Source organism: Notolepis coatsorum (genome assembly GCF_963971535.1).
Source record: "Notolepis coatsorum genome assembly, chromosome: 1".
NCBI lineage: Eukaryota > Metazoa > Chordata > Actinopteri > Aulopiformes > Paralepididae > Notolepis > Notolepis coatsorum.
This window is the reverse complement of record NC_140165.1, coordinates 323001640-323120298: the sequence shown is the minus strand read 5'-3', so window position 1 is coordinate 323120298 and position 118659 is coordinate 323001640. Positions and strand designations below refer to the sequence as shown.

The following is a 118659-nucleotide window of genomic DNA, read 5'->3' as shown; positions in this document are numbered from 1 at the left end:
GAAAAAAAAAAAAAAAAAAAAAATATAACCCTAACTAACCGTACTGTCATGCACTTGTCCTAATAAACTAACCTACACTGTAGCACTCAACACTTTGATGAACATTGTTACTCAGCTTATAGAGTTGTGCCCTTCCTGATGGCTTGTCGTACAGAACTTGTAAGTCGCTTTGGATAAAAGCGTCAGCTAAATGACTAAATGTAAATGTAAATGTAAATAAAACTCTTGTATCTTGTTGTATCTTGTCATGTATTGTCATAAATGTCATGATATATATCTGTATGGCCCCGTAAATGTACAAACCCCCCCTCCTAATGTACAGTTCCCTCCCCCTCGTATGTATATATTTTCTGTTAGGATCTCTGTTTAACAGTAGCCTACTGTATATGTGCAGATCTTGTAATGTCACAAATGTAACAGTATACTGTATACCTGTATGTCATGTATGTCAGAAATGTCATGATATATATCTGTATGTTGCGTATGTCAGAAATGTCATTATGAATTGAAAATGGGGGACCCTGATGTAAACAAGACGAAAGTCTTTCTCTGGTCTGCATCCTGAGCTGTACTTGATTGATTGATTGATTGATTGAAAGCTTTATTAACAAATTGCAGAATGGGTACAATACAGTATGGCTCAATACACACAATTGTTAAGGGGATGCAGACCAGAGAAATACTTTCGTCTTGTTTACAGCAGGGTCCCCATATATGTATGGTACCCATTCAGCAATCTGTTAATAAAGTTTTCAATCAATCAATCAATCAATCAATCAATCAATCAGGTGCAAGCATAGTCGTAGTACCCTTGAATGAGTGCTCCTGCTAGAGTCTTCAGGGTATTCTTGTTTACCAGAGAGGAGATCCGGTACAAGAATCGCGTTCGTTGGTTGACTTTTTTTATTACATTGGATGCCATTTTGTCACAGGAAAGATTTGCCTCTAGGATGGAACCCAGGTAGGTAATTTCATCTTTCCTTGTGATAATATTGTCACCCACTGTAACCGAGAAGCCGTCGGTCTTGCTGAGTTTGTTATTTGAACCGAAGAGAATGGACTCTGTTTTACCCAGGTGTAATGATAGTTTGTTGTCGGCGAGCCATATGCAGATTTTGCCTAGTTCCGAGCTGAGGGCTTTTTCAACCTGTAACTTGTTCTTGTCAGAGACCAGCAGGGCTGAGTCGTCCGCAAACAGGAACAAGTTGCAGTCACAAGCTGATGACATGTCATTTGCATAAATTAGGAATAGTAGCGGTCCTAGTATGCTTCCTTGTGGAACACCACAGCTCACTGTGAGGGGGGGGATAGGGTACCGTTTACTGACTACAGTATGATCCGGTAGATCAACACTGTTACTTATTAAACACCGACTACAGTATGATATATATAGATCAACACTGTTACTTATTAAACACTGACTACAGTATGATATATAGATCATTCAACACTGTTACTTATTAAACACTGACTACAGTATGATATATAGATCATTCAACACTGTTACTTATTAAACACTGACTACAGTATGATATATAGATCAACACTGTTACTTATTAAACACAGACTACAGTATGATATATAGATCAACACTGTTACTTATTAAACACTGACTACAGTATGATATATAGATCAACACTGTTACTTATTAAACACTGACTACAGTATGATCCGGTAGATCAACACTGTTACTTATTAAACACTGACTACAGTATGATATATCTGTTACTTATTAAACACTGACTACAGTATGATATATAGATCAACACTGTTACTTATTAAACACTGACTACAGTATGATATATAGATCAACACTGTTACTTATTAAACACTGACTACAGTATGATATATAGATCAACACAAGTTGTCGTCAGCTTGTGACTGCAACTTGTTCCTGTTTGCGGACGACTCAGCCCTGCTGGTCTCTGACAAGAACAAGTTACAGGTTGAAAAAGCCCTCAGCTCGGAACTAGGCAAAATCTGCATATGGCTTGCCGACAACAAACTATCATTACACATGGGCAAAACAGAGTCCATTCTCTTCGGTTCAAATAACAAACTCAGCAAGACTGACGACTTCTCGGTTACAGTGGGTGACAATATTGTCACAAGGAAAGATGAAATTACCTACCTGGGTTCCATCCTAGAGGCTAATCTTTCCTGTGACAAAATGGCATCCAATGTAATAAAAAAAGTCAACCAACGAACGCGATTCTTGTACCGGATCTCCTCTCTGGTAAACAAGAATACCCTGAAGACTCTAGCAGGAGCACTCATTCAAGGGTACTACGACTATGCTTGCACCTCATGGTACCAAAGCACCTCAAAGGCACTAAAAAACAAATTACAAACATCTCAAAACAAGCTAGTCAGACTACTACTTGACCTGACTCCTAGAACCCACCTCACCCCTGCCCACTTTGACAACCTAGGATGGCTTAGAGTAGACGACAGAGTACAGCAACTTGCAATGGGCCTGGTCTACAAGATACACTACGCGACCAAGGTACCCATGTACATGTCAAAATACTTCCCAAAGGTCAGTGAATACCACGATCACAACACCAGAGGGAGCTCCACAAATCATGTAAAACCCAGATTCGGCTCAAACAAGGGACTAAACACGTTTCGCAATTATGCCACATCAATGTGGAACGCCCTGCCTAAAGCTGTAAAGGAATGTGAATCACTACCCACCTTCAAAAACACTCTCAAAAAACACCTACGTGAGACTGCAATTCGAAACTGGCCCCTACAAATGTCCTAACCTAGTTGTACAGTAAATGACCAAGTAAGGCTTTGTCAACATTCCAATGTACAGTGTAAAATGTGTGTGTGTCCCCTACCCAACCCCCCCCCCCCCCCCCCACCTCCAATGTACAGCCCTCACCCAACCCCACCCCACCAACCTCCTCCAATGTACAGTTTCTACGCCAAATGTATATACACTCCTTTTCTGGACACTTTTGTATCACAAACAGTACTGTATTTGCAAATCTGATATGTCATAAATGTATAGATGTAGCAGTACTGTCTATCTGTATGTCATGTATGTTATGATGAATTGAAAATGGGGGACCCTGGTGGAAACAAGACGAAAGTCTTTCTCTGGTCTGCATCCCCTTAACAATTGTATGTATTGAGATGTACTGTACTGTACCCATTCTGCAATCTGTTAATAAACTTTTCAATCAATTCAATCAATCAACTTATTAAACACTGACTACAGTATGATATATAGATCAACACTGTTACTTATTAAACACTGACTACAGTATGATATATAGATCATTCAACACTGTTACTTATTAAACACTGACTACAGTATGATATATAGATCATTCAACACTGTTACTTATTAAACACTGACTACAGTATGATATATAGATCAACACTGTTACTTATTAAACACAGACTACAGTATGATATATAGATCAACACTGTTACTTATTAAACACTGACTACAGTATGATATATAGATCAACACTGTTACTTATTAAACACTGACTACAGTATGATCCGGTAGATCAACACTGTTACTTATTAAACACTGACTACAGTATGATATATCTGTTACTTATTAAACACTGACTACAGTATGATATATAGATCAACACTGTTACTTATTAAACACTGACTACAGTATGATATATAGATCAACACTGTTACTTATTAAACACTGACTACAGTATGATATATAGATCAACACAAGTTGTCGTCAGCTTGTGACTGCAACTTGTTCCTGTTTGCGGACGACTCAGCCCTGCTGGTCTCTGACAAGAACAAGTTACAGGTTGAAAAAGCCCTCAGCTCGGAACTAGGCAAAATCTGCATATGGCTTGCCGACAACAAACTATCATTACACATGGGCAAAACAGAGTCCATTCTCTTCGGTTCAAATAACAAACTCAGCAAGACTGACGACTTCTCGGTTACAGTGGGTGACAATATTGTCACAAGGAAAGATGAAATTACCTACCTGGGTTCCATCCTAGAGGCTAATCTTTCCTGTGACAAAATGGCATCCAATGTAATAAAAAAAGTCAACCAACGAACGCGATTCTTGTACCGGATCTCCTCTCTGGTAAACAAGAATACCCTGAAGACTCTAGCAGGAGCACTCATTCAAGGGTACTACGACTATGCTTGCACCTCATGGTACCAAAGCACCTCAAAGGCACTAAAAAACAAATTACAAACATCTCAAAACAAGCTAGTCAGACTACTACTTGACCTGACTCCTAGAACCCACCTCACCCCTGCCCACTTTGACAACCTAGGATGGCTTAGAGTAGACGACAGAGTACAGCAACTTGCAATGGGCCTGGTCTACAAGATACACTACGCGACCAAGGTACCCATGTACATGTCAAAATACTTCCCAAAGGTCAGTGAATACCACGATCACAACACCAGAGGGAGCTCCACAAATCATGTAAAACCCAGATTCGGCTCAAACAAGGGACTAAACACGTTTCGCAATTATGCCACATCAATGTGGAACGCCCTGCCTAAAGCTGTAAAGGAATGTGAATCACTACCCACCTTCAAAAACACTCTCAAAAAACACCTACGTGAGACTGCAATTCGAAACTGGCCCCTACAAATGTCCTAACCTAGTTGTACAGTAAATGACCAAGTAAGGCTTTGTCAACATTCCAATGTACAGTGTAAAATGTGTGTGTGTCCCCTACCCAACCCCCCCCCCCCCCCCCCCACCTCCAATGTACAGCCCTCACCCAACCCCACCCCACCAACCTCCTCCAATGTACAGTTTCTACGCCAAATGTATATACACTCCTTTTCTGGACACTTTTGTATCACAAACAGTACTGTATTTGCAAATCTGATATGTCATAAATGTATAGATGTAGCAGTACTGTCTATCTGTATGTCATGTATGTTATGATGAATTGAAAATGGGGGACCCTGGTGGAAACAAGACGAAAGTCTTTCTCTGGTCTGCATCCCCTTAACAATTGTATGTATTGAGATGTACTGTACTGTACCCATTCTGCAATCTGTTAATAAACTTTTCAATCAATTCAATCAATCAACTTATTAAACACTGACTACAGTATGATATATAGATCAACACTGTTACTTATTAAACACTGACTACAGTATGATATATAGATCAACACTGTTACTTATTAAACACCGACTACAGTATGATATATAGATCAACACGGTTACTTATTAAACACTGACTACAGTATGATATATAGATCAACACTGTTACTTATTAAACACAGACTACAGACAGTATGATATATAGATCAACACTGTTACTTATTAAACACCGACTACAGTATGATTATATATAGATCAACACTGTTACTTATTAAACACTGACTACAGTATGATTATATATAGATCAACACTGTTACTTATTAAACACTGACTACAGTTAGCCCCTTTCGTGACTGTGATGCACCGAGTGAATCCACAGTCACTTGCTCCTCAATAGGAAACCAACCTAGATTTACCCTGAAGGACTGGTTCTGACCGAACCGTTCGTTATGCAAGAATCACAGAGACGTTTCAAAGGTCCTCACAGTTGCAGGAGAGTCTCGGACAGAGATACGGGATGGTTTGGAAGCTCGGTGTTGCTAATAACATTTTAAATAATTTTCATAAACTGGTCAACACTGCATTATTTCCGGCGTTGTGTGCATGATGCGCATGCGCTGTGATCACACCAGGCAGCCAACGCCGGAAATAATGCCGTGTTGACCAGTTTATAAAAAATATTTAAAATGTTTATTAGCAACGGAGAGCTTTCAAACCATCCCGTATCTCTGTCCGAAACCCTCGTGCAATTGTGAGTACCTTTGACATTTCTCTGTGATACTTGTATAACGAACGGTTCGGTCAGAACCAGTCCTTCAGGGTAAATCTAGGTTGGTTTCCCATTGAGGAGCAAGTGACTGTGGATTCACTCGGTGCATCACAGTCACGAAAGGGGCTAGACTACAGTATGATCCGGTAGATCAACACCCGTTACTTATTAAACACGGACTACAGTATGATATATAGATCAACACTGTTACTTATTAAACACTGACTACAGTATGATATATATATAATAGATCAACACTGTTGTCAACATGAGTCTGTCTGTAACTACAGGAGGAGGAGAGCTAACAGCAGCATCTGCAGGGCGGCAGTAACGGAACTGCATTCACTCACCGGCCGCCACACGGGGGATCATCGCGCTCCCGTGACCCGGTCCCGCTCCCGGTCCCGGAGAGCTGTCAGCGAGCAGTCCCGCAGCAGCCCGCCCCCCCTCCGGCTCTCTCCCTGTTTAGAGCACAACTTATTATCCACGTCCTGCCAACCCGCGCTGGAAGAGACTCTTCTATCACAATGTAATGTCTGAGTCTCTGCTCGTCACACTTTAACCCTTTACCCCTCGAGACTCTGTTATATATCTCTGTTACAACGGAGATGTTTAGTTGTCCATCGCTGTTCTCCACTTTCCTCTCCGTTCACCGAGTAACGGTTCTGACGTCAGTCTAGAGAAAAACACGGTTACTGATTGGCTCGTTCCCCCTCTAAACGTCACTAGCGTCCCGCCCCCCACACATCACCGTGGTGACGGACGTAAACATCGCGTCACTAGCGCCCCGCCCACCCCCCCAACACATCACCGTGGTGACGTCACTAGCGCCCCGCCCCCCCACGCATCACCGTGGTGACGGAGGTAAACATCACACATTTTCTTTCATTGAGAAAACAGCCATGTCCACACTCCTACGCAGATCCACCAGCGCTACAGTGCCTTACTGAATATATTATTAATATAGAATGCGCTACAGTGCCTTACTGAATATATTAATATAGAATTCGCTACATGTCCATGGAAACAACGATGAGCGCAGTGCCGCAGTCATCAAAGGGCCTGTATATTCTCCCCCATATAGTAATATCTATCCATCTAGATCGCTTCAGTGTGATTGGCTTAGTTTTGGAGATATCGGCTGTAGATATAATCTACCACCACCAATACAATGCTGGCTTCTTGGTTCTTTGAGACAAGGCTCATGTTTAGTTATTTATTTTACAGGGTGATTGCTTTCAGCGCTATAAACAAACACAGTATATCATCATTATGCTAACAACCCTAACTCAGGCTATGACACAAAATCACATCACTTCACTGAAGTAATAGGTTGGCTAGTGTAAGATCCAATAGCTCGTCTTTGTAGAGAATAGTGGTATTAGTACATACAGAACTTGAGTTCCTATAGCTCGTCTTTGTAGAGAATAGTGGTATTAGTACATACAGAACTTCAGTTCCTATAGCTCGTCTTTGTAGAGAATAGTGGTATTAGTACATACAGAACTTCAGTTCCTATAGCTCGTCTTTGTAGAGAATAGTTAGTTACATATTTAGAGGGAAGGGATACAGGTGTAGTGGTTTTCATACACATATAGACAGAGGGGTACTCTGATGTACAAAGGCAACAGGCAATAAAAAGTACAGTGCTGTGAACACCACATCAACACCCCCTGAAACAATGAAAAGGAATGCCAAACAGTGCAAGGAGACTGCCATTTTATTACCATTATTCTGTGATTCCATTGACCATGTATGATGCATCTTTCTCTACATACTGCAGTTATGAGTAACAGGTTAGAGAGAAGTTATACCAGTCGACTCGCTTCCCAAATGAATTGTAATAATCACTATATACAAATCAGTCAAATGCATGTTTGTTTCTTTAGAGTTGAAAGAAGAGCTGGGAGGGCTGCAATATTCTCACCACTACAAGAAACCCTCATTGTGGATAATATGGTTCGGGAGAACAATATAATCAGACTCAGAGAAATACAACAGAGAGTCATTGCTGACAATGTCAACCATCAGAACATTGACCACCATTACGTCAGCTGAGTCCTCCGTCGCCAGCCTCCGCATGACGAGGCCTACAGCGCAACTCGGAGACGATCAAACACCTCCGTTACCAGTATGTGCAAGTCAGTATACATCCATGTACACTAGGGCTGTCCCCGACGCGGGAATACTTTACCCAAGGCAGTTGTCCTTCCGCGTTGTTCGGTTTGCGCGCCCTGATTGGCCTCTCAGCGCCCAATCGCGTCAGCCCTGCTGTCGCCGCACTACTCGCTCAATACACTACTGTCACTCAAGTCGCTGCCGCCGTGCGTCAGCTGTCAGGTCCACAGCCCAGGTCCTCGTATTGTTTTCATCTCCGCCGATCCTTCTTAATAAACAATACAGTAATAAACAATAAACTGTATTCAAATTGCTTACAAAAAACAGACATATTGATAATTGAATTCTAAACTGTAGTAGTCCCGCAAGGGGCCGTTTAAGGCATGAATAGGGCAAACAGCTGCACTTACAGTAAACACATCCAAGACAGAAGAAGGACAAGGATAGTGGAGTTATGTAATTACTGTAAAAAAAAAAAAACATCACATTGTGTTTTACATTTGTACGTGTATTGTTGTGTGTAATGGATCCTCTGTAGTGTTAACACATGTTTGCATTTAGTTGTGATCGTTTTTCTGGATTGCTCACTGTAAGCACGATTTTGAAAACGGGGCCTGATGTTTCAAAACACTACACATAATTAGTACAACCACACACACAATAATCAGAACACCTCAGATCCTTTGCTACGTAAATGAAACACTCTTGTAAAAAAATATACAGACATTTTCTTTTTTTAATCCACTTTTTCTCCTTATTTTCAATTTTTCTCCCATCCCAATTTCGTATTTCCAATTCTTCCCTCACATGTCTTGAACGTTGCTAGACTATGCCTCCCACTGGTCGGCTGCAGTGAGGATAGAAGCCTTGCATCACGTGTCCCCTCCGGTACACGAGGAGGCAGCCTGTCGCATCTTTTCACCGCAACAGCTCGAACTCTCAGTGGCGAGGAGTAACGCGTGGGAGGCTCACGCTACCCCTGCTACTTCCTGTTTCCGCCTTACAGGCGTCACCCAACCGACCTGTAGGAGTCGCTGTCCACAACGTCCAATCCCCACCCACCGGCTTTCCCACCCTCTAACACTGCCAATTGTGTTAGTATGACGACCAGCCAAGCCGGTAGCAACGCCGAGAGCTGGGCTCGATACCAGCATATCCTGCGTTAGTGGCGAGCGCCTTGCCCACTGCGCCACTCAGCCGCAAATATACACAAATTTATAGAGAAACCCATTTTACAGTTTTTCACAATTGCTAAAACACATTTCACAAAACTGCCCTCCCTTTTCACCAAACTCTATACACACGTTTCATGACTTTACTGTAATTCTGTTTGAACCAGTTACACACTGCTGTGATGAACCTAACACATTTTTAGCAAGTATACTTCTCAGTGATTAGAGTACTGTAAGTGAAGTACACAGAGAATGTGCAAATATACAATACATTCACCAAACACTACACAAGACCAATGCTGCAGACAATATAATATGAATGAAAATATAATTATCTCCATATGGGCCCCTATCAAAATCAATCAACATGTCAACATGGAGAATCACAACAAAACATGTACCAGTTTTCAAGCTACTACCGTAGTGTGCATATGATATATCAGACAAACATACTGTATCCAGTACAGGTTAAAAGGAAACTGGGACATTGTTGTGATTCTCCATGTTGACTAATTTGGGTATATGGAGAGAAAAATGATATATTTTCATCAATCTGCATCATTGGTCTTGTATCCAATGTATTGTATATTTCCACATTCTCTGTGTACTTCACTCTCCTTCCATTTTGGTTGAAGACAGGGGAACTCACCTGCTGCATTTTTATAGTGCTTACTGTAACTGTATTTTCTTAATGTTCTTCATTTACATACTATTTCTATGAAACACACATCTATGAATGCCCAATACATGTATTTTGAGAACAGATAAGAAGGTTTCTAAAAATGTTTCCTGGCAGAGGCAGTAAAAAGAACATTCTCACACTCTGAACATTGTGTTTTCAATTATTTGTTGTTTTGTGTAATGATGCTTAGTACTGTGTTTACATTTTTGCAGGCCTTGAGAGGGATTTTGGTGTCAAAGTTTGCTTTTGAACATATGGGCAACTGTTTTGGTGCGATAGTTTGGTTTTGTGTATATAGCTTGAGAAAAGTGTTTTGTGTTTAGAGTTTCGTGAAAAGGGAGGGCAGTTTAATGGAATGTGTTTTAGCAATAGTGAACAACTGTAGTACCTGTTGTGGTCGCCTAGATTCCACGAACAAGGTTCTTTCTCATTGAAGAGGATTTGCTGTTGTAGTATCAGATAGATAGAGCACCAAGCTTAATGGTTCTCTTAACATACTGTATGAGGAAAAAGGTAAGAAAACAAAACGTCATTATCCCACATTCAGAGCAATGGACTATCTGTGGTTAGAGTTAGATGGACTATCTGTGGTTAGGGTTAGATGGACTATCTGTGGTTAGGGTTAGATGGACTATCTGTGGTTAGGGTTAGATGGTCTATCCGTGGTTAGAGTTAGATGGACTATCTGTGGTTAGGGTTAGATGGACTATCTGTGGTTAGAGTTAGATGGACTATCTGTGGTTAGAGTTAGATGGACTATCTGTGGTTAGAGTTAGATGGACTATCTGTGGTTAGGGTTAGATGGACTATCTGTGGTTAGAGTTAGATGGACTATCTGTGGTTAGAGTTAGATGGACTATCTGTGGTTAGAGTTAGATGGACTATCTGTGGTTAGAGTTAGATGGACTATCTGTGGTTAGAGTTAGATGGACTATCTGTGGTTAGAGTTAGATGGTCTATCTGTGGTTAGAGTTAGATGGACTATCTGTGGTTAGAGTTAGATGGACTATCTGTGGTTAGAGTTAGATGGACTATCTGTGGTTAGGGTTAGATGGACTATCTGTGGTTAGAGTTAGATGGTCTATCTGTGGTTAGGGTTAGATGGACTATCTGTGGTTAGAGTTAGATGGACTATCTGTGGTTAGAGTTAGATGGACTATCTGTGGTTAGGGTTAGATGGACTATCTGTGGTTAGAGTTAGATGGACTATCTGTGGTTAGAGTTAGATGGACTATCTGTGGTTAGGGTTAGATGGACTATCTGTGGTTAGAGTTAGATGGACTATCTGTGGTTAGGGTTGAGGGATGTATAAGCAGAGTTGAGGGGTGTATAAGCAGAGTTGAGGGATGTATAAGCAGAGTTGAGGGGTGTATAAGCAGAGTTGAGGGGTGTATGAGCAGAGTTGAGGGATGTATAAGCAGAGTTGAGGGGTGTATAAGCAGAGTTGAGGGATGTATGAGCAGAGTTGAGGGATGTATGAGCAGAGTTGAGGGATGTATAAGCAGAGTTGAGGGATGTATGAGCAGAGTTGAGGGATGTATAAGCAGAGTTGAGGGGTGTATGAGCAGAGTTGAGGGATGTATAAGCAGAGTTGAGGGATGTATAAGCAGAGTTGAGGGATGTATAAGCAGAGTTGAGGGATGTATAAGCAGAGTTGAGGGTTGTATGAGCAGAGTTGAGGGATGTATAAGCAGAGTTGAGGGTTGTATAAGCAGAGTTGAGGGGTGTATGAGCAGAGTTGAGGGATGTATAAGCAGAGTTGAGGGGTGTATAAGCAGAGTTGAGGGTGTATAAGCAGAGTTGAGGATGTATAAGCAGAGTTGAGGGGTGTATACGCAGAGTTGAGGGATGTATAAGCAGAGTTGAGGGTGTATAAGCAGAGTTGAGGGGTGTATAAGCAGAGTTGAGGGATGTATAAGCAGAGTTGAGGGATGTATAAGCAGAGTTGAGGGGTGTATAAGCAGAGTTGAGGGGTGTATAAGCAGAGTTGAGGGATGTATAAGCAGAGTTGAGGGATGTATAAGCAGAGTTGAGGGGTGTATAAGCAGAGTTGAGGGATGTATAAGCAGAGTTGAGGGGTGTATAAGCAGAGTTGAGGGATGTATAAGCAGAGTTGAGGGGTGTATGAGCAGAGTTGAGGGGTGTATGAGCAGAGTTGAGGGATGTATAAGCAGAGTTGAGGGATGTATAAGCAGAGTTGAGGGGTGTATAAGCAGAGTTGAGGGTGTATAAGCAGAGTTGAGGGATGTATAAGCAGAGTTGAGGGATGTATAAGCAGAGTTGAGGGTGTATGAGCAGAGTTGAGGGATGTATGAGCAGAGTTGAGGGTTGTATAAGCAGAGTTGAGGGATGTATAAGCAGAGTTGAGGGATGTATAAGCAGAGTTGAGGGTGTATAAGCAGAGTTGAGGGATGTATAAGCAGAGTTGAGGGATGTATAAGCAGAGTTGAGGGGTGTATAAGCAGAGTTGAGGGATGTATAAGCAGAGTTGAGGGTGTATAAGCAGAGTTGAGGGATGTATAAGCAGAGTTGAGGGTGTATAAGCAGAGTTGAGGGTGTATGAGCAGAGTTGAGGGATGTATAAGCAGAGTTGAGGGATGTATAAGCAGAGTTGAGGATGTATGAGCAGAGTTGAGGGATGTATAAGCAGAGTTGAGGGATGTATAAGCAGAGTTGAGGGATGTATAAGCAGAGTTGAGGGATGTATAAGCAGAGTTGAGGGATGTATAAGCAGAGTTGAGGGGTGTATAAGCAGAGTTGAGGGATGTATAAACAGAGTTGAGGGTGTATGAGCAGAGTTGAGGGGTGTATAAGCAGAGTTGAGGGGTGTATAAGCAGAGTTGAGGGGTGTATAAGCAGAGTTGAGGGATGTATGAGCAGAGTTGAGGGATGTATGAGCAGAGTTGAGGGGTGTATAAGCAGAGTTGAGGGATGTATGAGCAGAGTTTAGGGATGTATAAGCAGAGTTGAGGGGTGTATAAGCAGAGTTGAGGGATGTATGAGCAGAGTTGAGGGATGTATAAAGATGCTTGATCAGTGGTACATTTTCAACACTGTGTTCCATACAGTCACTCCTCGGGGGACATGACTGAATGCAGATCAAAGCAGAGTGAGCACATGAATCAAGTTAAAGGTCAATTGGGCCATTTAGAGAAAATAAGAAAATACTAATACTAAACAGAAAAGAAGCAATTAAATAAATAAATAAATAAATAAATAAATAAATAAATAAATAAATAAATAAATAAATAAATAAATAAATAAATAAATAAATAAATAAATAAATAGATAAATAAATAAATAAATAAATAAATAAATAAATAAATAAATAAATAAATAAATAAATAAATAAATAAATAAATAAATAAATAAATAAATAAATAAATAAATAAATAAATAAATAAATAAATAAATAAATAAATAAATAAATAAATAAATAAATAAATAAATAAATAAATAAATAAATACAATTATTAAATGAGATGTTACACAAAGACAACATTTGACAGAACTGGCCACATCAGACAAATCATACCAAACAAATAAATAACAACGTTTGTACTTGATTGATCTAAATGGTAATTTGTTATGTTTTCTCAAATCAAATATCATAATCCGACTTACATACAATGAGACCAAGAATTACACATCTGACTACTGTGAATACATCAATCTGCTACCAATATCAATATCAACACTCAATTGATCATTTACATAAAGCAGGGCGTTTCAATGTTTTGAGGACTGGGGTACATTCAGGGACCCAACATGAGGACTGGGGGTACATTCAGGGACCCAACATGAGGACTGGGGGTACATTCAGGGACCCAACATGAGGACTGGGGGTACATTCAGGGACCCAACATGAGGACTGGGGGGACATTCAGGGACCCAACATGAGGACTGGGGGGACATTCAGGGACCCAACATTGGATTGAGGGCCACCCAAGTAAAAACAGATGATGTCATCAGTGCAAGATGCCTGGTTGCCCTGCAGCCTAGCAACCATTACTAACCTGACAGCTGAGCCCAGGGGGCGCTGTTTTACCTTCTTAGAAGCAAAGTATTGTGTGATGTTGTAGGTTGGTTTAATACAATGCATGCATTTATACCGTACAACATATTGCAGGCCGCCAGAAAGATCTCCGAGGGCCATTGGCACTGAGAACGCCTGACGTAAAGGGATTTGATGAAACCTGGCGTTGAAGCCTTGCCACTCCAGAACAAAGCAGTTTTAAGGGCTTTCTAGAATAAAACTGAGACAATGCTAGAATTAAATAAAGCTTTTTGAATTTGATCAAATCCCACTTTTGAATTTGACCAAATCCTGCTTTAAATCATAATAAAAAAGAGGTAATGCTTTCTACACAGAGTGTGCAATGAGAGATTGTCTTCAGGTAGCCTGTCTGTCTGTGTGTGTTCCTTAACCCTGACCCAAACCCAGCTCAGCTCACAACGAGACACTAGAGCGTCCTCCTGACCCAAACCCAGCTCAGCTCACAACGAGACACTAGAGCGTCCTCCTGACCCAAACCCAGCTCAGCCCAGCTCAGCTCACAACCAGACACTAGAGTGTTGTTAGACTGATCTGCAGTGTTGTTAGACTGATCTGGGATCTGATCTGCAGTGTTGTTAGACTGATCTGCAGTGTTGTTAGACTGATCTGTAGTGTTGTTAGACTGATCTGTAGTGTTGTTAGACTGATCTGTAGTGTTGTTAGACTGATCTGCAGTGTTGTTAGACTGATCTGCAGTGTTGTTAGACTGATCTGTAGTGTTGTTAGACTGATCTGCAGTGTTGTTAGACTGATCTGCAGTGTTGTTAGACTGATCTGGGATCTGATCTGCAGTGTTGTTAGACTGATCTGCAGTGTTGTTAGACTGATCTGCAGTGTTGTTAGACTGATCTGTAGTGTTGTTAGACTGATCTGTAGTGTTGTTAGACTGATCTGCAGTGTTGTTAGACTGATCTGGGATCTGATCTGCAGTGTTGTTAGACTGATCTGCAGTGTTGTTAGACTGATCTGGGATCTGATCTGCAGTGTTGTTAGACTGATCTGTAGTGTTGTTAGACTGATCTGGGATCTGATCTGCAGTGTTGTTAGACTGATCTGTAGTGTTGTTAGACTGATCTGTAGTGTTGTTAGACTGATCTGCAGTGTTGTTAGACTGATCTGTAGTGTTGTTAGACTGATCTGTAGTGTTGTTAGACTGATCTGCAGTGTTGTTAGACTGATCTGCAGTGTTGTTAGACTGATCTGCAGTGTTGTTAGACTGATCTGTAGTGTTGTTAGACTGATCTGCAGTGTTGTTAGACTGATCTGTAGTGTTGTTAGACTGATCTGCAGTGTTGTTAGACTGATCTGCAGTGTTGTTAGACTGATCTGTAGTGTTGTTAGACTGATCTGGGATCTGATCTGCAGTGTTGTTAGACTGATCTGCAGTGTTGTTAGACTGATCTGCAGTGTTGTTAGACTGATCTGTAGTGTTGTTAGACTGATCTGTAGTGTTGTTAGACTGATCTGCAGTGTTGTTAGACTGATCTGGGATCTGATCTGCAGTGTTGTTAGACTGATCTGCAGTGTTGTTAGACTGATCTGGGATCTGATCTGCAGTGTTGTTAGACTGATCTGTAGTGTTGTTAGACTGATCTGGGATCTGATCTGCAGTGTTGTTAGACTGATCTGTAGTGTTGTTAGACTGATCTGTAGTGTTGTTAGACTGATCTGCAGTGTTGTTAGACTGATCTGTAGTGTTGTTAGACTGATCTGTAGTGTTGTTAGACTGATCTGCAGTGTTGTTAGACTGATCTGCAGTGTTGTTAGACTGATCTGCAGTGTTGTTAGACTGATCTGTAGTGTTGTTAGACTGATCTGTAGTGTTGTTAGACTGATCTGTAGTGTTGTTAGACTGATCTGCAGTGTTGTTAGACTGATCTGCAGTGTTGTTAGACTGATCTGCAGTGTTGTTAGACTGATCTGTAGTGTTGTTAGACTGATCTGGGATCTGATCTGCAGTGTTGTTAGACTGATCTGCAGTGTTGTTAGACTGATCTGCAGTGTTGTTAGACTGATCTGCAGTGTTGTTAGACTGATCTGCAGTGTTGTTAGACTGATCTGTAGTGTTGTTAGACTGATCTGGGATCTGATCTGCAGTGTTGTTAGACTGATCTGCAGTGTTGTTAGACTGATCTGGGATCTGATCTGCAGTGTTGTTAGACTGATCTGCAGTGTTGTTAGACTGATCTGTAGTGTTGTTAGACTGATCTGTAGTGTTGTTAGACTGATCTGTAGTGTTGTTAGACTGATCTGCAGTGTTGTTAGACTGATCTGCAGTGTTGTTAGACTGATCTGCAGTGTTGTTAGACTGATCTGGGATCTGATCTGCAGTGTTGTTAGACTGATCTGGGATCTGATCTGCAGTGTTGTTAGACTGATCTGCAGTGTTGTTAGACTGATCTGCAGTGTTGTTAGACTGATCTGTAGTGTTGTTAGACTGATCTGCAGTGTTGTTAGACTGATCTGGGATCTGATCTGCAGTGTTGTTAGACTGATCTGCAGTGTTGTTAGACTGATCTGCAGTGTTGTTAGACTGATCTGCAGTGTTGTTAGACTGATCTGGGATCTGATCTGCAGTGTTGTTAGACTGATCTGCAGTGTTGTTAGACTGATCTGCAGTGTTGTTAGACTGATCTGTAGTGTTGTTAGAGTGATCTGTAGTGTTGTTAGACTGATCTGCAGTGTTGTTAGACTGATCTGGGATCTGATCTGCAGTGTTGTTAGACTGATCTGCAGTGTTGTTAGACTGATCTGGGATCTGATCTGCAGTGTTGTTAGACTGATCTGGGATCTGATCTGCAGTGTTGTTAGACTGATCTGCAGTGTTGTTAGACTGATCTGTAGTGTTGTTAGACTGATCTGTAGTGTTGTTAGACTGATCTGTAGTGTTGTTAGACTGATCTGCAGTGTTGTTAGACTGATCTGCAGTGTTGTTAGACTGATCTGCAGTGTTGTTAGACTGATCTGGGATCTGATCTGCAGTGTTGTTAGACTGATCTGGGATCTGATCTGCAGTGTTGTTAGACTGATCTGCAGTGTTGTTAGACTGATCTGCAGTGTTGTTAGACTGATCTGTAGTGTTGTTAGACTGATCTGTAGTGTTGTTAGACTGATCTGCAGTGTTGTTAGACTGATCTGGGATCTGATCTGCAGTGTTGTTAGACTGATCTGCAGTGTTGTTAGACTGATCTGCAGTGTTGTTAGACTGATCTGTAGTGTTGTTAGACTGATCTGTAGTGTTGTTAGACTGATCTGGGATCTGATCTGCAACAGAGAGGCAAGCGGGTGGTAATACAGTATAGAGGTCATGGTATAGAGGTCATGGTATAGAGGTCATGGTATAGAGGTCACGGTATAGAGGTCATGGTATAGAGGTCATGGTATAGAGGTCACGGTATAGAGGTCACGGTATAGAGGTCATGGTATAGAGGTCATGGTATAGAGGTCATGGTATAGAGGTCACGGTATAGAGGTCACGGTATAGAGGTCATGGTATAGAGGTCATGGTATAGAGGTCACGGTATAGAGGTCATGGTCGTGTCTGACCCGTGCATAAGAACAGATAATGAAATCTACTGTACGTACATTACGTACGTAATTTAATTTTCAGGGTGCAACCATTTTGAAACTAATTTCAAATCTAATTGTTGCTACATGCTAAAAATAGGGAAGAGAAACTAACTGCGCTTCAATATATGTCAACAACGTTAAGTGCTGTGGTTTATTATGCCGAATAATAAGAGATGTAAAAAAAAAATGCATACAGAAGTATGAAGCTTGAAACCCCATAGATAGAGGCTTTTGGGAATTGTTGTTCTGAAAACCGCTCATCTAAAGCTACCGCTGTCCTCTACAGAATTATCCAAAATGGTCGCCTCTCGTGAAGTAAACAAGACCAAAACGAAAATCTATCTAATAACACTTTAACCTATTGGTAAACTAACGTATTGATGATAATATACATTATAAATGCTGCTGTGACACGGTTATGATGTTTATACTTGAATACGTTTGAAAAATAAAACGTTACTTTCGTCAAACAGTCTGGAGAGATCGATTTATGACGCGATGTCATTTGCGGTCCGCCGATGGACCGCACAGGTGGAAGAGGTTAAATAAAGCTTGATTGAAATGAACAGAAGTGTAACTCTCTCCAGGTCTCTCTCCAGGTCTCTCTCCAGGTCTCCAGGTCTCTCTCCAGGTCTCCAGGTCTCTCTCCAGGTCTCTCTCCAGGTCTCCAGGTCTCTCTCCAGGTCTCTCTCCAGGTCTCTCTCCAGGTCTCCAGGTCTCTCTCCAGGTCTCTCTCCAGGTCTCTCTCCAGGTCCAGCCATCAGCCAAGCAGCCTCCATGTCGCCGGATCATTGTCTTATCCTCTCTAATTCCACCGGGTGGTGCCCTATGCACTTTTCAAAACGATTTCACAAAGTTAACTCGCAGATCAACAAAACAATCCAATCAATCAACTCTTTTAAACGGCTCATCTGTGGGCGCTGGCGTCGCGCCGGGTCTTGGGCACCACCAGGATCTCGTCCCCGTCCCGGATGCTGTAGGAGTGGAGCGCGCGGCCGCTGTACTTCATCTCCTCCGGGCCGAAGGCGCAGCAGACCTCCTTGTCGATGTAGTAGAGCCTCATGCCGCTGGTGGGCAGCTGGACGACGGCTCTCAGCTGCTTCCTCAGCTCAGCCACCGTCTGGTCCAGCCTGATGCTCACCTGACACAGAGACACAGCCCTGTTAACATGAACCCTAACCCTACAGGAGGTCATGAACCCTAACCCTACAGGAGGTCATGAACCCTAACCCTACAGGAGGTCATGAACCCTAACCCTACAGGAGGTCATGAACCCTAACCCTACAGGAGGTGTTTGTATCTGGAGCTAGTATGAGGAACAGCATGGTTTGTAGCTAACTATCTGGAGCTAGTATGAGGAACAGCATGGATTGTAGCTAACTATCTGGAGCTAGTATGAGGAACAGCATGGACTGTAGCTAACTATCTGGAGCTAGTATGAGGAACAGCATGGACTGTAGCTAACGATCTGGAGCTAGTATGAGGAACAGCATGGACTGTAGCTAACTATCTGGAGCTAGTATGAGGAACAGCATGGACTGTAGCTAACTATCTGGAGCTAGTATGAGGAACAGCATGGTTTGTAGCTAACTATCTGGAGCTAGTGTGAGGAACAGCATGGACTGTAGCTAACTATCTGGAGCTAGTGTGAGGAACAGCATGGATTGTAGCTAACTATCTGGAGCTAGTGTGAGGAACAGCATGGTTTGTAGCTAACTATCTGGAGCTAGCATGAGGAACAGCATGAATTGTAGCTAACTATCTGGAGCTAGTATGAGGAACAGCATGGTTTGTAGCTAACTATCTGGAGCTAGTATGAGGAACAGCATGGATTGTAGCTAACTATCTGGAGCTAGTGTGAGGAACAGCATGGATTGTAGCTAACTACCCACTTTGACAACCTAGGATGGCTTAGAGTAGACGACAGAGTACAGCAACTTGCAATGGGCCTGGTCTACAAGATACACTACACGACCAAGGTACCCATGTACATGTCAAAATACTTCCCAAAGGTCAGTGAATACCACGATCACAACACCAGAGGGAGCTCCACAAATCATGTTAAACCCAGATTCGGCTCAAACAAAGGACTAAACACGTTTCGCAATTATGCCACATCAATGTGGAACGCCCTACCCACAGCTGTAAAGGAATGTGAATCACTACCCACTTTCAAAAACACTCTCAAAAAACACCTAAGGGAGACTGCAACTCGAAACTGGCCCCTGTAAATGTCCGAACACAACCCCCTCCAATGTACAGTAAATTACCAAGTATGGTCTTGTCAATATTCCAATGTACAGTTTTGTTTGTACAGTTGTACAGTGTCCCCCACCCACCCCTCCTACCCAACCCCCCCCCCCCCCACTCCTACCCCCCCACCCAACCACCTCCAATGTACAGTCACCCCCCACCCCCACCTACCCAATCCAATGTACAGTTTCTACGTCAAATGTATATACTCTTTTTTCTGGACTCTTTTTGTATCACAAACAGTACTGTATTTGCAAATCTGGTATGTCATAAATGTATAGATGTAGCAGTACTGTCTATCTGTATGTCATGTATGTCATATATGTTACGATGAATTGAAAATGGGGGACCCTGATGTAAACAAGACGAAAGTCTTTCTCTGGTATGCATCCCCTTAACAATTGTATGTATTGAGCTGTACTGTACTGTACCCATTCTGCAATCTGTTAATACAGTTTTCAATCAATCAAAAACCTGGAGCTAGTATGAGGAACAGCATGGATTGTAGCTAACTATCTGGAGATAGTATGAGGAACAGCATGGATTGTAGCTAACTATCTTCTGGAGCTAGTGTGAGGAACAGCATGGATTGTAGCTAACTATCTTCTGGAGCTAGTGTGAGGAACAGCATGGATTGTAGCTAACTATCTGGAGCTAGTGTGAGGAACAGCATGGATTGTAGCTAACTATCTGGAGCTAGTATGAGGAACAGCATGGATTGTAGCTAACTATCTGGAGCTAGTATGAGGAACAGCATGGTTTGTAGCTAACTATCTGGAGCTAGTATGAGGAACAGCATGGATTGTAGCTAACTATCTGGAGCTAGTATGAGGAACAGCATGGATTGTAGCTAACTATCTGGAGCTAGTATGAGGAACAGCATGGTTGGTGCTGACACTGCATGTAGGAAATAATGTTCAAACTTCTGAACTCACGTGTCCTTTAACCCTTTCACTGCCACACGACAGAAGGTTAGCCCTTTACTATCATCAGCGGAGCTAATGATGCTAATCATGGAGCATCGCCGTCGGTTGTGTGATAGTAAAGGGCTAACCTTCTGTATTGTCACAGTGAAAGGGTTAACCGGCTGTCGTGTGGCAGTGAAAGGGTTAAGAACACGCTCAGCCCCACCACACGCACCGTCGTCATGTGAAAGTAAAGACGTCTCACTGACCTGCTCCACCTTGTCCTCACAGTGCACCTCCACCTGGGCGTGGCAGCGGGGTCGGAGGTCAATCTCTGCCAGTGGCTCCAGCTTTCCGTACTTGGTCACCAGGCAGTGGTACCTGAGAAGAGTACACACACACACACACACACACACACACACACACACACACACACACACACACACACACACACACACACACACACACACACACACACACACACACACACACACACACACACACACACACACACACACACACACACACACACACACACACACACACACACACACACACACACACACACACACACACACACACACACACACACACACACACACACACACACACACACACACACACACCTGTAAACACACAGACCCACCTGTAAGGCAGCTGCTCCGCAGGGCAGTCTACGTGACGGACATGTAAACACACAGACCCACCTGTAAGGCATCTGCTCCGCAGGGCAGTCTACGTGACGGACATGTAAACACACAGACCCACCTGTAAGGCAGCTGCTCCGCAGGGCAGTCTACGTGACGGACATGTAAACACACAGACCAACCTGTAAGGCAGCTGCTCCGCAGGGCAGTCTACGTGACGGACATGTAAACACACAGACCCACCTGTAAGGCAGCTGCTCCGCAGGGCAGTCTACGTGACGGACATGTAAACACACAGACCCACCTGTAAGGCAGCTGCTCCGCAGGGCAGTCTACGTGACGGACATGTAAACACACAGACCAACCTGTAAGGCAGCTGCTCCGCAGGGCAGTCTACGTGACGGACATGTAAACACACAGACCCACCTGTAAGGCAGCTCCTCCGCAGGGCAGTCTACGTGACGGACATGTAAACACACAGACCCACCTGTACGGCAGCTGCTCCGCAGGGCAGTCTACGTGACGGACATGTAAACACACAGACCCACCTGTACGGCAGCTGCTCCGCAGGGCAGTCTACGTGACGGACATGTAAACACACAGACCCACCTGTACGGCAGCTCCTCCGCAGGGCAGTCTACGTGATAGCGGATGAAGAACCTCTCGGCGTCCTCTCTCTCTCCCGCTGACACCACACTGCCGTTGAGGGATGATACTGAGGGCAGTCTGTGGGGAGAGAGAGAGAGAGAGTGACAACAGTCTGTGGGGAGAGAGAGAGAGAGACAACAGTCTGTGGGGAGAGAGAGAGAAACAACAGTCTGTGGGGAGAGAGACAACAGTCTGTGGGGAGAGAGAGAGAGAGACAACAGTCTGTAGGGGAGAGAGAGAGAAAGACAACAGTCTGTGGGGAGAGAGAGAGAGAGACAACAGTCTGTGGGGGAGAGAGAGAGAGAACAGTCTGTAGGGGAGAGAGAGAGAGAGAGACAACAGTCTGTAGGGGAGAGAGAGAGAAAGACAACAGTCTGTGGGGAGAGAGAGAGAGAGAGAGAGAGAGAGAGAGAGAGAGAGAGAGAGAGAGAGAGAGAGAGAGAGACAACAGTCTGTAGGGGAGAGAGAGAGAGACAACAGTCTGTGGGGAGAGAGAGAGAACAGTCTGTAGGGGAGAGAGAGAGAGAGAGAACAGTCTGTAGGGGAGAGAGAGAGAGAGAACAGTCTGCAGTAAGGGAGACTCACTGTGCTAGCATCAGGCTGCTCTGTGTTGGTGTAGGTCTGCAGTAAGAGAGAGAGACTCACTGTGCTAGCATCAGGCTGCGGCGCTCTGTGTTGGTGTAGGTCTGCAGTAAGGGAATACCCTTTAGTCGCACATCCGACAACTTGGGGAAGAAGTTCAGCTTCTCTATGTCCTCCCATTGGTTCAGACCTGGTGCATACAAAGATGAAACATGAGAGAGAGTGAGAGAGAGAGAGAGAGAGAGAGAGAGAGAGAGAGAAAGAGAAAGAGAGAGAGAGAGAGAGAGAGAGAGAGAGAGAGAGAGAGATTATAAATGTATTACAAGGGGGTGTAAAGGTAGTTGTAGTTTTTCTGAGGTTTCCCTCATTTACAGTCACGTACTCTACGTGCATACAGAGTTAAGCAGAACATACAGAGTTAAGCAGAACATACAGAGTTAAGCAGAACATACAGAGTTAAGCAGAACATACAGAGTTAAGCAGAACATACAGAGTTAAGCAGAACATACAGAGTTAACAGAACATACAGAGTTAAGCAGAACATACAGAGTTAAGCAGAACATACAGAGTTAAGCAGAACATACAGAGTTAACAGAACATACAGAGTTAAGCAGAACATACAGAGTTAAGCAAAACATACAGAGTTAAGCAAAACATACAGAGTTAAGCAGAACATACAGAGTTAAGCAAAACATACAGAGTTAAGCAAAGCATACAGAGTTAAGCAAAAGAAAAGGCATATAAAATCACACAGCATATACAATCATTACAATTATACAAGTAAGGATAGAAATCGATTAAAACACGTACAACTTGATTGAAAAAAGGTTGGAGATCAAGGTGTTAAACTCTGCAACAGAGGGGAGAGTCTCAGGCGTGTTCATGAGCTAGAGGGGCATCATAGGAAAATACAGATTCACGCTGTTCCGAGCAAACTAGACCTTAAGGACCAGAGTCACTAGAACGGGTTCCATGGGTACCAACATTCCATTCCAATAATGATGTGGTATAAGGAGGTAGTTTACCAATAAGGGCCTTAAAAATGAACAAATACCAGTGTTTATTGTGCCTCTCCGTCAGCGAGGACCAACCAACCTTCTCATGAAGGACACAGTGATGAGTGTCGTATCCATCATTAGTGATGAATCTGAGGGCAGAGTGACGGACAGAGTCCAGGGATTTAAGGGTTGAGGCCGCAGCCTATACATTACATCACCATAGTCCAGGTGGTACCCATGTACTTGTCGAAATACTTCCCAAAGGTCAGTGAATACCACGATCACAACACCAGAGGGAGCTCCACAAATCATGTTCAACCCTGATTCGGCTCAAACAAGGGACTAAACACGTTTTGCAATTATGCCACATCAATGTGGAACGCCCTACCCACAGCTGTAAAGGAATGTGAATCACTACCCACTTTCAAAAACACTCTCAAAGAACACCTACGGGAGACTGCAATTCGAAACTGGCCCATGTAAATGTCCTAACACAACCCCCCCCCCAATGTACAGTAAATTACCAAGTATGGTTGTCAATATTCCAATGTACAGTTTTGCTTGTACAGTTGTACAGTGTTCCCCCCCCACCCCTCCTATTTTTCTGTTACAACTTGGAGGCAAGGTTGTCCTCATGAAATTTAAATTAAGATTTCTCATGGAGCCACACACCAAGATATATATTCAGTGACTCTCTCAATGCTAGAACCACTTACAGTAGATATGTGTAAACCATCATATTCAATGTTTCTGGCTCAAGAAAACAGCATGAATGTAGTTTTGCTACAGTAGCATTAAGAACCAATTTAAGTTTAATAAGAGCTTCCTGTAGGGTAATAAAGGAAAGTTGTAAGTTCTCAATGGCCAATTGTACAGAGTAGTGTTGTCAAAAATATTGAAAAATCTATACATATCGATTCTGAATATTTAAAACGGTTTCAGAGTCAGCAATACAGTATCATATGCATACAGATGGGTTTGACAACCATTCAGCGAAGACACAATATCATTAATATAAATAGTGAAGAGGACAGGACCTAGAATTGAACCCTGTGGCACACCTTTCGTTATTGATACAGATTTTGATTGGGCATAACCGGACTTTACAAACTGACGTCTCCGTGCTAGATAATCTTGGAACCAATCACATGCATTTCTATCCAAACCAATAGTAGCTAATTGTTTTAAGAGTAAATGGTGATCGACTGTATCAAAAGCTTTTGACAGATCAATAAAGAGGGCAGCACAGTGTTTCTTATGTCATTAGTGACTAAAGAGATGGCTGATAATGTGCTATGATTGGCTCTGAACCCGGATTGGTGTGGGTTTCGTACAGAGTGATTTGAGAGAAAGGACTTAAGTTGATTATTCACTGATGTCTACATTAAAATATAAAGACATTTTATTTATGATTTGCTCACTGCTGACTTTAATTATAGTCCCTCTGCGTTATCTTAGCACATGGTTCCGACAGAAATTGCTAAATGAAATTCAAGGGCTTTCAAGTACTTTCCCAAGCACTATTTTTCATTTTAAAAGGGCATTTTAAACAGTTTTGTGTGGGTATAGTTGAGTGAGGGAGGATCTCGTGAACTCGAGACTGATGAGTCAATATGGTAATTAGAGACACAGACCCATTGATACTAACCTGTATTACTATAAAACCATGACAGGTGGCAGTATCGCCTACCTTTTTAACTGGGCTAGTTTACTGTGGGGGGGGGGGGGGGGTTTGCTCACTCACCGCTGGGCACAGTAGTAGCCACTAGCCTGTGAACTGCCTATGCAATGTCGAGCAAAATATTGTCCCCGAATTTCCCCAAGGGGATCAATAAAGGATTATTTTATCTTATTAGAGATTATTATGAAGAGGACAAAACGATCACACTTGATATGTGATAAGGTGCGTTTTCACCGGACTACATTGGACTCAGCACTTCTGGTAAATCATAAAAATAGTATAGTCAAACCGGCCGAGCATGTTTCATTATCTGTCGCCGACAACAGAGTTGAGAGCACCCCAGACTAGAGCCAACTATAACGTTTGGCAATGGTGATCGCCTAGAGCGAACTATTGGGGATTATTATGAAGAGGACAAACGGTGACGATCCATCCATAACATAACCATAACCATAACCATAACATAAGGTGCGTCTTCACCAGACTATGTTGGATTCTAGTATTTTCAAACAGGCTGTTTGGAGTTAACGTTAACGTTATCTGCTGGGCGCTGCCAGGGCCAACTAACGTTATTTATTGTTCCTGTTGTGACTCAGACACTTCGGAGCAAGAGTGGACGGGGTTCTGGTGGACCTGCTGACAAAGGTAACGTCTATTTTACCGAACCCCATCATAAAACATGCCTTTGTAATGACCCCCCCCCCCCCCCATGGTGGCTTTGTGAATAGAACCATTCTATGTATGGTCATGTTCACCTTTGACCTGGACATAATAGAGGTGTCAGGCGAGCAACCCGCACGAAATGCGCATGCTGCACAGAAAACACGCAATATCTCGCGTTCGAGGAAACGAGACTGGATTATTTTGAAACGGTTTTGTTCCCTGTTGGAGTATAAATATTGCCTTTCAAATGACCCATGCTATTGTCTCCATAGCTATAATATAGAATATACGATGGGTCTGCAAACATCGTGAAAATGGTCAAAAACGCTGGTTCAGCTGTGTCTCTCAGATAGCAGCTGTTACAAAGGGAGGCATTGAAAACAATTAGGGATGCTCGATATTGGCTTTTTTACCAATACCGATATACCGATATTGTCCAACTCTTAATTTCCGATACCGATATCAACCAATATCACATTTTAATGCCGATATCGGCCGATAATATCGGACATAATTTCTATAGAAATATATATATATTTTTTTTTGAAAACCGATACCGATATTTTCCGATATCACATTTTAATGCCGATATCGTCCGATAATATCGGACATCCCTAAAAGCAATATGAACAGTCAGCAGATGCAGCCCTTTCTAGATCCAACAGGAAACCAACAGCTACTGGTGCAACCTAATGATGCACAAGATAAAAGAGCTTAGCTTGGAGATCTATTAAAATATTCTACAAACAAACCTGCTCATTCAGCATTTTACATTTTATCATTCATTGTCAGAGATATATATACTGATATATACAGATATAAGGTAAATATCATCCGCACACTCACATACACAAACAAGCAGTGAGCTCAGCTCCAGGGGTCAGGGGTCAGGGGTACCTGCGTTGTGCAGAGTCAGGGGTCAGGGGTCAGGGGTACCTGCGTTGTGCAGGGTGAGGGTCAGGGGTCAGGGGTACCTGCGTTGTGCAGGGTGAGGGTCAGGGGTCAGGGGTACCTGCGTTGTGCAGGGTCAGGGGTACCTGCGTTGTGCAGGGGTCAGGGGTCAGGGGTACCTGCGTTGTGCAGGGTGAGGGTCAGGGGTCAGGGGTACCTGCGTTGTGCAGGGTGAGGGTCAGGGGTCAGGGGTACCTGCGTTGTGCAGGGTCAGGGGTCAGGGGTACCTGCGTTGTGCAGGGTCAGGGGTCAGGGTCAGGGGTACCTGCGTTGTGCAGGGTCAGGGGTCAGGGGTACCTGCGTTGTGCAGGGTCAGGGGTCAGGGTCAGGGGTACCTGCGTTGTGCAGGGTCAGGGGTCAGGGTCAGGGGTCAGGGGTACCTGCGTTGTGCAGGGTCAGGGGTCAGGGGTCAGGGGTACCTGTGTGGTGCAGGTTGAGGCAGCGCAGGTTGGGGAACAGGCTCCGCAGGGCCTCTGCAGGGTCCTGGATGGGTTAGGGTTAGGGGTCAGGGTCAGGGGTCAGGGGTACCTGTGTGGTGCAGGTTGAGGCAGCGCAGGTTGGGGAACAGGCTCCGCAGGGCCTCTGCAGGGTCCTGGATGGGTTAGGGTTAGGGGTCAGGGGTCAGGGGTACCTGTGTGGTGCAGGTTGAGGCAGCGCAGGTTGGGGAACAGGCTCCGCAGGGTCTCTGCAGGGTCCTGGATGGAGGCCAGGTTGTTGTTGGCCAGGACCAGGGTGTCCAGCCCGGGGAACAGGGGGCCGATCCTGCGCACCTCGCTCCAGTCCTGCAGGCGGTTGTCTGTGATGTGCAGCAGGCGCAGCGAGGGGCAGGGCGGGCAGCAGGCGGGCACAGTGGTGTACTGGTTAAGGCACAGGAACAGCTCCTCCAGCCTGGGGGGGGCGAGAGGGGGGGGGGGGGGAACAAACTGTGTGTGGAGAGAACAGGCGGTACCAGGACCGTGCTGCTCCTGGAGCAGGGGCCCAAAGAATAATAATAATAATAATAAAAATACAAACATTTACTTTTTTTTATTTTAGAGATCGATGTCATACTGTGACACTGAAATGAAAACATATTTCATCAACTAAGATATTTAGTCAACAAAAGGCTTACCTGTATCAAGTCAAGTCAAGAGTTTTATTTGTCACGGCATACAAGTATACAATGGAATGCGGGTGGTCTTGCCCGCAACGATGTGCAATACAGTAGTAACAACATATAATGGAATCCAATAAAACAACATTGTGCAATAAACAGTAACATAGTAGGCATATCGGTATTTGTACATGAGTTATTTACAGAGCATGGAGGACATGCAATACACTGTTAGCTACGGATGAGGCACTGGGTCTTTCTGTACATGCTATTTTATACAATCTCAGGTTATACTATACTATTTTTAAAGTGACCTTTCCTTAGTGGCCATAAGTGTGGGCGTGTGCAGCATGAGTATGCCTGATATGTGGTGCGAAATTAGCGAACAACGGAAAATTTACTTTTTATTTTATAGATTTTCCACAAATAAGGGAAGGACTCTAATAGAGCTGCATAGTTCAGGGTTTTATTTCAAAGTAGGTCTACAGATGCCAGTGTTTTTTCACCTTTTCTGTGTTTTATTTCAAAGTAGGTCTACACATGGTAGTCTTTTTTCAAAGTGGACTACTTTTTATTTTATAAATGTTCCACAAATAAGGGAAGGACTCAAATATACCTGAATAGAGAGTTTGAGGTTTTCCTTTGTTATAACAGGTAAAAACAGCAATAAAAAGTCAAAAATTTTCTTTTTGTTGCTTTATAACCCCATTAATGCAACAACCTGTGTGCTATAAGTATAAAGTATAATAAATCGCAAATTACTTTGGGTATGCAACCGTCAGGCATTTTATGATAAATGTGGGGTAAGCTTGTGGATATATAAAACGTTATACACTGTGTTATCTTCATTTTAAGGGTAAATAGGTTGTGCGGCTCCCTGAGCATTTTATTTTGTGGGACGGGGGAAAAGTGGCTCTTTTGATAGTAAAGATCGCCGACCCCTGACCCCTGACCTGGAGCGACAGAAGGAACAGAATAAGAGCAACAAGTGATGTCTCCTACTCAGGCATCTCCCTGGTGAGCGCGAGCACGGTGGTCCAGGACACCCGTGTGTTGTTGAGGATGAGGCGTCGCACCCGGCACAGGGCCTGGGCACAGGGCGTCTCCAGGGGCACGTCGGCCAGGGGGTTGGAGCTCAGGTTGAGGACGTCCAGGTTGGGGATGTTGGACACGATCTTACTGATCTGAGAGCAGCCGAACACATGGGGCCAAACACAGAGACATGAGAGCGTCAGCAAACTAATAGTCATTGAATTACTATTATACACTACTATATACACCACTGATATGTAGCTGTGTCGCCCCCCAGGGGTCAGGGTTAGGGTTACAGCCCCACCTCGTGCCAGTCCCCCAGCAGGTTGTGCGACAGGTCCAGCTCCACCACGTGGGCGCAGAAGGCTGCGATCTCTGCCTGGTCTCCTGCTCTGCTGATCCCACAGGCGTTCAGCACCAGCAGGCTGGGGAGGTTCAGGCGGTCTGGGGGGGAGAGATGGAACTAATATATATATATATATATATATATATTCTATATACATTTACATTTACATTTAGTCATTTAGCTGACGCTTTTATCCAAAGCGACTTACAAGTTCTGTACGACAAGTCATGAGGAAGGAACAACTCTATCAGCTGAGTGACAATGTTCATCAAAGTGTTGAGTGCTACAGTGTGGGTTAGTATATTAGGACAAGTGCATGACAGTAAGGTTAGTTTATTTAAATTTTTATTGGACGTGTTTCGGCTGTCCTAACTGTGGTGGGTAGTTCATTCCACCATTGTGGGGCAAGGACTGAGAATAGGCGGCTTCTCTTTGATGACCCTCCCGGAGCTCGGATAGGAGTAGGTCTGAGGCGGCCAGAAGATGCAGAGCGTAGGGGTCTTGAGGGTGTGTAGTTAGAAGATGCAGAGCATAGGGGTCTTGAGGGTGTGTAGTTAGAAGATGCAGAGCGTAGGGGTCTTGAGGGTGTGTAGTTAGAAGATGCAGAGCGTAGGGGTCTTGATGGTGTGTAGTTAGAGACCATTGACCAGAGGTAGGCGGGAGCGGTTCCCTTTGCCAGGTCGAGGGCCTTGAAGCGGATACGTGCAGCAATGGGGAGCCAACTATACCTACTTATACACCTGCACACCTACATATATTCCATATAACTCTGCATGATAGAAAGTACAATAATGTCCACATCTGTCTGTACATACCTGCATATAACCCTTGTTACATATCTATAGATACTATATCTATATCATTCTGTACATATCCCTTACCTACTGTTACGCTGCTGGCCAGTATGACTTACTACCATAGTGTCTTTATACTTGTAGCACTGTACAGGTATTAACAGTGTTACAAAGTAACGCGTTACAGTAATGCTGTTACTTTTGGCAGTAACTAGTACTCTAACGTATTACTTTTTAAATTCAGTAACTCCGTTACCATTACTAATGGTCCGTCACTGCGTACGGCATGTAGTATGTATGTCTTGTAAGTGATGTTCTATGTTGGAACAATGCTGTAATGCAGTCTGGCTGGGTGGTCATTAAATAATCTAATCTAATCTAGTTAGGACTATTACTAATACTATACTAAGGCCAAAGTGGTTAGTAGAGTTTATTCACACATTTTCACTTTGTTGAACACGCCCCTTTCCAAGATGGCTGCACGTTTGTGAGTTGTGAGTTTGTCTCTGTTTTTACCTCGTCTAATGTCGGCTAAACTGGATTAAATTCCCATTTTTCTTGGAAGCAACAGTAGTCTACATGCTACATGAAAATCAACCTTTGAGCTGGACTACGTGCTTACTCCTAAACTCCTGCTTGCTGCTACAATAGCTGAGTCACTGTCAACTGAGCTGTGAGTTTGTCTGATTGATAATCAATCAATCAGTCTCTGTTTTTACCTCGACTAATGTCGGCTGAACTGGATTAAATTCCCAATCATTTTGTCTGGAAGCAACAGTAGTCTACATGCTACATGAAAATCAATCTTTGAGCTGAACTACGTGCTTACTGCTAAACTCCTGCTTGCTGCTACAATAGCTGAGTCACTGTCAACTGCGTCTGACTAAACACCACCAAGCATCACCACCAACTGTGCTGCTCTTCACTCCTCTCCTATAATCGGTCTGCTCATCTCACACTGCTTGCTGTTCCCGGGCCTGGCTCCGGGTCTAGTCAACGACCCCTTACCCCTCTGCGATCCTCTCATACCTCCCCCTGGTCTCGTCCAACTGCTACCCCTCGAATCCCCTACCCTCTCGTACACATTTGTGTTCAAAGCCGTTCTGTTGTGCATCGAACTTTTGCTGAAATCATGCGTGTTGCGTTCGCTGTACTAACTCTGTTCTATTTGCTAACACAAATGGAACAGCAAGGAAATGGACTTGGTGAACTTTTCTCGTCCCGTTTATCACTCCAGCACACAAAATCCACTTGGACCTTTCTATCTAGGTTCAGGTGTAGTAGACCTACTAGAATTGTGACTTTATCCCCAGATCAATTGTCTGTTACCATGATATGTCACTATGCACTAAAAAACTATTTCACTATGTCAACGGACTCTCTTTTCTACTCCATTCTAAGCTCTGATGTAAATTCAAAGTGTAACTCCCCTAAAATGGCTAAATTAAGATGCATGGTTGTGTTACTGCTGATGATCTCTGGTAATGTTCAACCAAATCCTGGTCCTGATCTTCATTGTATTCAGACTCCTTCTGACTTCAATGCAAGATCTGGACTTGGCATCATTCATGTAAATGTTAGAAGTCTCTTGCCGAAAATTGATTTTGTTCGAATCTGGGCGCAGACAACGGGAGCTGATATCATTATAATTTCTGAGACTTGGTTAAACAAATCTATTTGCGATAACGACATTTCCATTGATGGCTATAATTTAAGTCGTACTGATCGTCCTAAACGTGGTGGTGGCATAGCTGTCTATGTTAAATCCAAATACCACACCAAAGTGTTAGTAACGAAATCTATACCTAAGCAGTTCGAAATAATCGCCTTACAAATTGAATTATCAAAGGGTTGCAATGTCACGGTTGTCGGCTGTTACAGACCTAATTCTGCTGTAAAGGAAACGTTAGCCGCAATATCTGACATTATTTCCCAATTAACGGACAATGAAATAGTCATTGTTGGTGATTTCAATTGGGACTGGTTATCTCCGGCGTCAGATGAATTTAAAGCATATTGCAATTCAATGAATTTTACGCAATTAATACTCTCCCCAACTCGCCCAAATCTGAAATGTCCTGAAAAATCTACACTTATTGACTTGTTCTTAACAAATAATCCTCATAAGTATACGTCGATAGGCATGTTTCCTAATGACGTGAGTGACCATTGTGTTATTGCGGGTGTTAGGGATACAAAGATATCGAAGTCAAAACCTCGCTACATTATTAAACGTGATACAAAGCACTTTTTTGAACAGGGATTTTGGCAGGATATGTACCTAAATGATTGGAGCAGGGTCTCTTTAATACCTGACGTTGAATTAGCATGGAATCTCTTCCTGGATATGTTTTTGCCAATTGTAGACAGACACGCCCCCTTTAGGAAGTATAGAGTTAGGGGCAGGGATAACCCCTGGTTTTCTAAAGATTTATCCAACCTCATACGAGAAAGGAATCTCATCTGGGCCAAGGCAAGGAAGGCAAACTCTGAAGCTCTCTGGACCACTTTTAGATGTTTAAGAAATAAATGTACTTCCTTAGTAAAGAAGGCCAAATCAAGTTTTTATCTCACTCTCACAACAGAAAACCTAAATAACCCACAGAAATTTTGGCAGACAATCAAATCCTTATCCCCAAATAGCACAGCTGGTCTTCCACCCTGTATTGTATCTGGTCTATCTACTGTGTATGAGAAAACTGAGATGCTCAACTGCTTTAACAAACACTTTGTCTCGTCTGGGTTTCTCTTTGATCAAGTAACAAACAATACCACAACACAGGTCCCACTTGAAACTGAGCCCCCATCACATAATACATTTGATTTTCAGCCCTTCTCTATTGGTGAAGTGCATAAAGCCCTTAAGAATTTGAATCCTAAAAAACGAGCTGGGCCAGACAAACTGGATCCCTATTATTTAAAGCTTTCTGCTGATTTTATTGCAGAACCTCTAACTTATATTTTTAACTTAACCTTGACTTGTAATGAAATACCCAAGATTTGGAAAAAGGCTCATGTTCTACCCCTGTTAAAAGGTGGTGAGCCTTCAAACCCCAACAACTACAGGCCAATTTCTAATTTGTCAGCTTTAGCCAAGATACTGGAAACTCTGGTAAGTAATCAGCTGAAGGAGTTCTTATATAACAATGCTATTTTATCTTGTGATCAATCTGGTTTTAGGAAATATCACAGTACCGTTACAGCAGCTACAAAGGTAGTAAACGACATAATTGGGGCTTTAGATAGGAAACAACATTGTGCTTCCCTTTTTATTGATTTTTCAAAGGCATTTGATACAGTGGACCATAATATAATGAAGCTTATACAACGGCATGCAAATTTCTCGATTCTGATTGGCCATTTACACGTCTTTATTGGCAACAATCCACGGTCCTGGGCTCAGGACCCGCCCACAACCGAATCACATATCACTCCCCGGCTCACTCCGGGAGAAAACAAGATCGCGGACAACAAATGGTTATGTTGAAAGCACCATAACGACTAAATATGAAGCGATTCTGTCAAGGGGAATGTGTTAGTCCTTTAAACAATGTTGGATGATGTAATTGATGGGTCTTGAGTCAATCTAGAACAAAAGAAAAATCGCGGATTGATTGATTGATTAATTGATTGATTTAAATTTCTTCCTTCCTACTTTCTACTGACTGCAGCGTTCTCTCTCACACTGTCCGACGCTGGCGTACCCACAAACACACACACACACATACACACACACACACACACATACACACACACGCACGCACACACACACACACACTGTGACACACACACACACACACACACACGCACACACACACACACACACACACTCCTGTCTGCAACAGCGGGGGAGTCAGACTGAGAGAGAAGCAGCGCTGTTTTAAGTGAGCATGGTCTATTGAATTGATTGATTGGTTGATTGCTAATTTTATTACTGTACCCCTGGTTTCCAACTGGTTAAGTTTAGGCTAAAAGAAATAAATAAAAAAATAGGGCGAAGAAAAAGTTCTTTTCCTATAGGGCAAAGAAAACGTTTTAATTTGTTTTACCTACTTTATATAGAAGCATCTAAGAATGAAGTTCTATGGAAAGTAGGTCTGCATTCCCTTAACAATTGTGTGTATTGAGCCGTACTGTATTGTACCCATTCTGCATCTGGTAATAAAATTTTCAATAAATCATTCCAATAATACACAGTTGGATGTGTTAGTTGGTTGGATGCACTTCAAGCTGCTTCCACATGAGGCAACTTCTCTCAATCATTCCAATAATACACAGTTGGATGTGTTAGTTTGGTTGGATGCACTTCAAGCTGCTTCCACATGGAGGCAACTTGTCTTTTTTGTAGTTGTGGGAACAACTTTTTCTGGCGGATGGTTTTTTCAATAAATCTTCGATTAATGTGTGTTTATTGTATAGAAATAAGGTTGGATGAATCTGGCAGTTGTATAAAAGCTTTACACCACTTGTAGTCGTGATTTGTGACCAATAAACCATGCCTAGGGGGGTCTAACGACCACCCCTAGGCATGGTTTATTGGTCACAAACCACTCCTGCGCGTGATGTAATGCTTAAATAGGCTAATTAATGTAGGACTGTCTGACTCTGCTGTTGGCTGGTTCTGTAATTATCTTGCTGACAGGACTCAATGTGTTCAGGCTGATGGTTTTTATTCTGATGTTTTATCTGTCCACAAGGGGGTGCCACAAGGTTCTGTTCTAGGACCATTGTTATTTACAATCTATATCAATAATCTAGGCAAAAATGTTCCAAATGCAAACTTTCATTTTTATGCTGATGACACTGTCATTTACTGTTGTGCTAATACATTTACATTTACATTTAGTCATTTAGCTGACGCTTTTATCCAAAGCGACTTACAAGTTCTGTACGACAAGCCATCAGGAAGGGCACAACTCTATCAGCTGAGTAACAATGTTCATCAAAGTGTTGAGTGCTACAGTGTAGGTTAGTTTATTAGGAAAAGTGCATGACAGTAAGGTTAGTCTTTTTTTTTTTTTTTTTTTTTTTTTAATTCAGATAATGGTTGAATACGTTGACAAAAGCTCTGGAAAGTTTGCAAAATACGTTTAAAGAAATAGAATCCCAACTTCAGCAACTAAAGCTTGTTTTAAATCCGGAAAAAACAAAAATTATGATTTTTACTAAATCCAAAACAAAAATGCCTTGTCTTGCCTCTATACACACATCGCAAGGCATTCCTATTCAGATTGTGTCGACTTTTAAATACCTTGGCTTTTTACTTGATGACAGCTTGTCTTTTAAACCACACGTTGAAAGCCTGGTCAAGAGGCTAAAAGTGAGGTTGGGTTTCTTTTTCAGAAACAAATCGTGCTTTTCTTTTAATGCAAAGAAGCAACTAGTTGCTGCCACTTTTTTACCAGTATTAGATTATGGTGATGTTTTATACATGAATGCCTGTTCCACCTCACTACACATGTTGGACACTGCTTACCATGGTGTATTAAGATTTATTTCTGGATATAGATCACTTACCCATCATTGCACTCTGTATGCTAAAGTTAACTGGCCGTCCTTGACTGCCCGTAGACTGCTTCATTGGTACACCTTCATTTATAAAGCAATTATTGGTCAGCTCCCTTTTTACCTCGGTTCATACCTCACCATCACATCAAACCCATTTTACAGCTTACGATCCCAGGACTATTTATATGCCTCAGTACCCAGAACCCGCACAGAGTTTGGGAAAAGGGCCTTCATGTTCTCTGCTCACTCTGCCTGGAATGGACTTCAAAAAACTTTGAAACTGCAGGCCCTCACTACCATATCTGATTTTAAAGTTCAAATTAAGGGCATTTTAAAGAATGAGATGGGAGAATGTCGCTGCTTCACTGCATAATGTGCTGTTATATTTTATGTTTTTAACCTGACCTTCTCTCCCCAGCAACCTCCTGCAGGGCCTCACCTTCCCTCCTCTTTCTACCTTTTTACCCTCCAATCCCCCCCAATCCCATTCAATCTGATTTGCTGCAGCTCAGATGTATCCCCTTGTTGCCCCACTTTGCCTTTTATGTCTTTGTCTGTGTTTTGTGTATTTTTGTATGTTTGTTTTTTGTTTTTGCTGCCATTTTGGCCAGGTCTTGCTCGAAAAAGAGATCTTTGATCTCAAGTGACTACCTGGTAAAATAAAGGTAAAATTAAAAAAAAATATTACTGTTGCACTTTACTGTTATATTGTCACTCTGGTTGGATGCCAAACGTATTTCCGTTGTGCTGTAATTGTGCTGCATGATTGATGACAATACATGTGAATCTAATCAAATCTAATGAAGGAAAAGAGAAACTTTGCGAGTCAGTCTATTATTATTTAGGATTATTAGTTCACCTTTCATGGGCCCGGCAGTGGGGGGGACCACCACCACCACCCCGATGCCCGGTTAGGGTTAGGGTTAGGGTTAGGGTTAGGGTTAGTTCACCTTTCATGGGGGAGCCCTGCGGCCCGGCAGTGGGGGGCACCACCACCACCACTCACCTTTCATGGGGGAGCCCTGCGGCCCGGCAGGGGGGGGGACCACCACCACCACTCACCTTTCATGGGGGAGCCCTGCGGCCCGGCAGGGGGGGGCACCACCACCACCACTCACCTTTCATGGGGGAGCCCTGCGGCCCGGCAGGGGGGGGCACCACCACCACCACCACCCCGATGCCCGGCCCGCGGCGGCAGGGGAAGTTCTCCGGGCTGTACTTCTCACTGATCACCTGCATGAAGGTACGGCCCTCCTCTGGCCCAGGGGGCGCCGCTGCTCCGGCCCACATCCTGAGGTCAGAGGTCAGAGGTTAGTCACCTAGCAACCCCCTGGCCCCACAACGACAGTCAGAGGTTAGTCACCTAGCAACCCCCTGGCCCCACAACGACAGTCAGAGGTTAGTCACCTAGCAACCCCCTGGCCCCACAACGACAGGTTAGTCACCTAGCAACCCCCTGGCCCCACAACGACAGGTTAGTCACCTAGCAACCCCCTGGCCCCACAACGACAGGTTAGTCACCTAGCAACCCCCTGGCCCCACAACGACAGTCAAGAATCAAGAGCTTTATTTGTCACATACATACCAGGGCATACAGTGAAATGCGGGTGGGCATGCCCGCATTGATTGTGCAAAATACAATAATAAAATAGAATAAAATAGGCAGAAAAAATTAAATAGATAAAAAATAAAATAGAATTTGTTTGGCGGTCGTACGACGTCCATGCCAGCGTGGTTTTTATTAAAAAAGACTGACCTCGGTCACTTCATCGTCATCAGAGGCATCAGCTGACGCTCCATGCAGTGAGTCTACACACTACATCACTCTGCTCTACATCACTCTGCTCTACATCACTCTGCTCTACATCACTCTGCTCTACATCACTCTGCTCTACATCACTCTGCTCTACATCACTCTGCTCTACATCACTCTGCTCTACATCACTCTGCTCTACATCACTCTGCTCTACATCACTCTGCTCTACATCACTCTGCTCTACATCACTCTGCTCTACATCACTCTGCTCTACATCACTCTGCTCTACATCACTCTGCTCTACATCACTCTGCTCTACATCACTCTGCTCTACATCACTCTGCTCTACATCACTCTGCTCTACATCACTCTGCTCTACATCACTCTGCACTACATCACTCTGCTCTACATCACTCTGCTCTACATCACTCTGCTCTACATCACTCTGCTCTACATCACTCTGCTCTACATCACTCTGCTCTACATCACAGCTGACGCTCCAGTCTACACACTACATCACTCTGCTCTACATCACTCTGCTCTACATCACTCTGCTCTACATCACTCTGCTCTACATCACTCTGCACTACATCACTCTGCTCTACATCACTCTGCTCTACATCACTCTGCTCTACATCACTCTGCTCTACATCACTCTGCACTACATCACTCTGCTCTACATCACTCTGCTCTACATCACTCTGCTCTACATCACTCTGCTCTACATCACTCTGCTCTACATCACTCTGCTCTACATCACAGCTGACGCTCCAGTCTACACACTACATCACTCTGCTCTACATCACTCTGCTCTACATCACTCTGCTCTACATCACTCTGCTCTACATCACTCTGCTCTACATCACAGCTGACGCTCCAGTCTACACACTACATTTCACGTCATTCTGTAATGTGATTTGCTAGTAGGATATACAATAGCCTAGTGTCTAGTCTTGGAGACACAAACACTGGCCACGCCCCCTTGACATAAGGAGGGACTCGTCTGATAAATGTTTCTCTTTCTCCTTGAGATGGATAAGGCAGTTTAACCCTTTCACCGGTTAACCGTCTGTAGTGTGGTAGTGAAAGAGTTAACCTTCTTTTTTTTATCCACTTTTTTTCTCCTCTTTTTCAATTTTTCTCCCATCCCAATTTCGCTGTGCCAATTCTTCCCTCCCCTGTCTTGAACGTTGCTCGCATATGCCACCCTTTGTCGTGTGGCAGTAAAAGGGTTAACCTTCTGTAGTGTGGTAGTGAAAGGGTTATCCCTTTGTCGTGTGGCAGTGAAAGGGTTAACCCTGTGGTAGTGAAAGGGTTAAATGCCCCTGATTGCACCTGGCAGAAACTAGGCAGCGGATCAGCGGATATATGAATAAAGCATATTTCTGTTGTTTTAAAAAAGGTACAACAATGTCAGGAAGACTTCTTGTTCAATCTTATTACTTGTTTTAGTTTATTTTTAACCCTTTCACTGCCACACGACAGAAGGTTAACCCTTTACTATCACACAACCGACGGCGATGCTCCACCAGCATCTCATTAGCTAATGATGCTAATGATGGAGCATCGCCGTCGGTTGTGTGATAGTAAAGGGTTAACCTTCTGTATTGTCACAGTGAAAGGGTTAACCGGCTGTCGTGTGGCAGTGAAAGGGTTAAACCCCAGATATATAAATCCTTTGTTTCCATGAAAAGAGACCCTTGCTGCCTGGTGGGCTCTAGCTGTGCCATCTAGCTGTGCCATCCAAGTGGTGTCACGTTACATCATACCTTATCCGAGCGTATTACATTAGATTAGATTAGATTAGATTCAAATGTATTGTTATCATACAGCACACGTACAGTACAACCAAAAGATGTTTGTCATCCAACCAGAGTGCAAATGTAACAGTAAAGTGCAACAGTAATATACAATGTACAGGGGATTAAACTGGGGATAAAATATATAAATGAGTACTACTGAGTAACATTGCTAATCAGATGTATGTACAGAGTTGTAGTATTAATTAAGGTACAGTGATACAGTGATAAGACACTATGGTAGTAAGTCATACTGGCCAGCAGCGTAACTAGTAAGAGTAGGTAAGGGATATACGTACATATATAAATATAGTATAAAAAGGACTATATGCAGGACTATATGCAGACTATATGCAGGTATATGCAGGTATACGTACCACAAAGCGCCACAAAGACTGGACCCTAACCCGTCCAGTAGTAGCTGGTGAGAGCGCTACAAAGACTGAACTTATAGAGCCAGTGGTAGCTGGTGAGAGCGCCACAAAGACTGAACTTATAGAGCCAGTGGTAGCTGGTGAGAGCGCCACAAAGACTGAACTTATAGAGCCAGTGGTAGCTGGTGAGAGCGCCACAAAGACTGAACTTATAGAGCCAGTGGTAGCTGGTGAGAGCGCCACAAAGACTGAACTTATAGAGCCAGTGGTAGCTGGTGAGAGCACCACAAAGACTGGACTTATAGAGCCAGTGGTAGCTGGTGAGAGCGCCACAAAGACTGAACTTATAGAGCCAGTGGTAGCTGGTGAGAGCACCACAAAGACTGAACTTATAGAGCCAGTGGTAGCTGGTGAGAGCACCACAAAGACTGGACTTATAGAGCCAGTGGTAGCTGGTGAGAGCACCACAAAGACTGAACTTATAGAGCCAGTGGTAGCTGGTGAGAGCGCCACAAAGACTGGACTTATAGAGCCAGTGGTAGCTGGTGAGAGCACCACAAAGACTGAACTTATAGAGCCAGTGGTAGCTGGTGAGAGCGCCACAAAGACTGGACTTATAGAGCCAGTGGTAGCTGGTGAGAGCGCCACAAAGACTGGACTTATAGAGCCAGTGGTAGCTGGTGAGAGCACCACAAAGACTGAACTTATAGAGCCAGTGGTAGCTGGTGAGAGCGCCACAAAGACTGGACTTATAGAGCCAGTGGTAGCTGGTGAGAGCACCACAAAGACTGAACTTATAGAGCCAGTGGTAGCTGGTGAGAGCGCCACAAAGACTGGACTTATAGAGCCAGTGGTAGCTGGTGAGAGCGCCACAAAGACTGAACTTATAGAGCCAGTGGTAGGCTGGTGAGAGCGCCACAAAGACTGAACTTATAGAGCCAGTGGTAGCTGGTGAGAGCGCCACAAAGACTGGACTTATAGAGCCAGTGGTAGCTGGTGAGAGCGCCACAAAGACTGGACTTATAGAGCCAGTGGTAGCTGGTGAGAGCGCCACAAAGACTGAACTTATAGAGCCAGTGGTAGCTGGTGAGAGCGCCACAAAGACTGGACTTATAGAGCCAGTGGTAGCTGGTGAGAGCGCCACAAAGACTGAACTTATAGAGCCAGTGGTAGGCTGGTGAGAGCGCCACAAAGACTGAACTTATAGAGCCAGTGGTAGCTGGTGAGAGCGCCACAAAGACTGGACTTATAGAGCCAGTGGTAGCTGGTGAGAGCGCCACAAAGACTGAACTTATAGAGCCAGTGGTAGGCTGGTGAGAGCGCCACAAAGACTGAACTTATAGAGCCAGTGGTAGCTGGTGAGAGCGCCACAAAGACTGGACTTATAGAGCCAGTGGTAGGGTGGTGAGAGCACCACAAAGACTGAACTTATAGAGCCAGTGGTAGCTGGTGAGAGCGCCACAAAGACTGGACTTATAGAGCCAGTGGTAGCTGGTGAGAGCACCACAAAGACTGAACTTATAGAGCCGAGTGTTTTTTTTCATCCATGGTGGTTAGAGACTGGTTAAAGGGGAACTATCTTATAAATGGCCTTTTTGAGTGTTTAGCATTGTTTCCTAGCTATGTGAACTTATATTAATATGATCTATGTCTCAAAATTCTCATATTGGCGCATTCTTCCAATTCTCCTCTCACAATATTCACCCTCACTGAACTGAGTCATTTGAAAATGTGCGCGATATGTGATGTCAGAAAGACACCGCTGCATGATAATGGAGAGGTGCAGGATGAGCTGCACACAGTGGCTGGACCTGGACCTGGAGCCCAGGCTCAAAACGGCTCGAGATCTTGAGGTAGAAAAATGCTGTTTTTGAGGACTTGATTAGAAATACAAAACAATGAATAAAAAAATATATATATATTACAGAGGTGTTCCATAGACTCACAGGAATTGTGTAAAAGTGCCCAAATAGTGAAAGAAATAGTAAAATAGTTCCCCTTTAATAATACACTTTATTTGTATAACTTTATTTGATGCCCATAATGGCATATGGTAAAAGAAAAAAAATAAAGGAAAAATGAACTGAAAAGATGATTAGGGTTTTAAATAAGGAAGTGTATGGGGTTTCTTGTAATAATAATCATTTGCACTAAGGAATGTTGTAACTGTTGTAAAAAATAAAAAAATAAATAAAAGGGGGATGTTACAATACAGTCCCTTGTCCAATCTTGTACAGTGTGTCCCCCACCCACCTACCCAACCTCCTCCAATGTACAGTTTCTACCTCAAATGTATATACTCTCTTTTCTGGACTCTTCTTGCATCACAAACAGTACTGTATATTTGTAAATCTGGTATGTCATAAATGTATAGATGTAGCAGTACTGACTATCTGTATGTCATGTATGTTATGATGAATTGAAAATGGGGGACCCTGATGTAAACAAGACGAAAGTCTTTCTCTGGTCTGCATCCCCTTAACAATTGTGTGCATTGAGCCGTACTGTATTGTACCCATTCTGCAATCTGTTAAATAAAGTTTTCAATCAATCAATCAATCAATCAATCAATCAATCAATCAATCAATCAATCACTACATTAACTCTGTCTCGTGTTTCTGCATCAAGACGCTTCTACTACAAGACGCAGAGACCCCCCCCCCCCACCACCAGCTGCTAATAAACATTTTAAATATGTTTTATAATCTGGTCAACAACACGGTGCCTGCTGCGCACGCGCGGTGATCACAGCATCACGGTCACGAAAGGGGCTCTGCTCTGCTCTGCATGCCCCCCCCCCCCCCCGCCCCCCACCAGCATCATATTAACGCTGCGCGCGCACCACCAATCGATATTCTGTTGATCGAAAAGCAAGAGAAGCGATGTCACTACATACCTGTTCTGTGTATTTTGAAATCCCCGTGTTGTTGTTGATGATGAGGCAGCTGTCATGTCGCTGCCTCTCATCCCGGACGTGACGTGCCGGGGGGAGGGGGGGGGGGGATTAATTGATTGAACGATGAGGTGTGGTCTGACGTCAGGGATTTATCATTGGGGAAATGCATTATCGGCTATTGTAACAATTCTGCCTCATGAACACTGGCAAGCTTTCAATTTTTGCACAAAATATTTGTTCCCTTCTATCACTAACATTATTGCATTTTTGGTTGAAATAAAATTCGACGTAATTATTTTATGATTAATTGCAAATATTTTCATGAATGACTTGAATGAATGAAAACTTTATTTAACAGATTGCAGAATAGGTACAATACAGTACGGATCAATACACACAATTGTTAAGGGGATGCAGACCAGAGAAAGACTTTAGTCTTGTTTACATCAGGGTCCCCCATTTTAAATTCATCAAGACATTTATGACATACACAACATACATGACATCATGACATTTATGACATAGGGACATACAGGTATATAGTACTGTTACATTTGTGACATATACGATATGCAAATATACAGTACTGTTACCAAGAGATCCTAACAGAGATTATGATGGGGAGGGGACTGTACATTAGGAGGGGGTGGGTGGGTGGGAGAGAAATATACATACGGCGGGGAGGGAATATATACATATGATGGGGAGGAGTCTGTACATTGGGAGGGGGGGGGGGGTATGTTGAGCTATATATTGTGGATGAATACGCACAGAAAGGTACACCATGCAAATGTTCATGCTTTATTTGTTTTAAAAGAGAGGATTTAGAAATGGGCAATGGGGAAATACATTGCAATTGTATTTGAGGTGGACCGGCCGGAAACAGCAATGAAGTAACCACTACACCTCCCTATAGACCAGGAAGTAACCACTACACCTCCCTATAGACCAGGAAGTAACCACTACACCTCCCTATAGACCAGGAAGTAACCACTACACCTCCCTATAGACCAGGAAGTAACCACTACACCTCCCTATAGACCAGGACGTAACCACTACACCTCCCTATAGACCAGGAAGTAACCACTACACCTCCCTATAGACCAGGAAGTAACCACTACACCTCCCTATAGACCAGGAAGTAACCACTACACCTCCCTATAGACCAGGAAGTAACCACTACACCTCCCTATAGACCAGGAAGTAACCACTACACCTCCCTATAGACCAGGAAGTAACCACTACACCTCCCTATAGACCAGGACGTAACCACTACACCTCCCTATAGACCAGGAAGTAACCACTACACCTCCCTATAGACCAGGAAGTAACCACTACACCTCCCTTATAGACCAGGAAGTAACCACTACACCTCCCTATAGACCAGGAAGTAACCACCACACCTCCCTATAGACCAGGAAGTAACCACTACACCTCCCTATAGACCAGGAAGTAACCACTACACCTCCCTATAGACCAGGAAGTAACCACTACACCTCCCTATAGACCAGGAAGTAACCACTACACCTCCCTATAGACCAGGAAGTAACCACTACACCTCCCTTATAGACCAGGAAGTAACCACTACACCTCCCTATAGACCAGGAAGTAACCACTACACCTCCCTATAGAACAGGAAGTAACCACTACACCTCCCTTATAGACCAGGAAGTAACCACTACACCTCCCTATAGACCAGGAAGTAACCACTACACCTCCCTATAGACCAGGAAGTAACCACTACACCTCCCTATAGACCAGGAAGTAACCACTACACCTCCCTTATAGACCAGGAAGTAACCACTACACCTCTCTATAGACCAGGAAGTAACCACTACACCTCCCTATAGACCAGGAAGTAACCACTACACATCCCTTATAGACCAGGAAGTAACCACTACACCTCCCTTATATACCAGGAAGTAACCACTACACCTCCCTTATAGACCAGGAAGTAACCACTACACCTCCCTATAGACCAGGAAGTAACCACTACACCTCCCTATAGACCAGGAAGTAACCACTACACCTCCCTATAGACCAGGAAGTAACCACTACACCTCCCTATAGACCAGGAAGTAACCACTACACCTCCCTTATAGACCAGGAAGTAACCACTACACCTCCCTTATAGACCAGGAAGTAACCACTACACCTCCCTATAGACCAGGAAGTAACCACTACACCTCCCTTATAGACCAGGAAGTAACCACTACACCTCCCTTATAGACCAGGAAGTAACCACTACACCTCCCTATAGACCAGGAAGTAACCACTACACCTCCCTATAGACCAGGAAGTAACCACTACACCTCCATTATAGACCAGGAAGTAACCACTACACCTCCCTTATAGACCAGGAAGTAACCACTACACCTCCCTATAGACCAGGAAGTAACCACTACACCTCCCTTATAGACCAGGAAGTAACCACTACACCTCCCTTATAGACCAGGAAGTAACCACTACACCTCCCTATAGACCAGGAAGTAACCACTACACCTCCATATAGACCAGGAAGTAACCACTACACCTCCCTATAGACCAGGAAGTAACCACTACACCTCCCTTATAGACCACTGCACTTCCACGTTACATTGAGCTCATGGATGAGAGAGTGTTGCGGAACTTGCGGTGGTCTATGCTTCACGGAATATGTGTAGTTCTCTGTCTTCCAACATGGCTGCCTGTAACATAGTGTAGCCGGTACAACACTGTACCTGCCACACTTCGACCATGCCTTGAGTGGGAGTCGAACCCCGGGCGTCCGCACCAGGGCCAGCAACACAGACCGCTGTGCCAAGAAAGGATATCCTCACTAAGCGCTCAGTCTGGATGCCTCAGGGGAGAGAGTTTTACTTCCATGTACCGTAGTCACACTATCACGGTACATATCCGTTACAATAGCAACCATTGTTTTGTACCGTACATGGCAATGGAAGAGACAACGGTTGCTATGTGTTGATTTATGAGAACTATTTAAACAAAAACTTAATCATTTGATGTCTTATTACTGGATATTATAAACAAATCACAGTAAAACAGTAATATTATCTACTCTAACACTGCACAGAAATTAGGCATTTTCTTTTGAAAGTGGTTACAGATGGTTCCAGGCAGCCATGCTGGAAGAGAGAGAGAGAACTACACAAGGCCTCTATTATTATTTTACACCATATTCACATATTATTGTAAGGTAATCTCAGAATAGGCCCATCTATCGGTATGATTAGTATGTGGTACAATATTTCACTGTATCAAGTAAACCAGGGGTGAAGTCGGGTTGAGCATCGTTTGGGTTTGAACGATTCCGGTTACGATTCTCCATTTCGATTCCTGTTCTAAACGATTCTCGATTCCGATTATTTGAGGTGCAGGTCAAAACAGGTCACAGCTTATTTAGCAGGAGATTTTTTTATTCTTTTTTTAATCTTAAATTTTTTTCATACTATTCACTTCCAGAACCGGAAGTTAGGAACCGGTTCCTATTAGAACCGGTTCTCGGTGCCCAAACGGGGGGGGGGGGGGAGAAACTGTACATTGGAGGGGGTTGGGTTCAGACATTTACAAGGACCAGTTTCGAATTGCACAGTCTCCCGTATAGGTGCTCTTTGAGATGGTTTTGAAGGTGGGTAGTGATTCACATTCCTTTACAGCTGTGGGTAGGGCGCTCCACATTGTTGCATCATGAGCAAGGTATTGACCTGTATATGTAACAGTTTCAGTCTGGAATTAAACAACCACAAAGAAGTACAAACTCTCCTCATTCTTCCTGACATGACGGTATGATTTTTGATTTGATTTGATTTTATTAGGGATCCCCATTAGCTGGTGCGATAGCAACCAGCTAGTCTTCCTGGGGTCCACACACAAAAAAACATAAACAATCACCATTGCAAAAAAACAAAATTATTAAAAGTCAGTACACACAATGCATAATGAACCTACCGTAACAATTAATATAGCTAAAATTACATTAGTGTAAAACAAAAACAAAAAAACCACTTTACAGTGTTAAAAACAATTTAAAAACAATTTAAGATTCTTTTTAAAAGTGAATCTACTGTAAATGCAGCAGAGGTTCCGAGGCAGGCCATTCCACAGAGTTAATGCTCTAAAAATAAAAGATCTCCCCAGAGCGCTGGTTCTAGGACCTGGCAATTCAAGCTGTCCACTACTGGAACCTCTAGTCTAGTGTAATGCTCGTGCACAGTATTACTAAAAACAATCTGATTATGTATAAAAACAGGAGTCTTACTGCTCATGACCAACTTGAACAGCACAAGTATATTAAAAGACAATCTATTTTCAACGTTAAGCCAAGAGAGGCGGGCATGCATACGGCTCACATTAGACCTTAGTGAGCAGCCCAGTACCAACCGTGCTGCCCTGTTCTGGACCACCTGGAGCTTCCTGAGGTCACCACTGGCAGCAGATGACCACATCGCACAGCAATAGTCAAGATGACATAAAACTAAACTTTGCACTATCTGACATAAAAGGGGACGGGCAACAAAAGAAGCACATTTCCTGGAAATACCAATGACAGAACGCTAAAATATTTATTTAGGTTTAGGTGCATAGATTTGTTAAGCATTTTACTTGTAAATAGCCTATGCTTTTTCTACCCTTTTTGTCATAACTAACTCATAAAAACTCAAAATGATTATATTTTGCCATTATTTACAAAATGCTACATTATTGACATAGTTTGCTAAAGTGCTTTAAAATGAATCTGTCCAATACCTACCAAAGACTGCACCTATTTGGGCACAAAAAGAACGTTGGAAAAGCATTTGGTAAAACCATCATGAATAGCTGCCGTTTATTACTGAAAGAATTACTTGGAACTTTGACAGAAAAGTTGTTACCTTCTACAATAAATATAATTGCAATAGAGCTTTTGATAAACATGTGTACCGTAATCACAATCATTACAATAAGGCCTATTTGTATGTACACATTTAGTTAGTGCTCATGAATTCATATATCAAATTACCTGAGAGGTAAAATCATAGAATTGTATATAATACAATACAACTGATACAAGAATAATATAATATTCGAAAAATGAAATGGCTTCACCCAGATATGAACTGTAACCTGGACCGTAATTTAAATTCATAGGCTTTTGTTCTTATTACAAAACCTTTATAAAATATCAGACAGGGATGTAGTGCCACGGTTATTTTCACTGGGACCGTCGAAGACACTGGGACCGTCGAAGACACTGGGACAGTCGAAGACACTGGGACCGTCGAAGACACTGGGACAGTCGAAGACACTGGGACAGTCGAAGACACTGGGACCGTCGAAGACACTGGGACCGTTGAAGACACTGGGACAGGGACAGTTTAGTTGCTGGTACAGTTATGCACCATTCCCGTCCGGTATTTCCCAACCTACTGCGCGATTGGCTATTGACAAGCGCTCAGTCGTTGACAAAGCCTACTTTGCTGGAACGATTCATTTCGCACATATACAATACGTATAAGTCTTGATTTGTCATCAGATGAACACACACATGCGCTCGGACGTGCGCTAAGGCTACCTCGCTAAGCCGTTTATTGTAAGCCGACAGTGTCGAAGGCTTTTTGTAGGTCCAGCATCCAGCAAATACTGCGGCATGGTCATGCTGGACCTACAAAAGGCCTTCGACACTGTCAATCACTCCATTCTGATTGACAAGCTAAAAGCAATGGGTTTTGATAGTTTATCAGTGAGCTGGATGCAATCCTACCTGGAGGGGAGGGAACAGATGGTGGAGGTAAACGGTACTCTATCCCCCCCCTTGTTCCACAAGGAAGCATACTAGGACCGTTACTGTTCCTAATTTATGCAAATTACATGTCGTCAGCTTGTGACTGCAACTTGTTCTTGTTCGCGGACGACTCAGCCCTGCTGGTCTCTGATAAGAACAAGTTACAGGTTGAAAAAACCCTCAGCTCGGAACTAGGCAAAATCTGCACCTGGCTCTCTGATAAACTATCATTACACCTGGGTAAAACAGAGTCCATTCTCTTCGGATCAAATAACAAACTCAGCAAGACAGACGGCTTCTCAGTTAGTGATTTACAGTGAATATTGTCACAAGGAAAGATGAAATTACATACCTAGGTTCCATCCTAGAGGCAAATCTTTCCTGTGACAAAATGGCATCCAAGGTAATAAAAAAAGTCAACCAACGAACTAGATTCTTGTACCGGATCTCCTCTCTGGTAAACAAGAATACCCTGAAGACTCTGGCAGGAGCACTCATTCAAGGGTACTACAACTATGCTTGCACCTCATGGTACCAAAGCACATCAAAGGCGCTAAAAACAAGATTACAAACATCACAAAACAAACTGGTCAGACTTCTACTTGACCTTACCCCTAGAACCCACCTCACCCCTGCCCACTTTGACAACCTAGGATGGCTTAGAGTAGACGACAGAGTACAGCAACTTGCAATGGGCCTGGTCTACAAGATACACTATATGACTAAGGTACCAATGTACATGTCAAAATACTTCCCAAAGGTCAGTGAATACCACAACCACAACACCAGAGGAAGCTCAAAAAATCATGTTAAACCCAGATTCGGCTCAAACAAGGGACTAAACACGTTTCGCTATTATGCCACATCAATGTGGAACGCCCTACCCAAAGCTGTAAAGGAATGTGAAACCCTACCCACATTCAAAACCGCTCTAAAAGAGCACCTACGGGAGGCTGCAATTCGAAACTGGCCACGTAAATGTCCAAACCCCCCCACCCCCACCACCTCCTAATAGACAGTCTCTTCCCCACCGCATGTATATATTCTCTCCCCACCGCATGTATATTTCTCTCCCACGTATGTCATGTATGTCCCTATGCCATAAATGTCATGTATGTTGTGTATGTCATAAATGTCACTATGAATTGAAAATGGGGGACCCTGATGTAAACAAGACAAACGTCTTTCTCTGGTCTGCATCCCCTTAACAATTGTGTGTATTGAGCCGTACTGTATTGTACCCATTCTGCAATCTGTTAAATAAAGTTTTCATTCATTCATTCATTCACTCAAGCTGTTTTGCAGACGCCTCATTCGCCTTATAAGGAGCAGGGGGGGGCATGTCTGTATGCAAATGAATAGAGCGTGAACACGCATTTCAATTTAAGAACAGCTGGGATTCATCATTCAACACACCTGGGTAAGAACCGATTTGGACTTTAAGAACGGCTTGATGAATGTGGCGGTGGCTTTTCTTATAGGTAAGAAAGAATATAAAGAATAATAAGAGAGTATTGGCCCATTGAATGCATGAACATTCTTGCTGCATCTACTGGCAGAGATGACCTGATTGAATTTCACTGTGTTTGTGACTTTTTTTCCATGTGATATTTAAATGAGAGTGTAGTGTCTAGAATGACACCAAGATACTTGTGTAAAACTGTCAAACGCTGCCCCCTTCAGGAAGGAGTGCATTATCTCAGTTTGTCATTTCGAGAAGATCATTCATACTTCCTCTGTTAGATTACATTAGATTAGATTCAAATGTATTGTCATCATACTGCACAACTACAGTACATTGAAAATAATTAATATAATGTCATTCTAATATAATATATCATGTAATTATAAATAAAATATATAATAATAATATCATATCATAGCTCTCATATAGCCCAGAAAATGTCAGGCTAAATATAGACCGCTTTTAGCCCAAGCAATAAATGATTACATAATATTATTTACAATATCACACAAATAACTATAAATGTGTAAGATGCACAACTGGAGTCCATACTGTATGTAGTTTAGTAAGTATGTATATATTTTCTCCCACCCACCCACCCCCTCCTAATGTACAGTCTCCTCCCCATCATATGTATATAATCTCTGTTAGGATCTCTGGGTAACAGTACTGTATATTTGCATATCGTATATGTCACAAATGTAACAGTACTGTATACCTGTATGTCATAAATGTCATGATATATATCTGTATGTTGCGTATGTCATAAATGTCACTATGAATTGAAAATGGGGGACCCTGATGTAAACAAGACGAACGTCTTTCTCTGGTCTGCATCCCCTTAACAATTGTGTGTATTGAGCCGTTTCTGCAATCTGTTAAATAAAGTTTTCATTCGTTCATTCATTCATTCAAGGAAAGTTGTGGTGGACATTAAGCTTGTTTTCATGCATACAGTTCATACATTATATATTCATGATTCATAACAAGAAATGCTCTCCAAGCGGCCCAGTCCCAGGGTCTCCAGTCAACAATATTATCATTAAAGAATAAACCTTTAGTCAAAACCAGACATTAATCCATAACACAGCCTGCTTTGCTACAAGGCATAGCTAGCAAAATAAAGTTTGCAACAATACTTTGATTTATTTTATTGATTGATATTTAACATTTTAGATACAGCTTAAATCTAGTTTTGCATCAAATAAACATGAGCTAATTACAAGATACTGTACATTAATGACCTCAGAAATACATAATTCTAATACATAAATTGTACATTTAACACAATCACTTACAGATTTATAATGTTTTATTTTCAATTATATGCAAGTTGAATTGTATTATAATAATGATCTTGAAGAATCGTAACTAGTTCCCTTCAACGTCCTGCAAATGAAAGAAAGAATATATTGTAAACATTAAAGACTTAAAGATATATCTTTTACTAGCTAGCTATCTGATTGGTCCATTATTAATTGAATTGGCTAATTGATTCATGCCATAATGCTTTATATCCATGTTAGGGGGGGAATCTACTCATGTTGACTGATAACATGTAAATATGTGTCGACTGTAAAAATACAAATACTTCTTTTCAGAATTGCAAGAGCTTTATTTTTTTTTAAACTTTGGCCATTCCGCTGGCTCTTTTTTGCGTTTATCGCATTTACTCTGGTCAAGATTGACCGACAGGAATGGAGTAACAGGTGGGGGGAAGACACTCTGGGAAAGGCACGGCTGCAGTCCGGGATTCGAACTCGCTAAACCCCAGATCCGTGATGAGCACGGTTGTCCCCGTCACCGAAATAGCGCTCGAGGTACGCGGTGAGCTACTGGAGCTCCCTAGAATTGCAAGAGCGTTATAAGTAAATATTTCTAGATCAATCGTAACCTGTGATATTCTATAGTGAATTTTGAAATAAATTGGGGCTTTGGAAAACTGAATTCCAGTGTTATGTAATTCGAGCTTGTTTACCTGCAGCACAAGGGAACGTGTATTCTGTCTCAGCCTGGTCGCCTGAGAGGAAGAAGAGGAGCAAAGAGGAAGAGTGTAAAGAGGGAGCGCTTTAGAACAGGCAGTACAGTAGCTTTAGAACAGGCAGTACAGTAGCTTTAGAACAGGCAGTACAGTAGCTTTAGAACAGGCAGTACAGTAGCTTTAGAACAGGCAGTACAGTAGCTTTAGAACAGGCAGTACAGTAGCTTTAGAACACGCAGTACAGTAGCTTTAGAACAGGCAGTACAGTAGCTTTAGAACAGGCAGTACAGTAGCTTTAGAACAGGCAGTACAGTAGAATGTGTAGTCTGTAGAAGTTCAATAACAGTAATATGCTGTGTGGTGTGATTATACTGTATTATCTGTTTACTTGTCTGGTAGTAGTCACAGATCAATAACAGTAATATGCTGTGTGGTGTGAATATACTGTATTATCTGTTTACTTGTCTGGTAGTAGTCACAGATCAATAACAGTAATGTGCTGTGTGGTATGATTATACTGTATTATCTGTTTACTTGTCTGGTTGTAGTCACAGATCAATAACATGATTATACTGTATTATCTGTTTACTTGTCTGGTAATAGTCGTATATTTTGACCACTGCTGGCTTCAGGTTCCGCACTGGAAGCTCCTGTACGATCTCTAACGTGTGGTAGATGGGAAGGATGGACGGTAACTGTTGGATGACAAAAAGAAAAAGACATCAGTAACAGAATTACATGACATCATCAGTAACAGAATTACATGACATCATCAGTAACAGAATTACATGACATCATCAGTAACAGAATTACATGACATCATCAGTAACAGAATTACATGACATCAGTAACAGAATTACATGACATCATCACCTCCTTCAGGTACACGATGATGTGATCATCCTCTCTGTCGACACGGTCCACCAGCAGAGCTCCTCTGAGCTGTGGAAAGAAGATATTCAGCTCTTGTGATGAACTCTTTGTGAACTCTGTGATGACAAAGTCTCCAGATAACACAGCAGCAACACATGACAAATCACGCTGAAAGTAAACTGGACTCGTTGGGTTCGAGTTAGGGTACTCAGTAACTGTACTCGTTGGGTTAGAGTACTCAGTAAACTTGACTCGTTGGGTTAGGGTACTCAGTAAACTGGACTCGTTGGGTTAGAGTACTCAGTAAACTGGACTCGTTGGGTTAGAGTTAGGGTACTCAGTAAACTGGACTCGTTGGGTTAGAGTTAGGGTACTCAGTAAACTGGACTCGTTGGGTTAGAGTTAGGTTACTCAGTAAACTGGACTCGTTGGGTTAGAGTTAGGTTACTCAGTAAACTGGACTCGTTGGGTTAGAGTTAGGGTACTCAGTAAACTGGACTCGTTGGGTTAGAGTACTCAGTAAACTGGACTCGTTGGGTTAGAGTTAGGGTACTCAGTAAACTGGACTCCTTGGGTTAGAGTTAGGGTACTCAGTAAACTGGACTCGTTGGGTTAGAGTTAGGGTACTCAGTAAACTGGACTCGTTGGGTTAGAGTTAGGGTACTCAGTAAACTGGACTCGTTGGGTTAGAGTTAGGGTACTCAGTAAACTGGACTCGTTGGGTTAGAGTTAGGGTACTCAGTAAACTGGACTCGTTGGGTTAGAGTTAGGGTACTCAGTAAACTGGACTCGTTGGGTTAGAGTTAGGGTACTCAGTAAACTGGACTCGTTGGGTTAGAGTTAGGGTACTCAGTAAACTGGACTCGTTGCACAAACCTACCTTTTTTAAAGACTCAGCGTCTGGACTGAACCCAGATAAGATCTTTATATCCACAATGATCATATTTGTGGCACCTTCCTTTCCACTGTATCTGTTACAGAAAGATAAAGGTTGTTAATACATTTTCTGGATGTTTGACATTCAATACCTATTAATACAACCTGTTTGTAGGCCCTATGATTAACCCTTACAGGGACTTGAGCTTCAGGGTGAGCTTTGGTCTCGGGGAGTTGCTGGTGCAGTCTGCCTCAGGTGTGACCTGGATGCTGAGGGTGGTGTCGCCGGTCGGAGTTGGGATGTTGTAGCGATGAGTCACCTGGGACAGAGGGACAACAAGTGGAACGTGTCAAATAAAAAACCTTTATTGTACATTTTTAGATGGACAATAAGTGACATCAAAGTGACATTATTAGAGGAAGAGATGAACCCGTCAGGAGAAGTGATCCACTGACCTGCACTGAGGCACAAGCAGTGCCCTTCACCTCCAGGGTGCTGAACGCCCATGTTGGGTACGGCAGCGCCCTCTCCTGGTAGAGAAGCTTGTTGCCCTGGTTCACATCAAAGGTCAACTCGCCACCGGGAGACTGGACGGTCACTGTGCTGGAACCCTCTGGACTGAACACCAGAGAAGAGTAGAGGGCCAGAGCCTGGAGAGCCACCACTGTGTCCTACAAACATCAACCACCAGTGAGAGACGGATCTTCCACTAGAACAACAAGGTGGGACAGGTGGATGGACGTCTCCTGTAGCATCTGGCCAAACAGCCGTTTGGGACGTACCTGTGTGGAGGAGAAGCCTCCGTAGGAGTTCTGCTGGCCAGCCAGCCACCTGACGATGCGGGAGGCGTAGCCTTTGTCTGCGGTCGTAGGGGAGGCACTGAGAGTAGCTAGCAGCACATAGGAGCTGATCTCCACAGACAGAGAGGCTGATGTTTCTGAGGAGGTCTGAGACCAGTGGAGAAGCCCCCCTGAGAGACCAGGAACACAGTTTCAGTTAACCTGACGGTGATGAAGCAATAATAGTTACTGTATTACGCCCACATACACAAAGCACACTGGAGCATCGAAATCACTTGTGTTTGTGTCAGTCACTTGTCACGCATTTCTTAATGGATTTAGCTCAAACGTGGTGGATAGGTTGACACTTGGCCAAGGACCTGTCCTGCACTATTGAATTCTCTTCAAAATCAATAAGATTGACATGCCAGATTGAGGTAAAGGTTTTTAGCCATTGGTGTACAGATATAGTACTAGGGACCAAGATGATGAACAACAAGATATCTGAATGAAGAAAGCAAGGGTGAAGAGAGGTCTACTACTATGCAATATTACAATGAGTCTACTTGGTATTGTCCTGTTAGATTTCGATCAAACCACAATCAGCCACTTATCACCTCCTTATCCGTTGACTCTGTGTTTTATTTCTCCGACATCCTCTCGTACTGGCTGTACATTGTGGCATTCCCCCTTTAATGCAATCCGTAAGCATAAGAATTCGACACCGGGCCGCGTAATACCCTTCTTGGAAAACGTTGTTTATTACATAAACAAAACCTCATAATCAGATGGAAACCAATTCTGTATTGTCCTTGAAAAGTCTTTGGAAGAAAACTAAATTCATTATTCTAATGATCTCTCCTTTCACCCCGCTCGGTGGTCGTCGCGGCCTAGCTGTTATCCAAAAGCCTTCTTGGTTGTCGTGCCACGTCAGTCCCCCCCCCCCCCCCCCCCCTTGCGAGGGGAGGAGGGAGCCGTTTCAAAGTCTCTGATCAACGCTTCTCCTCTGTGTGTCGTAGCTGAATCGTTTTAGTCTGCCCTTACCCGGAAGAAACCTTAGTTATATGATCTTCGTCATAGCAACGACGGGCCCGCCCCCTTTCCTTGTTACTATGTGACACGGCCATGGCAATGGCTGGTCACCTTTAACACACTAAACGTCCTCTTCTATCGATGTCGAACTCTCCCCATAGCTCTGACCAAACCTCCCCCACCAGTGTTTATCAGTGTTTATGTTACCATCCTGCCGACGACCTCGGAGCCCATGGCTTCAGAAGCCTGGCCCGTGTCTCCATGTCTCACCTTGTTGTGAGGAGATGTTGTCCAGGTGCTTCAGAAGCCTGGCCCGTGTCTCCGTGTCTCACCTTGTTGTGAGGAGATGTTGTCCAAGTGCTTCAGAAGCCTGGCCTGTGTCTCCATGTCTCACCTTGTTGTGAGGAGATGTTGTCCAAGTGCTTCAGAAGCCTGGCCCGTGTCTCAGTGTCTCACCTTGTTGTGAGGAGATGTTGTCCAAGTGCTTCAGAAGCCTGGCCCGTGTCTCCATGTCTCCTGCCAGAGTGAAGGTGTATGCCAGCAGGGCTGTAGTGTAGGTGTTGCTCACATCACTGCTGGCGTTCCTCAGGCAAGACAGGCTGTTGCTCAGCACAGGATTCTGAAACAGATTCAATAGGTTTTGATCAGCACAAAATGCACTCATAATAGCTGTCCTTTCAATCAGAATTGATACCAAATAACTTTATGGGAATGTAACACTATAAGAGTCTACTCACAGACACATTAATATAACTTTATGTAACACTATAAGAGTCTACTCACAGACACATTAATATAACTTTATGTAACACTATAAGAGTCTACTCACAGACACATTAATATAACTTTATGTAACAATATAAGAGACTACTCACAGACACATCATCATTGATTGATTGATTGAAAAGTTTATTAACAGATTGCAGAATGGGTACAGTACAGTACAGCTCAATACATACAATTGTTAAGGGGATGCAGACCAGAGAAAGACTTTCGTCTTGTTTACATCAGGGTCCCCCATTTTCAATTCATCATAACATATATGACATACATGACATACAGATACAGTACCAGGTCATCATCATCATCAGTCATCATCAGTATCAGATCTATATCAACAGAAACATTCATCTCCAACAGTGAGGCAGTGATGTAGGCAGTAAGAGTCACTTCATCAGAGACTCCGCCCTGTAGAGAGGAAACATGAGCAGGATTTTAACCTAATATCCTGTGTGGAAATTTAGATATCTGCCATTAAATCAACTTCTTCAACTTCAAACTACTTTATTTTCCTTTTGGAACTTCATTTGTGAATATCTACCATTAAATATCTACCATTAGATATCTACCATTAAATATCTACCATTAGATATCTACCATTAAAGGTTAACTATTTTATGTTTGCTACCATGTACCCAATTTAGTCATCACACCAATTCCCCTGCTGACAGTCTGGGCAGGACTACATGGTAGACACATGCCTCCTCCGCCAGCTGCTACACTACCTTTAACCTGGTCTGTGTGGAGCTAGGAGAGTGGTTAGACCTCTACACTACCTTTAACCTGGTCTCTGAGGTGCTAGGAGAGTGGTTAGACCTCTACACTACCTTTAACCTGGTCTCTGTGGTGCTAGGAGAGTGTTTAGACCTCTACACTACCTTTAACCTGGTCTCTGTGGTGCTAGGAGAGTGTTTAGACCTCTACACTACCTTTAACCTGGTCTCTGTGGTGCTAGGAGAGTGGTTAGACCTCTACACTACCTTTAACCTGGTCTCTGTGGTGCTAGGAGAGTGTTTAGACCTCTACACTACCTTTAACCTGGTCTCTGTGGAGCTAGGAGAGTGTTTAGACCTCTACACTACCTTTAACCTGGTCTCTGTGGTGCTAGGAGAGTGTTTAGACCTCTACACTACCTTTAACCTGGTCTCTGAGGTGCTAGGAGAGTAGTTAGACCTCTACACTACCTTTAACCTGGTCTCTGTGGTGCTAGGAGAGTGTTTAGACCTCTACACTACCTTTAACCTGGTCTCTGAGGTGCTAGGAGAGTGTTTAGACCTCTACACTACCTTTAACCTGGTCTCTGTGGTGCTAGGAGAGTAGTTAGACCTCTACACTACCTTTAACCTGGTCTCTGTGGTGCTAGGAGAGTGGTTAGACCTCTACACTACCTTTAACCTGGTCTCTGTGGAGCTAGGAGAGTGTTTAGACCTCTACACTACCTTTAACCTGGTCTCTGAGGTGCTAGGAGAGTGTTTAGACCTCTACACTACCTTTAACCTGGTCTCTGTGGTGCTAGGAGAGTGGTTAGACCTCTACACTACCTTTAACCTGGTCTCTGTGGTGCTAGGAGAGTGTTTAGACCTCTACACTACCTTTAACCTGGTCTCTGTGGTGCTAGGAGAGTGTTTAGACCTCTACACTACCTTTAACCTGGTCTCTGTGGTGCTAGGAGAGTAGTTAGACCTCTACACTACCTTTAACCTGGTCTCTGTGGTGCTAGGAGAGTGTTTAGACCTCTACACTACCTTTAACCTGGTCTCTGTGGTGCTAGGAGAGTGTTTAGACCTCTACACTACCTTTAACCTGGTCTCTGAGGTGCTAGGAGAGTGTTTAGACCTCTACACTACCTTTAACCTGGTCTCTGTGGTGCTAGGAGAGTGTTTAGACCTCTACACTACCTTTAACCTGGTCTCTGTGGAGGTAGAGTGTTTAGACCTCTACACTACCTTTAACCTGGTCTCTGTGGTGCTAGGAGAGTAGTTAGACCTCTACACTACCTTTAACCTGGTCTCTGAGGTGCTAGGAGAGTGTTTAGACCTCTACACTACCTTTAACCTGGTCTCTGTGGTGCTAGGAGAGTGTTTAGACCTCTACACTACCTTTAACCTGGTCTCTGAGGTGCTAGGAGAGTGTTTAGACCTCTACACTACCTTTAACCTGGTCTCTGTGGAGCTAGGAGTGTTTAGACCTCTACACTACCTTTAACCTGGTCTCTGTGGTGCTAGGAGAGTAGTTAGACCTCTACACTACCTTTAACCTGGTCTCTGTGGTGCTAGGAGAGTGTTTAGACCTCTACACTACCTTTAACCTGGTCTCTGTGGAGCTAGGAGAGTGTTTAGACCTCTACACTACCTTTAACCTGGTCTCTGAGGTGCTAGGAGAGTAGTTAGACCTCTACACTACCTTTAACCTGGTCTCTGTGGTGCTAGGAGAGTGTTTAGACCTCTACACTACCTTTAACCTGGTCTCTGAGGTGCTAGGAGAGTGTTTAGACCTCTACACTACCTTTAACCTGGTCTCTGTGGTGCTAGGAGAGTAGTTAGACCTCTACACTACCTTTAACCTGGTCTCTGTGGTGCTAGGAGAGTGGTTAGACCTCTACACTACCTTTAACCTGGTCTCTGTGGAGCTAGGAGAGTGTTTAGACCTCTACACTACCTTTAACCTGGTCTCTGAGGTGCTAGGAGAGTGTTTAGACCTCTACACTACCTTTAACCTGGTCTCTGTGGTGCTAGGAGAGTGGTTAGACCTCTACACTACCTTTAACCTGGTCTCTGTGGTGCTAGGAGAGTGTTTAGACCTCTACACTACCTTTAACCTGGTCTCTGTGGTGCTAGGAGAGTGTTTAGACCTCTACACTACCTTTAACCTGGTCTCTGTGGTGCTAGGAGAGTAGTTAGACCTCTACACTACCTTTAACCTGGTCTCTGTGGTGCTAGGAGAGTGTTTAGACCTCTACACTACCTTTAACCTGGTCTCTGTGGTGCTAGGAGAGTGTTTAGACCTCTACACTACCTTTAACCTGGTCTCTGAGGTGCTAGGAGAGTGTTTAGACCTCTACACTACCTTTAACCTGGTCTCTGTGGTGCTAGGAGAGTGTTTAGACCTCTACACTACCTTTAACCTGGTCTCTGTGGAGGTAGAGTGTTTAGACCTCTACACTACCTTTAACCTGGTCTCTGTGGTGCTAGGAGAGTAGTTAGACCTCTACACTACCTTTAACCTGGTCTCTGAGGTGCTAGGAGAGTGTTTAGACCTCTACACTACCTTTAACCTGGTCTCTGTGGTGCTAGGAGAGTGTTTAGACCTCTACACTACCTTTAACCTGGTCTCTGAGGTGCTAGGAGAGTGTTTAGACCTCTACACTACCTTTAACCTGGTCTCTGTGGAGCTAGGAGTGTTTAGACCTCTACACTACCTTTAACCTGGTCTCTGTGGTGCTAGGAGAGTAGTTAGACCTCTACACTACCTTTAACCTGGTCTCTGTGGTGCTAGGAGAGTGTTTAGACCTCTACACTACCTTTAACCTGGTCTCTGTGGAGCTAGGAGAGTGTTTAGACCTCTACACTACCTTTAACCTGGTCTCTGTGGTGCTAGGAGAGTGTTTAGACCTCTACACTACCTTTAACCTGGTCTCTGTGGTGCTAGGAGAGTGTTTAGACCTCTACACTACCTTTAACCTGGTCTCTGTGGTGCTAGGAGAGTGTTTAGACCTCTACACTACCTTTAACCTGGTCTCTGAGGTGGTAGGAGAGTGTTTAGACCTCTACACTACCTTTAACCTGGTCTCTGTGGTGCTAGGAGAGTGTTTAGACCTCTACACTACCTTTAACCTGGTCTCCGTGGTGCTAGGAGAGTGTTTAGACCTCTACACTACCTTTAACCTGGTCTCTGTGGGGGTAGGAGAGTGTTTAGACCTCTACACTACCTTTAACCTGGTCTCTGTGGTGCTAGGAGAGTGTTTAGACCTCTACACTACCTTTAACCTGGTCTCTGTGGGGGTAGGAGAGTGTTTAGACCTCTACACTACCTTTAACCTGGTCTCTGTGGGGGTAGGAGAGTGTTTAGACCTCTACACTACCTTTAACCTGGTCTCCGTGGTGCTAGGAGAGTGTTTAGACCTCTACACTACCTTTAACCTGGTCTCTGAGGTGGTAGGAGAGTGTTTATACCTCTACACTACCTTTAACCTGGTCTCTGTGGTGCTAGGAGAGTGGTTAGACCTCTACACTACCTTTAACCTGGTCTCTGAGGTGGTAAGATAGTGTTTAGACCTCTACACTACCAGCTGCCACAACATGTTTAACCTGATAAAGAAGAGTGCCTGTCAAAATAGCTGTTTTTTTGTATTGAGAGTAAAAAAGAAAAAAAAAGAAAAAAGAGAACCCACCCCGATCAACTCTTACCAAGTATATACAAAGTGTCAACACATTTAGCTTAACATTTTAACAGTCTGACAAGTGCTTTTAGTTTGTTTCATTTCAGTATTTTTACTTTTCCATACAAATACCTTCATTCTGTTGTTGAATAGTTGTCCAAACATTTGGAAACAGCCGTTCTCTTTCTGCCTGTTCTCAAGCCAGAACTTTGTTTCCTGTATTCTGTCTGGGTCAATATAAATGAAAGACTTTGCTCTGACAAAGGATCTCAGGACAAAAGCAGTCAACCTGAGGATGAACAAAACATTGATTACATTTTCACTGAAAAAATATGCTTTCACTCTTAAGCAATGATGTTTGTGATGACAGCTCAGGTTAGTCATGTATTATATGATTCAATAATGTTCCCACCAAGTGTTTTCTTCGCCTTGTCGTCCGTATGTGCTGAAGGCTCCATCATGATGCATGTAGTTCAGCTGCCTTTGATAACCTGTGAAAAGATTAGGTTGTGCTTATCATCATCATCATCATTATCATCATCGACGGGGCACCGGTTGAGAGAGTGAACAGTTTTAAGTACCTCGGAGTCCACATATCCGAGGACTTGACATGGACCACACACATTGACAGTGTAATAAAGAAGGCACGACAACGCCTCTACTTCCTTAGGCGCCTAAGGAAGTTCAAAGTGAGTCAGGCGATCCTTAAGAACTTCTACTCATGCACAATAGAGAGCATCCTGACTGGCAATATCACCTCCTGGTTTGGGAACAGCACTGCACAAGACCGTAGCAGACTGCAGAGAGTGGCCCGTTCGCGTCTACCTTAATGATAAGCAAGCAGTGCAAAAATGCGGAAGCATTCGTCACCGCACGCCACTACGGTAAAGCGCCTTTCTTTTCAGGCCCGCTTTGGGAGCTGTCGCGCGGAAATAGGCTGTCTATTGCCATTCTCTTTGACAAACTCTAACCTTAACCAGCTCCTTAACAGCGCCTAAACTTAACCGTTCTAACCTTAACCAACTCCGAAACAATGCCTAACCTTAACCTTAACCATGCCTAACCTTAACCATAGAAATTATATTGCCATTCTCTTTGACAAACTCTAACCTTAACCAGCTCCTTAACAGCGCCTAAACTTAACCGTTCTAACCTTAACCAACTCCGAAACAATGCCTAACCTTAACCTTAACCATGCCTAACCTTAACCGGCGAAAGAATACACGTTAAAAAAAAAATCACGTTAAAAAAAAAATATTCGATGGGATTCGAACTCGCCAGCAAACAAGCCATAGGATCCACAGCCATGTAGTCTTGCCAATTGAGCTATTTCTAGATACTGAATAAGGGGCGGTGACTTATATATATTGAGCTCCGCTCGTGTCGAACCAAGGCGGGATCTCATGCGCATGCGCGGGCACGCCGGCGCACGCACGCACCTGAGCACGCCGCCGCCGGTGCATGCACGGGCGCTGGGCGGCGGAAAATGAAAGGCGCATTACCGCACGCCACTACGGTAGAATGCTTCTGCATTCTTGCACTGCTTGCTTATCATTAAGGAAAAGGCGGCCCGTTCAGCCGAACGCACAATTGGAGGTGGGCTTCCCACTCTCCAAGACATTTATAACAAGCGCTGCATGGGTAAGGCTAAGAGAATTATCAAAGACTCTAGCCACCCAAACAACTGCCTCTTTGAACTGCTACGGTCAGGCAAGCGCTACCGGAGTATCATGGCAAGCACAGAGAGACTCAGAAGGAGCTTCTATCCCCAGGCCATCAGGATGCTCAATGACTCCATGTAACATCATCAACCCATCATCTACACTCACTGCACACACATCCACATGTACACACTCACTTTAAACAAACACTCAACTTAACACTCACGTTAGACACTTTAAATGTATCTATTATTGTAGATCTAAGAGATTTGCACTACATTCATACGTCATTTGCACGTACCCTAAGTTTTGTTACTCATTTTACTCTGTATTGTATATTGTATATATGTATATTGACTGAACATTCCTTTACTTACTTCTTAATTACTTTTCTTACTGTATGTAGCACACTCTCAGGGGCTCATACAGAAACAAGCATTTCATCATAAAGTATTCTGTATTTTATTATGACAAATAATAAACAAACTTGAACATGAACTTGATCATCATCATCAACATCATGACCAGTATACTTAATGTAAAATACTGACATTAAACGTGCACTGCACAGTTAACAGTCAATCAAATCTAGCCCATAATAATAAAATATAATCCATGATAATAAAATATAATCCAAGACAATATAATCTAACCCATGATATTGAAATCGAAACCATGATAATAAAACCAAGCAATAACTGAGAAAGTAGCAAACAAAACAGTTTTTACAATGCATATCAGGGCACATACTGTAGTATATTATGGGATGCAGACCCATGCCTAGATATGCAGCACTCTGCTAAACAAGTTTAGATTGAAATGGTTAGTTTGAGTCTCCTCGCAAGCCAGAAAGAAATCTTGCATTTGTTTTATTTTCTGGCTTCTGAGGCTAGAGCTGTCGTTTCTCAGGGTTTTAAAGGGATAGTTTTCAAGAAGCCTGTCTATGAGGGCGGCTACGTGGTGCAGTGGGCAAGGCGCTCACCACGAATACTGGAGACTGGGCTCGAACAGGTTCGCCTCCCTGTTCGAGCCCAGCGCTCCACATTGCTTTCAGTTTAGCTGGTCGTCCGCACTAATACACATTGGCAGTATTAGGGGGAGGGAAACTGATGGGTGGGGATCGGGCATTGTGGACAGCGACTCCTATAGGTCGGTTGGTGCGCCTGCACAGTAGAGTCAGGAAGCGACGGGGGCGGGGCCCCTTCAAAGCGCAGACCCCTGACGCTGAAAGATCGAGCAGCGCAGGTGGAAAGATGCGACTGCCGTTACCTCGAGTATCGGAGGGGACTCGTGCTATGTATGACTTAGTCCACATTGGAGCCGGCTTGTGGGAGGCAAGAAACAGCGTTCAAAGACAGGGGAGGGTTGAATTGGACGATACGAAATGTGGGATGGGAGAAAAATAGAAAATGGGAGAAAAAGTGGATCCAAAAAAAAGAAGCCTCTCTATTTAATCACAAACTATGATTCTTTTCTGTCCATCAAATTTTTTTTGAGATTCTGGAAGGAGAAAATGTTAGGATTTGCTAATGTGAGTTCTGTGTAAACACAACACTATGGACTCAGCACTGCTCAGATAGTGTGTGGCCCTTTCTTTCTGTGTAAACACAACACTATGGACTCAGCACTGCTCAGATAGTGTGTGGCCCTTTCTTTCTGTGTAAACACAACACTATGGGACTCACCACTGCTCAGATAGTGTGTGGCCCTTTCTTTCTGTGTAAACACAACACTATGGACTCACCACTGCTCAGATAGTGTGTGGCCTTCTTCTCGATGGCTGGCGTGAGCTGATGTGTGTTTCTCAGGTATTCCAGGATGTAGATATTAGGGGCCAGTAGGGCCATGTTCTGCTCCCCGCATCCATATGGCATCTTCAGCAGCCCATCCAGGTTCTGGAGGGCTCGGCCCAGAATGTCTCCTGCAGCAGAACCAAGGAGGGATCTTTGAGAGAAGTCATCAGGGATAACCTAACCCTAACCATCCAGGTTCTGTATAGATCCATCTAACACTAACCATCCAGGTTCTGGAGAGATCCATCTATCTAACCCTAACCATCCAGGTTCTGGAGAGATCTATCTATCTATCCAACCCTACCCATCCAGGTTCTGGAGAGATCCATCTATCTAACCCTACCCATCCAGGTTCTGGAGAGATCCATCTATCTAACCCTAACAATCCAGGTTCTGGAGAGATCCATCTATCTAACCCTAACCATCCAGGTTCTGGAGAGATCCATCTATCTAACCCTAACCATCCAGGTTCTGGAGAGATCTATCTATCTAACCCTAACCATCCAGGTTCTGGAGAGATCCATCTATCTAACCCTAACCATCCAGGTTCTGGAGAGATCTATCTATCTAACCCTAACAATCCTGAGTCTGTGTCTAACCTGGACTCAGTTTATCACCTGGACTCAGTTTATCACCTGGACTCAGTTTATCACCTGGACTCAGTTTATCACCAGGACTCAGTTTATCACCAAGACAGTTACCATGTAACTAACCCCAACTCCAACTCCTGAAGACCAAAACTAACTGCTAAACTAAGCAAGTAACCTGCAGTAGACGTTATGAAGGGCCTGAGAAGAAACTGAAGCTTATAATGCGTCAGTGTTTGCAGAACCTTATCAGCGCTACACAGGACTATCAATACATTACCCAGCACAGATAGTGAAGCTCTGGCAGACCCATCAATCAATACATTACCCAGGACTGATAGTGAAGCTCTGTCAGACCCATCGATCAATACATTACCCAGGACTGATATTGAAGCTCTGTCAGATCCATGAATCGCATCATTAGGGACTTGCAGACTGATGTACTCCTTCAAAGCCTCTCCTCCTGAATACAGAAAACAAAATGTGACCATCAATACATTGACCATAAAATAAGAATCTTTAGATGACTCTTAAAATGGCCACATGGCCAAGATAGGGTGTCCTTTAGGGTGTCATTTAGGGTGTCATTTAGAGGAAGTCCTTTAGAGGAAGTCCTTTAGAGGGTGTCCTTTAGAGGAAGTCCTTTAGAGGAAGTCCTTTAGAGGGTGTCCTTTAGAGGAAGTCCTTTAGAGGAAGTCCTTTAGAGGGTGTCCTTTAGAGATTGTCCTTTAGAGGAAGTCCTTTAGAGGAAGTCCTTTAGAGGAAGTCCTTTAGAGGGTGTCCTTTAGAGGAAGTCCTTTAGAGGAAGTCCTTTAGAGGAAGTCCTTTAGAGGAAGTCCTTTAGAGGAAGTCCTTTAGAGGAAGTCATTTAGAGTGTCATTTAGAGGAAGTCCTTTAGAGGAAGTCCTTTAGAGGAAGTCCTTTAGAGGGTGTCCTTTAGAGGGTGTCCTTTAGAGGAAGTCCTTTAGAGGAAGTCCTTTAGAGGAAGTCCTTTAGAGGGTGTCCTTTAGAGGAAGTCCTTTAGAGGAAGTCCTTTAGAGGAAGTCCTTTAGAGGGTGTCCTTTAGAGGAAGTCCTTTAGAGGGTGTCCTTTAGAGGAAGTCATTTAGAGGAAGTCCTTTAGAGGAAGTCCTTTAGAGGAAGTCCTTTAGAGGGTGTCCTTTAGAGGAAGTCCTTTAGAGGAAGTCCTTTAGAGGAAGTCCTTTAGAGGAAGTCCTTTAGAGGAAGTCCTTTAGAGGAAGTCCTTTAGAGGAAGTCCTTTAGGGTGTCATTTAGAGGAAGTCCTTTAGAGGAAGTCCTTTAGAGGAAGTCCTTTAGAGGGTGTCCTTTAGAGGAAGTCCTTTCAATCAATCAATCAAATTTATTTATAAAGCACATTTCACATGACGCGTGTCAACCAAAGTGCTGTACAGAGGGTAAATACATAAATACATAAGATACATATAGACAACAATCACACTCCGTTTTATGGGAGGGCACACAGGCAAACACATAGAAAAACAGGGCATGAGTCAGTGAACGGGAAAGGCTAGTAGGTAGAAGTGGGTTTTGAGCCTCGATTTGAAGGCATCTATCGAGGGGGCGAGCCTAATGGAGGTGGGGATGCTGTTCCACAGTTCAGGGGCTGCGACAGCAAAGGCACGGCCCCCCCTGAGCTTGAGGTTAGACCTCCGGACTGTCAGGAGCCTCTGATCGGCTGACCTGAGGGACCTGGTGTTGGAATAGGGGGATAGGAGGTCTGAGATGTAGGAGGGTGTGTGACCATTAAGGGCTTTAAAAACAAATAGGAGAACCTTAAAATCTATCCTGTAGCGTACTGGGAGCCAATGAAGGGAGGCAAGGACAGGGGTGATGTGGTCTCTCTTGCGGGTTCCGGTCAACAGTCTGGCAGCAGCGTTTTGTACCAGTTGTAAGCGGGACAGGGAAGACTGGTTAATGCCTATATAGAGGGAGTTGCAGTAGTCTAATCTAGATGAAATGAAGGCGTGAATGACTCTCTGAAGGTCTGCAGGGGAGAGAAGGGCTTTGAGTTTGGCAATGGTGCGTAGTTGGAAAAAACATGCCTTTACCACTGAGTTTACTTGTCTGTCAAATTTAAATTGTGGATCAAAAATGACACCTAGGTTCTTGACATACGGCTTGACCAGGGAGGACAGGTTGCCAAGGCTGTTGGTAAGGGTGGTGACAGCGTCTGGGGGACCAAAGAGGATTATTTCGGATTTGTTTTGATTTAGTTGTAGAGAGTTTTGTGCCATCCAACATTTAACATCATCCAGGCAGGATATGAGACTGTTAAGTAGAGACTGGTTGTTGGGTTTCAGGGAAACATAAAGCTGTGTGTCGTCAGCATAACAGTGAAAAGAGATGTTGTGCTTCTGAATGATTGGACCAAGGGGTAGCATGTAAAGGGAGAACAGGATCGGGCCAAGGATGGACCCTTGTGGGACCCCACAGGAGAGGGAGGTTGAGGGGGAGGAGCAGTTGGCGATGTTGACAGCAAAGCTTCTATTTGTGAGATAGGAGGAAAACCATGCTAATGCAGTGTCACTGACACCAACCCCATGTTGGAGACGATCTAATAAAATGGTGTGATCAACAGTGTCGAAGGCTGCACTGAGGTCAAGCAGCATTAAAATAGAGCAGTCACGGTTGTCAGCGGCGAGGAGTAGGTCATTTGACACTTTAAGGAGGGCTGATTCTGTGCTATGGCCAGTCCTGAACCCTGACTGAAATGTCTCCAGGATGCTGTTCTGGTGCAGGTAGGGAGACAATTGGCACAGAACAACCTTTTCAAGTATTTTTGACAGAAAAGGAAGCTTGGAAATGGGCCTGTAATTACTGTGCAGGGTGGGGTCAAGGTTTGGTTTTTTCAATAGGGGCTGGACTACTGCATGTTTAAAGCAGGATGGAACAGTACCAGTTGCCAGGGAGCTGTTAATAATGGAGAGGATGCTGGGACCGGTTGTGTGAAAAACCTGTTTCAGGAGAGCAGTGGGAACAGTGTCAAGGGGGCAGGTTGCAGGTTTCATAGAGGAAACTATCTCTGTGAGGGTGAGTAGACTGATGGGCTGAAAGCAGGTCAGTGTAGATGAGCAGACCAGAGGGACAGCTACATTACGTGTGGGGGGTGAGATGTTCCTTCTGATATTTTCAACTTTGGAGGAAGTCCTTTAGAGGAAGTCCTTTAGAGGAAGTCCTTTACGGTGTCATTTAGAGGAAGTCCTTTAGAGGAAGTCCTTTAGAGGAAGTCCTTTAGAGGAAGTCCTTTAGAGAAAGTCCTTTAGAGGAAGTCCTTTAGAGGGTGTCCTTTAGAGGAAGTCCTTTAGAGGAAGTCCTTTAGAGGAAGTCCTTTAGAGGGTGTCCTTTAGAGGAAGTCCTTTAGAGGAAGTCCTTTAGAGGAAGTCCTTTAGAGGGTGTCCTTTAGAGGAAGTCCTTTAGAGGAAGTCATTTAGAGGAAGTCCTTTAGAGGAAGTCCTTTAGAGGAAGTCCTTTAGAGGGTGTCCTTTAGAGGAAGTCCTTTAGAGGAAGTCCTTTAGAGGAAGTCCTTTAGAGGAAGTCATTTAGAGGAAGTCCTTTAGAGGGTATCCTTTAGAGGGTGTCCTTTAGAGGAAGTCCTTTAGAGGAAGTCCTTTAGAGGAAGTCCTTTAGAGGGTGTCCTTTAGAGGAAGTCCTTTAGAGGAAGTCCTTTAGAGGAAGTCCTTTAGAGGGTGTCCTTTAGAGGGTGTCCTTTAGAGGAAGTCCTTTAGAGGAAGTCCTTTAGAGGAAGTCCTTTAGAGGAAGTCCTTTAGAGGAAGTCCTTTAGAGGGTGTCCTTTAGAGGAAGTCCTTTAGAGGGTGTCCTTTAGAGGAAGTCCTTTAGAGGGTGTCCTTTAGAGGAAGTCCTTTAGAGGAAGTCCTTTAGAGGAAGTCCTTTAGGGTGTCATTTAGAGGGTGTCCTTTAGAGGAAGTCCTTTAGAGGAAGTCCTTTAGAGGGTGTCCTTTAGAGGAAGTCCTTTAGAGGAAGTCCTTTAGAGGAAGTCCTTTAGAGGGTGTTCTTTAGAGGAAGTCCTTTAGAGGAAGTCCTTTAGAGGAAGTCCTTTAGAGGGTGTCCTTTAGAGGGTGTCCTTTAGAGGAAGTCCTTTAGAGGAAGTCCTTTAGAGGGTGTCCTTTAGAGGAAGTCCTTTAGAGGAAGTCCTTTAGAGGGTGTCCTTTAGAGGAAGTCCTTTAGAGGGTGTCCTTTAGAGGAAGTCCTTTAGAGGGTGTCCTTTAGAGGAAGTCCTTTAGAGGAAGTCCTTTAGAGGAAGTCCTTTAGAGGAAGTCCTTTAGAGGGTGTCCTTTAGAGGAAGTCCTTTAGAGGAAGTCCTTTAGAGGAAGTCCTTTAGAGGGTGTCCTTTAGAGGAAGTCCTTTAGAGGAAGTCCTTTAGGGGAAGTCCTTTAGAGGAAGTCCTTTAGAGGGTGTCCTTTAGAGGAAGTCCTTTAGAGGAAGTCCTTTAGAGGAAGTCCTTTAGAGGAAGTCCTTTAGAGGAAGTCCTTTAGAGGAAGTCCTTTAGAGGAAGTCCTTTAGAGGGTGTCCTTTAGAGGAAGTCCTTTAGAGGAAGTCCTTTAGAGGGTGTCCTTTAGAGGGTGTCCTTTAGAGGGTGTCCTTTAGAGATTGTCCTTTAGAGGAAGTCCTTTAGAGGAAGTCCTTTAGAGGGTGTCCTTTAGAGGAAGTCCTTTAGAGGGTGTCCTTTAGAGGAAGTCCTTTAGAGGAAGTCCTTTAGAGGAAGTCCTTTAGAGGAAGTCCTTTAGAGGGTGTCCTTTAGAGGAAGTCCTTTAGAGGAAGTCCTTTAGAGGAAGTCCTTTAGAGGAAGTCCTTTAGAGGAAGTCCTTTAGAGGAAGTCCTTTAGAGGAAGTCCTTTAGGGGAAGTCCTTTAGAGGAAGTCCTTTAGAGGGTGTCCTTTAGAGGAAGTCCTTTAGAGGAAGTCCTTTAGAGGAAGTCCTTTAGAGGAAGTCCTTTAGAGGAAGTCCTTTAGAGGAAGTCCTTTAGAGGAAGTCCTTTAGAGGAAGTCCTTTAGAGGGTGTCCTTTAGAGATTGTCCTTTAGAGGGTGTCCTTTAGAGGAAGTCCTTTAGAGGGTGTCCTTTAGAGGAAGTCCTTTAGAGGGTGTCCTTTAGAGATCGTCCTTTAGAGGGTGTCCTTTAGAGATTGTCCTTTAGAGGGTGTCCTTTAGAGGAAGTCCTTTAGAGGGTGTCCTTTAGAGGAAGTCCTTTAGAGGGTGTCCTTTAGAGGAAGTCCTTTAGAGGGTGTCCTTTAGAGGGTGTCCTTTAGAGGAAGTCCTTTAGAGGAAGTCCTTTAGAGGGTGTCCTTTAGAGGAAGTCCTTTAGAGGAAGTCCTTTAGAGGGTGTCCTTTAGAGGAAGTCCTTTAGAGGAAGTCCTTTAGAGGAAGTCCTTTAGAGGAAGTCCTTTAGAGGAAGTCCTTTAGAGGAAGTCCTTTAGAGGAAGTCCTTTAGAGGGTGTCCTTTAGAGGAAGTCCTTTAGAGGAAGTCCTTTAGGGGAAGTCCTTTAGAGGAAGTCCTTTAGAGGGTGTCCTTTAGAGGAAATCCTTTAGAGGAAGTCCTTTAGAGGAAGTCCTTTAGAGGGTGTCCTTTAGAGGGTGTCCTTTAGAGGAAGTCCTTTAGAGGAAGTCCTTTAGAGGAAGTCCTTTAGAGGGTGTCCTTTAGAGGAAGTCCTTTAGAGGGTGTCCTTTAGAGGAAGTCCTTTAGAGGAAGTCCTTTAGAGGAAGTCCTTTAGAGGAAGTCCTTTAGAGGAAGTCCTTTAGAGGAAGTCCTTTAGAGGAAGTCCTTTAGAGGGTGTCCTTTAGAGGAAGTCCTTTAGAGGAAGTCCTTTAGAGCAAGTCCTTTAGGGTTCATGTGTCATGGTTTCAGGGGTCATCAGTACTGACCTTTGGGACACAGCAACCAGTTGGATGTGATGGTCTGCTCAACTCCCTCTGCCTGAGAGAGAAGCACATAGAAAATAATTTATATTTGTATCACTGCCACATCTGTAACATCAAGGCTAAGAAAATACAATCATTTCAAATTAAAATACTGTATACGCATAGAATATGTACTGGATCTGTGGAAAGGGTTGGGGTATAGAATAGCTGTAGTTATATATGTTATAGATGTTATAGATGTCCTAGGGCCCTGACATCCACCCTCAATCAATAAGCGGTGTACCAGGTTATAGAGACAGGATACAGTGTAACACTATAGAGACAGGATACAGTGTAACACTATAACAGCAGGTTATAGAGACAGGATACAGTGTAACACTATAACAGCAGGTTATAGAGACAGGATACAGTGTAACACTATAGAGACAGGATACAGTGTAACACTATAGAGACAGGATACAGTGTAACACTATAGCAGCAGGTTATAGAGACAGGATACAGTGTAACACTATAGAGACAGGATACAGTGTAACACTATAGAGACAGGATACAGTGTAACACTATAGAGACAGGATACAGTGTAACACTATAGAGACAGGATACAGTGTAACACTATAGAGACAGGATACAGTGTAACACTATAGAGACAGGATACAGTGTAACACTATAGAGACATGATACAGTGTAACACTATAGAGACAGGATACAGTGTAACACTATAGAGACAGGATACAGTGTAACACTATAGAGACAGGATACAGTGTAACACTATAGAGACAGGATACAGTGTAACACTATAGAGACAGGATACAGTGTAACACTATAGAGACAGGATACAGTGTAACACTATAGAGACAGGATACAGTGTAACACTATAGAGACAGGATACAGTGTAACACTATAGAGACAGGATACAGTGTAACACTATAGAGACGGGATACAGTGTAACACTATAGAGACAGGATACAGTGTAACACTATAGCAGCAGGTTATAGAGACAGGATACAGTGTAACACTATAGAGACAGGATACAGTGTAACACTATAGAGACAGGATACAGTGTAACACGTGACGCATGGCTAAGTGCATTGTGTTGGACCAAGGAACCAACGACTGCTGCTGGGGACCCACTTGCTGTGGCTGGTAGGAGGCACCACTGAGTTAATTGATCCCTGGTTCTTGATGTCGTATTGGTATTAGTACCTCACCTTCACCACCAGAGAGCGTGTGACCACGTCGATGCGACCTCTCTCTGGTACGTTCACAATCTCATTGTCACATGAAGCGTGTGACGCCACAGCCTCAGCAGTCACCGTCACGTTCACAACCCCTGTTAGAAGATAACGGACAAAGTGCATCACGTTATGACACGTCATCATTCACTGGCAGTGGTGGAAGGTAAGTACACATTCGAGCTACTTGTGCTTTACATGAGTATTTTCAGTTTAGTAACAAAAACATCTCAATGACAACATGGCAACAACAACATTCCATGCAATACACAGTCCAGTAAAAGTAAAAGTAAAAACAGACAACTAGGTGCAATAGGCTACTTAATATGACTACTGTCTGTGTTTAAAAGTCTGATAGCCGAGGGGACAAAAGATTTGGCGTAGCGGTTGGTCCTACTTGGTGGAACGTCATAACGGCGGCCAGAAGGCAACAGTGAAAACCGCTGAGACAGAGCGTGGAGGGGTCCATTAGTGATGCTCGTCCCCTTCTTGACCACCTGGTCCATCCAGAGAGAACATAGGTCTCCGTTTTACTCCAATTATTTTGGAGCACACTTTCACAATATTCTGTAGGCTGTTCTTATCCTTAATAGACAGGCCACTGAACCAGCAGATAAAAGAAAAAGTTAAGAGGCTTTCAGTAAAATAACCATAAAAAGTGCTCAGGATCTTCTCCACTATATTTCAAAGGAAATATTGAACTTTTTACTGTACTCTGAACCCATCAGTTACTAGTTACTTTGAAGAAAAAGATTTTGCATAGAAAACATGGCAAAAATGTATGAAGATTATATACCTTCACATGTGAAGCCTGTCAAATTCAACAGTTAATCAGAGCAACATAACTGGACCACGTACCACTTTAACATAACCTGTAATCAGAGCAGCATAACTGGACCACGTACCACTTTAACATAACCCGTAATCAGAGCAGCATAACTGGACCACGTACCACTTTATCATAACCTGTAATCAGAGCAGCATAACTGGACCACATACCACTTTAACACAACCTGTAATCAGAGCAGCATAACTGGACCACATACCACTTTAACATAACCTTTAATCAGAGCAGCATAACTGGACCACATACCACTTTAACATAACCTTTAATAAGAGCAGCATAACTGGACCACGTACCACTTTAACATAACCTTTAATCAGAGCAGCATAACTGGACCACGTACCACTTTAACATAACCTTTAATCAGAGCAGCATAACTGGACCACATACCACTTTAACATAACCTGTAATCAGAGCAGCATAACTGGACCACATACCACTTTAACACAACCTGTAATCAGAGCAGCATAACTGGACCACATACCACTTTAACATAACCTGTAATCAGAGCAGCATAACTGGACCAGATACCACTTTAACATAACCTTTAATCAGAGCAGCATAACTGGACCACATACCACTTTAACATAACCTTTAATCAGAGCAGCATAACTGGACCACGTACCACTTTAACATAACCTTTAATCAGAGCAGCATAACTGGACCACATACCACTTTAACATAACCTGTAATCAGAGCAGCATAACTGGACCACATACCACTTTAACATAACCTGTAATCAGAGCAGCATAACTGGACCACATACCACTTTAACACAACCTGTAATCAGAGCAGCATAACTGGACCATATACCACTTTAACATAACCTGTAATCAGAGCAGCATAACTGGACCAGATACCACTTTAACATAACCTTTAATCAGAGCAGCATAACTGGACCACATACCACTTTAACATAACCTGTAATCAGAGCAGCATAACTGGACCAGATACCACTTTAACATAACCTTTAATCAGAGCAGCATAACTGGACCACATACCACTTTAACATAACCTTTAATCAGAGCAGCATAACTGGACCACGTACCACTTTAACATAACCTTTAATCAGAGCAGCATAACTGGACCACATACCACTTTAACATAACCTTTAATCAGAGCAGCATAAATGGACCACATACCACTTTAACATAACCTGTAATCAGAGCAGCATAACTGGACCAGATACCACTTTAACATAACCTTTAGAGGTCAATGGATCCAGGCTTGAATGCTCCTAAGCACTGAATACACAGAGATAATTTAGAATATGTACTTTTACATTAGATACTTAAGTACAATCAATAGCAAATACGTCTCTACTTTTAGAATTTGAATGGAGGACTTGCTATTTTATTTAATTTTAACTGTTATTTTATCTGGGTATTTCTACTTTAACTTAAGTAAAAGGAACTGTGTACTTGTTCCACCACTGTTCACTGGCAGCATTCATAATGGGTTCAGTGCTGGTGACTCACCCAGCACAGTGGGCGCCATGGTCCAACTGAGGGTCCTACGTCCGTTGGCACACAGACAGGAGGAGTACTGGTCACCAGAGAGCGCTGTGAGAGTGTAGTCTAAGGATGGAGTCGGGGTCACAGTGACCTGTCATAAAGGTGTGAAAATACATTATGGACACGAGCACATACCTGATGAATTATTCATTATCTCTGTGGTTCCTGTATCAATAACAGCCAATCTGCGTACCATGATGCAGCTGGACAGGTAGTTGAAGACGGTTGCCTTCAGCTCAAAGTGCTCTCCCCGGATGATGGAGTAGGGCAGGCTGAGCTCCAGGAAGAAGGGCTGGAAGACTGTGAGCTCTTTGGGAGGAGCCAGGCCAAAGCCTTGAGAGGACAAACAGAAAGCTTCCGTCTCCCAGGTGGTGATGGTGTCGGGGACAGTGAGGGACACGTCCTTCACACCCGACGCTCTGGACAGACAGAAAGATAGACAGACAGAGAGACAGACAGAGAGACAGACAGACTTCTGTTGATTTTTGGTTGTAAACTTATAAACGTGTACAAAAAAACTATGAAAAGATATGCTAGCAGTCTACTAGTCTGCTACTAGTGAAAGATGAGAGAAACAGAGATTCAATATACGAGTAACATATATAAGTATTACTCAAACACTGGAGTGACTGCGTGCAATTTGTCAGTATGGGAGTCGAACCCCTAACCGAGGGGTCGGCAACCTGCGGCTCCGAGGCTGCATGCGGCTCTTTAGCCAATCAGCTGTGGCTCCCTGGCCCAAAAAAAAAATAATCAAATTTTTTTTTTATTATTATTATTTTTCTCATCAATATTTCATCAACTAAGATATTTAGTCAACAAAAGGCTTACCTGTATGCCTGATATGTGGTGCGAAATTTGCTAACAACAAAAAATTTACTTTTTATTTTATAGATTTTCCACAAATTTTCTAATAGAGCTGCATAGTTCAGGGTTTTATTTCAAAGTAGGTCTACAGATGCCAGTGTTTTTTCTCCTTTTCTGTGTTTTATTTCAAAGTAGGTCTACACTTGGTAGTCTTTTTTCAAAGTGGACTACTTTTTATTTTATAAATGTTCCACAAATAAGGGAAGGACTCAAATATACCTGAATAGTTGAGGGTTTTATTTCAAAGTCGGTCTAGAGACACCAGTGTTTTGTCTCCTCTTCTGTGTTTTATTAAAAAATAGGTCTACACAGCCAGTATTTTTTCTCCTCTTCATAAGAGTTTGAGGTTTTCCTTTGTTATAACAGGTAAAAACAGCAATAAAAAGTCAATATTTTTCTTTTTGTTGCTTTATAATCCCATTAATGCAACAAACTGTGTGCTATAAGTATAAAGTATAATAAATTGCAAATTACTTTGGGTATGCAATTGTCAGGCGTTTTATGCTAAATGTGGGGTATGCTTGGGGATATATAAAACGTTATACACTGCATTATCTTCATTTTAAGGGTAAATAGGTTGTGCGGCTCCCTGAGCATTTAATTTTGTGGGACGGGGGAAAAGTGGCTCTTTTGATAGTAAAGGTTGCCGACCCCTGACCTAGAGCGACAGAAGGAACATGTCTAACCTGTCTGTAATGTAGCACGGCCTATAACAGGGTCATGTCTGACCGGCCTATAACAGAACACGCTCACCCCACTTCCACCAGCTCCCAGATCCATGTCTCTGGGAAGAATTGACGGACAGTCTCTATCGGGGGAGGGGCCACTTTACCCATTGCTCTTCCTGGTCCATCCATTCGGCTCTCGACTGCCATTGGGCTGTTGTACATAACTACGAAAGAGACCAGACACCACCATCACGTGTGACATATTGAACTCAACTCAACTGTATGTGTTGCTGGGAACATTTCAACATATTTCACTGATGAAAGAGACATAAAATAAATCTCACTAGCGATCTCACGAGCGTCGAACTTCTGTCCCTTGAACATGAGGCAGGACGGCATTCTGATCGCCAGGTTTGTTGCCACCTTTAGCCCCAAGTTCTAGATCAACCAACAACATTCATAGATATTACTACACAATTGTGTACATGGCGACCAATGTGATGGTTATTGAACAGTTAAAGGGTTGATATTAAAAGTGTGGGAAACGCACCTCAAAAACTGAGTAAGCGTAGTTTTTCTCTCCCTGTCCTGGATATGATCTCCTTGGTCTGACATGGAGACACTCTATAGGATCTTCAAGCTGATATGGAATGTATGATGACGTCTTGACGGGCAACAAGTCAAATAACTGTTTTAGGAAAAAAAGAAAGAAAGAAAGAAACAATTCAAAATGAATAGAGTCAAAGCAAAACATTTACCAGTGTTCTTTTTTTTATTAAATAATTTTTTTTTCTACATTTTTACAGCTTTTATTTGGGACAGGACAGGCAGAGAGGGAAGTTGGGAGAAGATATGGGGAGGACATGCAGCATAGGTCCGCGGGCCGGATTCGAACCCCGGACGCTGCAGTTCTGTGGGGGCCTCTTTGGTGTCCGAGACAGAGGTTGAAATCGCCAGGTAACCAGGGGTGACGTATCAATCAACAAGGTTAGAGCCCCGTCATATAGGCCAGGGGTGACGTATCAATCAACAAGGTTAGAGCCCCATCATATAGGCCAGGGGTGACGTATCAATCAACAAGGTTAGTGTGATGTATGTGGCTGTTGGTGTGTTACGACCTCACCATTCCTATTCCTGCCCTCTAGGGGGAGGGCGAGCACTTCTTAAGGTGACAGCTCAGCCCGCTTCCGGGTTCGTTGTTATGGCAATAAAGATAGCTACAGCCATGGTCTGTAGTCCCTGTAAACAGCGTATCCAGTGTGATTAATATGCTACCATTGTACGGGGTCACATATCTAATAAATGGCGACGAGTACGGTTCATCCAGTGACGGCACTGGTTGAAAAGAATCCACGCTAACGTTTGTTTGATGACGGAACGAGTGGAAGAGGAATCTACACTGACGCCGGTTAGCGAAGGGGCTAACGTCGGCGGATCTGCTGCGGGACAATCACACAGAGGGATGGCTGGTATCATCGGGCATATCGTGGCTTTTGATGAATCGACGGAGCAGTGGCCGACTTATGTGGAACGGTTTGAACATTTTGTGGCTGCAAATGACATTTCCGATGAGAAGAGGCTTCCGGTGTTTTTGAGTCTAATAGGGGCAACAACATACGGGTTACTGCGCAGTTTGATTGCTCCGGATAAACCGGGGGATATAACTTATACTCAGACTGTGCGAGCATTGCAAAGCCATTTTTCTCCCAAGCCCATTGTGATTGCGGAAAGATTCCGTTTCCATAAACGACATCAATCGGAGGGGGAGACAATAGCCCAGTATATTGCGGATTTGAAGAAGCTGTCGGAGCACTGCGAGTTTGGCACGTACCTGTCAGACGCGTTACGGGACCGGTTCGTGTGTGGTCTCCTCAGCGAGTCCATACAGAAGAGACTATTGACCGAGAATGCTCTCACCTATCACAGAGCGGTGGAAATAGCCGTTGCTATGGAAACGGTGGCGAGGGAGGCACAACAGCTCAGCAGCTCTGTAAAAGTGAATGCGATGTCTCTCTCATCTACACCTGGGAGAAAATGCACCCGGTGTGGGAGGACAAATCATGTGGAGAGTGGCTGTTTCTTCAAGGACCAGGCCTGTCACTGTTGCGGTAAGAAAGGCCATATTGCACGTACATGCAGAGAGAGCAAGCAGGAAAATAAAGCAGCAAGTGACACAAGATGGGAGCAAAGAGACAGAGGGGGGATTAACACAAGATGGGAGCAAAGAGACAGAGGGGGAGAAAGGTCAAAAAGGCGGATAAATAAGATGAACACCAGGGGGATGCAGAGTGATACGGGGTCTGATTCAGATGGGGAATTAGCCCTGCACAGGGTGGATGCAGCAGGTGATGTGTCTCAGCAGGGCGGTTCAGCCTCATCAGTGATTTGGGTTAGGCCAAAAGTGGAGGGGCAAATGATTGACATGGAGCTTGACACGGGGGCAGCCGTTTCACTTATATCAGAGAAAATGTATAGTGAAAAGTTCAGTCATATTCGCCTGCGCCACACCCACATTCTGCTGAAAACATATACAGGTGAAGTGATCGCACCAGTGGGGGTGGTAAAGGTGAAGGTTCAAATGAACAGAGACCAAGCACGGCTCCCACTATATGTGGTGAAAGGCGATGCACCCCCCTTGTTCGGCCGTGAGTGGCTGAGAAGAGTGAGACTGGACTGGAGAGCCATAAAAACAGTTAGATCTGGACAACGCATGCAGGGGAACACGCTGGAAGCAGTGTTAAAGGGGCATGCCAATGTATTTAAGGACGAACTGGGGACATTGAAGGGCTTTGAAGTAGCTCTGACACTCAAGCCCGAACATCAGCCGAAGTTCTGTCAGGCCCGGGTGGTTCCCTATGCACTTAGGCCAAAGGTGGACGCTGAGCTAGAGCGCCTGCAACTGCTAAATGTAATTTCGCCTGTGCAGTTCAGTGAATGGGCGACCCCCATTGTGCCTATCATTAAGAAGAATGACAGTGTGCGCATCTGCGGGGATTTTAAAGTGACGGTGAACCCGGCCCTCTGTGCTGAACATTATCCAATACCCCGGATAGAGGATATGTTTGCTTCGCTAGCGGGGGGCAGCGGTTCAGCAAGCTGGATCTGGCTCACGCATACTTGCAGGTGCCGGTGCAGGAGAGTTCACGCAAATGTCTCACCATCACAACGCACAAGGGGATGTTCTGCTATAACCGACTGCCTTTCGGCATAACGTCAGCGCCCTCTATCTTTCAGCGTATTATGGATCAAGTCCTCCAGGGGCTTCCCAATGTGCACTGCTTTTTGGATGACATATTGGTAACTGGGTGTAATGATGCAGAGCACCTGAAGAATCTGGAGGGGGTGCTGGGTCGATTGGAGAAGTTTGGTCTCAGGGCGCAGCGAGGGAAATGTGAGTTTTTCAAGGACTCACTGGAATACCTGGGACATTATATTGACGCCACGGGCCTTCATAAATCCCCAGAAAAGCTCAGGGCGATTGCTGAGGCCCCAGCCCCGACAAATGTGGGCCAGCTGCGCTCCTTCCTGGGATTAATTAATTATTATGGTCGGTTTGTTCAGGACATGGCAACGACACTCAGCCCCCTTCACGCGTTACTACATAAGGGGACACCATGGAAATGGTCACAGGAGTGTGGGAAGGCTTTCTGCTCAGCTAAGGATCAACTGCTCTCGGAGAGGGTGTTGACACATTACAATCCCCAACTGCCAATCATACTGGCGTGTGACGCCTCGCCCTATGGTGTGGGCGCGGTGATTTCGCATGTGATGCCGGGAGGTCAAGAGAGGCCCATAGTGTTTGCCTCCAGGACATTGAGTAAAGCGGAGCAAAATTATGCTCAGATTGAGAGGGAGGCCCTGGGGATCATATTTGGCGTGCGCAAGTTCCACGCCTATCTGTACGGGCGCCATTTTACCCTACTCACAGACCACAGGCCCCTGACTACAATATTGAGCCCCAGTAAAGCTATCCCATCGATGGCGGCTGCTAGACTGCAGCGATGGGCCCTAATATTAGCTGCTCACAACTACACGATTCAGTACAGGGGGGCGGCGGAACATGGCAATGCGGACGGCCTCTCACGCCTGCCACTGCCGGTTGAGCATAAGGACAAACCAGGTTCAGTGGATACCGTACTGATACATCACCTTGAATCGCTGCCAGTATGCAGCACTGACATTCGTAAGGAAACGAGGTATGATCCAGTGCTCGCTCAGGTGATGGACATGTGTTTGTCAGGACACTTCCCTGTGGCGCAAGGGCAGGACAGTGCACTGACTCCCTATTACACAAGAAAAGATGAACTCTCAGTGGTACAGGGGTGTTTGTTGTGGGGAAATCGGGTGATTGTGCCTCCAAAATTGAGACCCCAATTACTACAGGAGCTGCATGCAGGCCACCCGGGAGTAGTTAAAATGAAAGGTGTGGCTCGTAGTTACATCTGGTGGCCGGGGATTGACGCTCAAATAGAACAACAGGCCAGAGTGTGTCAGTCGTGTCAGCGCAACCAGAAATCTCCCGGTCTCTCCCCACTTCACTCCTGGCCGTGGCCAGGCACTCCGTGGCAGAGGATACATGTGGACTTTGCAGGGCCCTTTGAGGGTCATATGTTTATGGTGGTGGTGGATGCTCACTCCAAGTGGCCAGAAGTGAAGCTGATGGGCTCCACCACAACCGCTAAGACTATTCAAGTACTGCGGGGGTTGTTTAGTCGCCATGGATTGCCAGAAGTTCTGGTGAGCGACAATGGGCCGCAGTTTACTTCATATGAGTTTGCGTCTTTCCTCAAGGGAAATGGAGTGCAGCACATGCGCTCTGCTCCTTTTCACCCAGCCACGAACGGTCAAGCGGAGCGCTTTGTACAGACACTAAAACGCTCATTGAAAGCGTCCCGAGGAGCGACGACAGTGCAGCACAGACTGGATTCGTTTCTGCTCAGCTACAGAAATGCTCCCCACGCCACGACTAATGAGTCTCTGGCGGTGCTTTTCCTTCGCCGCTGACTCCGCTCCCGCCTTGACCTTCTCAAACCCAGTGTGGCAGCGGTGGTGGATCAAGCTCAGACAGTCCAGCAGGATCGCAGAGCCCAGTTCGCCAGAGACAAGGACTTTGCATCGGGAGACCCGGTGCTGGTCCGTGATTATAGACGGGGGGAGGATAAGTGGATGCCAGGGGTGGTGGTCTCCCAGGAGGGGCCAGTGTCCTACACAGTCGGGGTAGGCTCGGGGCATTGGAAACGCCACACAGAACAGATGCGGGCCTGTGACCCGATGCTACTCACTTCAGGGGAGCCTATACCACCAGCCCCATTGGCACAAACTACGACAGTCCTTATGCCAGATCCAGTGACCGTTTCCCCAGCGGGCGGACAGGAGTCCTCCCTAACCGGTCCCTCAGTCACGCACACTGAGGCAGCTGACTTAGAGCCAACCAGAACATCTACAGAGACTAGTAGGAGGTACCCGGTGAGGGTAACTAGGCCTCCTGATCGTCTCACATATTGAGCGGGACGTTCTGACAGTCTCAGTTGGACTATGGGGGTTATTGCACTATTGTTTTTTGGTGTTATATTAGGAGGGGTCATTCAGGGGCACTTTATCACTATATTAGGTACTGGGTTTGGAAGTGGGGACAGCGATACGATTAAGTGGGGAGGAGTGTGATGTATGTGGCTGTTGGTGTGTTACGACCTCACCATTCCTATTCCTGCCCTCTAGGGGGAGGGCGAGCACTTCTTAAGGTGACAGCTCAGCCCGCTTCCGGGTTCGTTGTTATGGCAATAAAGATAACTACAGCCATGGTCTGTAGTCCCTGTAAACAGCGTATCCAGTGTGATTAATATGCTACCATTGTACGGGGTCACATATCTAATAGTTAGAGCCCCATCATATAGGCCAGGGGTGACGTATCAATCAACAAGGTTAGAGCCCCATCATATAGGCCAGGGGTGACGTATCAATCAACAAGGTTAGAGCCCCATCATATAGGCCAGGGGTGACGTATCAATCAACAAGGTTAGAGCCCCATCATATAGGCCAGGGGTGACGTATCAATCAACAAGGTTAGAGCCCCGTCATATAGGCCAGGGGTGACGTATCAATCAACAAGGTTAGAGCCCCGTCATATAGGCCAGGGGTGACGTATCAATCAACAAGGTTAGAGCCCCGTCATATAGGCCAGGGGTGACGTATCAATCAACAAGGTTAGAGCCCCGTCATATAGGCCAGGGGTGAGGTCGCTAAGCAACGGCAAGACAGACGGGGGCTCCGAGGTGAGGTCGCTGGGCGACGAGGCGAGTTAGCCGTAGACTTAAAAAAAAAACACCCATACTCCCGATTAACCATCTCAGACCAACCCATAACCCTAACTGAATCATTCACGTTCCTCGGCACCCACATCAGCAATAAACTCAAATGGGACATTAACACCACTGCCATCATCAAAAAGGCCCAGCAGCGTCTGTACTTCCTCAGGCAACTGAGGTACAGAGTCCAACAACGCCTGCTGGTCCAGTTCTACACCAGGCCATAATTCAAAGCATCCTCACCTCATCCATCACAGTCTGGTACGGTTCCACTGACAAACACAAACTCCAATGCATCACCAAGACAGCCTCCAAAATAATTGGCTGCCTCCAAAATAATTGGCTGCCCCCTCCCCTCTCTGGACTCCATCTACACCTCACACACAGTCACCCGCTCTGCTAAAATAGTCAACGATCCCTCCCACCCAGCACACCACTTATTCCAGCGCATGCCCTCAATTTCAACCAGACACACACGCTTCACAAACTGCTTTTTCCCCACAGCAGTCCGAACACTGAACACCCCGGCCCGCCCCCCATTGCACAGATGGGCAAGCATCCGAACTGAAGTGAACATGAACTGAATTGAACTGACACTGACTGACACTTGTTATATGTGACTGTCTGTCCTGTAGGGCTGACCCCTATTAGTCGACTAATCGGTCGAAAGGAGCCGTAGTCGACTGCCAACCTCTTAGTCTAATATTTTTTTTATCATTCTTTCCAAAAGAAAAGAGGCCTAGAAGCGTGGCTAACGCTAATGGCACGCATACCAGAGGCTAACTGCCTACGAAAACAGGCACAGAGGCACTGAAAGAGGATTTCACCATCTAATGAACACACTAGACTAGACAAATATCAAGATGTATCCATCAGTGGACCAATTGCATGCTTTTGCAGAGGACAAGAAGCCTTCAGTCGACTCCTTCAGACATTAAGCACCCCCCACAGCCCAAATGGAATGAAAAAATTAAAAATAAAAATATTATACTTAGACTAATAGTCGACTAACGGCACATTTTGGCCAATCATAGTCGACTATCCAAATCCTTAGTCGGGGACAGCCCTACTGTCCTGTAGGTATTTATTTATTTAAGTAACATGCTGTACCACAAACAATTACCACCAACCATAGTTGTGTGGCATTAAAAGTATCTTGTATCTTGTAGACAGGGCTTCAAGGCTACATTCCTTAACCTCTTAAGCCTGAGCCCTATTATTTGAGAATCTGCCTAAAAATGCATACCTCAGTAAATGGAAGATTGCTCCACTTCTACAAGGTCCATTTGCATGTTCTTGGTATCTAGGGACATCTATGGATCTCACGGAATGTATTCCCAGTGTCAGAAATATTGTGTCTGTTACTGAGTAAATTGTGATGAACCAAAGGAGAATATAAATACATTTTTCATCGTTGATGGTGAATAACACCATGAGCTCATTCAGCACCTTCTTGAGATGTGTACAAAATAAATCTAAACATAATAAAGGGAGGATGATTAAACAGGAGATTTTGTAGAGACAGTAATGAATTCTGCCATCCGGACACATGCAATTTGAAATATGCTTATAGAATATAGAATAGCAGGCTTATAAATGACCTTAGTATGGCCTAGTCGCACATCTATGGATTGGGCCAAATCTCCCCTTTCCAATGGCAGAGTTCAATCTAGTTAGTATCACCAGGCGTGCAGCAAAAACTGCAAAGGAAATCTACTGTACTAAGTACAGTTACTTGTTTATAATGTAGATTTCTCCGCCATTTTTCATCAGATTGCACGTTCACAGAAAGGTAGAGAAACTAACTGCATTCTAATTTATGCCAACAATGTTCAAGTTTGTGGGAGATAAACCCTGAAAAATAAAATAAAAAAGTAAATCCACAAGTCATATGATTGACAGGAGCTGGCTTGAGCTGGGTAGTGTCGTTTTTCGAAATTCCAAATCCCATCGAAAGCCCTGGGTCTCCTCTCCTCATATGACTACAAACAAAATGGTGGCGCGCATTTCCTAGCGTCGATATTCGCCTGTTTCCGACTAGATTTCCAAAACTCATATTTCACTGATAACACTTTAACCTATTGGTAAACAAATGTATTGCTGAAAATATACATGTTGCCTGCTGTTTTGACAGGGCTAGGGTCTTTACTCTTGGCTACATTTGAAAATAAAATGTCATTGTGATGTCATTCTAGGTCCGGTACCGGACCCATCGGGCTTAAGACGTTAAGATAACAGATGACAGAAAAGCTGTGAGCAGAGAGAGAGAGCCCAGTTAGGGTGGCCAGACGTCATGCATTGCGCGTGATTGTACAGCATTTCTCTTTTCATGTGTCATGCCAATTGAGACCATGTCCTGCATGATTGGTTGTCATCCGCGCTAACGTCCCCCGCCCAGCCAATGGGAAGAACCTCTATGCGTCGCGTAACGTTACTACTATCTGACCGCGAGTGACACAGCATCCAACTTTGTTTTGAGCTACATGTAGGTGTTACTATCAGTAGTATGTACCTTGTCTGTTATGGTCTTACCTCATCTATTACCTTGTTGTGAGCTACATGTAGGCGTTACATTGTATCTGTAGTACGTACCTCGTCTGTTATGATCTTACCTCATGTATTACCTCGTTGTGAGCTACATGTAGGTGTTACATTGTATCAGTAGTACGTACCTTGTCTGTTATGATCTTACCTCATGTATTACCTCGTTGTGAGCTACATGTAGGCGTTACATTGTATCTGTAGTACGTACCTTGTCTGTTATGGTCTTACCTCATGTATTACCTTGTTGTGAGCTACTGTACCTTCAGGCGTTACATTGTATCTGTAGTACGTACCTCGTCTGTTATGATCTTACCTCATGTATTACCTTGTTGTGAGCTACATATAGGCGTTACATTGTATCTGTAGTACGTACCTTGTCTGTTATGATCTTACCTCATGTATTACCTTGTTGTGAGCTACATGTAGGTGTTACATTGTATCTGTAGTACGTACCTTGTCTGTTATGGTCTTACCTCATGTATTACCTTGTTGTGAGCTACATGTAGGTGTTACATTGTATCTGTAGTACGTACCTTGTCTGTTATGATCTTACCTCATGTATTACCTTGTTGTGAGCTACATGTAGGTGTTACATTGTATCAGTAGTACGTACCTCGTCTGTTATGATCTTACCTCATGTATTACCTTGTTGTGAGCTACTGTACCTTCAGGAGTTACATTGTATCTGTAAAGGCCATATGAGTGTTTTGTTTATTAATAAACAAAACACGGCAGAGCTTGCGGCATTATGTAGCCGTAATCACAGATGATTTTCATTCGAAGCTTAGCTCACCTGGCAGCGCTGCGGTCCTGCGGTCCTGCGGTCCGTTGGTGACAAGTTTGAATCCCTTCAATTTTTTTTTTTTTTTTTTTTTTTTTTTTTACGTGTATTCTTTCACCGGTTAAGGTTAGGCATGGTTAAGGTTAAGGTTAAGGTTAGGCATTGTTTCGGAGTTGGTTAAGGTTAGAAGGGTTAAGTTTAGGCGCTGTTAAGGAGCTGGTTAAGGTTAGAGTTTGTCTTAGAGAATGGCAATAGACAGCCTATTTCCGCACTGCCGCTCTCTCGCGCTGCCGCGGTCACATGGTCACATTGTCACATTCTTGCACTCTTCCGCTGGCAATAAGCTACACGCGCTTAGGATAGTGTCTTATTTATGTTTGAACACTAGAGGGCTCTCAGCCTCCATTATAGCCACTTCTATAAATAGCCTAGCTAATTAACGTAATCCCATGCACCTGTGATGAGGATACATTTTTCGACCTGTCTCACCATTTGGAACTGACCATGGAGCAATTGACAACTGTTCTGATTTAACCCTTCATTCACCATCATTCACCTTTGGACAACAATAAACTCTGTAAACAGCAGCAACTTGGGACATTCCATATTTACATCACAAACTTTGGGACTGAGTAAGATAATTAATTGCGGGTGCATCGTGGACGCTTGTCGATTCATTGGGGAGCGACAAGCAGCCACTACAGTATCTGTAGTACGTACCTCGTCTGTTATGGTCTTACCTCATGTATTACCTTGTTGTGAGCTACATGTAGGTGTTACATTGTATCTGTAGTACGTACCTCGTCTGTTATGGTCTTACCTCATGTATTACCATGTTGTGAGCTACTGTACCTTCAGGCGTTACATTGTATCAGTACTTGTACCTTGTCTGCATCCAGCTTCTTCCCTGGCTCTTTGATCAGAACACTCTGGTCCACAGCACTGATGCCACATAGGGAGCCGGGCTGGGCCGACACCCGCAGCGTGTTCTCCTCTCCTGGTACCGCTGTGGAGGGAGAGAACTCCACCGACACCTGAGACACAACGGAGACATCAGCTTTAGAGCTATGATCTGGACCCGTTTAACCCATTTAAGATGTTCCATCTCACTCCAGTAACATGTCAAACTGAATTTCACAAGCGTCTTCACACTGACCTTGTGACTGAAGCACTTCTCTGTGGGGAAGTCCTGACTGTGAGCGATAACGGTCTCACTGGGCAGGACGGCGTACGCCACCACCTGGACTATTGGGGCCATTTCTGGAGACACTTCCATCTTGAAGGAGACTTCACCCTCAGTCACTGCAACAGCAGATCAAAATGCTCTTTGAGTGTGTTCCATATTAGGAAGTTGTTCTACTGTTTGTTGTACTGTTTATTCATTGTCACACACCTTCTCGGCAGACACTGACCTGATTACTGCTGTGAACACACTGTCACAACCTTCCCCCCGAACTATGAATCACTAAAGACACTTTTAACTGCTGCTGTGACCCACCGTCACCGCCATTCACATGGGTTAGGGACCCACTGTGCAATGTTACTCACTGTGCCTTGTATATATATTTTTATCTATTTTATCTCATTTTCTAGCACTCGCTTGTATTTAAATATGTTTAAGTTAAGTATTGTGTGATTTTGTGTGAAGGGTGGACTAGCAAAGTAAGATTTTCATTGTATGGCAAACTGTCTGTTTAACTGTCTGTTTAACTGTGCACATAACAATAATAAACAATCTTGAATCTTGAATCAATGGTTTATTTCAGACAATAGAAAATAATCAAAAAATAACAACGAAAATATACAAAAAAAATATATTTTGATATGAAAGAGAAAAAAAATAGTAGAACAATAACTGCTCACAAGTTCTTTAATAGTTGTCATACAGAAGTACAGAATACTTTCATACAAAATGCTTCTTACTGTTACATCTTACTGCTCACCTGGTCTATCCTGCACTCCAGCCTTTACGAGACCTTGGTTTATGATCGCAGCTCTGGATAAGACCTACGTCAAAACAAATACAGTTTACTCACCGTCTCAAAGCAAGGTTTTTGTCTTTTATAAGATAAGATAAGATATTCCTTTATTGATCCCCTTGGGGAAATTCAGGCATCATAATCTGCAGATAGTCAGCAAAGGTAAAATAATGGTAGATTTCATTTAGGTTTTGCTTCATAAGTCTTTCTGCTCTCTGGAAGATTGCATCTTAATGGCACCATTTTAGCAACTTCTGAGTGTTTGACGAGCAAGTGACGTTTCATGTTTACATAATGTTTAGATAATGTTTACATAATGCAGAAAATGAAATTATATGAAATATCATTGCTTGTATTTACATGAATAGCTGTGGACCAGCAATGCCTGTCACTGCCACTAGGGGCAGCATGGCTAACCATGAGTAAATGCCTGTCACTGCCACTAGGGGCAGCATGGCTAAACATGAGTAAATGCCTGTCACTGCCACTAGGGGCAGCATGGCTAACAATGAGTAAATTCCTGTCACTGCCACTAGGGGCAGCATGGCTAACCATGAGTAAATGCCTGTCACTGCCACTAGGGGCAGCATGGCTAACCATGAGTAAATGCCTGTCACTGCCACTAGGGGCAGCATGGCTAACCATGAGTAAATGCCTGTCACTGCCACTAGGGGCAGCATGGCTAAACATGAGTAAATGCCTGTCACTGCCACTAGGGGCAGCATGGCTAACAATGAGTAAATTCCTGTCACTGCCACTAGGGGCAGCATGGCTAACCATGAGTAAATGCCTGTCACTGCCACTAGGGGCAGCATGGCTAACCATGAGTAAACGAGTGAGTTAGTGTGATGACAATGAGTTATGAATACCAAGAAATGTTTCAAGCTGATCCAATGTTTTATAGTGACAACAATATAATTCTAAAATGACCCAAGTTTATTTGCCGTTTCAATGTTTGCTAATGCAATAGTTGACAAGATATACATTTGGGTCCAAACTGTTCCCTAGCAACATAATTCCAGTAAAAGTGTCTATAGGAGCCTCTGGACCAGGGGGGGGGGGCAAATGGAAACGTTTATATTCCTTAACCCTTTCACTAAAGGTTAACCGTCGGTAGTGTGATAGTAAAGGGTTAACCTTCTGTTGTGTGGCAGTGAAAGGGTTAACCTTCTGTGTATTGTGGCAGTGAAAGGGTTAACCGTTTGGTTGTGTGGCGCTGAAAGGCTTAACAAATTTGGGGCATTTATTTAAAACGCATAATGGTTTTAATAGTGGCAGTGAAATGGTTAACCGGTTGGTGGTGCGGCAGTGAAAGGGTTAACCTGCTGTTGTGTGGCAGTGAGAGGGTTAACCATCAGACCGGCATGTCGTCCTCACTGAACAACTCGGGGAATAAACAGTGTTTGTTCATAAACTACAACTTCTGGACCAAACACAGGGATATAAACACAGGGATATAAACACAGGGATATAAACACAGGGATATAAACACAGGGATGTAAACACAGGGATGTAAACACAGGGATATAAACACAGGGATATAAACACAGAGATATAAACACAGGGATATAAACACAGGGATATAAACACAGGGATATAAACACAGGGATGTAAACACAGGGATATAAACACAGGGATATAAACACAGGGATATAAACACAGGGATATAAACACAGGGATATAAACAGGGATATAAACACAGGGATATAAACACAGGGATATAAACACAGGGATATAAACACAGGGATATAAACACAGGGATATAAACACAGGGATATAAACACAGAGATATAAACACAGGGATATAAACACAGGGATATAAACACAGGGATATAAACACAGGGATATAAACACAGGGATATAAACACAGGGATATAAACACAGGGATGTAAAGCAGCCTCCGCCCTCCTGGTACAAACAGGGATATAAATCAGGCCTCCGCCCTCCTGGTACAAACAGGGATATAAATCAGGCCTCCTGGTACAAACAGGGGTATAAATCAGGCCTCCTGGTACAAACAGGGATATAAATCAGGCCTCCGCCCTCCTGGTACAAACAGGGATATAAATCAGGCCTCCTGGTACAAACAGGGATATAAATCAGGCCTCCTGGTACAAACAGGGGTATAAATCAGGCCCAAGAAACAGTCATCACCTCTCAACTGGAGATTCAGAAGAGTGATATTAAATGACCAGGTAGGGACATTAGGAAACACCATCACAGGGAAGATGGAAGGGGCCTGAAAACAGATCAAACCTAATGTTTCACAATGGTGTGAATCAGGGGTGTAGCTGGAGATTCTGGGCCCCATGAAAGAATCTATTTGTGGGGCCCCAATCCATGCGAGCGCGCGTCAGCGCGCAAGCTTAACAAATTTGGGGCATTTATTTATTGATGAAAACGCATAATGGTTTTTACCTATTTTTTTTATAATACAGGCAATTATACTTTTGAGTCATCTACATTAACTTACTTTAGGATAATAATAAAACCATATTAATAAAAAGATAATAATATTGTTCTCTGGCCCCCCCCCCCCCCAGCTACTCCCCTGGTGTGAAGGCTGGCCAGTGTTGGAAAGTGATCGTTTGACTTAACATGATGCACTAACAAGACAAACGTTTCAAACAATGTAAGCGCTCTGCCGACAGTTTTTATACAGACCAGATACAATGGAGGTCAACAGGAACAGTGTCTGTGTTTCTGCCAACAGTAGGTGTGACTGGGAGAGAGGGCCAAGTACCCGGATGTGTTCACCTTGTGTTTCTAGCCAACAATGACACCGACAGATTTGCTAGCTCTGCCAGCTTGTGGTTTGCTGCGCCACCGATACCTTGGCAGGAGAGAGAGCTGACAGCAGGGTAGCCTTACTTTACTCACCAGATACATCACGTCCACAGAGCCGCTGACTTCCCCAACAAAGCTGTACTGGATGGTGACGTCCACTTCTCCACCGCAGGGAAGTGGTTTATCGCTGCTCTTCACCTCCAGAGAGCTGACTGTCTTAGTGTCGGAGGTCGCCAGCTGGACCACGGAGAGGTCGTGTTCCCCGTTCTCATAGTAGGGAGATCGGTAGCCTCCGAAGTTACTATGGTACTCCACCTTCTGTGTAGCGCTAGCCTGGACCGCAGGCACAGAGGAAAGGAAACAAATATGAATAGTTTGATCAGTCCCAGGAGATTGTCCATGTTAATAAAGAAAGAGACATGTTATCATCAGTACCAGGAGATTACCCCGGTCTGGTGTTCACGTTAAAGAGTATAATTATTATAGCTATATATAGTAACTTATTATTCTGTGAATTTCTCCTCTATTGGCAGAGCATGAGGCGAGGCCAGCAGCTAAGTGGTCAGGATGAACAGAACAATGTTATACTTACTATTAGACTGACGTCCCCTTTGAAATGAGTCGTGTCCAATGAGAAGCGGGCGATGCCATCACTGCCGGTCGTTAGATTCAGGAGGCGTTTGTGAGTCTCTGGCCATCTTCTGGACTGAATCACGTAGACCGCCATGTTGGGAATCGGGGCGTCGTTGAAGTAAACAACTTTAACCTGGTAGAAACAAACACATGTATCACAGAATGTAGTAAACAACTTTAACCTGGTAGAAACAAACACATGTAGCACAGAATGTAGTGAACAACTTTAACCTGGTAGAAACAAACACATGTAGCACAGAATGTAGTAAACAACTTTAACCTGGTAGAAACAAACACATGTATCACAGAATGTAGTGAACAACTTTAACCTGGTAGAAACAAACACATGTATCACAGAATGTAGTAAACAACTTTAACCTGGTAGAAACAAACACATGTATCACAGAATGTAGTAAACAACTTTAACCTGGTAGAAACAAACACATGTATCACAGAATGTAGTAAACAACTTTAACCTGGTAGAAACAAACACATGTATCACAGAATGTAGTAAACAACTTTAACCTGGTAGAAACAAACATGTATCACAGAATGTAGTGAACAACTTTAACCTGGTAGAAACAAACACATGTATCACAGAATGTAGTAAACAACTTTAACCTGGTAGAAACAAACGCATGTATCACAGAATGTAGTGAACAACTTTAACCTGGTAGAAACAAACACATGTAGCACAGAATGTAGTAAACAACTTTAACCTGGTAGAAACAAACACAGGTATCACAGAATGTAGTAAACAACTTTAACCTGGTAGAAACAAACACATGTAGCACAGAATGAAGTAGTTCTCCATAGAACTACAGGGTTAGGATGGAACTAAAGCAGTATCAGATCTCACAGGGTTAGGATGGAACTAAAGCAGTATCAGATCTCACAGGGTTAGGATGGGACTAAAGCAGTATTAGATCTCACAGGGTTAGGATGGGACTAAAGCAGTATTAGATCTCACAGGGTTAGGATGAAACTAAAGCAGTATTAGATCTCACAGGGTTAGGATGGGACTAAAGCAGTATTAGATCTCACAGGGTTAGGATGGGACTAAAGCAGTATTAGATCTCACAGGGTTAGGATGGAACTAAAGCAGTATTAGATCTCACAGGGTTAGGATGGAACTAAAGCAGTATTAGATCTCACAGGGTTAGGATGGAACTAAAGCAGTATTGGATCTCACAGGGTTAGGATGGGACTAAAGCAGTATTAGATCTCACAGGGTTAGGATGGAACTAAAGCAGTATTAGATCTCAGGGTTAGGATGGGACTAAAGCAGTATTAGATCTCACAGGGTTAGGATGGGACTAAAGCAGTATTAGATCTCACAGGGTTAGGATGGAACTAAAGCAGTATTAGATCTCACAGGGTTAGGATGGGACTAAAGCAGTATTAGATCTCACAGGGTTAGGATGGAACTAAAGCAGTATTAGATCTCACAGGGTTAGGATGGAACTAAAGCAGTATTAGATCTCACAGGGTTAGGATGGGACTAAAGCAGTATTAGATCTCACAGGGTTAGGATGGGACTAAAGCAGTATTAGATCTCACAGGGTTAGGATGGGACTAAAGCAGTATTAGATCTCACAGGGTTAGGATGGGACTAAAGCAGTATTAGATCTCACAGGGTTAGGATGGAACTAAAGCAGTATTAGATCTCACAGGGTTAGGATGGAACTAAAGCAGTATTAGATCTCACAGGGTTAGGATGGAACTAAAGCAGTATTAGATCTCAGGGTTAGGATGGGACTAAAGCAGTATTAGATCTCACAGGGTTAGGATGGAACTAAAGCAGTATTAGATCTCACAGGGTTAGGATGGGACTAAAGCAGTATTAGATCTCACAGGGTTAGGATGGGACTAAAGCAGTATTAGAACTCACAGGGTTAGGATGGAACTAAAGCAGTATTAGATCTCACAGGGTTAGGATGGGACTAAAGCAGTACTAGATCTCAGGGTTAGGATGGAACTAAAGCAGTATTAGATCTCACAGGGTTAGGATGGAACTAAAGCAGTATTAGATCTCACAGGGTTAGGATGGGACTAAAGCAGTATTAGATCTCACAGGGTTAGGATGGGACTAAAGCAGTATTAGATCTCACAGGGTTAGGATGGGACTAAAGCAGTATTAGATCTCACAGGGTTAGGATGGGACTAAAACATTATAAGATCTCACAGGGTTAGGATGGGACTAAAGCAGTATTAGATCTCACAGGGTTAGGATGGGACTAAAGCAGTATTAGATCTCACAGGGTTAGGATGGAACTAAAGCAGTGTTAGATCTCACAGGGTTAGGATGGGACTAAAGCAGTATTAGATCTCACAGAGTTAGGATGGGACTAAAGCAGTATTAGATCTCACAGGGTTAGGATGGGACTAAAGCAGTATTAGATCTCACAGGGTTAGGATGGAACTAAAGCAGTATTGGATCTCACAGGGTTAGGATGGGACTAAAGCAGTATTAGATCTCACAGGGTTAGGATGGAACTAAAGCAGTATTAGATCTCAGGGTTAGGATGGGACTAAAGCAGTATTAGATCTCACAGGGTTAGGATGGGACTAAAGCAGTATTAGATCTCACAGGGTTAGGATGGAACTAAAGCAGTATTAGATCTCACAGGGTTAGGATGGGACTAAAGCAGTATTAGATCTCACAGGGTTAGGATGGAACTAAAGCAGTATTAGATCTCACAGGGTTAGGATGGAACTAAAGCAGTATTAGATCTCACAGGGTTAGGATGGGACTAAAGCAGTATTAGATCTCACAGGGTTAGGATGGGACTAAAGCAGTATTAGATCTCACAGGGTTAGGATGGGACTAAAGCAGTATTAGATCTCACAGGGTTAGGATGGGACTAAAGCAGTATTAGATCTCACAGGGTTAGGATGGAACTAAAGCAGTATTAGATCTCACAGGGTTAGGATGGAACTAAAGCAGTATTAGATCTCACAGGGTTAGGATGGAACTAAAGCAGTATTAGATCTCAGGGTTAGGATGGGACTAAAGCAGTATTAGATCTCACAGGGTTAGGATGGAACTAAAGCAGTATTAGATCTCACAGGGTTAGGATGGGACTAAAGCAGTATTAGATCTCACAGGGTTAGGATGGGACTAAAGCAGTATTAGAACTCACAGGGTTAGGATGGAACTAAAGCAGTATTAGATCTCACAGGGTTAGGATGGGACTAAAGCAGTACTAGATCTCAGGGTTAGGATGGAACTAAAGCAGTATTAGATCTCACAGGGTTAGGATGGAACTAAAGCAGTATTAGATCTCACAGGGTTAGGATGGGACTAAAGCAGTATTAGATCTCACAGGGTTAGGATGGGACTAAAGCAGTATTAGATCTCACAGGGTTAGGATGGGACTAAAGCAGTATTAGATCTCACAGGGTTAGGATGGGACTAAAACATTATAAGATCTCACAGGGTTAGGATGGGACTAAAGCAGTATTAGATCTCACAGGGTTAGGATGGGACTAAAGCAGTATTAGATCTCACAGGGTTAGGATGGAACTAAAGCAGTGTTAGATCTCACAGGGTTAGGATGGGACTAAAGCAGTATTAGATCTCACAGAGTTAGGATGGGACTAAAGCAGTATTAGATCTCACAGGGTTAGGATGGGACTAAAGCAGTATTAGATCTCACAGAGTTAGGATGGGACTAAAGCAGTATTAGATCTCACAGGGTTAGGATGGGACTAAAGCAGTATCAGATCTGGAACTAAAGCAGTATCAGATCTCACAGAGTTAGGATGGAACTAAAGCAGTATTAGATCTCACAGGGTTAGGATGGGACTAAAGCAGTATAATATCTCACAGGGTTAGGATGGGACTAAAGCATTATTAGATCTCACAGGGTTAGGATGGGACTAAAGCAGTATTAGATCTCACAGGGTTAGGATGGAACTAAAGCAGTATTAGATCTCACAGGGTTAGGATGGGACTAAAGCAGTATCAGATCTGGAACTAAAGCAGTATCAGATCTCACATGGTTAGGATGGAACTAAAGCAGTACAAGATCTCACAGGGTTAGGATGGAACTAAAGCAGTATTAGATCTCACAGGGTTAGGATGGGACTAAAGCAGTATTAGATCTCACAGGGTTTGGATGGAACTAAAGCAGTATTAGATCTCACAGGGTTAGGATGGGACTAAAGCAGTATTAGATCTCACAGAGTTAGGATGGGACTAAAGCAGTATTAGATCTCACAGGGTTAGGATGGAACTAAAGCAGTATTAGATCTCACAGGGTTAGGATGGAACTAAAGCAGTATTAGATCTCACAGGGTTAGGATGGAACTAAAGCAGTATCAGATCTGGAACTAAAGCAGTATCAGATCTCACAGGGTTAGGATGGAACTAAAGCAGTATTAGATCTCACAGGGTTAGGATGGGACTAAAGCAGTATTAGATCTCACAGGGTTAGGATGGAACTAAAGCAGTATTAGATCTCACAGGGTTAGGATGGGACTAAAGCAGTATTAGATCTCACAGGGTTAGGATGGAACTAAAGCAGTATTAGATCTCACAGAGTTAGGATGGGACTAAAGCAGTGTAAGATGGACGTACCTTTCCCTCCACAGTTGCTCCAGACTCGTATACCTTTGGTGTCTCGATAAATGAAAGTGTTCCAACAACATATGAAAGTCTTATCGTCTTCCCTTGCGTCTGTGAAACACCTGTCCAGGAGAAAACACTGACGTCAGCTCAGTAAAGAACCACAGCAGCTGAACTGGAGTTATATATATAGTTATATATATATAGTTATATACTGTACAATAAGATAAGATAAGATATTCCTTTATTGAGCCCCTTGGGGAGATTCAGGCATCATGTATGGGCAGGGTAATAGTAGAAGAAATAAATACAGGCAATATGATTATAGTACAGTAGAAAAGGCAGTGTAAATAATAATAATTATGTGAACATTATTACTTATGTGAATATGTGAACAATATGTGAATACTTCAGACGAACAATAACACAGGTTTTCAGGTGAACGATATCTGTGTATTCATAGCTCAAACCAGTACTTTTCTGTGATGTTTCACATTCACAATCCAAGTGATTTGGATTGACGTACAATTGCAAATAGGTGGGCTATAGTCCAAAAGAATGTCAAAATGACTGAAAAAGAAAATGCTTCTCCTGCCAGGTGAGCTCGTTTATGAGAAACGTGTGAAAAGACTTGCCTGCTCCCTCCTCTTCCACCTTGGGTTAGGGTTAGGGTTAGGGTTAGGGTTAGCATGAGAAACGTGTACTTGCCTGTTCCCTCCTCTTCCACCTTGGCAGTGAGATACAGTTTGTCTGCGAGCACCTTGACCATCCCCATTCTTGTTAAAGTTGACATACTGATGGTAAACGTGGCACAGCCATTCTTGTCCGTCTACAGAAGTCAAAGTAAGAAATACATTATTATTATGATTATTATTATTATAATAATAATACTATTAATAATCATAATATAAACAGTAAACCATGTTCAGGGTAACATTACTGTACAACATTACCTGTTCCTGTAACAAAGTAATGGAAGACGTTACTGCATCATTTGACTTATAATCTAACAAGGAGCTACCTTTTTACTCTCATAATACATTATTGTACCATCTGTATTGTTATGGATTAAAAAATATATTGTAATAATTGCCTCTTTATATAATATTATTGAGCCTATTGAATAATTACTTTGTTTTCTTATCCCCTTGCCTGCATCGCTCCTGTTCATGGTCACATTGATGACTCTGGCCTAACAACACGGGTTCAGCCGCGGTGTGTTTCTACTAAGGCTGAGACAATATCCCATTTGGAAGAATCGATAAATCGGGACCAAATTATCGATAATTTCTTTTTAAAATTATTATTTAAACAACACATGTATGTTTATTTTGCAGCAATCCTTTGTTGTTGCCGCCATCTTTAGTGTTACAGATTTCCCCGTTCAGCTCCACAGTGACCCTCATGTTACAGTCTGGTCTGATTTTACATGAAATGGGGATGTTTTAACTAAAACATGCCACTAGACCTAGTATTTTAGTATAGTATAAAGTATGTAAATATTTTATTTATTTTTTACATATGTAAATATATCGATATGTGACGCCACTTATCGATATCACGCAGTTATCGATAATTATCGATATATAGATACAGGTTTTTACATTGGTTTGTTTACCATGTGTCTGGTGAGTTTACATGTCAGGCCTACAGTGGATGTATTTCCAGCAGAGGTTCTGTACTGTAGCTCCTTGGGTTAGCATTAGGAGAGGTTCTGTACTGTAGCTCCTTGGGTTTGGGTTAGGAGAGGTTCTGTACTGTAGCTCCTTGGGTTAGGGTCAGGAGAGGTTCTGTACTGTAGCTCCTTGGGTTAGGGTTAGGAGAGGTTCTGTACTGTAGCTCCTTGGGTCAGGGTCAGGAGAGGTTCTGTACTGTAGCTCCTTGGGTTAGGGTTAGGAGAGGTTCTGTACTGTAGCTCCTTGGGTTAGGGTAAGGAGAGGTTCTGTACTGTAGCACCTTGGGTTAGGGTTAGGAGAGGTTCTGTACTGTAGCTCCTTGGGTTAGGGTTAGGAGAGGTTCTGTACTGTAGCTCCTTGGGTTAGGGTTAGGAGAGGTTCTGTACTGTAGCTCCTTGGGTTAGGGTTAGGAGAGGTTCTGTACTGTAGCTCCTTGGGTTAGGGTTAGGAGAGGTTCTGTACTGTACCTCCTTGGTCTCTCGGTGGCAGGGGGCGGTGACCGCTGGGACTCCCTCTGGATGCTCTGGGCTGAATTCCATGTCCATAGGCATCCCATACAGTTGAAGAGGTCGGCACACCTCCACTTCTGCAGTGCCAGGCACAGGCTGCCCATATGTATACCTGGTGGGGTTGGTTAGGGTTAGGGTTAGTGCCAGGCTGCCCATATGTATACCTGGTGGGGTTGGTTAGGGTTAGGGTTAGTGCCAGGCTGCCCATATGTATACCTGGTGGGGTTGACAGAGGGCTTTTACTCTCTCTTGATGTTTCATTTGGACTAAATGTCTCAAGATACAATCACCAAGTGCAGCAACATGTCCCAACGTACAGCTTGAACTAGAATCTAAAAGAAATAAGAAAACCGCACAGTAGACCTACTTTGCACAAACTTCAGCTCTGAATTCGCTCTGTTCAACACTGATCGCCCCAGACACCGTCACCTTCACCTCAAACTTAGGTAAAACTGGAGACAAAATGGAGTCGTTACTGTAACACATTTTCCACGACATGCAAGGAATGTTACAGTACATAAGAGCAGCATAACTTACCATATTTCTCAACCTTGAAGCTGTGATATATTTTCTTCTCACCAATCGACACAACAACCTGGTAGAATCCCTCAGGAGCCTCAGAGTTCAGGGAGTAAGAACGCTGCAGTATTTTACCGTTTGATGTGACGTCCACCCACTGTGCAATGCGGTTGCTGTTAACATCCTGTTTGAAAAGTTAAATTGACAAAACCTTTAATCATTCATTCAAACCTTTATTTAGGTCTGGAGATATCATCAAAGTTGCCTTGGTTTGCAACAATGTTGAGATACATAGACAAAATTAAAACAAAAAAGAACAAAACACAAGAAGAACAAAACATTAAGCAAGAATAATCACTTAAAACAACAACATTTCAATGACATAGTTATTGTTTAATTTCAATGACAGCTAGTGTTAATTAGGGATTTCATACATTTTTTAATGATTTAGCTTGATGGCTGCAAATTATATTACTTTCTTCGTTACTCGCTATTTGGGACGGATGTCGAGGCGGAGAAGCAGTTCATTGGATTCATAACCCTTGTTCCCTCAAAACTACAGAAGCAGGTTAGGGTTGCTGGTGTCTGAGCGGGTTAGGGTTGCTGGTGTCTGAGCAGGTTAGGGTTGCTGGTGTCTGAGCAGGTTAGGGTTGCTGGTGTCTGAGCAGGTTAGGGTTGCTGGTGTCTGAGCGGGTTAGGGTTGCTGGTGTCTGAGCAGGTTAGGGTTGCTGGTGTCTGAGCAGGTTAGGGTTGCTGGTGTCTGAGCAGGTTAGGGTTGCTGGTGTCTGAGCAGGTTAGGGTTGCTGGTGTCTGAGCAGGTTAGGGTTGCTGGTGTCTGAGCAGGTTGGGGTTGCATTGGAAACGTAGCTAACAATAACTAAATAGTGTTACAACACAGCGGCAGGTTGCATCTGTCTTTGTAAAAATAAAACCACATACAGAATTCAACTGTTAAATAAAAATGTAAAATTAAAAGATTGATTAGATTGATTGATTGATTGATTGATTAGATTCCACAACACCACAATTCAGGATGTCGATAGGAACTACAACTCATACCTTATTCACTAAATATTTTGTGTTGCAAAGAATGTAATTTCAGTGACTTACCGCAATCTCAACAATATTGTACTGCAAGAAAACAAACAATAAAGTCATTTTATATCCTTCTCATCACTTCAGTTTCAATACAATATTGTGATTCTCAGAATAAGACAGTTAGCTATTCTAAAGTCATCTTTTATAAAAATGCAAGTGGCACACGCCACGACACGATAACACAAGATACATTGGTCCTGATTCTCGAATGGACATAAGAGAACGTTACCAAGAAAGTCCTTCGTAACTCGATTTACAAACTTCTTTGGCATTCTCGAACTGCTTCGTATTGTAAATTTGTACGTAGGATGTACAAACTCGAAAAGGCAGTCGTGAGTCGGACAGACCGGTGTGCACCAGTGTTTTTAACAGCTTTATTTGGAAGAAGTACTTGGGGATTGTGGTCACTTTGATTCTACAGACATCTGCAGAATTGGGCGGCTAATGGGCGCAGTGGGCAAGGCGCTCGCCACTAACGCAGGAGATGCTGGGTTCGAGCCCAGCTCTCGGCGTTGCTTCCGGCTTGGCTGGTCGTTCATACTAATACAATTGGCAGTATTAGGGGGTGGGAAAGCCGGTGGGTGGGGATCTGACGTTGTGGACAGCGACTCCTACAGGTCGGTTGGTGCGCCTGTACAACAGAATCAGGAAGTAGCGGGGGCAGCGTGAGCCTCCCACGCGTTACTCCTCGCCACTGAGAGATCGAGCTGTGCAGGTGAAAAGATGCGACGGCTGCCTCCTCGTGTACCGGAGGGGACACGTGATGTAAGGCTTCGTCCACATTGCAGCCGACCAGTGGGAGGCATGGTCTAGCAACGTTCGAGACAGGGGAGGGTAGAATTGGATAATACGAAAATTGGGATGGGAGAAAAATAGAAAATGGGGAGAAAAAGTAGATAAAAAAAAAGACATCAGCAGAATTAAATTATTATAATGATAATAAATACGACAATATTTGTATCATTAACAATTATGTTTTACATTGACTCTACATGACTCAACCAACCATGTCCGAAAATAAATAAATAAATAAGAATTAAACCCAATTGCCAGGGATATAGCTACTGTATAGTGGAATAGACTGTATTAATATGCCATATACCGACTTGTTCTCTATGATATTATTTATTGTTGGTTTTATTTATTCCTATTGCTTAGAAATAAATAAATGCGTGGAGAAACGGCTTGGTGAGGCAGGCTCAGCGCGTGCACACACACACACACACGTACTGTATATGTGTGTAATTAATCGTTCCAGCAAAGTAGGCTTATATTATCCTAATGACTTGTTTTATTAGGAGATTGCTGGCAGCGCTGCCCCCCCGACTCATGACTGCTGAGCTGCCTCACCAAGCCGCTTCCCACGCATTGATTTATTTCTAAGCAATAAAAATTAGGGCTGTCAGTTTATCGTGTTAATTAGATTAATTAATTACACAGATAATTATCGCGTTATTAAAATTAATGCAAAATGTATACAAAAAATGTATATTAATATATTTATTTTATTATTAAAATTATTATTATTATTATATATTTTTTTTAATCTCATTCATTCCATAAGAACGTAGAATAAACATTTACAGACTTATTTTTTAAATGGTCCATTTGAATGTTCTTGGTATCTGATTCTAGGGACATCTATGGATCTCAGGGAATGTATTCCCAGTGTCAGAAATACTGTGTCTGTTACTAGGCTTGAGTAAATTGTAATGAACCAAATGAGAATATCAATAATTTTTTTTTAATCTTTGACTGTGAATAACACCATGCTAAAATTGACCAGACCTGAAAAATCTAAGCAAATGAATAAAGGGAAGATGATTAAACAGAAGGTTTTGTAGATACAGTACTGAATTCTGCCATCCGGACACATGCAATTTGAAATATGATTATAGAATATCAGGCCTAAAATGGTTATGTGATTAAAATGCGATTAATTTGATACATTATTTTTTATTGCCTGACAGAACTAATAAAAATAAATAAAACAAACAATAAACAATATCATAGAGAACACGACAGTATATGGCATATTAATACAGTTTATTCCACTATACAGTAGCTATATCCGCGGTAATTGGGTTTAGTTCTTATTTATTTAGTTTGCAGTGTGTGGGTGTAATGCTTACGATGCCTCATTGAGTCATGACTATAAATGCAAAACGCAATTGTTAATGATATACAAATATTGTCATATTTATCTTTATTATAATTATTTAATTCCAGCGGCTGGGTGGTGTAGCGGAGATTGCGCTCGTCACCAATGCAAGAGGCTGCGGTCTCGACTCCCCGAGTCAGCATTGCCTGCGGCTTGGGCCAGTCGTCATACTAACACAATTGGCAGAGGTAGCGGGTGGAAGTCGATGGGTGGGGATTGGACGTTGTGGACAGCGACTCCTACAGGTCGGTTGGGTGACGCCTGCACAGCAGAGACAGGAAGTATCGGGGGCAGCGTGAGCCTCCCACTCGTTACTCCTCGCCACTGAGAGTCCGCGCTGTCTGGTGAAAAGATGCGACAGGCTGCCTCCTCGTGTACCGGAGGGGACACGTGATGCAAGGCTTCTATCCTCACTACAGCCGACCAGTGGGAGGCATGGTCTAGCAACGTTCGAGACAGGGGAGGGGAGAATTGGATAATACGAAATTGGGATGGGAGAAAAATAGAAAAATGGGGAGAAAAAGTAGATACAAAAAGAAAAAGATAGTTACAAAGATACTTACGAACAAGAATGAGGACCAATTTGTCCATAATTTAACACATACGGATGTGTTAAAACAATTTAATTAAAAAAAGTCTTGTGTTTTGGGGATGAGGACAAGACGTCTTGTTAGAGATGAGGACAAGACGTCTTGTTAGGGATGAGGACACGTCTTGTTAGGGATGAGGACACGTCTTGTTGGGGATGAGGACACGTCTTGTTAGGGATGAGGACACGTCTTGTTGGGGATGAGGACACGTCTTGTTAGGGATGAGGACACGTCTTGTTGGGATGAGGACACGTCTTGTTAGGGATGAGGACACGTCTTGTTAGGGATGAGGACACGTCTTGTTAGGGATGAGGACACGTCTTGTTAGGGATGAGGACACGTCTTGTTAGGGATGAGGACACGTCTTGTTGGGGATGAGGACACGTCTTGTTAGGGATGAGGACACGTCTTGTTAGGGATGAGGACACGTCTTGTTAGGGATGAGGACACGTCTTGTTAGGGATGAGGACAACATGTCTTGTTGGGGATGAGGACACGTCTTGTTAGGGATGAGGACACGTCTTGTTAGGGATGAGGACACGTCTTGTTAGGGATGAGGACAACATGTCTTGTTAGGGATGAGGACAACATGTCTTGTTAGGGATGAGGACATGTCTTGTTAGGGATGAGGACACGTCTTGTTAGGGATGAGGACATGTCTTGTTAGGGATGAGGACATGTCTTGTTAGGGATGAGGACATGTCTTGTTAGGGATGAGGACATGTCTTGTTAGGGATGAGGACATGTCTTGTTAGGGATGAGGACACGTCTTGTTAGGGATGAGGACACGTCTTGTTGGGGATGAGGACACGTCTTGTTAGGGATGAGGACACGTCTTGTTAGGGATGAGGACACGTCTTGTTAGGGATGAGGACACGTCTTGTTAGGGATGAGGACACGACGTCTTGTTAGGGATGAGGACACGTCTTGTTAGGGATGAGGACAATACGTCTTGTTAGGGATGAGGACAATACGTCTTGTTAGGGATGAGGACACGTCTTGTTAGGGATGAGGACAAGACGTCTTGTTAGGGATGAGGACACGTCTTGTTAGGGATGAGGACACGTCTTGTTAGGGATGAGGACAACACGTCTTGTTGGGGATGAGGACACGTCTTGTTGGGGATGAGGACAACACGTCTTGTTGGGGATGAGGACACGTCTTGTTGGGGATGAGGACACGTCTTGTTAGGGATGAGGACACGTCTTGTTAGGGATGAGGACACGTCTTGTTAGGGATGAGGACACGTCTTGTTAGGGATGAGGACACGTCTTGTTAGGGATGAGGACACGTCTTGTTAGGGATGAGGACACGTCTTGTTAGGGATGAGGACACGTCTTGTTAGGGATGAGGACACGTCTTGTTAGGGATGAGGACACGTCTTGTTAGGGATGAGGACACGTCTTGTTAGGGATGAGGACACGTCTTGTTAGGGATGAGGACACGTCTTGTTAGGGATGAGGACAACATGTCTTGTTAGGGATGAGGACACGTCTTGTTAGGGATGAGGACACGTCTTGTTAGGGATGAGGACACGTCTTGTTAGGGATGAGGACACGTCTTGTTAGGGATGAGGACAAGACGTCTTGTTAGGGAAGGGGACATGTCTTGTTAGGGATGAGGACACGTCTTGTTAGGGATGAGGACACGTCTTGTTAGGGATGAGGACACGTCTTGTTAGGGATGAGGACACGTCTTGTTAGGGATGAGGACACGTCTTGTTAGGGATGAGGACATGTCTTGTTAGGGATGAGGACAACACGTCTTGTTAGGGATGAGGACATGTCTTGTTAGGGATGAGGACACGTCTTGTTAGGGATGAGGACATGTCTTGTTAGGGATGAGGACATGTCTTGTTAGGGATGAGGACACGTCTTGTTAGGGATGAGGACAAGACGTCTTGTTAGGGATGAGGACATGTCTTGTTAGGGATGAGGACATGTCTTGTTAGGGATGAGGACATGTCTTGTTAGGGATGAGGACACGTCTTGTTAGGGATGAGGACATGTCTTGTTAGGGATGAGGACATGTCTTGTTAGGGATGAGGACATGTCTTGTTAGGGATGAGGACACGTCTTGTTAGGGATGAGGACATGTCTTGTTAGGGATGAGGACACGTCTTGTTAGGGATGAGGACATGTCTTGTTAGGGATGAGGACACGTCTTGTTAGGGATGAGGACACGTCTTGTTAGGGATGAGGACACGTCTTGTTAGGGATGAGGACACATCTTGTTAGGGATGAGGACACGTCTTGTTAGGGATGAGGACACGTCTTGTTAGGGATGAGGACATGTCTTGTTAGGGATGAGGACACGTCTTGTTAGGGATGAGGACATGTCTTGTTAGGGATGAGGACACGTCTTGTTAGGGATGAGGACACATCTTGTTAGGGATGAGGACATGTCTTGTTAGGGATGAGGACACGTTTTGTTAGGGATGAGGACATGTCTTGTTAGGGATGAGGACACGTCTTGTTAGGGATGAGGACACGTCTTGTTAGGGATGAGGACAACATGTCTTGTTAGGGATGAGGACACGTCTTGTTAGGGATGAGGACATGTCTTGTTAGGGATGAGGACACGTCTTGTTAGGGATGAGGACACGTCTTGTTAGGGATGAGGACATGTCTTGTTAGGGATGAGGACACGTCTTGTTGGGATGAGGACATGTCTTGTTAGGGATGAGGACACGTCTTGTTAGGGATGAGGACACGTCTTGTTAGGGATGAGGACAACATGTCTTGTTAGGGATGAGGACACGTCTTGTTAGGGATGAGGACATGTCTTGTTAGGGATGAGGACATGTCTTGTTAGGGATGAGGACACGTCTTGTTGGGGATGAGGACACGTCTTGTTAGGGATGAGGACATGTCTTGTTAGGGATGAGGACACGTCTTGTTAGGGATGAGGACACGTCTTGTTAGGGATGAGGACACGTCTTGTTAGGGATGAGGACACGTCTTGTTAGGGATGAGGACACGTCTTGTTAGGGATGAGGACACGTCTTGTTAGGGATGAGGACATGTCTTGTTATGGATGAGGACATGTCTTGTTAGGGATGAGGACACGTCTTGTTAGGGATGAGGACACGTCTTGTTAGGGATGAGGACACGTCTTGTTAGGGATGAGGACAACATGTCTTGTTAGGGATGAGGACACGTCTTGTTAGGGATGAGGACAACATGTCTTGTTAGGGATGAGGACACGTCTTGTTAGGGATGAGGACAACATGCTCTTTCCTTGTGATTGTTCAGGTTTTCTGGATGAATCCCAACATCAGCAAAAAAAAATTGATGACCTTAAAGTCTGTCCAGTTGACTTAGAGGAGCCCTGCTGGTTAGGGTTAGGGTTAGGTTAGGGTCCAGTTGACTCAGAGGAGCCCTGCTGGTTAGGGTTAGGGTTAGGTTAGGGTCCAGTTGACTCAGAGGAGCCCTGCTGTCCTGTTGACCCAGCGCTTCACCGTGGAGCTGTTTGTGTAGCCGGGCCAAACAAACACACAGGCCCAAGAGCACACTGCATCACTGTGTATGTAACCTACATCGAGTGCTAGTGTCCTCCTGACCAATGTTATATATTACCTCCATGTGACCAGTGTACACATGCGTGTACTGTACATCGTAATCAGGGGTGTTACAGGAGTTTGAACCTTAGGGGGGGCTCAGCCCCTCTACGGGGGGTCGGGGGACCTGAAGGTTTTACGTAAAGTGGTTCTACGGCCAAGGGTCAAAGTCAGCAGTAGGTACCACATACACATTCCATACACCACTGGAATACAGACGCAGCGCAACACTGTATGTCAATATTTCCTGTCTATTAATATGCAATAAACATGCTTGCCTATTCAAATTATTACAATGTATTACAATTCTGAGTGGGTAGAGGCTTGGGGCATTATATCTAATGAAACCACGGCTATGCTCAATTATGTCTTGTAAGTTGTTGCAGCATTTCTTTTGTGTTGAGACCATTTATTAGATTTAGGACAGCTTTATTAGATTCAGGACAGCTTTATTATATTTAGTGTATAAAGTTACTTTAAGAAATCTCTCCAATATATCCGATTAAGACACAGGTCTCTATGGCTGTCCAACTTCAGCCGGCTGTGACCTCACTAATGAATGTCACAATAGGTTCATGTACACAGTACAGGCTGTGACCTCACTGATTAATGTCACAATAGGTTCATGTACACAGTACAGGCTGTGACCTCACTGATGAATGTCACAATAGGTTCATGTACACAGTACAGGCTGTGACCTCACTGATTAATGTCACAATAGGTTCATGTACACAGTACAGGCTGTGACCTCACTGATTAATGTCACAATAGGTTCATGTACACAGTACAGGCTGTGACCTCACTGATGAATGTCACAATAGGTTCATGTACACAGTACAGGCTGTGACCTCACTGATTAATGTCACAATAGGTTCATGTACACAGTACAGGCTGTGACCTCACTGATTAATGTCACAATAGGTTCATGTATACAGTACAGGCTGTGACCTCACTGATTAATGTCACAATAGGTTCATGTACACAGTACAGGCTGTGACCTCACTGATTAATGTCACAATAGGTTCATGTATACAGTACAGGCTGTGACCCCGTTGAAAATGGCCCTGCATTATCTTTCCCTCAGAAAGTTTGGCCTAACTTTGCATGACATACTTGGTACCAAGGGATTCCTTAGGTCAGGTCTAGTTTCATATGATACCACTACCTTTGTGCTAGCATAAGACATGAGCATGATAGGGCCCTAGGGCTAATGGACTAATACACTTTGTATACTGACAGAGTTTGCTGATCGAACTCTTTTTTTTGTATCCAATTTTTCTCCCATCCCAATTTCGTATCGCCAATTTTCCCCTTCAATTCTCCCCTCCCCTGTCTTGAACGTTGCTAGACTATGCCTCCCACTGGTCGGCTGTAGTGAGGCTAGAAGCCTTGCATCACGTGTCCCCTCCGGTACACGAGGAGGCAGCCTGTCGCATCTTTTCACCAGACAGCGCGGACTCTCAGTGGCGAGGAGTAACGCGTGGGAGGCTCACGCTGCCCCCGATACTTCCTGTCTCTGCTGTACAGGCGTCACCCAAACGACCTGTAGGAGTCGCTGTCCACAACGTCCAATCCCCACCCATCGACTTTCCACCCGCTACCTCTGCCAATTGTGTTAGTATGACGACTGGCCCAAGCCGCAGGCAACGCTGACTCGGGGAGTCGAGACCGCAGCCTCTTGCATTGGTGACGAGCGCAATCTCCGCTGCGCCACCCAGCGACCTGATCTAATTATTTGTGTTAGTAGAATAGTACTCCAACTTATAACAGCTTCACATGTTTGACAGTTTCAACACTTACCAACCCATTTACAGGTCTGAATTTGGTATCCAGTGAAATTATTCTGAAATGCACTGCAAAGAGAAATGACAAGGATTTACAAAAGATTAAAGGCTATAGTTTAAAAATATATATATATATATATTATAGTGTATAGTATATTACATTATAGATCAACAAAATGCTAGTCTACTTGGATCTGAGATCATGTTAAAACTGATCATTTCCACAGAACCTTTGCTCTTTAATCTTCAATCAAAGACAATAGGATCCACTTAAATTATGAAATATCTCTGGTCAATCAAAATGAAAAACGTGCACTTCCCCCATTCTAGCACAATGCTATACTGACTCAAACATAATCCACTCAAAGTTACCCGTTTGTCCAGGGAGGTAGATGGGTTTGTCTGTCTGGACGAACGTCGCAGGATCGTAGGCTTTGATCATGACTTTCCTTTGTTCTGTTGATTGGAAGGTTTCACCTCGAACCTCCACCTTGAACGTCTGCACCACCTCGCCCCCCACAGCAGGGGCCTGTGGACACATAGTTTACAGTTCAGAGACATCCATCAATTATAGCAGTTCAAATTAAAACCTATAAGAATTCACCAAGAGCCACGTAGATATTTACAGCTACATTATGCTTTTAATTGAGTGTTGAATCTTTATATCTTTATGTACAGTATAAGCATCTATTGCAGCATAACATCTGTGATATTGCTATTTACACTGGTGAGGCTAGAACTGACCTGGAAGTGAGCGCAGCGGTGAAAGGCTGTGCTGGAGGTCTCCCGGAAGACGGTTGTGTTCTCCTGATCTGAGATCAGTGTGATGGTCGTGACCAGAGTCTCATTAGGCTGCATGAGGCTCACACAGAATCTAGCCTCAGACCCAGCCTCCAACACGGCAGGAATGGCCACCATGTATTGCCTGCAATTACAAATGCAGTCAAACACAATTCCAACCCAGTAGGCTAGTAGTCGGAGAGCAAAACATCCTTCAACATACATGTGAAACTCGTTGCTATACTGTAAGCCTTGTCTGGTCGAGTCTCAGGTGAATTATATTGTATTGTTGGTCGATTGTAAAAAGCTGTTGCACTTACGGTCCTGCCACCACTTGCTTCACACAGATCCAGTTGAAACAGACGACTAGTATCCACCTCCACATCTGAACTTCAGGAAGAGCCATGACTGAAGGGGGCTGAGCCTCTGGGCTGTCTGTTATATAGCCTCTACTACAGTAAGCTCCTCCCACACTGTGTTGAGTGACATGTAGCTGAGCCTCTGGGCTGTCTGTTATATAGCCTCTACTACAGTAAGCTCCACCCACACTGTGTTGAGTGACATGTAGCTGAGCCTCTGGGCTGTCTGTTATATAGACTCTACTACAGTAAGCTCCACCCACACTGTGTTGAGTGACATGTAGCTGAGCCTCTGGGCTGTCTGTTATATAGACTCTACTACAGTAAGCTCCACCCACACTGTGTTGAGTGACATGTAGCTGAGCCTCTGGGCTGTCTGTTATATAGACTCTACTACAGTAAGCTCCTCCCACACTGTGTTGAGTGACATGTAGCAGAACACACTCATAATCCAATAGTAGATGGCAACTATTTTCCAGGTGCAAATAAATAATTGATGAACTGAAATCAGTGATCCAAACTTAAAGAAATAATGCTCGGTAGCCCACACTACCACAAATAATAAATAGCAATGGAGACGTTTACATTTTCTTGTGAGCGGTCAGTCACCAGACTCTCTGTGGGCCATGCGGCAGGGCAGGTGTGTGGGCTTGATTGGCACCTGATTGGTGTCAGGTGTGCTAAAGCATTACATCACGCGCAGGAGTGGGTTATGAGAATTCTAATTAGATTAGAATCAGATTAATTCTCATAACCCACGACTGCACGTGTTGTAATGGCTTTTATACAACTGGCGCATTCATCCAACCTTATTGCTATACAATAAACACACATTAATTGAAGATTTATTGACAAAACCATCCGCAGAAAAAGTAGTTCCCAAAAAAAAAGAGAAGTTGCCTCCATGTGGAAGCAGCTCGGAAGTGCATCCAACTGTTCTCAGTAGGACATCCAACAAACTAACACATCCAACTGTTCTCAGTAAGACATCCAACAAACACATCCAACTGTCTTTCAACTAAGACATCCAACAAACTAACACATCCAACTGTTCTCAGTAAGACATCCAACAAACACATCCAACTGTCTTTCAACTAAGATATCCAACAAACTAACACATCCAACTGTCTTTCAACTAAGACATCCAACAAACTAACACATTTCCCCTATAGGGGAAAAAAAGAAATTTGGAAACAAGGCGGACAGTAATAAAATTAGCCATTAATCAATCAATCAATCAATTTGCGCGATTTAAATTTTGTTCCACAATGACTCATGACCCACCAATTACATAATCCAACATTGTTTAAGAAACTGACACATTCGTCGTTTTTCATTTAGTCTTTATGACCCTATCAACATATCCTTTCGTAACGTTTACTGTTACAAAGGATCAGATTAAACCGAATATATATATATTTATTGATTGATATATATTGCATAGTATTTGTATATCGTTTGATATCCCTTGTATATTCCTTGTACATATACACGGAATGTCCCTTTAGCCTAGTACAGACCATAATATTTCATTCTCCTATTGGACAGCGGTCCACAGGCGCCTGGGCCGTGCCTCCAGAGTCAGGTTCAAAGCCACCGTCAAGACATGTCTGTACATGCCCGGCCTTGCCCAGGGATACGAGACAGAAATGAGGTTGGCACTAGATTGTTCGCCGTGCATATAAATATGGCGCAGGTGAATACAGAAGTAGAGTTACCCAATAAGTTGAAGCCTCACCCACGATACTCCGTGCGGTGAAGTATGGCCTGTTTGGCCCCAAATAGAGCATTGAGACCGCGTGCGAATTAATAACTGAATTGTCAGAGTTTGGCGCTATACCGTCGAGTGCGACATATTTCTATTAAGTCAGTAATAGTCTATTTGTGTAAAGTGTATCGTGCGGCTAAAGTTCTACAGTGACCAGCATCACCAACGCTTCCTCGTACCAGCTAGAGTGCTTATCCAGGCTGGGCTGCTTTCATGGCGCTTTCACCCGAGGAGACCTAGACGAGAACCGTGTGGACATGTACACTGGATTAATCTACCCGACGACTACATAGCCCTTTGCGGCTGGATTATATTTGTTTTGGTCCTGTGATTTATGGAGCGGAGAATCGCCGACGCCTACATGTGTGGGATTTACCCTGTGAGGAGCCAGGTCGAGTCTGCGCCTCAGAGAGCCTGAGGCCGGCTAGCTTTCTTCACTGTGGAGCTACAGTCTACGGAGAACAGCTGTATTCGTCTGTGGATCAAGAGACTATTGCACCGTCTCCTGTACTTGGAGTCTCCTTAGTCATCGTTGACCAGACTCTCTACTACCGACAGATCCTCTACCCCTGCTGGCTTACAACCGGGGGGACCCTTCCAGTATCTCCCGCTATATATTACTAGTGTACCATAGATATAATTCCCTAAGATTCAGGTTGTATAATTACCTCCTGCGTAACCAGAGAATGGACATTCATTATTGATTTGCCTACGCACATTCCTTTGCCTTATAAGCGCATCCAAAGTAAAATAGAGAAGTATATTATGTACCTTTTGCTGCAATAAATACTTGATTACACCTTGGTGTGGAACCGATTCATTGTGGGAAGTGTTCATCATATTTATATATCATGTACTGTATGGCCAGTAATTAAAGTACATAAAGCGGTAGTGGTTTAATGATACCATACTTATCAATACAGTCAGGGAATTGTACCCCTCAGTTACAATTGGTCCTTCGAGCCGGAGGGTAACTAGTGTAATATTAATATAGTGGTATTAATATTGACATGTCCTATGATGAACACTCCACAAAACGGTTCTCCTAAAGTAGATCGCCCGCAGCGTAGACGGCAGACACCTCAGTACTTAGAGGATTACGTTGCCAATATACTACCTAGCTTTCTACAGACGGTAAACGCGGAAAAAGTAGATAGTAAAATTATGTCCGACCCTATCGACCAGGCTACCCCGCCAATAGAGGCCCTAGTGGGTTCTAACGTAACTGACCAAGCTCACGGTAGGGACCAGGAGGGACCCGACATGACTTTACCCCCCGCCAAGACCAAAGAAGTAGTCCCCGGAGAGCTCCAGGATAAAGACAGCTCTCCAGGGATGGAACTCTACCCGCTACAAGAAGAGGAGAGCACCCCGGAGATGGATCTCCAGGACTCGCCACAGGAGAACAGATCTCCAACGAGTACTGCCAGGAGCGGATCACCTCAACCAGCGTCTTCCCCCAGCGAGGCGGACAAGATGCTGGCACAGGCATTCCTCGCCAGCCTAGCAGCCTCAACAGAGCGCGATCGACTCCAAGCACAGACGCTTAGTGAGCGCGAACATTCTTCCATGGAAAGAGAACGCCTTCAGGCGCAGCAACGGAGCGACGAAGATCGTATACGTCTAGAGATTAGACGCCTTCAGACGGAAGAGAATATGGTAAGGGACCGGGCCGAAGCCCAGCGCGCCGCCGCCGAAGCCCAGCGCGCCGCTGCCGGTGCCCAAAGAGAAGCAGAGCGCGACCTCGCTCTCACCAAGCGCGAAGCCGAGCGCGACCGATACAAGCGCAGATAATGGAGCAGCTGATCACCAGGGCAACACCCCCTCCCTCCGCACGGGGTTCCAGGGCCTCGTCAAGACAAGGGTCAAGGGCACCCTCCCCTACCCGATCAAGCGACCCTGAGCCCGACCACCAGAGAGAGCCTATACCCCCCTCCGAACCCCTTCCCCGACCGGTCCAAGTGAGACCCAGCTACAAGGAAGAAACGGTCTACACCGCGGAGAGGCTAAATAGACGACTACAGGATCTAGAGGACCTGCCAGAGGAAGAAGAAGAGGGAGAGGAGGAGAGTCAAGCCCGACAGCAGCACAGTACTCCACAGGACCAGGAGGTCCAGTACAGCCCAGGCTCTACCCCCGCGGCTCTGCGCTACAGACCCCCGACTCAATTCACGGGTGAGCTTGACGCACGACCAGCCCCGAGGAACAGCACCTGGATACGCGGGCCATGGTACCCAGCAGGTACCAGCCCACCAAGAGGCGTAAGAGGAGACTCGCCTAGGAGGCCTCTCTTCCAACGCTCACCGATGTGCCAGCCATCCATGGCATCATACATTGGCACACCGACATTTCCGGACTTCACCCACGAGAACAGAGCACAGTACACGGAGCTACGAATGTGCTTAGAGACAATGATGTCCGATGTAGCTGATGAACCGTACAAGTATGCTATCCTACTGAAGCACCTCAAGGTGCCCCGAGCGCACAATATAGCGCTGGCCTATGCCACCTCTACTACCCCATACACAGCGGCTCTAGCAGCACTCGACCAAAGATATGGACACATATGGGACTACGTAATACAAGAGATAAGGCATATTGACCGCCTACCCCCAGCCACAGACAATCGCTCACTAGATGACCTGTCTATCAAGGTACAATCCCTGGTAGGGATGCTGGGGGCGCAAAGAGAAAAGGGTATGCACGAACTGTACGCGAACTCTAATGTCGAGAGGATTTTAGAGAAGCTTCCGCCCGCCCGACAAGAGCGCTTCAGGCGGCAAAGAGACCACCGTGATCCTAACGGTCCCGAGCCATCCCTCCTAGACCTAGCCGACTTCCTGGCGAGAGAAGTCAACAGCCTACGGTTGGATACGTTCATGCGGAGCACACCCAGCTCCAGAGAGGGACCTAGGAGAGCAAACGATGGCCGCAGATTGGTGACCGTCATGCACCAATCAGAATCAGTACCGAGCAGCAAGAACCACAGTACCCCCTCGATGAAAGAGAAGTGGAAGATGGTGTGCCCGTACTGCGAAAAGGAACACTGGTTGTCACAATGTGACACGTTCAAGAAGATGACCGCCGACGAGGTGAGTCAATGGATAAAGTCCAACCGACGCTGTTACCGATGTGCGCGCAGTCACATGGCAGCCGATTGCCGCTTAAAGAAGAGGTGTAGTCGGTGTGACGGAGCCCACCTAGATGTCCTACACGACAGTAACAGAAGAAAGCCTGCACCCTCAAGCAGCACAAAGGCAAGTGTTATGTACATTGACCCCGCCAGCAGCGGGGGCGCCCGGGTGCTCTTAAAGGTGGTCCGCGTAACACTGAGTTACCAAGATAAGGTCATGGACACTTACGCCGTCCTTGACGACGGGTCAGAGAAGACCCTTCTCCTCGCGTCCGCTGCGGCCCAGCTGGGGCTGCGGGGGAGCGAAAACCAGATGACGATTCGGACAATAAGAAGAGATCTAAAGACGATAAAGGGCGAGAATGTCTCCTTCACTATCGCAGCAAGCGGGCAGCCAGAGAGACGGTATAGGATTACTAATGCTTTCACCAGCCAAGAAATAGGCCTGTCGCAGTACACCTACCCCATCGCCAAGCTGATGGATAAATATGTGCACCTGCGTCAACTACCTATACCGCTCATAGACGGTGCCACCCCGACCCTGCTGATAGGCTCCGACCATGCAGACCTCATCGTCCCGATTGACCGGGTCCACACAGGGCCCAGAGGCTGTCCTGCAGCAGTCGAGACCCGCCTAGGATGGACATTACAAGGCCCCCTCGCTAAGTCTCTTAACCGAACAGCAGCCACTAACTGCCTCCACTCCAGAGTGACAGAAGAAGACACCACCCTCCTACAGCATGTCGAGAGGCTATGGACACTAGAGACAATGCCCTTTAAGAACGAAAAGAAAGACATTCGTTCCAAGGAAGACATTTACGCTATAGCCCTCCTCGAGCAGGGGACAAAGAGAGTCAAAGTCAACGGAGTGATGAGATACGCAACTCCACTCCTGAGGCGAGAGGGTATGCCTACCTTCCACGCCCCAAAAGAAGCGACGGAGCGGTATCTATTGAACACAGAGCGGCGCCTAGCCAGAGACCCCGCTCAAGAGACGGTGTACCGCGCTGAGATTAACAAGCTAATCACAGCGGGACACAAAGAAAATTGACATTAAAGAGGCCGATCAGACGACCGAATCATGGTACGTGCCGCACCACAAAGTCCACCACAACGGCAAGGATCGTATTGTGTTCAACTGCAGCTACCAGATCGGATCACAAAATCTGAATAAAGAGCTCTTGCCCGGCCCAACACTCGGCCCCTCTCTACTAGGCGTGTTACTACGTTTCCGCCAAGACAAGGTGGCCATCAGCGGCGACATCAAAGGGATGTTCCTGCAGGTGAGACTAGTGGAGGAGGACAAGCCCCTGCTGCGGTTCCTATGGAGAGAGAGGATCGGGGATGAGCAACCAGCCATCTATCAATGGGAAGTCCTCCCTTTCGGAACCACATGCAGCCCATGCTGTGCTACGTTTGCACTGCAAAAGCACGTCGCAGAGGACCCAGCAGCTGATGAAGAGGTCCGACAAAGTGTAGGAAATAGTTTCTACGTGGACAACTGTCTGCAAAGCGTCTCGACGCCAGAAGAAGCCGAGGCCCTTCTACTCAAGCTCCGCGCCTCCCTGAACAAAGGCGGCTTTGATCTCAGGCAGTGGGCCAGCAGCGACCCGCAAGTATTGCGCAGCCTCTCCCCCAAGGACAAGGCAGCAAGCAGCGAGACCTGGATGGCGACCAGCCCAGGAGAAGCCCAAGAAATGACATTAGGACTAGTCTGGCGCTTCAAAACAGACTCGCTCCATTATAAACACACACCCCTGACCAAGGAGCAGGGAAGGTCGACTGCACTACCGACCACCAGACGGAGTGTATACAGAACACTCGCCAGACAATATGACCCGTTGGGATGTATTCTACCTTACACCACCAGGGCAAAGATGATTGTAAGAGCGTTATGGGACAAGGACCAGGGCTGGGACGACCCCATACCCGAACACCTTGCATCCACATGGAGAGAGTGGGAGACGGAACTCAGCTCACTCCCAGGTGTCAACATACGCCGCAGCTACTTCCCACCCACAGTGAGGCCGGAGACGTGCCAGATGGACCTGCACGTCTTCAGCGACGCCTCCGAAGTAGCCTACGGTTCGGTGGCCTACTTGCGTGCCCGAGAGGAGGGAGGAAAAATACATACTGCTTTCATCCTGGCTCGCTCAAGAATAGCCCCACGAAAGCAACAATCTATCCCGCGTCTAGAGCTCTGCGCAGCCCTAGCAGGAGCGCAACTCACCACGTTAATCCAACGTGAACTCACCATTCCGGTGCAAAGAACAATCTTGTGGTCAGACTCCACGACAGTACTCACATGGATCCGGTCTGATTCGTGCAGATACAAGGTCTTCGTGGGAGTCAGAGTCACAGAGATTCAAGAGTTAACAGAAGTAGCAAGCTGGAGGTATGTGGACACAAAACACAACCCAGCTGACGTCATCACCCGGGGAATGTCCCTGGATGACCTCACCCGTCACAACCTATACAGTGACGGGCCAGAGTTCCTCAAGCTCCCGGAAGAAGAGTGGCCTACACCCACCCCACGGGAAGCGAGTAAAGAGGAGGCCGAAAACAAGAAATCTATGTTCTGTGGATTGAACACACTCGTCTCCACAGACCCCGACATAGACGATTGCCTCACCCTAGAGAGTGCGCAGCTAAAGACATTCCTGTGGCACCACCCAGAGGTTCAGCTCACTACTGACATTACAGCAGCTGACTACGAAGAAGCAGAACTTCTTCTACTACAACGAGCCCAGAGAGACTCGTTCCCCGATGAGCTAGACTGTCTACAGGGAGCAAAGCCCGTCCCATCAGACAGCAGACTGCTCCACCTAGCCCCCGAGAGCGACGCCCATGGTCTCATCAGAGTGGGTGGTCGTCTGCGGAGAGCTCCAGACTTACCGGATGACGTCAAGTACCCGATAGTCTTAAACAGCCGACACAAGGTCACAGAGCTGATCATAAAGAAATACGACGAGGATGTGCATCACGCCGGGGCAGAGAGAGTCTTCGCGGAGATCAGACATCGTTATTGGATACTGCAAGGGAGAGAAGCAGTGCGGCGCTTCCAGCGAACCTGTCTAGACTGTCGTAAGTGGCGAGCGCAGCCCAGTATACCCCGGATGGCTGACCTACCTCCCTGTCGCCTCCGACTCGGCGACAAGCCTTTTCACTCCACCGGTATGGACTGTTTCGGCCCGCTGTATATAAAGAAAGGAAGAGGAACCGAGAAGCGGTGGGGTATTGTATTCAAATGCATGACCACCCGAGCGATGCATATAGAACTCATTCCAACCATGAGCACAGACTCATTCCTTATGGCCTTCCGAAGATTCACATCGCGGAAAGGCAAACCGTCTATATTATTGTCTGATCACGGGACAAACTTCAAAGGCGGAGAAAGAGAGCTGAGAGAGAGCTTCCAAGCTATGGGCCCAGAACTTAAGACCCACCTCGCTCCATCCCAGATTGACTTCCAGTTTAATCCCCCGAACGCACCTCACTTCGGTGGAACTTGGGAACGAGAAGTACGTTCAATAAAGACAGCCCTGTACGCCGTGCTTGGGGCCCAGACCGTGGCGGAAGAAGTCCTAATGACAGTCCTCACGGAGATCGAGGGAGTATTGAACTCAAAGCCCCTCGGTTACGTCTCAAGTGATGTAGCAGATGTCGACCCAGTCACCCCCAACACACTCTTGATGGAGCGGCTGGACCCCGCGCTACCACAGACAATGTACAGGCCTGAAGAAGCGAACGGCCGAAGAATGTGGAGGTACAGTCAAGTATTGGCTGACAAGTTTTGGAACAGCTTCCTACTCCACTATCTACCGTCTCTACAGACCCGCCAGAAATGGGTGAAAGAGAGAGACAATTTGACAGAAGGAACAGTCGTCATGATTATCGACCAGTCACTACCCCGAGCTATGTGGCCGGCTGGCCGCGTAAGCAAAGTGATCACCGGTGCCGACGGAAAGGTCCGAGCAGCCGAAGTGCTCGTCCAAGGACGGATCTACACCCGACCCGTGGCGAGGCTAATAGAACTGCCAAGGCTCCCCGATACTATCGATGACGACCATGACCCCATGACTTTGTGAACTGCCCGACCCCTCACAACAGACATGGAGTAGTGGACAGTGCGGTTAATCTGTCTCTGCTTAGCTAATTAGGTGGGACTAATTAGGAGGCGGCTGTTACAAAGGATCAGATTAAACCGAATATATATATTTATTGATTGATATATATTGCATAGTATTTGTATATCGTTTGATATCCCTTGTATATTCCTTGTACATATAAACGGAATGTCCCTTTAGCCTAGTACAGACCATAATATTTCATTCTCCTATTGGACAGCGGTCCACAGGCGCCTGGGCCGTGCCTCCAGAGTCAGGTTCAAAGCCACCGTCAAGACATGTCTGTACATGCCCGGCCTTGCCCAGGGATACGAGACAGAAATGAGGTTGGCACTAGATTATTCGCCGTGCATATAAATATGGCGCAGGTGAATACAGAAGTAGAGTTACCCAATAAGTTGAAGCCTCACCCACGATACTCCGTGCGGTGAAGTATGGCCTGTTTGGCCCCAAATAGAGCATTGAGACCGCGTGCGAATTAATAACTGAATTGTCAGAGTTTGGCGCTATACCGTCGAGTGCGACATATTTCTATTAAGTCAGTAATAGTCTATTTGTGTATAGTGTATCGTGCGGCTAAAGTTCTACAGTGACCAGCATCACCAACGCTTCCTCGTACCAGCTAGAGTGCTTATCCAGGCTGGGCTGCTTTCATGGCGCTTTCACCCGAGGAGACCTAGACGAGAACCGTGTGGACATGTACACTGGATTAATCTACCCGACGACTACATAGCCCTTTGCGGCTGGATTATATTTGTTTTGGTCCTGTGATTTATGGAGCGGAGAATCGCCGACGCCTACATGTGTGGGATTTACCCTGTGAGGAGCCAGGTCGAGTCTGCGCCTCAGAGAGCCTGAGGCCGGCTAGCTTTCTTCACTGTGGAGCTACAGTCTACGGAGAACAGCTGTATTCGTCTGTGGATCAAGAGACTATTGCACCGTCTCCTGTACTTGGAGTCTCCTTAGTCATCGTTGACCAGACTCTCTACTACCGACAGATCCTCTACCCCTGCTGGCTTACAACCGGGGGGACCCTTCCAGTATCTCCCGCTATATATTACTAGTGTACCATAGATATAATTCCCTAAGATTCAGGTTGTATAATTACCTCCTGCGTAACCAGAGAATGGACATTCATTATTGATTTGCCTACGCACATTCCTTTGCCTTATAAGCGCATCCAAAGTAAAATAGAGAAGTATATTATGTACCTTTTGCTGCAATAAATACTTGATTACACCTTGGTGTGGAACCGATTCATTGTGGGAAGTGTTCATCATATTTATATATCATGTACTGTATGGCCAGTAATTAAAGTACATAAAGCGGTAGTGGTTTAATGATACCATACTTATCAATACAGTCAGGGAATTGTACCCCTCAGTTACATTTACTGTCCGCCATCTTGCGTTCACTTCTAAAAACTCGCACGGCGGATTGATAGTAATTTGGTTGTGGGCGGGTCCTGGGACCAAGAGCGTTGGTTATAACAAATACCCATGTGTAACTTGACTGTTTCAGCCAATCAGAGTCGAGAAATTTGCATGCCATTGTATAAAGTGCCTTTAAGGAGGCTTGGTTTCCTGTGTTCAGATGCTTGTTTATGTCACGCTGTCCTCAGTGGTAGAGGAGCGTTCTTGAGTGT

General features: G+C 44.3%; 3 protein-coding genes across 3 annotated transcripts in view; all 3 read right to left on the bottom strand.

Moving 5' to 3' along the window:
* Positions 1-6325, bottom strand: part of usp2a (ubiquitin specific peptidase 2a) — a 164314-nt gene extending 157989 nt beyond the window's left edge. The window contains exon 1 of the mRNA XM_084332347.1: positions 6193-6325. The gene's annotated coding sequence lies outside the window, so the exon portion shown is untranslated. The remainder of the gene's footprint in view (positions 1-6192) is intronic.
* Positions 6326-18348: 12023 nt separating this feature from the next.
* tbcela (tubulin folding cofactor E-like a) lies at positions 18349-36832 on the bottom strand (the record flags this gene model as incomplete). Its single annotated transcript, XM_084312168.1, has 8 exons — positions 18349-18582; positions 20869-20980; positions 21856-21972; positions 22540-22666; positions 27401-27657; positions 28865-29046; positions 29199-29338; positions 36661-36832. 8 exons carry the CDS (start codon positions 36830-36832, stop codon positions 18349-18351), a joined length of 1341 nt encoding a protein of 446 aa, XP_084168294.1.
* Positions 36833-47518: 10686 nt separating this feature from the next.
* Positions 47519-108033, bottom strand: LOC311226747 (alpha-2-macroglobulin-like; the record flags this gene model as incomplete). The annotated part of the gene is made up of 32 exons (XM_084312157.1): positions 47519-47705; positions 47820-47823; positions 51572-51613; positions 52164-52269; positions 52448-52516; positions 53328-53418; positions 53519-53643; positions 53780-53995; positions 54107-54294; positions 55592-55754; positions 56249-56323; positions 60426-60582; positions 60706-60784; positions 63699-63875; positions 64615-64682; positions 70227-70282; positions 71436-71557; positions 73782-73908; positions 74011-74236; positions 75438-75576; positions 75697-75790; positions 75903-76040; positions 85867-86016; positions 86139-86284; positions 89838-90081; positions 90341-90514; positions 97095-97248; positions 97504-97588; positions 97674-97839; positions 107191-107376; positions 107592-107772; positions 107948-108033. The coding sequence occupies 32 exons, from the start codon at positions 108031-108033 to the stop codon at positions 47519-47521; spliced, it is 4221 nt and encodes a 1406-aa protein (XP_084168283.1).
* Between the last annotated feature and the right edge of the window lie 10626 nt (positions 108034-118659).